Below are 144,179 nucleotides of genomic sequence, written 5' to 3'. Positions count from 1 at the left end.
AAGGCCAAGGTCATCCTTCAAGGTCAGAGGTCAAATATATGTGGCCCAAATCGCTTATTTTATAAATACTTTTGCAATATTGAAGATAGCAACTTGATATTTGGCATGCATGTGTATCTCATGGAGCTGCACATTTTGAGTGGTGAAAGGTCAAGGTCAAGGTCATCCTTCAAGGTCAGAGGTCAAATATATGTGGCCCAAATCTCTTATTTTATGAATACTTTTGCAATATTGAAGATAGCAACTTGATATTTGGCATGCATGTGTATCTCATGGAGCTGCACATTTTGAGTGGTGAAAGGTCAAGGTCATCCTTCACAAGGTCAAGGTCATCCTTCAAGGTCAAACATCATATAGGGGGACATTGTGTTTCACAAACACATCTTGTTTATTTTATTTTAATAGGTTACTCTTAAAATTCTATTTTTCATTTTATTTTTTTTTGCAACAAGGGGTTATGAAATTTAACAAGAGCACCGCCTTGCGGGTGCAGACCGCTCATCTATTTTCTTTTTAAAGGTGAAGGGACTCTCAATTTTAATCACAAAGGAGGGAGGGGTGGAGTGAAGAGGGGTGTATAGTGTGGGGGTGTGGACATTTATTACATTATCTTCCAAAAATGCAAAAAAAATGCGAAAAAAAAAAATTCGGGGAGGGGGGGGGGGGGGGTGGGGGTATGGTGGGGGGGTGGGGGAAATGGGGATTCTTTGGTGTGATGGTTGGACGGTATTTCAAACATAAAATAATAAAAATAAATATTTGTGTTTTTTAACCGTTTCAAAAAAAAATAATTTGTGGGGGGGGGGGGGGGGGGGGTGTGTGATGTGTGGGGGGGGGGGGGGAGGATAGTGTGAGGGTGTGGTGGTAATTTGTGAGATGATCTTAAAAAAAAAAAAAAAAAAAAAATTGGGGGCGGGGTGAGGTGGGGGGGGGGGGTATAGTGTGAGGGTGTGGTGGTAATTTGTGAGATGATCTTAAAAAAAAAAATTAGGGGGGGGGGGTGATTCGGCTTGGGTTGGGTTGGGGGAGGGGGGTGATTCTTGGGTGCGATGGGGGGGGGGAATTCGGGGGAGGGGGGGGGGGGAATTCGGGCGGGGGGGGGGGGGGGGGGGGGGTATCAATCAAATCTAATCATAAATAAAGAAGTTATGGCAATTTTAGCAAAATTTTATAATTTGACCTTGAGAGTCAAGGTCATTCAAAGGTCAAGGTAAAATTCAACTTGCCAGGTACAGTAACCTCATGATAGCATGAAAGTATTTGAAGTTTGAAAGCAATAGCCTTAATACTTACGAAGTAAAGTGGATCGAAACACAAACTTTAACCATATATTCAAAGTTACTAAGACAAAAAAGGGCCATAATTCCATAAAAATGACATCCAGAGTTATGCAACTTGTCCTTTTACTGTACCCTTATGATAGTTTGCGAGTGTTCCAAGTATGAAAGCAATATCTATGATAATTTAGGGGTAAAGTGGACCAAAACACAAAACTTAACCAAATTTTCAATTTTCTAAGTATAAAGGGCCCATAATTCCGTCCAAATGCCAGTCAGAGTTACATAACTTTGCCTGCACAGTCCCCTTATGATAGTTAATAAGTGTTGCAAGTATGAAAGCAATAGCTTTGATACTGTAGGAATAAAAAGGACCAAAACACAAAACTTAACAAAATTTTCAATTTTTTAAGTATAAAGGGCCCATAATTCCGTAAATGCCAGTCAGAGTTACATTACTTTGCCTGCACAGTCCCCTTGTGATACAAATGTAGTTAGTACAATGTAAGTGTTACAAGTATGAAAGCAATAGCTTTGATACTTGAGGAATAGTCTACTTAAACACAAAACTTAACCAAATTTTCAATTTTCTAAGTATAAAAAGGGCACATAATTCTATCAAAATGCCAGTCAGAGTTACATAACTTTGCCTGCACAGTCCCCTTATGATAGTTAGTAAGTGTTGCAAGTATGAAAGCAATAGCTATGATACTTAAGAAATAAAATGGACCTAAACACAAAACTTAACCAAAATTTTCAATTTTCGAAGTATAAAAAGGGCACATAATTCCGTCAAAATGCACGCCAGAGTGATCTAACATTGCCTGCCCAGTCCCCTCATGATAGTAAGTAAGTGTACCAAGTTTGAATGCAATAGCATTGATACTTTCTGAGAAGTGGACCTAAACGCAAAACTTAACCGGACGCCGACGCCAAGGTGATGACAATAGCTCATAATTTTTTTTTCAAAAAATAGATGAGCTAATTTAAAAAATTATGTTTTACACTAATATTCTACCTCTTTCTTGCTCAAAACTAATGCATGAATGATTTACAAGTAATATTGCATCGTTTTCAGCCAGGAACACTGTCTATGACCGCGAAAAAAACCATAAACTTTTTGATTTACGATATTTACTTTATAAATAGCTTGCATGTGGCATGGCATTGCATGTTACGCAAGATAAATATCTCGACTTTATTTATTGGATGATTTCGGACTGTTTCATCCAATCAGAAAATAGCTTTTAAACGTAATTTAGACCCATGTTTAGCGAGATAATTAAGTACCACTTTTTATACACTGCCAAATTGTGACATAACAAGTTGCCTCCCTTGTTGGTTCATTCTACTGTATTATCATGCCCCCCTTCAAGAAGAGAGGGTATATTGTTTTGCACATGTCGGTCCGTATGTCCGTCCACCAGATGGTTTCCGGATGATAACTCAAGAATGCTGGATGCCACGTTTATATTCCAATCTTCATAAAATTTGGCCAGAATATAAGTCTCAATGATATCTTGGATCAGTTCGAAAATGGTTACAATTGGTTGAAAAACATGGCTGCCAGGAGGTGGGGCATTTTTCCTTATATTGCTATAGTAAAACATTGTTAACACCCGAGAGGTCACATTTATTTTCCAATCTTCAAGAATTTTGGTCACAATATTTGTCCCTATAATATCTTGTTATCTCAGGTGAACGACTTTCCCCCCCTCTTGTTTGTTCATCTTACCATTTGAAGAAAAGATATCATTGCACAGATGTCTTTTACTTTTAGAATGTGTTATGCTGCATTTCTTATGTGGCTTGTTCGGGGTATATTGTTTAGCACATGTCACTCAGTCCGTCAGTTGGTCCGTCCACCAGATGGTTTCCGGATGATAACTCAAGAACGCTTAGGCCTAGGATCATGAAACTTCATAGGTACATTGATCATGACTCGCAGATGACCCATATTGATTTTGAGGTCACTAGGTCAAAGAGCAAGGTCACGGTGACCCGAAATAGTAAAATGGTTTCCTGATGATAACTCAAGAACGCTTATGCCTAGGATCATGAAACTTCATGTGTACGTTGATCATCACTCGCAGATGAACACTATTGATTTTGAGGTCACTAGGTCAAAGGTCAAGGTCACGGTGACCCAAAATAGTAAAACGGTTTCCGGATGATAACTCAAGAACGCTTATGCCTAGGATCATGAAACTTCATAGGTACATTGATCATGATTCGCAGATGAACCCTATAGATTTTCAGGTCACTAGGTCAGAGGTCAAGGTGACCCGAAATAGTAAAATGGTTTCCGGTTGATAACTCAAGAACCCTTATGCCTAGGATCATGAAACTTCATAGATACATTGATCATGACTCGCAGATGACCCCTTTTGAGGTCACTAGGTCAAAGGTCACCGTGACCCGAAACAGTAAAATGGTTTCCAGATGATAACTCAAGAACACTTATGCCTAGGATCATGAAACTTCATAGATACATTGATCATGACTCCCAGATGATCCCTATTGAATTTCAGGTCACTAGGTCAAAGGTCACTGTGACCGGAAATAGTAAATGGTTTCCGTTTATGCCTCATGGTCACAGTGACTCAACTTTGAAAAATGGTTTCCGGATGATAACTTTAGAATGCTTACGCCTATGATAATGAAACTTCTTAGGTACATTGATCATGACTCGCAGATGACCCCTATTGACTTTCAGGTCACTAGGTCAAAGGTCAAGGTCACGGTGACTTGACAGAGTAAAATGTTTTCCGGATGATAACACAAAAAAGCTTACGCCTAGGATCATGACACTTCATAGGTACATTGATCATGACTCGCAAATGACCCCTATTGATTTTCAGGTCACTAGGTCAAAGGTCAAGTTCTCAGTTCCAAAAAACGTATTCACGTTTATGGGGTGCATGCATGTTTTACAAACAGCCCTTATTTCAAAAATGTTTTCATGTAGTATACTTATATTGATATTTACAAAATTGATGCATATTCATGATAGACTTTACTGAAATCATTTTTGACGATGCTGCGAAGCAGCTCTTCTAAGGTATCATACCATGAAAAAAATCTTCACAATGGCGACCTATGTAAAAGACTGTGCCAGTCCGTTTGAGATAGCTCGATTTTTCTAATCGGCATACCTCGCTTATTATCATTGATAAAAGTATAGGAAGCTCAGCTATAAATAGGACAGCATATTCTGGGAAAAAGATTTTATAATAGTTTGAAAACGTTAATTTTTAATCAGTTATATTCAATTCATTATATGTTTGTAGATCAATGAAACAACTATGCATTTTCTGTATTGTATTTGACATTTGTCGTGATTCAGTAAATAAATTGCGAAATAAAACGTGTATAATTAACTTTCAACGCGATCATGAGTGTAAAGAAAACTAATTATTTCGAACCTGCCAATTGTAAACGTTGTAGCGACTATGGTATATAAACAGCATAATAGTCATGTGACATCTGAGAAACTCGCTCTTATGCGTGCTTTCTCATTTTGCATATTTAATAAACTTTTAAAACAGAAATTACAGAGCCACATCAGTACACATACTATGTTTGATTATTCATTCGTTTGTTGGATATTGTTTGCTGTTTTAAACACATATTAGGTCATATCGCGGAGATTGAGTTCATAGGCGAACTCACGTATTCAAGTGCTCTTACGACTATGTGCTCATACCTACTTTCCGGAATCATCATGAAATTATTGCTGTACTTAACGAACAAACATGCCTAAGCTTATTGAATTAAAGAAAAAAAATAATCAAAAGATAAAAATTATATGTTCATACACATGGGCATGTGAAATAACGTCCGTACAGCATCATTAACTTAGGAAAGGAAACAACGAAATATAAAGTCTGGTATGATAAACATGTAAAATTAAAGAGCATGGTGAAATTAAAGAGCATGTCAAGTTTTGAATTTATATGCTGAAACGTTATGTTATAACCCACAAACATTTTACTGTAACATAACGTTTTTTTAAGATAAGTTGTACAGAAAATACATGTCGAATATCTTAAAGATATTTCTTGTTATATTTGGTCGAGAATGTAACCCGCCTCCAAGTTTCGCTGAATGGATCAAGTTCCCCACGGATACTACTTCCCTGTACCCCCATTTTTTTTTCGTACCCTACATTTTTCGTACCCAATTGTTTCGTACCTAATTTTTGCTGGTACCCAATTTTTTTTTTCGTAACCAAATCTTTTTTCAACCCATTTTTTTTGGCATAATTTGTGTACCCCCAAAATGTTCGTAACCATTTTTTTCCTACCCAAAAAGTTCGTACCTTCATATACAATTGTGGTGATGTAGATAAAATTAAATAGATGCTTTTATATCAATCCTCTTCAAAAGCATCGTCACACCAGCACTGTCAGTACTTTGATTTTGTATTGTAAACATGTAGACAACTTTTCGGTTGACAACTTTTCAATTAAGTTTTTTTTATAAAAATCTGTTTCAATTTTTTTTCAATCAAAATATAGATGACTTTCATATTTATTTGCATCATTTATGTTGCCATTTGTTTAAAATTCAATTCATCGTCCAAAATACCCAACACCAGGATATTGAAGTGACATCAACATTTTATATGTGTTACTTATTACTGAGAAGCAATAAACTTCATGTTACATTTTTTTCAGTCATAGAACGAACCCTGCTGCCAATTTATCATATATCTGCAAAATAAAACAAATATAATGAATGCATAACAAATAGTGTAATCTGAAATACGCTATGAAGCAAATATCTGATGTTTCTCTAATAAAATATAAAATGAAAGTAGAGCATAATGGAAATTGGAAAGATAATTGGCTTGTACCTTTCTCGTCAATTTGCGACTTTCGTCCCATTGTGCAGAATAACATAACCAGAAGAACAATCGCACCAACAGCAGCAGTTACTGCTAGAGCTGGAATCGAATTTTCAGTCTCCATACTGAATGACGAGGATGAAAATTCGCGGAAAGTGCACTACAACAGAAAACTGTCGCGTGTAAATTCTGTTACCAAAATTATTTGTAGTTGTCAAAGTAGCGCTTACCGGCAAAATTGTAAACAGAATGACAGTAATATTTTTTGTTTTTGTATCAAATATCGGGTTATTTTGATAACTAGGATATTTATTGATTTGCCACATATATTAGATTTGTCTAGAATTCGTTTTCAGGCATCGTGTTAATGCCAATGGCCTAGCCAAATCGTAAGCAATATAATTTCGCGAATTGTTTGCAGGAAATTATCAGGTTCTTATTAGATTTTACCACAAGTAAAATATAATCTACATTAAAAACTGATGAAAATCGTATAATTTTTGGATTAAGATTATCCTAGTGTAGTTCTTCTTGAATGTTTGATGGGTACGTTGCAGGGCCTTTCAGCGTCGGCGCAACGGTAGTCCAACTTGTAGACGCTCTCAAATATTAAGCTACTTTTTATATTGGTAATATTTGGAGCATACAACGGGAGAAAGACCAAAACAATGGTGGAAAGTTTTCCTTCTTTGTCTATTTTGTTGCGCAAGTATTTTGTGCGCAACATTCAAGCCCCAAAATCAGACAGTTAATATCAACGGATGGCAATAATATTTACGTACATGTGTAGATAATTCATTTCTCGATAATGTTCCTTAAGAATTATGTTATGATACTTTGAATTTTGCACGCCTGAGCAATTTAAATCCAACCACTATTCAAATTTTCAATATCTCTCGATTTGCTCGCTGTGTAGATATTTATCGATAACACAGCCTTGATGTAAACCTTGTGGTTTAAATGTGAAGAATAAACGGCGGAAAACACAGTTTGTGTTCATCTGTTGTGAGCGCAGAGCGTTATTTAGTAAAGCGATGTTATTATACTTTTCTGGATTAATTTAGCATTGTTGTTTTTTCTTAAGTGACAATTAAAAATTTGCAAGTTCTGAAATAAATATTTGTATTAAGTACATAAACAATAGTGATACAGATCGTACAGTATACCGTCCTATGTAACGTAGAATGTAAGTACATACAACAACACAGACAGAGGTGTTAAAAAGACATGCATAAAAAGTTGCTGAAACTAAGAAGAGTGAATAGAAACTACACCATATCTGTTTTGAACATATGCTTACTAAATCGACTAAGATGAGCCACAGGAGTTTAAAATTCTATCAATATAGCTAATCTAATGGCTAAATAAAAAAATTATACCCCTATATAGTATAAAGACTACAGGAATGCAACGCAGCAGACCCCGGACCCGCCCATTTTCCAGGAAACAAGGGAAATTACTGGAAAAACAGGGTACCCTACATCGACCCATGGTATAATAATCAAAAGGCTGGTGAAAGAAACTAGGAACACTGCTTACAGTGAACTACCTTCCTCTTAATTCACAATTATTCAACACTTTCCGTTCATCGTCGGATCCATTGCGTGTTGTTGTTGTTTTTAGGCTAGAATGCACTCTACCGGTACGCAGTTGTTTACCACTATCGACAAAGCGGGGGTTTGGGGGCGGTAGCTCCCGATACTAAGGAAATATATCGGATAAAAAGGATTATTAGGTGTTGCGTTAGGTGTTAGGTATTGGGCGCTTAGCAACGATACAATTATACGCTTTTCCATTCTTTTTTACGTACCGGTAACGTGCAATGGTCCCGTTTTTTATTCCCATCGTAATATTTATACATATATCACAGTGTGTCGTCATACATGTGTTAATCAACTCCATGTCGTCTGCTAAAATGTCTTAAGATTTATGTTTTAAGTTTTTTTCCAAGTTATCTAAATTCAGAAGAATTATTGTTAAATCGTCAAACTGCTTGGAACCTGACCAAATCCCAGTAAAGGCTATAATTATTGACCTCAGTTATCAGTTTGTCTACGGCAGTTTAGATGTGTCGTTACTTTATGCATTTAAACATACATGTTGCTTAATTAATTAGTACAATGTCCTATGATGTAGACCTTTCGATTGTGTCTATCTGGTTTAAGTGCTGGTGTAACCAAGCTGAACGATCAGCGGTTCTAGGGAAATGTCGGATCGTGCTTGGAATTATATCCTCCGAAAGAGACAATATATGACAATAATAATATCACAGGAGTTAGCCTATATAGTCTAGAGAGACTATATAGGGGGGGTCTATTTTTATTATTTAGCCATTACATTAACTTGATGAATAGAATTTCAAACTCCTGCATCAATATACATGTACTGTTTAGTGGCTATAAACGCTTTGTTAGACAGGATATACTCTATATGTTGATGATGCATTATGTACACGAATACGAGTACTAGTATGTTCGCAAAGTATTTGCGTGTATAGTAATCATTAAAGCTGTGGTGATATTTACTAAGGGTGTTCGTTATTATTTACTTAAAAATAATTATATCATTTCCCAGTCACAAATCATCAAATTCGTGACATATCATAAGGTAAGTTAATACAGTCAAGTAATATGTGCCAACCCGGAGTGGTCTATGAAGACATCCATGTGACTAGCGGCGGAAGGTCGGTGGTTCTAGAAGACTACCAAGGTCGCAGCCAGTCCGAGTCCGAAAGTTGGGCGATTCATATCGTATGCCAAATGTGAAAATCAGGCACCCATATAAGAAAATGAAGCCTCTCTTGTCTAAAAAGGAAGCTATTCATATACTTGGGAGCGCTAAAAAAGGTGGCTATTCTCCCCCCCCCCCCCCCCCCCCCCCCTCCCCGGAATTAAGTCATAGAGTGTGATCCAATTATGGCATATCTTTGTGTTTCACACAGAAGTGGTCAGATTTACACCTAACTTGACATAAAACACACAGAAAACATACCATATCGCTATGCTTAGATGACTGGCCATGATAAAATACCACTCGCTAGGAAATTTTCCAATTTTCAAATTTCCCGCTTCATGATCATCTGGTTACGTGTCTTTTGTTTTTGTCAATACAACATCAACAACAACATCTTCGAATAAAATAAACATTTTAATTAACTGACAAATAAAAACAAACACATTCTATTAATTTATAGGAATATTTATTATAACATATAAAATAAAGAATATATTTCTTGTTGTTTTTGTTATCGAAGTGAAAGTACATGGCAGATTCGCAATGAATAAAAAACGGGACCATTGCATGTTACCGGTACGTAAAAAAGAATTGCCCAATACCTAACACCTAAAGCAATACCTAATAATCCTTTTTATCCTATATATTTCCTTAGTATCGGGAGCTACCGCCCCAAAACCCCCACTTTGTCGATAGTGGTAAACAACTGCGTACCGGTAGAGTGCAATCTAGCCTAAAAAACAACAACAACACGCAATGGATCCGACGATGAACGGAAAGTGTTGAATAATTGTGAATTATGAGAAAGGTAGTTCACGGTAAGCAGTGTTCCTAGTTTCTTTCACCAGCCTTTTGATTATTATACCATGAGTCGATGTAGGGTACCCTGTTTTTCCAGTAATTTCCCTTGTTTACTGGAAAATGGGCGGGTCCAGGGTCTGCTGCGTTGCATTCCTGTAGTCTTAAAACTATATAGGGGTTTAATTGTTTTAATTTAGCCATTAGATTAGCTATATTGATAGAATTTTAAACTCCGGTTGATGAGCATACTAAATCTACTTAGGTAAAAGTCGGTGTTAAAGGGGCCTTTTCACAGATTTTGGCATGTTTTGAAGTTTGTCATTAAATGCTTTATATTGATAAATGTAAACATTAGATCTTAAAAGCTCCAGTAAAAAATCAATAATAAAATTTAAAAAAGGAAAAAAAAGTAGCCCGCAGCAGGGCTTGAACCAGTGACCCCCGGATGCCTGGAGTCAAAACGCATTAGCCCGCTCGGCCATCCTGCCAAGAATACATAAGTGACGTATTTTATACCTTATATAAGCAATATTCGTAGTTTCACAAAATTAAGCGACAACAACAGAACTCTCCAAATTATTCAATCGTTTCGCGTTGCAACGCTTTATAATTTTTAGGTTTTTAAATCGTCAAAAGATGCGTATAATGGCTATATTAGACCATGGTAAATGTTCAGCAATACTGTTTCCTCACAAATATCATAACTAAAACGAAAATTTGCGAATCTAAAACAACTTTTTTCAATTTTGTCAATTTACCAAAACATGAAAAGATCCCTTTAAAAGTTATGTTAAATAAAATTTACGCGTACACCATAATGCCTTCTTCTGATTGGGTCATATTTAAATCTGTTTCAAAGCATGGCGAGAGGACAGTTATTTTATTGCGATTTAAGCAGAAGTTTAACTGAAGAATTTATGCCTTTCTAACTTCAATTCGACGATATTTGAGGTAAAAATGGACTTCTCAACTAAAACTTTAAGAGTTGGTAATGTTATTTTGCAATTTTACGCAAATTGATGAACATTTTAACTTTCTGGTTTTCACCTCGTCATTGGTCCTTTGCTGATAAGACGTTCCAAAGAATTTAGCCCATATAAAAAGTATCTCTAAATTCTTTGCAACGGTACAGGGTGGTTGGTCCCACTGTAGGACAGTTGACCTGAAACACAATTTTGATGATGTTTTCATGAACTCGGTCTTATTCAACGCAGAAATGAATTTCCTTTCTGGAAATGTACATATCTTGCAACTTTTTCACAAATACTGGGTCAAATTTTAAGAAATAACACAATGCACCACTTGTGTGACCTACTCATCATCGATAAGACTTGATCCAAGACTAAAATATTCACACACCTTCGAGTGAAGTGAAGACACACCTTCACATTGGACCAATGAAATCACTTGTGTGTTTAAAATGTCGGCCATTTGAAATGTATGTAAAAGAAGGTTTCAAATGGCGCTGGAGAGTGGCTTTGATGCATAATATAACGTCAAGAATGGTAAGAATGTTTTTTTTCATACATTTTATTGAAGTATGGTATCCAGGTCAGGCCCGTGAACTTTGCAGGGAAAATGCCCTTTTATATAAATACTCCGTGAATATTTCAGTCCTTGATCGGGTCAGATCGATGACGAGTAGGTCGGCGATCTGCTTTATGGTCTGAAAAAGTCTTTAAATAGGGCCATAGGGTAACTCTACATTTAGATTGCCTGACTGGGGTAAGGAAGTCTTGGCTAGGCAGGGCTGGCACCAGCCCCTCAAGCAACTTAAAGAAGATTAGGCTATTGGCCTTTCTTCTTTTCAGGGTGGATTGGATCTTCATGTGTTTCAGGATATTTGTCATGCAGCCTGGTGTTTTGGTGGTATAGTCTCCAGTAATATATTTAGCTGATTTTTGGGGGGATCTTTTCAAATTTGTCTACGATTTTTTTAAGGTGTGGATCCAAGACAATTGAGCTATATTCAAAAGTAGACCTTATTAAGGCAAATTAGACTGTTTTAGGGCAGGATTCAGGGCAGTGTTTCAGGCTACATTTAAGGTAGCAAAGTTTAGAATTTGCTGTTTTGGTAATTGTTTTTAGGTTTTCTTGTTAGGATATATCATTTTTTCTGCGTTGAATCGCATGCCCCATGTGTTGGCCCAGGTTTCTAGTTTATTCAGGTCTTGTTGTAGGATTTTATGGTCCTTGCGACTTCTGATAGTGCAGTATAGTAAACAATTGTCTGAAAATAGGTGGACCGAGGACTTAACTTAATCAGGTAGGTATTGATGTGGCAGAGGAATAACACCGGCAGAGGACTGTGCCCTGTGGTACACTGGAGTCGACTGTAGCCGGATTCGATTTCTCTCCTTCTACAACAACTTTCATGTTCCTGTCTGTAAGGCAGTCCTTGAGCCAGTTGTTGATGTTACCCATGACACCACATCGCTCTAGATTATGTAAGAGCTTTTTAAGTGGGACCTTATTGAAGGCCTTGCTTAAGTCCAGGATAGCTATGTCTATCTGCCTTGCAGAGTCATAGTTCGGTTAGAAGGTCCTGGACAGTGGTCAGTAATTGCTTTTCCATAAGCTTTCTATTGTATTGTCAAGGATCTGTTACTGATTATTACATGCCATGTTATGACAAATGGACAAATGTTAATTTTGTCTTTTGTTTCAGGGCACTGCAGATTCCGAAAGAAAACTGCTGCATACAACAGTTTTTGCACAGTGTTTTTCACCCTGTGGAAAGTACTTAGCAGCTGCAAACAATTTTGGAAAAATAGCAGTGTTCAGGTATTTTATTTAAAAACAGGTTGTCATTATATTTATGAAAGTCATATCTTGCAGAGAATAGAGTTTCTCATATCTCTTGATAATCAGTATTTTCCGAGTTGTTCATGTGTTTCCTTTTTGTTTTAAGCTTGACTATTGATCCAAAAGTACAATCTACTTTTCTTACCTTAATGGTCGCTTAGGCTTTTGTTTAATGTTCTGGTACTTGAAACATCTCCAGATCACTGTTTATAGTACAGTTATTCAAAAAAGCAGGTTAACATTTGTGTGCAAAAAATGATCTGTAGCTGACATAAAGACCTAACTTTTCAAGGTGAAGATTGCTTAAAGTAAATAAAATGTTTGCACTCCATAACTTCAGTTGGGATGAAGATATTGTGCTGAACTTGTTGGTAGGTTACATGCTGGTCTGGTGAGGGATTCCATTTGGGCTTAGTGGATTCAAATTCACTATTATTTAAAATAGAAAAAGGTATTCATCTTAATATCTTTAATTTGGATGAAGTGCTGTAATATTTGGTAGCTTTCATGCAGATCTGGGGTGAGATTGTCGTTGGGGCTTCTTATACTGGTAGGTTTAGGTCATTGTAACTAATAATTGAAAAATGGTTGCCACTTAAGTTTTTTACTTGCGATCGATTAATTGTGCTGCAATTTTGTGTGTACATGTAGGTAGCTTACACATAAATGCAGATGTTGCTTTCAAAGTTCTTTAAATTTAGCTAAATTGAGTTGTTAAAAGTTGAAAATCTTGTTGTTTGACATGGTAGCCCCTCTTGTTGTTGTTTTTTGTTTTTTCAGCAGCAATTTTGAGCGAGGCTGTTTTCGGAAAAAAAAACGAGCTATTGTCATAACCAGCTCGTCGTCCGCCGTAGGCTTCGTGCTAAAACCTTAACATTGGCCAAAACTTTTTAAATATTGAAGATAGCACCTTGATATTTGGCATTCATGTGTATCTCATGGAGCTGCACATTTTGAGTGGTCAATTTCAAGGTTAACATCATCCTTCAAGGTCTAGGGTTGAAAAAACAAAGTCAGGGGAAGTAAAAAGCTTTAAATGGACATAGTTATCTGACCTGCCCACGTATATATTTTTGTTAAATAAATCAAAGCGGCGCAGTAGGCGGCATTGTGTTTCTGACAAACACATTGTGGTAAAAGGTCAAGGTCTTTCTTTACGGTCTATGGTAAAAAATACAGATTTAAGGGAAGTACTAGTAATAAGCTTTAACCAGGAGAAAATTATTCAATATTGAACATAGCCACTTTATATATTTGGCATGCATGTGTATCTCATGGAGCTGCACATTTTGAGTGGTGAATCTACAGTCACAGTATAGTGGCTTTTAATTATTTGCTACTAAAAATAGAGATTTGTTACAGACAATTATTTCCAAGGGAAGTAATGTATATAATTATAAATCTAAAATTAGATATTTCCTTACCAAGAATTGAAGTTCTTTTCACAGTAAGTTACTGTACAAATTTATTATTTTGATTATTTATAACCCAATTGATTGATTTTTCAAAGTTTTTTTTTAAATGATATAATTATAATTTCTTTCATGTTCATTACATACCTGTGGACTTATGTCCATAGATGCATGATCAACTCTGGTTATGATCACTTTTAAACCACAGGCCTTGGTTATCAGTGATGTCTGACATGGTCATAATTGACTGTAAGACCCTCCCCCCCCTCCCCCCGGTTGGATTGGACAAAATTCAAGGGAAGTAATAACCTTTAAAGGGAGATGATTTCTATACCTGCCAAATGATAAATGGGTGTTTCTGACAAACACATCTCTTGTTGGGTCACTAGGTCAAAGGTCAAGGTCACTGTGACCTCTAAAAAAAAAAAGATCTGACAAGCTTTCGCAGCCGAGTGTGGCACCCGTTATGCGGTGCTCTTGTATATATTCGCTATAACTACTCCTGATATTCAATTCAAAATATGTCTTCGTGGTCATTATATCAGGTGATTGATAGGAAATGTACATTATACTATCAAAACAGAACTGATAGTCAAGTTTGCTGTCTTATGACAGTTCTTGTTAGCTCATCTTAGCACAACGTATTCATGGTTAGCTTTCAAGGTCACCTTTTATCCGTCCTGCGTCGTCTGTCTTCAACATTTTGCCTTGTTAAGACTCTAGAGGCGACACTTTTTGTCTTATCTTCATGAAACTTGGTCCAAAGGTTTGTCCCAATGATATCATGGTCGTGTTAGATACTGGGTCACATGAGGTCAGAAACTAGGTCACAAGGTCAAATTAAAGAAAACAAGAGCTTTCAGAGGACAGAGTGCTCGACTATTCGAGTGCTTGACAGTATACCGTAAGCCATCATGGAGAGTGGGGTATAATGTGGATGTGTGGTCATTTAATAAATGATCTTAACAAAAATAAGAAAGAAAAAAAAATTCTGAGATTCTGGGGTGGGGCGTGGGGGATGGTTTGGGTGGAGTCCATTGTGGTATGTCAGGTAAGTGTTGTTTTGTCAAAGTATGAATCAAATGTGATCATAAATAATGAAGTCATGGTAATTTAAGCAAAAATTATTAATTTGACCTGGAGAGTCAAGGTCATTCAAAGGTCAAGGTCAAATTCAACTTGCTAAGTACAGTAACATCATGATAGTAAGAAAGTATTTGAAGTTTGAAAACAATAGCCTTGATATTTTAGAAGTAAAGTGGATCGAAACACAAAATTTAACAAAATATTCAAAGTTACTAAGACAAAAAAGGGCCATAATTCCGTTTAAAAGCCAACCAGAGTTATGCAACTTGCCCTGTACAGTCCCTTTACGCTAGTTAGCAAGTTTTCCAAGTATAAAAAGCAATAGCTATGATACTTTAGGAGTAAAATGGACCAAAACACAAAACTTAACCAAAATGTTCAATTTATCTAAGTATAAAAGGGGCCATAATTCTGTCAAAATGCTTGATACAGTTGTCTACTCTTGTTGATAGGTTGGGGTCATGTAGGTTAAGAAGTATGCAAAATATAAAAGCAATAAAATTATGTCAAGGTTTATAGAAAATATTTGAGGTGGTACACAAACTTTAACATAGATTTAGCAATAATATGCATATTTTAAGTGGAAAAAGGGCCATACGTCTTACAAAATGCTTGATACAGTTGTCTGCTCTTGTCTATAGGTTGGGGTCATGTTGGTAAAGAAGTATGCGAAATATAAAAGCAATATGTCAAGGGACATTGAAAATATTTGAGGTGGTACGCAAACTTTAACGTTAGCTCCACTATATAATTATATATATATATATTCGAGCTAAAAACTTGTTTAATCTCTAGAAGTCACATGTATTGTCCAATCTTCATGAAACTTCGTCAGACCATTTCGTTGAAAAACATGGTCACCATGAGGTGGGGCAGTCTTATGCTCCCCCTAAATTTATTTTGGGGGGAGCATATAGTCGCCGCTTTGTCTGTCCGTCCGTGTGTCCGTCCGTGCACAATTTTTGTGCGGGCTATTTCTCAGCAACTAATGACCAGAATTCAATGAAACTTTATGGGAAGCTTCACTACCAAGAGGAGATGTGCATATTATCAGCGGGTTCTGGTCGGATGATTTTTCACAGAGTTATGGCCCTTTGAAATTTTCTATAAAAAATTCTTGTCCCCCCAACTACTGTGCCCTCAAGACGTTTCCTTTTCTTTTATCTGAATATATAGTGCAATATTGTGACAAAAAAACCTTTGGGGAGCATCACCCGTCTCCGACGGTTTCTTGTCTTTATATATATTGCTATAGTAAAACCTTGTTAACAGTCTTGAAGTCACATTTATGGTTTAGTCTTCATAGAACTTGCTCAGAACATTTGTTCTTATGAAAAATATGACCACCAAGGGGCGGGGAAGTATTCATTATATGGCTTAGTAAAATTGTTCTACCACTTTAGGAGTCACATTAAAAGTGCAATCCAATGTTCATAAAGCTTGGTCAATTTTCAGCTTATCTGAGCACAACGTGCTCATGGTGAGCTATTGTGATCGCCTTTTGTCCGTCGTGCGTTGTGCGTCGTCAACATTTACCTTGTTAACACTCTAAAGGTCACATTTATTGTCCAATCTTCATGAAACTTGGTTAAAACATGTGTCTCAATAATATCTTGGCGAGTTCGAAAATGGTTCCGGTTGGTTGATAAACATGGCTGCCAGGGGCGTGGCAGTTTTCCTTATATGGCTATAGTAAAACCTTGTTAACACTCTAGAAGTCACATTTTTAGTCCAATCTGCATGAAACTTGGTGGGAACATGTGTCCCAATAAAATCTTGGACAAGTTCAAAAATTGTTCCGGTTGGATAAAAAACATGGCCACCAGGGGGCAGGGCAGTTTTCCTAATATGGCTATTGTAAAACCTTGTTAACACTCTAGAAGTCACATTTATTGTCCAATCTTCATGAAACATAGTCAGAACATTTGTTATAATGATATCTTGAACAAGTTCGAAAATGGTTCTGGTTGGTTGAAAAACATGGCTGCCAGGGGGCGTGGCAGTTTCCTAATATGGCTATAGTAAAACCTTGTTAACACTCTAGAAGTCACATTTTAGTCCAATCTTCATGAAACTTGGTCAGAACATGTGTCCCAGTAATATCTTGGAAGAGTTCGAAAATGGTTCCAGTTGAATGCAAAACATGGCCGCCAGGGGGCGTGGCAGTTTACCTTATATGTCTTTAGTGTATAGTAAAACCTTGTTAACACTCTAGAAGTCACATTTATTGTCCAATCTTCTTGAAACTTAGTCAGAACATTTTTTCTAACGATATTTTGGATGAGTTTGAAAATGGTTCTGGTCTGTTGAAAAACATGGCTGCCAGGGGGCGGTGCAGTTTTCCTTATATGGCTATAGTAAAACTTTGTTAACACTCTAGAAATCACATTTTTGGTCCAATGCTCATGAAACTTGGTCAGAATATTTGTACTAATGATATCTGGGCTGAGTTTGAAAATGGTTACAATCCGTTAAACATTGAATTTGACAAAAAGATGTTTTACAACCCTTACTTATCATTAATACTTCTCAGGTGAGCGACCAGGGCCACCATGGCCCTCTTGTTTGTTTTAAATGATTACTTGGCTGAGTTTTAATATGGTTACTGTTGGTTGAAAAACATGGCCGCCAGGGTTGGAGCAGTATTTTATGTTAAACCATGTTAACACTCTAGTTCTTATGAGGATGTTTGTGCACAATGATGATGATGATGATGATGATGATGATGATGATGATGATACATGTACTGGCATTGTTGCAGTACAACAGTGTTGATTGATGCCTTCTTAAAAAGCAATGTGATGATTGTGTTATGGGCTTACAGTTCCAGGAAATTGGCCTCAATTAACAGGGCACTCACATTGTTTTTGGTTTCATTGTTTTTAGCTCACCTGAGCACAACATGCTCATGGTGAGTCACCAGTGCTTTCCACAGGAATTTTTTCAGGCGCCCCGGGGCTTATAGGGGTGGATCGGGAGGGGTGTCCCCGCCCGATGTTGATTAAAAAAAATAATTAATGTGTCAATTGACGTTCTGTGGTGCGTTATAACTCTAAGAAAAACAGCCTCAAAAGACATCATTTGGTGCGCTATGACTCTTTAAGAAAACTCCCCAGCTATAAAGTCATTGATAAAGACATTTGTTAATCATTGTTTCAAAATTTCCCGCTGTTTCAAAATTTCCCGCAAATATAGTAAAATCCTGACTCAAATGATTCCCCAATACATCCGTATCAACCTGACTCTATAACTGCATACTTACTACTTTTCAAGTTTCTATTCATTACCCGATAATCCCATTTTTAAAAGCACTTTCTGGTAAATATTGACGATAAAATTGCTCAATAATTTCTTTTACAACAAACGTTGCCAGTTTTATTAAGTTCAAATAAATTTCAGCATAAGTGACTATAGATTTGATGAAATATTGCCACTGAACATGTGTAAATCGCTTGACGTGGTGTGTGCTTGCTAATACAACGATCAATACACCTATGCTTTCTATGCACATGACGCGTCGTTGTACATGCTGCATAATTTTCGCGCCCTTTTTATTGAGACAAAGGGTCAACACAAAATATATTATCACTGTTTGTTTGAAGCAAGAATCGGTTAACCTAGAGTGAACATTTACATTTGGAAATAGGTTTCAGATTACACATTTAATTATGCTCATTTGAAACTTCAAGAAAACATGAACAGTTGCATATTGAATTCAATGATAATTTGTTAAAACATTTTACGAGTCGGGTAAATCTTTTGACAGTGTTATTCATGAAACGCACAACTTCCATGAGGATTATAGCTATCATCAGTTCAAAGCCAAGATTTCTGTGGCAATTACATGTACGTCACATGAGTCGTCTGCATGATTTAACTGCAGGTAGTGCCTGCCTACAAGTGCTGTCGCTTATACAAAGCGTACGCTCTCATTGGCCAATATTGATTTTTCCAATACAGCGACGCTCCGCCCTGAAGCGGGCTTTAGTTGGGTAAAGTGTTAGATGTAGTTGACAGAGGATCGTAAATCGGCTTTCAAATTTTTCGTCGAAATCGATATCGCTTTGATCTTAAGAATGGATAGTTGCAGTAACAGCCAAAATACACTGATCAGAAAATTTCAGGAGCCCTGTGGACTCTGATTTCGAAATTCAAGTGTCCCAGCAAGGGACTATTAAATGGCCTGTGGAAAGCACTGGTGAGCTTTTGGGATCGCCTTTTATCCGTCGTCCATCGTGCGTGCGTGGTCAACATTTTTCCTTGTGAACACTCTAGACGCCACATTTCTTTTCTGATCTAAATGAAACTTGTCCCAATGAAACCTCGACCGAGGGTCAAAAACTAGGTCACTAGGTAAAAAAAAAGAAAAACCTTGTGAACACTGTAGAAGTAACATTTGATGCCCAATCTCCATGTACCTATGTCAAAATGTTTGTCTTAATGATATGTTGTTTGAGTTAAAAATGGTTCCGGTCCGTTGAAAAACATGGCCGCCAGGGGGCGGGGCAGTTTTGCTTATATGGCCATAGAGAAACCTTGTGAAACCTTGCCCAATCCTCATTAAACTTGGTTAAAACTTTGGTTTTATTGATATTTCGCACAAGTTTGAAAATGGTCTAGATCGGAGGAAAAACATGGTCGCCAGGGGGCGGGGCAGTTTTCTTTATATGTATAGGGAAAACACGTGAACACTCTAGAAATCACATTTTTGGTCCAATCTTCATGCAATTTGGTTAGAACATTTGTTTCGTGGATTTGACGGTTGAGTTCGAAAATGGTTGGGATCGGTAAAAAAACATGGTTGCCAGGGGGGGGGGGGGGTCATTTACCTATTTAAATATTTACATATTTAAAAAAAGCTTGTTAACACTCTAGGAGTCACATTTGTAGTTCAATGTTAATGAAACTTGGTCAGAATGTTGGTTTTTAAGATATCTCAGCTGAGTTCGCAAATGATTCTGGTCCGTTGAAAATCATGGCCACCAGGGGGCGGGGAAGTTTTCCTTATATGGCTATAGTAAAACCTTGTTAACACTCTAGAAGTCACATTTATAGTCCAATCTTCATGAAACTTGGTCAGAAGATTTATTCAAATGATAGCTTGGCTGAATTTGCAAATGGTTCCGGTCCGTTGAAAAACATGGCCGACAGAGGGCGGGGCGGTTTTCCTAATATGGATATAGTAAGACCTTGTTAATGCTCTAGAAATCACATTTGTTGTCTAATCTTCATGGAACTTGGTCCCAAGATTTGTTCTAATGATAGCTCAACTGAGTTTGAAAATGGTTACAGTTTGTTGAAAAACATGGCCACCAGGGAAGTTGTAGTTTTCCTTATATGACTTTATTAAAACCATGGTAAACACTCTCGTTGTAATGAAGATGTTGGTGCACAATGATGATGATGATGATGATGATGATGATGATGATGATGATGATGATGATGATGATGATTATGATGAGGTTAATGATAATGATGATACTGGTCATGGATTCAGACACATTAACAACAACCAAATATTTAATTATAATTATTGCATTACTCTGACAAATAAATTATTGCCATTACCTCAGATTGTTATCTTTATCTTTCGCAGAAATTCAACATAGTGGTAAAACCAATAATTAAAACAACAAGAATTGTTTCATCTGAATGTTATTTGACCTTCCATTCACTTATCCTACTCTCTTTAAAGCTGATTTATACCTGTGCTTGCAGTCTTCCAGTACAATAGTGTTGATTGATGACTTTTTCAATAGCCATTTGTGTAACACTCTTTGGAAATTGGCCCCAATTAATGGGGCACTCCCAAGACCTTTGATTGATGTCAGATGAACACCATTCATAAGATAAGATTACAATTTGAAAGGTTTTAGGCCTACAGTATTTATTCAGTCAGTATATTGTGTGTGGTTATCAAAGATTTGTGATTTTAATAGGTTTTATTGTTGTATCAATTGGAAATATCATTGCACGGTGAGTCTGAATTGTTCCAGTTGTTTAAAAGGGTGCTGGAGGTTTCGGTAAATGACAACTTCGGTAAATTTATTTATATAGTAAATGCCGTGGAGGGTTCGGTAAATTGGTTTTTATAGAGGTGGTATACCTACAACGAGGTGTTAATGACACCTATTATTGGCTAACAATAACATTAGGGGCATTTATTTGCAAACTGTGGATTAATTTTGACTTTTGAGTTGAGTAATTAATGCTATGCCTACGGTAAAGAATTTAGGGAAATGAATGAGCTACCTCTGAAAAACGAATTTTGTTAGGAAATTGTAGGTATATTTACGATTTGAATAACGCAATACTGTTGTTTTTTTATAATTGGTGCTTTTATTTAAATAACATAATAGTAATAATAAATAATGATTTATGGCGGAATCAATGTAAGATCTTCAATTAAGTTTCATGCTATTTAAAAAAGTGTCTCGTAAAATATGATTTAATAAAAATGATTTCAGTTTAAATATAAAGCGCAATAGTATTTTAGACCACCGATAAACACTCAATTTCTCAATATATAAACATGGGGTAGTTTGCCAACATAATGAATATGAAACCAAAGCTCTTGCCACGTGGAGGCCACCTCTTGTAAGAGCCAAATGTTGAATTTTATATTACATGTTTTATTATTTCTTTCTGGTTGAGAAAAAAAAAACAATATATAAAATCTAATACGTGTACGTAATTAATAAAAAGTAATATAATGATACGCGTTATGTTTTATAATTATGTTAAGTGCGCGTGCCATTGAACGTTGAGTTAAGCGAAGAGATACACATAATTGAAAACTGATTAAAATGACATCTAACACAACGCCAACAGAATGAATACACTGTGTAATAGCAAGCTGCTGTGATGATCACTATCTTATCAACTTAATACACAGGCACCTGGCTACTGTACTGGAACAATGGGTTTTACGGCCAAAATAACTGATATCATTTTTAGCCTGAACAAATCCGTTGAATAAAAAAAATAAATAACTGATTGACTTTGTAATCCGTTTTATTTACCATATATTATAAATAAGCAACAAGTAAAACATGGATACAATATATATATATATATATATATATAGGACATATTTGAATATTTCATGTCATTTAAAAAAAAATGAGGGAGTAGTCACATATTAATAAGATACATTTATGACACAGTACAATATTAATACGACACATTATTATCATTCAGATTTTCCGCATGCTGATTTAATTTTATTTCATTTCTAATAAAAATGAGATACATTTATGACACAGTACAATTAAATGTGATATATATATATATATATATATATATATATATATATATATATATTAGAACATATTTGAATATATCATGTCATTTAAAAAAAATGAGGGAGTAGTCACATATTAATAAGATACAATTTTGACACAGTACAATATTAATACGACACATTATTATCATTCAGATTTTCCGCATGCTGATTTAATTTAATTTCATTTCTAATAAGAATGAGATACATTTATGACACAGTACAATTTAATGTGACATTTCAACCATATCAGTCATTCACATCGTTCAAAACTCGTCGGTGTCAAGCATGTGGTGGACCGCCGTGGATGGTCCCAGGGCATTGATATGGCTGATGATCCTCAGTAGATCAGTGATTGTCAGCTTCTTCTCTTCGTAGTCATCCCATGCTTGATGTAGTCTGCCGTGTATTGCAACATATTTCTTCCGTCTGATCTTCGTGAGAAGGTGCTGGCTCACCAGCCGTATATGAAGATCAACTGTCTCAGATTCCTCTCTGAGAAGGTTGGCCAACTTGTACAGACCAAGGTTTGCGGAACACGCTCGTGCGTTGATGCGTCTATGCCATCCTGTAATTATAATAAAAACATATGTTTATACTTAATAACATGATTATGTCATTTTTTATCAGTTTTTAATAACAGTATTATGAAACAAATGCTTACTACCGATATTGTATACTATGAAAGTATAATATTAATATACGAATAATATTCAATGTGAAATTGTGAATTGTTTTTTACTTATAGATTTATAATGCTAATTGTATTATAGTTACCTTCCAAGTCGTTGTTCGTGTGCACAACCATTATCGATTAATTTACGTTAATTAAAATAATCATTGGCATTACTTATAATCAGTTTTAAATAAAGACATTACAGGCGACCACAAAAGAAATGCAAATTCACAATTTTAATGTATCTCTGTTATCACAAAGAAAATACTAAGACTTACCAGTGTGTCTACGATGACTCCATCTTCCACATGCATCACATGCAATAGCGTGCGCACGAGAAGTGACCTCAATATTGCAGAAAATACATGGATGTTCAGCCATGATTGTATGATACAGTAAAAGAAATCACCTGCATATATACACACTTTAACAATTGCGCAACAACACTTACCTTAATTACTTGATAACCCGTGAAAACCTTCTCTTCATCCTCTCTTTGATTTCTTATTTGAAAATGACCATGATAATTTTATAATTACCCAATTACATAATAATGTTATTTTTACCACAAATAAACATCCTTTGATGTCACCACCAGTATTTTTTTGTAAACATGATTAAAGAAGGAAAACGTTTGTTTATTTCACAGTTTGAAAGTTACTGGTCGTGTATGTAAAAACTCGGCCACCAGTGTTAAAGCATGTTCACGATCTAAACATACATATCTAGATTATTTTAAGAATAGTACCTTTATGTGCTGACCTGATTGTAGGAAAAAGAAGCGAAAAATTTATTTATATAAGAAACAAACATAGTTGATCTAAGTATTTTAAACAACTGAAAATTTCTCATTATATAAACATGAGGTAGTTTGCCAACATAATGAATATGTTGCCCAGCTCTTGCCACGTGGAGGCCACCTCTTGTAAGAGCCACATTAGTATTTTTTTTGTCTGATACGCTTTAATTATGTTTTTATCAACTAATTGTTTAAAAACATATATAAAATACAAAACGATCATGACCTAAAGATAAACTTTTAATATTATAAAATTTACCTCCCTTGATTAGAATATTAATAGGTTGCAAGCCTGGATAATTAATATTAACACTTTGCAAACATCTCTAAATTGATAAAATCAACTCCGTACATTTAAACAGATAATTTAATTAGTGCCAAACAACTCAATTAATGTACACGCTTATCGACAAAAGGTGCGATAATCCCAATTTATACTAATTTACTGAAACCTCTACGGCATTTACTATATAAATAAATTTACCGAACTTGTCATTTACCGAAACCTCCATAACCCGTTTAAAAACACTATGTCAAAAATGTTGACAATTTGGTAGTAAAAAAAACACAATATTATATCACATCTTTTAAGAAGCACAAACAGCTGTTTGGTTAAAAAGAAAAGTTGTTTTGGCAGTTGTTTTTGCAAAAATAATGTATTTATGCTACAGATTTTTGTGCATTTAAATTGCAAATAGTTGTTTTGATATGATAATTTTTTCAATGTCTTGTGTGTGCTTACTTCTATATTTGCACACATTTGTAACTATGAGATAGGTCAAGTGATGTTTTGTACCTTAAAAGAAGACCCATGATGAATTTCTAGTACATATTCTTATACTCATTAACTTCTTTATAACCGACTTTGATATATGATAACAATTTAACATATTGTATTTAATTATGTAAAATCTATTTTATAAACACTAAATATATTAATAAAATACAGTTGTTTTTGGTATCTAAGGCTGTTCTTGCAAAAACAGGTTGTTACTAGTCATCTCCTATAACATCCAAAGATGCTGAGATGCTTATCTCCTGATCTCAAAGCTGGACAACAATTTGTGTAAAAAGTACTTCCATTTTATTTTGCTGATGCACATTATTAAATAACTGTCCTCATATTACTTTTATCCAAAGTCTAGCTTTGTTGCAACAGGTAACAAATGTCTATTTTAAAAACATAAACACACACACAAAACTACTTATACCGCATATATGTATATACATGTATCTGCCTAAGCAACAAACCCTTTCTTTTCACAAAACACATTAACAACCCTTGCTTAACATTAAAACTACTCAGGTGAGCAACCCAGGGCATCCATGGTCCTCTTGTTTCAATTTGAAGCATAATTGCAAGGTGTGTCTGAAAATTGTTCCGGTAGTTTAAAAAACTTTGTTTAAAATGTGAACAATTGGGTATTAAAAAAAACAAACAATTAATCACATGTTTTAAGAAGCACAAAATTGTTTGGTTAAATAGCTAAGTTGTTTTGGCAGTTATTTTTGCAAAAAACATGTAATTATGGTACATTTTTTTGTGTGCAATTACAAATAGTTTGACCAGTTGTTTGATGTGATATATTTTTGAATTTCTTGTGTGCGTTTACTTCTATATTTGCACATACGTGCACACATTTGTAACTATGAGAAAGTGTCAGATGTTTGGAACCTTAAAAGAAGATCAATGTTGAATTTCTAGTAGATATTCTCATACTCATTTACTTCTTTACAACCCACTCTGAGTGATATATGATAACAATTCAATATATTGTATTTAATTAAGCAAAAACTATTTCATGAATACTTCTATTGAAAAAAAGGACAGTTGTTTTCGGTACTAAAGCTTTTCTTTCAAAAACAACTAGTCATCCTGTATAACATCCAAAGTTGCTTAGATGCTCATCTCATAATCTCAAAGCTGGACAACCATGTATTGAAAAATGTACTTCCATTTTCTTTTCCTGATGATGCTCATTATTAAATTACTGTCATTATATCACTTTTATCCAAAATAAACCTTTGTTGAAATGGGAAACAAATGTCTATTTTAAAAACCATAAACACACACACAGAAACCTTCTTATTACACAAATGTTTATACCGGTATATCTGCCTAAACAACAAACCCTTTCTTTTCACAAAACAACGTTAGCAACCTTTGCTTAATGTTACTTCTACTCAGGTGAGCGACCCCAGGTCCACCTTGGCCCTCTTGTTTTTAGCTCATCTATTTTTTGAAAAAAAATTATGAGCTATTGTCATCACCTTGGCGTCGGCGTCGGCGTCGGCGTCTGCGTCGGCGTCGGCGTCTGCGTCGGCGTCCGGTTAAGTTTTGCGTTTAGGTCCACTTTTCTCAGAAAGTATCAATGCTATTGCATTCAAACTTGGTACACTTACTTACTATCATGAGGGGACTGGGCAGGCAAAGTTAGATAACTCTGGCGTGCATTTTGACTGAATTATGTGCCCTTTTTATACTTAGAAAATTGAAAATTTTGGTTAAGTTTTGCGTTTAGGTCCACTTTTTTCAGAAAGTATCAATGCTATTGCATTCAAACGTGGTACACTTACTTACTATCATGAGGGGACTGGGCACGCAAAGTTAGATAACTCTGGCGTGCATTTTGACAGAATTATGTGCCCTTTTTATACTTAGAAAATTGAAAATTTTGGTTAAGTTTTGTGTTAAGGTCCATTTTATTCCTTAAGTATCAAAGCTATTGCTTTCATACTTGCAACACTTACTAACTACCGTAAGGGGACTGTGCAGGCAAAGTTATGTAACTCTGACTGGCATTTGGACGGAATTATGGGCCCTTTATACTTAGAAAATTGAAAATTTGGTTAAGTTTTGTGTTTTGGTCCACTTTACCCCTAAAGTATCATAGATATTGCTATCATACTTGGAACACTCGCAAACTATCATAAGGGTACAGTAAAAGGACAAGTTGCATAACTCTGGATGTCATTTTTACGGAATTATGGCCCTTTTTTGACTTAGTAACTTTGAATATATGGTTAAATTTTGTGTTTAGATCCACTTTACTTCTTAAGTATCAAGGCTATTGCTTTCAAACTTCAAATACTTTCATGCTATCATGAGGTTACTGTACCTGGCAAGTTGAATTTTACCTTGACCTTTGAATGACCTTGACTCTCAAGGTCAAATTATTAAATTTCTCTAAAATTGCCATAACTTCTTTATTTATGATTAGATTTGATTGATACTTTGACAAAACTACTCTTACCTGACATACCACAATAGACTCCACCCTAACCATCGCCCGTGCCCCCCCCCCCCTATTTTTTTTTTTTTTTTTTTTTTTTTTTTTTTTTTTTTTAAGATCATCTCACAAATGACCACCACACCCTCACACTATACCCCCCCAACCCCAAACCCCACCCCCTCCCCAATTTTTTTTTTTAAACGGTTAAAAAACAAAACTATTTATTTTGATTATTTTATGTTTGAAATACCGTCCAACCATCGCACCCAAGAATCCCCCCCCACCCCCCCCTCCCCCCACCCGAATCCCCCCCCCCCACTTTTTTTTTTTTTTTTTTTTTTTTTTTTAAGATCATTTCACAAATTACCACCACACCCTCACACTATACCCCCCACCTCACCCCCCCCCCATTTTTTTTATGAAACGGTTAAAAAACACAAATATTTATTTTATTATTTTATGTTTGAAATACCGTCCAACCATCGCACCCAAGAATCCCCCCCCCCCACCCCCCCCCACCCCCCCCCCCCCCCACCCCCCCACCCCCCCGATTTTTTTTTTTCCTTTTTTCGCATTTTTGGAAGAAAATGTAATAAATGTCAACACCCCCACACAATGCACCGCTCTTCACTCCACCCCTCCCTCCTTTGTGATTGAAAATGAGAGTCCCTTCACCTTTAAAAAGAAAATAGATGAGCGGTCTGCACCCGCAAGGCGGTGCTCTTGTTTTTATATAAGTATGGTTTTACATGTTTGCCTATAAAGTACTATCATGATTAGTTGTGAAAATATTTAATTTCAGCTTATTGTCTGCCCTTGCGCCTACTGCTGATGATGAAACAAGAAAACCATTTTACAGTTTTGATGGTAAAGTGTGTTTAAAACTTGCAATGTAGATGCTTTTCTTAACATGATGTTTAGGCTATGTATTTATAAAAGATGCCTGACTAGTCTGCTTAGTCTTAACATCACATTCAGATTGTCTGAAAGTATCAATTTTCATTGCTTTTTTGTGAAGGAATGCACTTTTTATCAAGTATATAAGAATGTGCAATGCCATGTAAAAATCTTCCAACTGTCTTGTCAATATTCTTTCTTCAGTTCTTTTAAATTAAGTTAAAGTTCATTTACAAGTATGAGCGCATGCTACTAAAAAAGGTCAAAATCTCCACATGGAATACAAAAAAAATCATGTTTTAATGTAGTTGAAATTAGTGTTTATTAATATTAAACCTGACTTTACCTTTCAGGAGGCACAAGAGGTCGACCAATATACTGTCTGTTATCTACTGAGACATTCTTGATCAGGTAACCTTTATTTTATCAAGTGAGCCACTATTTTACTGTCTTATAAGTACCGATACATTATTGATCAAGTGAGCCACTTTGCTTAGCTCACCTGAGCACATTGTGCTCATGGTGAGATTGTGTGAGCCCTTTTTTTCTTATTTTGTGGTCAGTCCACGACATTTACCTTGTTAACACTATAGAGGCTACATGTATTGTCAAATCTTTTATGAAAAATGCTTAGAAATATTTTTTTGCTGATGGTATTTTGACAAAGTTTAAATCTGGTCACATCTATAGTCCAATCTTCATGAAACTTGGTCAGAATATTTGTTCTTATCATTTATCGACTTTGTTCGTAAATAGGTAGTTTTTGATAAACATGGTCACCAGGGGCAGTTTACCTGATATGGATTAAGTGAAACCTTTTTAACACTCTTGAAGTTATATTTTTAATGATGTCTTTTCTGAGAAAAACATGACAGCCATGGGGTGAGGCAGTGTTATTTTATTATTGCTAAAGCGAATCCTTGATTACACTCAAGAAGTTACATTTTATGTCAAATCTTATGAAACTTTGGCAGAACAATTGTTTTTATGGCAAAGAAAATAGTTGGACAAAAAAACATGGCCACCATAGGAAAGGGCAGTTTTCATTATATGGTTAATTAAAACCTTCTTTACACTTTAGAAGTTACATTTTTAGTCCAATCTTTAGGAAACTTGGTCAGGACATTTTTCAAATAATATCTTGGCAGAATTTGAAATTGGTTCTGGTTGTCAAAAAACCATGGCAGCCAGGGGGCAGGGCAGTTTTTAGCTCATCTATTTTTTGAAAAAAAATTATGAGCTATTGTCATCACCTTGGCGTCGGCGTTGGCGTCAGGTTAAGTTTTGCGTTTAGGTCCACTTTTCTAAGAAAGTATCAATGCTATTGCATTCAAACTTGGTACACTTACTTACTATCATGAGGGGACTGGGCAGGCAAAGTTAGAGAACTCTGGCATGCATTTTGACAGAATAATGTGCCCTTTTATACTTGGAAAATTGAAAATTTTGGTTAAGTTTTGTGTTTAGGTCCATTTTATTCCTTAAGTATCAAAGCTATTGCTTTCATACTTGCAACACTTACTAACTATCATAAGGGGACTGTGCAGGCAAAGTTATGTAACTCTGACTGGCATTTTGACAGAATTATGTGCCCTTTTTATACTAAGAAAATTGAAAATTTGGTTAAGTTTTGTGTGTTAGGTCCACTTTATTGCTACAGTATCAAAGCTATTGCTTTCATACTTGCAACACTTATTTAACTATCATAAGGGGACTGTGCAGGCAAAGTTATGTAACTCTGACTGGCATTTGGACAGAATTATGGGCCCTTTATACTTAGAAAAATTGAAAATTTGGTTAAGTTTTGTGTTTTGGTCCACTTTACCCCTAAAGTATCATAGATATTGCTTTCATACTTGGAACACTCGCAAACTATCATAAGGGTACAGTAAAAGGACAAGTTGCATAACTCTGGATGTCATTTTTACGGAATTATGGCCCTTTTTTGACTTAGTAACTTTGAATATATGGTTAAATTTTGTGTTTCGATCCACTTTACTTCTAAAGTATCAAGGCTATTGCTTTCAAATTTCAAATACTTTCATGCTATCATGAGGTTACTGTACCTGGCAAGTTGAATTTTACCTTGACCTTTGAATGACCTTGACTCTCAAAGTCAAATTATTAAATTTTGCTAAAATTGCCATAACTTCTTAATTTATGATTAGATTTGATTGATACTTTGACAAAACTACTCTTACCTGACATACCACAATAGACTCCACCCAAACCATCCCCTGTGCCCTCCCCCCTCCCCCCCTCCGAATCCCCCCCCTATAATTGTTTTTTTTTTTTTTTTTTTAAGATCATCTCACAAATGACCACCACACCCTCACACTATACCCCCCCCACCCCCCCCAATTTTTTTTTGAAACGGTTAAAAAACACAAATATTTATTTTTATTATTTATTTTTGAAATACCGTCCAACCATCGCACCCAAGAATCCCCTCCCATTCACCCCCCTCACCCCACCCACGAATTAAAAAAAAAAAATTTTTTGCATTTTTTTTCACATTTTTGGAAGATAATGTAATAAATGTCCACGCCCCCACACTATACACCCCTCTTCACTCCACCCCTCCCTCCTTTGTGATTGAAATTGAGAGTCCCTTCACCTTTGAAAAGAAAATAGATGAGCGGTCTGCACCCGCAAGGCGGTGCTCTTGTTTGTATATGGCTTTACATGAATCAAAACCTTTTTTAGGCTCTAGAAGTCCAATCTTCTTGAAATTAGGTCAAATAATTTGTTCTAATGATGTCTTGGCCGAGAGAGGAAATCATTTGGTCCATTGAAACACATGGCTGCCAGGGGGCAAGGGTCTTTTCCTTATTTGGCTCATGTACTTTTAGTACTCCAAAGCTCAAACAACACTAATGTAAAAGAAGCACAAGTCCACATGAATGTTTTGTATAAATATAAATGCTTTTAAGTATAAATGTAACGATAGCCATCGTTTGAAGATATCAAGTTATGTCTCTATGATCTTGTTTGGCACTGGTATTAAGGACTTTATTGTGTACTCAGTAACTAATATGTATTGTGTTTACCATAACGATTTTTTTGTCTGTATAATCCTGTTTTAGTGCTGGAAATGGAGACATCTCGGCATGGACTTGGGCTGAGGTTCTTGACAAGGTATTTACTGATCTTGAGTGTTTGCAGTGTATTTGTATGTCTCTAGTGTTATTTTTTCCCCTCATAGTTGCTGTTGTTTCAGGCTTTAGCTCACCTGAACATGATATGCTCATGTGGAACTTTTGTGATCTTTTCTCCGCTGTTAGTCATCTGTCTTCATGGTATGTTTACAATATCAACCTTGCAAATACTTTGGAAGCCACATTTATTGCCTTATCTTATTTAAACATAATAAGAATATATCGCCATCATGCTGCTTGATTGATTGCTTTAAAATAATCCTTTAAAGATTAATTGAGATCAGGAGCATTGGACAGATACTTTGGAAGCCACATTTATTTTCCTTATGTTATTTAAACAGGGTAAGAACGTTTCTCGCAATGGCAGTGTCCATCGTGCTGCTTGATTGCTTCTTGTTAATAATATTTTAAAGATATTAAGAGCATTGGATAGGTATTAATGTGTGATAATCTATTGTTGAATGCAAATAAGGTACGAATTGTAATGTGATGCCAGCAATCGTCATATCAATAAAACATATAGGCTGTGTTCTGGGAAAACCAGGCAAAATGCATGTGCGTAAGGTGTCATCCAAGATTAGCCTGTGCAGTTCACATTGGGGAAACATTCCATTAGAGACTGTCCAGACTATATAGGACTGGGGAAACATTCCATTAAAGACTTTCCAGACTATATAGGACTGGGGAAACATTCCATTAAAGACTGTCCAGACTATATAGGACTGGGGAAACATTCCATTAAAGACTGTCCAGACTATATAGGACTGGGGAAACATTCCATTAAAGACTGTCCAGACTATATAGGACTGGGGAAACATTCCATTAAAGACTGTCCAGACTATATAGGACTGGGGAAACATTCCATTAAAGACTGTCCAGACTATATAGGACGCCGATTTTGACTCATGCACTTTTCACAGAGCACTGCTCATACGGATGAAGGAATATAAGTTATATTCATGGTTTCATTTCTACATTATATTTTGGGGTCCACTGGAATGATGTTGATTTTCAGGGTAATTTCCATATGCATGGGATACCGTTATTAATTTGTTGTTTTGTCTTAATTTATATAAACATATTTCATGTTTAATGTCAATTATGTAGAATTAGGGTAATTTAAGTTGATGTAGTTGTATTTATCAACTATATAATACTATTAATTTGAACACTTAACAGGAACAGCATTACAAACAAATCGTGCTTTAAATGATACACAAGTTTCAAATAAGGAGGAGCCCTGAATTACATATTAAGAATTTTTGAAGCAGACATTTGAGTCCTTTAAATCGTTGCAAATCTATTATGTTGTATTACCAGAGCAGATGTATGGTTGAAGATTTTCTCAATCATATCAAACAGTAAAGTGTTATTCATTTCACATAAATGTTTACTTTCAGGCTGCTAAGGAGGCTTGGACCCTCAAGATACCAAAGTTGTAAGAGTGCTAAAGTTGGCATATTTAATTATCTGTTGTTAACCATATCTGGTTTCATTTTTTAGTAAAGGCTAATATGGAAAAAAATGAATAATGCATGGAACATGTTTATAGATACATGTATTTGAGTTTGGGTAAAAGTACAGCATATACACTAAAGTAAAAAACTAAATTCTTGTTATGGGGAGTAAATATTTTTTCATTAATATAAAACAGAGTTTGGGTTTACACCATAAATGTGTCTTATTTTGCATGGATTTTTCCAAGAACAAAATAATAAATTAATTACCAGTAATTAAAACTTACTGAAAATGATCATAAATACTGGAGACTTAAAAGCCGGTTTCACAAAACTTTCTTAAAATAGCATTACTCGATTGCATAACTTGATGTAACAATTGACCTACATTATTGCTACATGCATATTAAAGATGAGTGATATTCAGATATTTTAGCTGACATACACAACTTGAACATTTTGTGACCGATTTGGCATTTATGTTTTGTTCAGCAGTCAAGTGGCAATTTTAATTTCTTAATTAAGTCATTAGAAAATTTTGTAAAAAGGAAAACATTGTTTGAGTCTGGGAATTATATTAATTGAAAAATTAGGTGTTTAAAAAACTGAAAGACTTTAATACAGATGTAAATACCTCCTGGGTCCAAGTATTTGGACGCAATACAATTTGGTCGAAATCCACTGTTTTGTAGGCATTGAGTCTCAGGGAGGCAGTCAAATTTTGGGGAAACATGCTTATTGTATAATAAAATGACACCAGAGTTAAACTTATTTAAACATAAATAATTATAAAAGATATATAATGCTTGTTTACTGTATTCTTCAGACAGATGTACTCAGATCCAGAAACCAACAGCATTGCTTTGAGCAAGCAGGTCTGTTGCAAAATAGTGTAGTTTTTAGCTCACCTGAGCACAACGTGCTCATGGCGAGCTTTTGTAATCGCCTTTTGTCCGTCGTCCGTTTTGCGTCGTGCGGCGTCAACATTTTGAGTTGTGACCACTCCAGAGGCCACATTTATTGTCCGATCTTCATGAAACTTGGTCAGAACATTTTTCCCATTGATACCTCAACTGAGTTCAAAACTGGGTCATGCTGGGTAAAAAACTAGGTCACTAGGTCAAACAAAAGAAAAACCTTGTGAACACTGTAGAAGTCACATTAGATGCCCAATCTTCATGTCGCTTTGTCAAAATGTTTGTCTAAATGATATGTTGGTTGAGTTCAAAAATGGTTCTGGTCCCTTGAAAAACATGGCCGCCAGGGGGTGGGGCAGTATTTCTTATATGGCTCTTGAGAAACCTTGTGAACACTCTAGAAGTCAAATATTTTCCCCAATCTCCATGAAACTTGATCAAAACATTGGTTTCATTGATATCTCGGACGAGTTCGAAAATGGTCCAGATTGGTGGAAAAACATGGCCGCCAGGGGGCGGGGCAGTTTTCTCTATATGTATATAGTGAAAACATGTGAACACTCTAGAAGTCACATTTTTTGTCCGATCTTAATGAAATTTGGTCAGAACATGTGTTTTCTGGATATGACGGTTGAGTTTGAAAATGGATCGGATCGGTAAAAAAAACATGGCCGCCAGGGGGGAGTCATTTTCCTTATATTTACATAGCAAAAAAAGCTTGTGAACACTCTAGAAGTCACATTTTTTGCCTAATCATCATATTTTTTTTCTAACCATCGATTTTGTAGATATCTCAGACGAGTTAGAAAATGTTCATGATGGGTGGAAAAACATGGCCGCCAGGGGATGGGACAGTTTTCTCTATATGTATATAGTAAAAACATGTGAACAGTCTAGTTCTGATAAGCCATAATGTTAAAGAAAGATAACCTGTACATACTTTCTAAAAGTTAACTCCCTTGTATAAACCTGGTACTTCCTTCATGAAATGTGGTGTACATAAAGACAGTAGTTTGCATGCAATTTAATAAACCTATTGTTTCTATGTCATAAAATAACTGTACATGTACTAATGCACTGTAGAGCCTTATCTTTGATCTTTACTGATAAGCCAAGTTAACCTACTGTGTTTTGGTGTATTGATTGAACATCTTCTAAGATCAATTGGATTGGGAAAATCAATAATCTCAGCAGACTGCTGTGCTATGAAACTGTTTCCATGGCAACCTTGACTCCAGTAAAATGAACTGGCTTACCTGTACATATTTAGTGCAGTAGATAATGACCATCCATAAAGGAGACATAATGCTAATCATTTTCATGCATCTTTTTCACTATAGGGTGTCATTATTTTGCATTTACATGTGTATGTATATACTTTGTTTGTGTACATACTGTAATTCATTTCTTTCTGAGTAGTGTTAGATTATGTGTAATGTCTCAACTGTCAGTAACTAATTAATGACACAAGTCTGTCATCTGATAACCAATATATGCCATGTTTATACTCAAAATGAAGAGTTAGAGGAACATGAATATGCTTTTTGTTGTTTTGTTATGCTCCCCCAATTTTTTTAGGGGGAGCATATAGTCGCCGCTTCGTCTGTCCGTGCGTGTGTCTGTGTGTCCGTCCGTCCGTGCACAATTTTTGTCCGGGCTATTTCTCAGCAATTAATGACCGGAATTCAGTTAAACTATATGGGAAGCTTCAATACCAAGAGGAGATGCGCATATCATCAAACGGTTCTGGTCAGATGATTTTTCACAGAGTTATGGCCCTTTGAAATTTTCCATTAACTGTACATATAGTGCAATTCTTGTCCGGGCTATTTCTCAGCAACTAATGACCAAAATTCAATGAAACTTTATGGGAAGCTTCACTACCAAAGAGAGATATGCATATTATCAGCCAGTTCTGGTCAGATGATTTTTCACAGAGTTATGGCCCTTGGAAATTTTCCATTAACTGTACATATAGTGAAATTCTTGTCCGGGCTAATTCTCAGCAACTTATGACTGGAATTCAATGAAACTTTATAGGAAGCTTCACTACCAAGAGGAGATGTGCATATTATCAGCCGGTTCTCGTCGGATGATTTTTCACAGAGTTATGGCCCTTTGAAATTTTCCATTGTATATATAGTGCAATTCTTGTCCGAGGTATTTCTCAGCAACTTATTACGGGAATTCAATGAAACTTTATGGGAAGCTTCACTACCAACAGGAGATGTGCATATTATCAGCCGGTTATGGTCGGATGATTTTTCACAGTGTTATGGCCCTTTGAAATTTTCCATTAACTGTACATATAGTGCAATTCTTGTCCCGGCTATTTCTCCCCAACTACTGACTGGAATTTAATGAAGCTTTATGGGAAGCTTAACTACCTTGAGGAGATGCGCATGTTATTTGTGGGTTCTGGTTAGATGATTTATTTAGAGAGTTATGGCCCTTTGACATTTTTAAGTTGCTAAACCATCCATCGTATTATTTTGTCCAAAGTTATGCCCCTCAAGACGTTTCCTTTTATCTGAATATATAGTGCAATATTGTGACAAAAAAAAACTTTGGGGAGCATCACCCGTCTCCGACGGTTTCTTGTATTATTTTGACTCTTATTTTTATGCCCCCGGTAGGGTGGCATATAGCAGTTGAACTGTCTGTCAGTCAGTATGTCAGTCAGTATGTCAGTCCGAAAAAAACTTTAACATTGGCCATAACTTTTTCAATATTCAAGATACCAATTTGATATTTGGCATGCATGTGCATCTCATGAAGCTGCACATTTTGAGTGGTGGAAGTTCAAGGTCAAGGTCATCCTTCAAGGTCAAAGGTCAATTTTTTTTTTCAAAGCGGCGTTCTCATGAAGCTGCACATTTTGAGTGGTGGAAGTTCAGGGTCAAGGTCATCCTTCAAGGTCAAAGGTAAACAAAAATATATATATTTTTTTTTTCAAAGTGGCGCAATTGGGGGCATTGTGTTTCTGACGAACACATCTCTTGTTATACACAAATTTTTTGTTAATTGTCATGTTTCCTTTGTCTAAGCTGAGGAGTCACAGAGGGAGGGGCTGAAATGCCTTGTCTTAGATCCTTATCTGTCAATCAAAATCTCAACAATTTGTTGTATTTGTTCATTTTTAACGATGCTTCAATTCTTTAGACTTGGCTTGTACCTGTTCTTAATACTCTGTCATTGTTCTTCATTTTTCTAGTTCTTAGAATAAAAGTTAGTTATTTTCGTTATAGCTGCTTTGGTTTTCACTTATAGATTAATTCTTTGAGTGTATTCAGGCGTATCTGACTGGACGCCTTTAGTTAATTGAATTACAACCAGTCAGTGGTGTCATCCTGACCGGAAATAAGAGTTCTTTAATTAGACTGGATAAATATTTTCGTATTACATAAGTGCACACAAAGTTACATAACTCGTAACCATCCCGTGACCGGTTCACTTTCGTAAGCGAACGAGACCGCACTACCACAGTTGTTTATAGTGAAACATTGGGAATACTTTTAGTCACATTTTTAGTTCAATCTGAATGACACTTGCTGATCTTCACACATGGTGACAATCTTTATGAGCATAATATTTTTTGCTCATGGTGAACTTTTGTGATCACCTTTTGTCAATTGTCTGTCTTCCGCGGTGCGTCATGAATATTTGTCTTGTTAACACTGTAGAGGCCACATTTATTGTTGGATCTTCATGAAACCTTGTCAGAAGATTTGTCCCAATAACATCTTGGCCAAGTTCAAAAATGGTTCCTGTCTGTTGAAAAACATGGCCACCAGGAGGCCATTTGTTGTTCATTCTTCATGAAACTTGGTTAGAACATTTGTTTTATTGATATCTTGGGCTGCAATGAACAGGTCATTTCTTTTTATCTCAGGTGAGCGACTTTGGGCCTTTCAGGCCCGCTTGTTATTAATATCTTTTGTTAAGGTAACATTTGTTTTATTATTATCTTTTACAAAACAATCAGACCATGCTTCTTGATTTAACTATGTTTGCTTAAAAAAGTGAATTTGATGGACTGAAAAAAGAAGAAAAGAAATTCATTTTTTTTGACAAAATTATTGTGAATGTATATGTGAGAAGGCACATTTAGTTAAAAATTTCACATTAATCAATTTTTATTATGCAATGTCAGTTGATTAGAAATCACTGATAAAATGTACAGAAATTCCTTCAATTATTCACATGCAAGTAGCAGTGTGTGGCTTGTTACTTTCCAGGAGACGGGTACAGAGCTGTATGGTGGCTGTGGGGATGATAATGTACACGTATGGGATATCGAGTCCGGCAGGCTAACTGTATGCTCTTGATTTTGTTAATATTTCTGTTTCAAATATAGTAGATAATGCATTTTTAGGGTTGTTAACATTTGCATATGTTTGTTATGTGAAATAGGGACTTTGAATTGACCATCCACAACCTCCTGTCCCCAATTTAAGAATATGACTATTTAATTTATCATTCAAATAAAGAAGTTAAAAGAATATGTATTTTTATTTATTGACTTGATTTTTATTTTAATGCACTGCTAATATTTCAGTGGTTTATTTGCATTTGTTCACAAATAACAAAAACTATATTTTAAAAAGATATTTGATGTTTATCTAGATTTTGAAAATAAAGATAGAAAATGTATGATTCTCAGAGCTCCAGATGAGGTTTTGTGAAATTCTTAACATTACTTCCAGATTTTCAAAAAGAATTCCTAACTCTGAAATTTAATTCTTAACGTTACTACTAAGTTTTGGAAAATAATTCTTAACTTTTCTAAATGACCTAAAAATAAATAATAATGGTTATTTTCAAGCAAAAAATCAAAATAAACATACAAGCAACTTAATTTAAAAGAGTTCAGCAGTGTCTATTCAGTATTATACAATTTTATTTTTCAAATACCTTCATATGCCCAAACTGTGCTTAGATTGCATGCCTTCGATGAATTTTTACATATTTCACAATTAAAACGGGTCTCCCCTTCAATCTTTTCAATGATTGGCCACGGGAATTGTCCCTTCCACTCGTTCAATGTTTTTTTGTTTTTGTTTGGACCCGTCGTGTCGCGTTTTTTTAGCTGTTCCGACTGTTTAGGCAACTGAACATACAACATCGTATAAGATCTTTTCTATAATGTCTTTCTTAACATTCAACGTCGGCTCACTTTGCGTACAATATGTGAAAAGCGTGTTTTTGCACGCTTTGCAGTGTTTTAGGACGCTCTCTGGGCGCCGCCATTGTTTTTTGACAGATAGACTGTACACGCCGCTTTTATTGGAAAAAATGCGCTTTGTTAAACAAACCCAATAACCATTTTAAATAAGTACCGAAAACATCTTTAATACGCAAAAAGAACTCAATAAAAATCGATTCAAACCGATGTAAAAATAATATTTGTAACTTGATTTTGCAATTCTTAATGGTACAACAAGATTTTAAAATAAATGCGTAACGGACTTAAAAATAATTAGTAATTACAAAAATACGACCCTTATCTGGAGCTCTGGATTCTAATTAAATGTAAATTTATTTATTAAAACAAAGGTTTGATTGTTGATGATGAAATTTGTGTTATGAAGTGTATTTCAGAATTATGTATACAGTTTTTAATTCATGTCTATACTTTTTTTTTAAATCAATTTATATAAGACAATATTACATTTTTGTGCACATTTAACAGTTATAAATGCTGGTATTTGAGGAATTTAAGACAACAAGGGCTGTTTGTAAAACATGCATGCCCCCCATATGGGCTCTCCGTTGTAGTGACAGCCATTGTGTGAATATGTTTTTTGTCACTGTGACCTTGACCTTTGAACTAGTGACCTGAAAATCAATAGGGGTCATCTGCCAGTCATGATCAATGTACCTATGAAGTTTCATGATCCTAGCCATAAGCGTTCTTGAGTTATCATCCGGAAACCATTTTACTATTTCGGGTCACCGTGACCTTGACCTTTGACCTAGTGACCTGAAAATCAATAGGGGTCATCTGCGAGTCATGATCAATCTACCTTGATCAAGTTTCATGATCCTAGGAATAAGCGTTGTTTAGTTATCATCCGGCAAACATTTTACTATTTCGGGTCACCGTGAACTTGACCCTTGACCTAGTGACCTCAAAATCGATAGGGGTCATCTGCGAGTCATGATCAATGTACCTATGAAGTTTCATGATCCTAGGCATAAGCGTTCTTGAGTTATCATCCGGAAACCATTTAACTATTTCGGGTCATCATGACCTTGACCTTTGATCTAGTGACCTCAAAATCAATAAAGGTCATCTGCGAGTCATGATCAATGTACCTATGAAGTTTCCTGATTGTAGCCATTAGCGTTCTTGAGTTATCATCCGGAAACCATTTTACTATTTCAGGTCACCGTGACCTTGACCTTTGATATAGTGACCTGAAAATCAATAGGGGTCAACTGCGAGTCATGATCAATCTACCTATCAAGTTTCATGATCCTAGGCATAAGCTTTCTTGAGTAATCATATAAAAACCATTTTACTATTTCGGGTCATTGTGACCTTGACCTTTGACCTAGTGACCTGAAAATCAATGGGGGTCATCTGCAAGTCATGATCAATGTACCTATGGAGTTTCATGATCCTAGGCATAAGCGTTCTTGAGTTATCATCCGGAAACCATTTTACTATTTCGGGTCACTGTGACCTTGACCTTTGACCTATTGACCTGAAAAACAATAGGGGTCATCTGCCAGCCATTACCAATCTACCTACGAAGTTTCATGATCCTAGGCATATGCGTTCTTGAGTTATCATCCGGAAACCATTTTCTATTTCGGGTCACTGTGACCTTGACCTTTGACCTAGTGACCTGAAAATCATTAGCGGTCATCTGCGAGTCATGATTAATCTACCTATGAAGTTTCATGATCCTAGGCCTAAGCGTTCTTGAGTTATCATCCGGAAACCATTTTACTATTTCGGGTCACCGTGACCTTTGACCTAGTGACCTCAAAATCAATAGGGGTCATCTGCGAGTCATGATCAATGTACCTATGAAGTTTCATGATCCTAGCCCCAAGCGTTCTTGAGTTATCATCCGGAAACCACCTGGTGGACGGACCGACCGACAGACCGACAGACCGACCGACAGACCGACATGTGCAAAGCAATACCCCCCCTCTTCTTCGAAGGGGGGGCATAATTATTAAATATTTATTACAAATTTGTTTACGCTCATGTATACTAAAATTACACACTTGTGTACATACATATTATTGATACGATATCAAATAATATTACTGTGTAGGGGAGACAACTAACTGTAAGATCTTTACTTTTATAAAAAAAAATGAATCGTTATGAATTGATAACAAAGAGTGGAAACTTTTCTTTACACTAAATAAAGAATGTTGTCAGGTGACATATTGCGCTATACGTTAAACTTTTAATCTTTTATGTTCGACAAGTGGGGATATTGTTTATTGCACTATGCAGTCATCACATGGCATATTATGTATTTAATATTAGTATTTTTCGTACTCTTTGAAATATTTGGTATTTAAATATATCATTAAGACAAAGGTGTCTTTTCATACATTCAAATAACACATTTATATCTAATTGCATTTTGTAAATGAAAAATCTATAAATACTGACATTGATATCCTGGGAGTTTAATATATTAGGTTTAACAAAAGTGTACTATGTTTGGACTGGAATGCTGGCTTATGCAAAGCCCAATACCAGTAGTCTAAAATGTTTATATTTTACTAAGAAAATAATCTTCATGACTTTTTGTGAGAATATCAGGGTAGGGAACAAATGGGAAAATACTAAATTGTATGATATTAAACATTGGTTCACATAATGCAATATGAAAGTATTTGTGAAATGTAAGAACACAGCATCTACATGTACACTCTCTGGCTTATATCAAGAGAGGCGCACACAATCTCTTGAAACCAAGAATTGAGGGTATTTTTTTATTTTGCTAATGCAGTAAAAGAATTGTATTCATTTGATTTCTTTATTTGATGAAGATAAACATCACCTGGGTTGGACAGGTATTCAAGACAGGTATTCAAATGGATACCTGCAGTAACCTACAATACTTATTGACCATTTGAATTGTTTAGAGAACCTTGAGTGGTCACAGGGCTTACATTCATGCTGTGTGCACCAAGAACATGGGGCGCGAGTGTGTCTCAGCCTCAGAAGATGGCTCCGTGAGAATATGGGGTAGGTCACATTAATGGGTAGAACAGAATGGAGAATATAGGGCAGGTCACATTCATGGGTAGAACTGAATGGACAATATGGGGTAGGTCACATTCATAAGTAGAACAGAATGGAGAATATGGGGTAGGTCACATTCATGGGTAGAACAGAATCGGGGTTCCCAGCCAACCTGAAAATCAGGGAAAACCTTCACTTTTTTTCCAGTCAGGGAAAAGTCAGGGAATTCGGGAAAAGTTCCTGAAATCAGGGAATTTTCTTAGGTCAGACTTTCCCGACTTGTGTCGAGAAGTGCATACTATTAAAACAGCATATCGATTCCTATGCATGCCTATGTTGGATTTGTAGTACACATGTTGCTTAGTTATGGCTGCAACTGCTATTTATTGGGGGTGTCTAAAACAAGAAATAGGTCGAAATTATGATCCTGGAATTTTTATTTTCCATTAGGGAAAAATCAGGGAATTTGGTTCATACAAAAAGCTGGGAACCCTGAGAATGGAGAAAATGGGGAAGGTAACATTCATGGGTAGAACAGAATGGAAAATATGGGATAGGTCACATTCATGGGTAGAACAGAATGGAGAATATAGGGTATGTCACATTCATGGGTAGAACTGAATGGAGAATATGGGATAGGTCACATTTATGGGTAGAACTGAATGGAGAATATGGGGTATGTCACATTCATGGGTAGAACTGAATGGAGAATATGGGATAGGTCACATTAATGGGTAGAACTGAATGAAGAATATGGGATAGGTCACATTCATGGGTAGAACTGAATGGAGAATATGGGATAGGCCACATTCATGGGTAGAACAGAATGGAGAATATGGGGTATGTCACATTCATGGGTAGAACTGAATGGAGAATATAGGGCAGGTCACATTCATGGGTTGAACTGAATGGAGAATATTGGGAAGGTCACTTTCATGGGTAGAACAGAATGTAGAAAATGGGGAAGGTCACATTCATTGGTAGAACAGAATGTCTGGTGAGAATATGGGGTAGGTCACATAGATAGGTAGAACAGAATTCTGGTGTGTACAAGAATATTGGGTCATTGTAAAAATACAGAACCAGCAGAATTTCTTTTATCTCTTGGGAAGCGGCTTCTATGCCCTGATTAAGGCAGGATAGGCTTTATTCTTGGAAATCGTTCTGAACATTTCATAATGGGAGCGTGAACATTCCTTATTATCCCCTGCCATAGGCCGAGGGATATTGTTTTGGCGTTGTCCGTCCATCCGTCTTTCCGTCTGGCTCTTTTGCGTCCGTAGCCATATCTTGGAAGTGCTTTGGGGGATTTCATTGAAACTTGGTATGAGTATATATATGGATAAGAGGATGATGCACGACATTGAATAATGACAGAGTTATGGCCCTTTGTATTTTGAAAAAATGCTTTTTTTGTGTGTCCGGAGCCATATCTTGTGTCCAGAAGTATAATGGGGGGGGGGGGGGGGGGGATATCAATTCAACGAATTTGCTTGTTTAAATTTACTTTAAGGGGAAATTGACTGGGATTTTTTTCTGTGTGACTGACACTTGATAAATACCCCTACAATATCATTAACAAAATTCCTGCATTGCATTTGCATTATGTGATTTGTTAACCTATACACAAAATGATTAGAAAAGGATAAGAGTTGTTATATTAATCTGTTACTTACAAGTGTTCTGAGAAATAACAAAAGAAATCCTGTACAAGTTTTTTATTTATTTTAATATAAAATCCTGAATGTATAAATATATTCCACACTTGAGGTTTAATTTCTGGTGATTACATAATAATCCTTTTCTTGTTTTGTTTTGTACAATATAGCTGTTTAGTTCAGTTGATAAATCTATCATCTTTAGAATTATAGTGTTAAGGGGTGTTGCGGCAGTTTATTTAACCGAGGATATATTTATAGCAACACCTATGCTATAATCACAACCCAATAGTTTTGTTATCAGAATCATCACAAATTAATGACCGAGTAGGTTCATAATAGGTACTCAGTGGTTCGATCCCAGGTGCGGTTAACTTTTTTTTTTTTTTTTCTTTTATTTCATTCTTGTTTTTTTCCTTGAGCTTTTTAGTCCTGTTGTTTACATTTATCAATTCAAAGCATTTAATCAGAAACTTTAAAACATGCCGAAATCTGTCAACAAGTCCCTGTTATTGATGATTAAGGTCGAGTTTGATACTGTATGATCTTATGTTTGTGATTAAATATTGCATTAGTGTTGTTGTTTTTAGTAAGCCGTTGTGATCCCAATTAAGATTGTAAACAATATATATATTTTTCGCATATCTCTAACAGTCTATGTACCGGTACTTGGGTTTCGCCTAATTGCTGTATTGTATGAAATTTGACACAGACGGTAGGGATAGTTAAACAAAAAAATCGCTGTTAAAAGTACGGTGACCCCCTTTTTTTATTTTTGTTTTATGATAACAATACGTAGATGAACATATTTGAGCAGTTTCAGAAAAAGTTATTAGATAGAACTTTTTTAAATTCCATTTTTGTGGTTAAAATAGTAAAAAATTGATGTTTTTTTGGGTGACATAAAAATTATAAAAATTAAATTACTTCAAATTTAACTTGTTTTCTCCATTTTTTGGTTGTTTGTGGTTTAATTAAATGGTATATGATATATATTAGCTTATATCATATCTAAATGTTGCCAATTTCATAGGTTATTAATCATTTTTATGCAATTAGAGATATTTCAGTTTTAATGAAAAAGTACATGTTATATAATGGTGAATAAAATCAAAACAAGGCCGGTGACCCTATGTTTTTATTTTATTTTTCATATAGTATTTGTATGTAGTATTTGAATAAAAATTTTGAGCAAAAGTTATTAGATGGAAAAAAATCAGCAAAACCCCTTAAATAGTGTGAAAAAATAGGGAGCTAGCTCTATGGAGAAAGCTTTCAAAACTCTTACAAAGTCTATCTAAATTGAGGATTTCTTCTTGACAGACTGCAGGATAAAGGGAGAGGCTGTTCACATTCTGGAGCCATACAAACACGAGAAGACTGCCCGCGCTGACCTCGGCAAGTGGGTGGGCTGTGTCACATGCGACTCCAATGAGGACTGGCTGGTACGAGGATTTCATTTTCTAACTCCCTGTGGCTCATAATGCTGGTACTCATTTTCGATTTCTCAATGGGTCAAAGTATTCTTTAGCCAAATTAACATGATATCAAAAGAATTCTGTTTGTTTTGCATATGTTAGTGCTTTTTATGAAGAATTAGTTTTAGCCAGTTGTAAATTTATGTCATTAGAATTAGTTGGGCTAAATTTAAGCTGATTTGGAAATAGGCAGAATAGACCCAGCATCATCTTGTTTTTGTATTTTTGTAATTGTTTGTATGAGCAATTATGTTTACTGTATTAGGTTGTGTTTAAACTTTTTCTTTGCTGTCCGAAAACCATGATTTATAGATAACTTGTAAGTCTATGCTGAACAAAATCCCTAGGAATATGCTTGTGAAAAGTTCAGTATTGATTTGTTATGAAACTGCTTCCCAGGTGTGTGGTGGAGCCCCCCACCTGGCCGCATGGCATCTCCGCTCCCTGGATCCCATGACAACCTTCAACACACCTGCTGCCTCCCACAACACCGTCATGTACCACGAAGACCTGGTCAGTAGCCTATAACATTTGTATCACATGTGTATACAGTATTAGGGCTGTCACAATTGATGGACAGTTTATCACATTATTTGCCCACAAAAAAAATGTTTTGCCATACAGGGTGGAGAAAACCTGAGGTATTGTCATAGCCTCCAATGGGCGTCGTGCTAAAACCTTTACATTGGCTCTAAAATTAAAGTGCTTCCACCTACGACTTTGAAACTTCATATGTACATGCACCTTGATGAGTTCTGCACGCCACACCCATTGTTGGGTCACTAGGTCAAAGGTCAATGTGACCTCTAATATAAAACTTTAACTTTGCCTCTAACATCATAGTGCTTCCACCTACAACTTTGAAACTTCCTATGTACATGCACCTTGATGAGTTCTACACGCCACACCCATTTTTGGGTCACTAGGTCAAGGTCACTGTGACCTCTAATATAAGCTTTAACTTGCTTTAACTTTGCTTCCAACATCATAGTGCTTCCACCTACAACTTTGAAACTTCATATGTACATGCACCTTGATGACTTCTACATGCCACACCCATTTTTGGGTCACTAGGTCAGAGGTCAATGTCACTGTGACCTCTAAAAAAAAAAAAAAATCTGACAAGCTTTCGCAGCCGAGCGTGGCACCCATTATGCGGTGCTCTTGTTCAGATTTATAAGCATTGCATTTTAAGGTGACTTTCAAGTGTGATATTGGTTTATTAGTCTCCCTGGCTGCTGCGTGCAGGTTGATGAATATTTATAAGATCAAAGTTTTGTACATCAGTATATACCTTCCACATTTAGATGCTCAGTTGGACTTCATAATCTTATAATCATGTATATTTAAAATAACAGAGCCAGCTTAAGGAAACCCTAAGTATCAAATTTCAAAATAACATGGTTTCCAATTATTATAAAATGGGTACACAATTAAAATTCAGTTCAACCTTGGACATTGGTAATCAAGTCAGATTACACATAAAACACATAAAACTGTTTTTATTTACAAATATCTCTCATACAGTCAATTTATTTGAAATTTGATGAAGACTCTTTAAGTCTGATTGCCATTTAATCCTCATTCACAGGAGTTAAAAAACAACAACAATATTCTGCATTCTAAAGATCTACATGGAAAGTTTATACTATGCAAATCACATATATATTCTTACAATAGAGACAATACTGAGAAGAGACATTAGTTCAGTTGATAAATCTATCATCTTTAGAATTATAGTGTTCAATAGTGTGAAAAATAGGGAGCTCTATAAAGAAAGCTTTCAAAACTCTTCCAAAGTCCATCTTAATTGAAGATTTCTTCTTGACAGACTGCAGGATAAAGGGAGAGGCTGTTCACATTCTGGATAATTATGTGAAAATAAACACATGTAACGCTACAGTTTATGGTGAGCTAGGTAGATATCCATTATATGTAAATATATATGTAAGAACTGTTAAGTACTGGTTAAAAATGATTAACAGTAAAAATATTATTATACAAACCGTGTTTATTCAAGCATTAAATGATTGTAATAAGGGATGCAACAATTGGGTTGCAAATGTTAAACCATTGTTAAACGATTACGGATTTTCCTATGTTTTTGAAGCTCCAAATATAACTAATAGTCATGCTTTTGTATGTGAATTTAAATGCAGAATTATTGACACCTTTAAGCAAGAATGGTTTGGTGATATGAATAGAATTTCTATTCTAGATATGTATAGAATGTTAAAAACTACTCTTTAATATGAAAACTACTTAGATTTATTACACAAGAGTCTACCTTTATACTTTGTGAAATTAAGGGCTTCTGCCCATCCATTGAGAACTCAGACAGGAAGATATGCACGCAACAATATCCCTCGTAAAGAACGTTATTGCCTTTGTTGTAATCATAGAGGATGAATTCCATTTTATTTGTGTTTGTTCATGTTACCGTTTTCTACGGCAAAAATTCATTAAACGTTTTTATTATTTCATAAATCCATCGGTTGTGAAGTTCCATAGTTTATTAACATCAACTTGTAAATTTGAAATATTAAACGTGTGTAAATATGTAAAGGAAGCATTAACTGTATGAAATGCTATTTTAAATACCACTGCTTGAATTAATAGTTTGACTTCACTGAAAGAAGTGTATGTATCACTTTGCAGTCACTCATAGTATTTGTAATAGTTTGTTCTTACTGCCTTTAAAATTATTATGTTTCTCCTTGTGGAAATCGTTATTGTTCTCTGTACTTATTCTGTTAGAAATGTCATTTCATTGAATTTAGTTCTGAAATTTCATTTAACTTACTAACATGTATACATAATTATATTGATTTGGTTACCTACTATAGTATACTGATACGTGACATTACTTTATTTATAAGTATATGCATTAAAGACGATGTACTTATGTATAAGTCTTAATAACTGTCTGTTCTCTTCTGTTCATAACATATGAGTTTGGAAAGGCTGATAAAAGCGAGAGCCATAGCACATTACAACTCATGTACTGACAAAATACATCATGAAAAAACAAGATACTTGTACAATATTTATATATGAAATTAGTTTGGGCATCCGTATAATATTCAGTTTATGAGTTCTGAACATATTTCTAACACAAATTTTCAATATGAACCAACATAATTAAATATAAGCATAATTCTTATAACATAATTGTTTTTAACCAGGTTTTCCAAAGGAAAAAACTGGTTATTAGATTGGCGAATGTCGGCAGGTGGGCGGGCGGGCTTGGTGGGCTGGTGGGTGGGCGGAACAAGCTTGTCCGGGCCATAACTTTGTCGTTCATTGTGAGATATTAAAATTATTTGGCACATTTGTTCACCATCATTAGACGGTGTGTTGCGCGATGAATGACGTCGATATCTCCAAGGTCAATGTCACACTTTGAGTTCAAAGGTCAAACATGGCCATAAATGAGCTTGTCCAGGCCAGAACTATGTCATTCATTGTGAGATTTTAAAATCATTTGGCACATTTGTTCACCATCATTGGACGGTGTGTCAAGCTAAAGAATAACGTCAATATCTCCAAGGTCAAGGTCGCCATGACTAAAAATAGATTGATTTTGAAACAAGGGGATAAACTTTGAACAATCAGTAACAATGCACATTTTGAGTTGGTCTCCCTTTATCAGACTTTTTTTTCAAATTGAAATCTAGGTCACCACAAGTAAAAATAGATTGAATCTTACACAAGGGGGGTAACAATGCACATTTTGAATTGTCTCCCTTTATCAGACTTTTTTTTCAAATTGAAAACCTGGTTTTGTGACAATTTTGTCCCTTGTTTTTTAGCTCATCTATTTTTTGAAAAAAAATTATGAGCTATTGTCATCACCTTGGCGTCGGCGTCGGCGTTGGCGTTGGCGTCGGCGTCCGGTTAAGTTTTGCGTTTAGGTCCACTTTTCTCAGAAAGTATCAATGCTATTGCATTCAAACTTGGTACACTTACTTACTATCATGAGGGGACTAGGCAGGCAAAGTTAGATAACTCTGGCGTGCATTTTGACAGAATTATGTGCCCTTTTTATACTTAAAAAATGGAAAATTTTGGTTAAGTTTTGCGTTTAGTTCCACTTTTCTCAGTAAGTATCAATGCTATTGCATTCAAACTTGGTACACTTACTTACTATCATGAGGGGACTGGGCAGGCAAAGTTAGATAACTCTGGCATGCATTTTGACAGAATTATGTGCCCTTTTTATACTTAGAAAATTGACAATTTTGGTTAAGTTTTGTGTTTAGGTCCATTTTATTCCTTAAGCATCAAAGCTATTGCTTTCATACTTGCAACACTTACTAACTATCATAAGGGGACTGTGCAGGCAAAGTAATGTAACTCTGACTGGCATTTTGACAGAATTATGTGCCCTTTTTATACTTAGAAAATCGAAAATATGATTAAGTTTTGTGTTTAGGTCCACTTTATTCCTACAGTATCAAAGCTATTGCTTTCATACTTGCAAGATTTATGAACTATCATAAGGGGACGGTGCAGGCAAAGTTATGTAACTCTGACTGGCATTTGGACGGAATTATGGGCCCTTTATACTTAGAAAATTGAAAATTTTGTTAAGATTTATGTTTTGGTCACTTTACCCCTAAAGTATCATAGATACTGCTTTCATACTTGGAACACTCACAAACTATCATAAGGGTACAGTAAAAGGACAAGTTGCATAACTCTGGTTGTCATTGTTACGGAATTATGGCCCTTTTTTGACTTAGTAACTTTTAATATATGGTTAAATTTTGTGTTTCGATCCACTCGAAGTATCAAGGCTATTGCTTTCAAACTTCAAATACTTACATGCTATCATGAGGTTACTGTACCTGGCAACTTGAATTTTACTTTGACCTTTGAATGACCTTGACTCTCAAGGTCAAATTATTAAATTTTGCTAAAATTGCCATAACTTCTTTATTTATGATTAGATTTGATTGATACTTTGATGAAACTACTCTTACCTGACATACCACTATAGACTTCACCCAAACCATCCCCCGTGCCCTCCCCCCCCCCTCCCCCCCCTCCCCCCCCCCAATTTTTTTTTTTTTTTTTTTTTTTTTTTTTTTTTAAGATCATCTCACAAATGACCACCACACCCTCACACTATACCCCCACCCCACCCCCCCACCCCACCCCACCCCCCAAATTTTTTTTTTTGATTTTTTTTTTTTTTTTTTTTTTTTTAAGATCATCTCACAAATTATCACCACACCCTCACACTATACCCCCCCCCCCCCCCCCCCACCCCACCCCCCCACCCCCCCCCCCCCCCCCCCGATTTTTTTTTTTTTTTTTTTTTTTTTTTTTCGCTTTTTTTGGAAGATAATGTAATAAATGTCCACAACCCCACACTATACACCCCTCTTCACTCCACTCCTCCCTCCTTTGTGATTGAAAATGAGAGTCCCTTCACCTTTAAAAAGAAAATAGATGAGCGGTCTGCACCCGCAAGGCGGTGCTCTTGTTATAGTTTGCAATAAACATGTTATCGTTCAGTTTTATAATATACATAAAAACAAATGATTAACAAGATGCCCAAGATGGCCCTAGTTCGCTCACCTGAAAGGAGTCGGTTCATTCAATCTTTACCTAATGTCAAACATGACCTAGTTATTGACCAGACAAACATCCTGGTCAAGTTTCATCATTATTGAACCAAAACTCTAGCGTAGGGAGTGTTTTTGTTTTTGTAAGATTTGAAATGGTGACCTTTATTTTGAGTTGACCCCCCAAACATCAAACTTTGCTTACAAGGATTTTGTATATTATAATGAAAATTTAGACAATCTAAGGGCAATAATTATGGCATTAATTATGTGATTTTTCTCATCATCAAACTTGACTGAGATCTTTCAGCAACTTTGATAAAAAATGCTTGAGAAATGTGAATGCTAGAGTGTTTACAAACCAAATGTGGACGGACGGAAAGGGACAAATACCAATCCTAAAACCTCACCTGAGCAATCAGGTGAGCTTAAAAGTGTGTTTCACCGATCTGTGCCATTTTCCAACTTGTAAAAGAAATCAATAAAACCAATGTATTGACTAAGTTTCACAATGATTAGGCAAAATATGTGACTTCTATAGTGTTCGATCACAAGGTTTCTCTCTATATAGTCACATACGGAAAACTGCCCCACCCCCCCTGGCAGCCATGTTTATTGACCCATCGGGACCATTTGCAAACTCATCTGAGATATACATATAACAAATCTATTCACCAAGTTTCATGATGATTGGGCAAAAAATGTGACTTTTAGAGTGTTCACAAGCTTTTTTTTACTATATAAATATAAGAAAACTGCCCCCCCCCCCGGCAGCCATATTATTCAACTGACCGGAACCATTTTCCAACTCAACTCTCGTATCAAGGCAACAAATGTTCTGACCAAATTTCATGAAAATTGGGCAAAAAATGTGACTTCTAGACAGTTCATATGTTTTCACTAAATACATATAGAGAAAAATGCCCCGCCCACTGGCGGCCATGTTTTTTCACCGATCTGGACCATTTTCGAACTCGTCCGACATGATTAACTTTCATGATGATTGGGCAAAAATTGTGACTTCTAAAGTGTTTACAAGGTTTCTCTATAGCCATATAAGGAAAACTGCCCCGCCCACTGGCGGCCATGTTTTTCAATGGACCCGAACCACTTTTGAACTCAACCAACATATCATTAACACAGACATATAGACAAATGTACATGAAGATTGGGCATTAAATGTGACTTCTACAGTGTTTACAAGCTTTTTCTTTTTTTTTGACCTGGTGACCAAGTTTTTGACCCAACATGACCCATTTTCAAACTCGACCAAGATTTCATTGGGACGAAGCTTCTGACCAAGTTTCATGAAGATCGGACAATAAATTTGGCCTCTAGAGTGTTTACGAACAAATGTGGACGGACAGACGACGGACAAAGACCAGTCACAAAAGCTAACCTGAGCAATCAGGTAAGCTAAAAACAAGAGCTGTCATCATAGGATGGAATATGCCCCTTATAAACGCATTGATAGAAGTTATAGCATTTTTCGAAACCTAAATGCAGATTTCGAAACCTAAACACGGACCCTAACTTCAAGGTAAAGGTCACAGGGGTAAAAAATTGTGTGCGTATGGAAAGGCCTTGTCCATATACACATGCATACCAAATATGAAGGTTATATCTCAAGGGACATAGAAGTTATGAGCATTTTTCGAAACCTAAACGCAGATTTCGAAACCTAAACGCGGAACCTAAGTTCAAGGTCAAGGTCACAGGGGTAAAAAATTGTGTGCATAAGGAAAGGCCTTGTCCATATACACATGCATACCAAATATGAAGGTTATATCTCAAGGGACATAGAAGTTATGAGCATTTTTCGAAACCTAAACACAGATTTTGAAACCTAAACACGGACCCTAAGTTCAAGGTCACAGGGGAAAAAAAATTTGTGCGTATTGAAAGGCCTCGTCCATATACACATGCATACCAAATATGAAGGTTATATTTCAAGGGACATAGAAGTTATGAGCATTTTTCGAAACCTAAACGCAGATTTTGAAACCTTAACCGAACCCTATTTCAAGGTCAAGGTCACAGGGGTAGCATTTTTTGTGCGTATAGAAAGGCCTTGTCCATATACACATGCATACCAAATATGAAGGTTATATCTCAAGGGACATAGAAGTTATGAGCATTTTTCGAAACCTAAACGCAGATTTAGATGGAAAGGAATTGTCCATATACACATGCATACCAAATATGAAGGTTTTATCTCAAGGGACATAGAAATTATGAGCATTTTTCGAAACCTTAACGCAGATTTCAAACCTAAACACGAACCCTAAGGTCAAGGTCACAGGGGTTAAAAATTGTGTTCGTATGGAAAGACCTTGCCCATATTATACACATGCATACCAACTATGAAGGTTATATCTCAAGGGACATAGAAGTTATGAGCATTTTTTGAAACCTAAACGCAGATTTTGAAACCTAAACGCTGACCCTATTTCAAGGTCAAGGTCACAGGGGTAAATTTTTTTGTGCGTATGGAAAGGCCTTGTCCATATACACATGCATACCAAATATGAAGGTTATATCTCAAGGGACATAGAAGTTATGAGCATTTTTCGAAACCTAAGGGCAGATTTAGATGGAAAGGAATTGTCCATATACACATGCATACCAAATATGAAGGTTATATCTCAAGGGACATAGAAGTAATGAGCATTTTTCGAAACCTAAACGCAGATTTCGAAACCTAAACGCGAACCCTAAGTTCAAGGTCAAGGTCACAGGGGTTAAAAATTGTGTGCGTATGGAAAGGCCTTGTCCATATACACATGCATACCAAATATGAAGGTTATATCTCTAGGGACATAGAAGTTATGAGCATTTTGCGAAACCTAAACGCAGATTTTGAAACCTAAACGCGGACCCTAAGTTCAAGGTCAAGGTCACAGGGCTAAAAAAATGTGTGCGTAAGGAAAGGTCTTGTTCATATACACATGCATACCAAATAATTATGAAGGTTATATCTCAAGGGACATAGAAGTTATGAGCATTTTTCGAAACCTAAACGCAGATTTCAAAACCTAAACGCGGACCCTATTTCAAGGTCACAGGGGTAAAAAAATGTGTGCGTATGGAAAGGCCTTGTCCATATACACATGCATACCAAATATGAAGGTTATATCTCAAAGGACATAGAAGTTATGAGCATTTTTCGAAACCTCAACGCAGATTTCAAAACCTAAACGTGGACCCTAAGTTCAAGGTCAAGGCCACAGGGGTTAAAAATTGTGTGCGTATGGAAAGGCCTTGTCCATATACACTTGCATACCAAATATGAAGGTTATATCTCAAGGGACATAGAAGTTATGAGCATTTTTCGAAACCTAAACGAGATGTTGAAACTCAAACGCGGACCCTAAGTTCAAGGAAAAGGTCACAGGTGTAAAAAAAATGTGTGCGTATGGAAAGACCTTGTCCATATACACATGCATACCAAATATGAAGGTTATATCTCAAGGAACATAGAAGTAATGAGCATTTTGCGAAACCTAAACTAAGTTCAAGGTCAAGGTCACAGGGCTAAAAAAATGTGTGCGTAAGGAAAGGCCTTGTCCATATACACATGCATACCAAATATGAAGGTTATATCTCAAGGGACATTAAAGTTATGAGCATTTTTCGAAACCTAAATGCAAAGTGTGACGGAAAGACGGACAGACAAACGGACGGACGGACAGTCCGATCACTATGTGCCCCCTTTTCTTTGAAAGGGGGCATAAAAACATCCAACCTCGAATAACAATTAACACATAAATGAAACACAACTACACTTTATTATTATGAAAACCTTTATAATCAAAGGGGAGTAATTACTGTATTCTTCAATGCAATATTTAGAAGAGTTGTCTCACATATTACATGACCTTAATTCATGATTGTTTGCAAGCCTTTTTATTATATAAATATAAGGAAAACTGCCACGTCCCCCTGGCAACCATGTTTTTCAACAGACCGGAACCATTTTCAAACTTAACTCACGTATCTAGGGAACAAAAGTTCTGACAAAATTTCATGAAAATTGGGCCAAAAATGTGACTTCTAGAGTGTTGACATGTTTTCACTATATACATATAGAGAAAAATGCCCCGCCCACTGGCGGCTATGTTTTTTCACCGATCTGGACCATTTTTGAACTCGTCCGAGAAATCAATAAAACCAATGTTTTGACCAACTTTCATGATGATTGGGCAAAAATTGTGACTTCCAGAGTGTTTACAAGGTTTCTCTATAGCCAAATAAGGAAAACTGCCCCGCCCACTGGCGGCCATGTTTTTCAACGAACCAGAACCACTTTTGAACTCAACCAACATATCATTAAGACAAACATTTTGACAAAGTTACATGAAGATTGGGCATGAAATGTGTCTTCTACAGTGTTTACAAGTTTTTTCTTTTTTTTGACCTAGTGACCTAATTTTGGACCCGGCACGACCCAGTTTAGAACTCGACTGAGATTTCATTGGGACGAAGCTTCTGACCAAGTTTCATGAAGATCGGACAATAAATGTGGCCTCTAGAGTTTTTACGAACAAATGTTAACGGACGACGGACAAAGACCGGTCACAAAAGCTCACCTGAGCAATCAGGTGAGCTAAAAAGATTATAACAATATACCGGTAGATATACTTTTTCACATTTTGTGAAATTTATAGTTCTTAACTGCCAAATATTTATCAGCTTTTTAGCCCAACAAAGTATTTTGGTTGGCAGGTCTCAAACAAAAAGCAGCAAACAGGGTCAATTTTGACCCTGTTTGCAACTTTTTGAAAACTTTAAATGTGTCCTCTCATTCTGCGTTATCAATTTATTGCAAAATTTGAGCATTTGTTTGTTAATGATAAATATTGATTTATCAAAGAAATATATGACTTGAGCATATAATTTTTAAAACTTTACAAAATACACAATCAATTAAAAACATTCAATAAATAGACATTTTATATAATTATCCCTACTACCAGGGCAAACATAGAATATGATTCCATGTAGACTGCTCCGCTTCAGATTTGAACCTTATATAATTAGCAGCTTGATTAAGGGAAGCTATCTATGAAATATGGTGTTGCTGGGAAGACATGTTGTGAATAAAATGCAAGTAAGCATGTGTTTTTGTGAATTTGGAATTAAAATATATTTTAACTAGAGCTTTGTCACAGACGTGAAGTATACCCCCACATGCCGCATTGACACAGACTATTTTGCTGTCTTCACAAAACAAGAGAATCTAATTTATGGCGATTTTTAAGAATTATTATGCCATTATCATTTATAGCCATTTTGACCTTTGAACTCTTGAATTCTTTCACATGACACGCCGTTCAATGACTGTAAACAAAATTAATGTACAGAGTTATTTTAAAATCCCACAATGAATGACAAAATTATGGCCCAGACAAGATCATTCATTGCCATTTTTGACTTTTGAACTAAAAGTGTGACCTTGACCTTGGAGATATTGACATAATTCTTTCGCGCGACACACCGTCTAATGATGGTGAACAAAAGAGCCAAATGATTTTAAAATCTCACAATAAACGACATAGTTATGGCCCGGACAAGCTCATTTATGGCCATTTTTTACCTTTGAACTCAAATTGTGACCGTGACCTTGGAGATATCGACGTCATTCTTTCGTGTGACACACCGTCCAGTGATGGTGAACAAATGTGCCAAATGATTTTTAAATCTCACTATGAACGACATAGTTATGGCCCGGACAAGCTCATTTAAGGCCATTTTTGACCTTTGAACTCAAAGTATGACCTTGACCTTTGAGATGTTGACGTAATTCTTTCGCGCGACACACTGTCCAATTATGGTGATCATATGTTCCAAATGATTTTTAAATCTCACAATGAACGACATAGTTATGACCCGGACAAGCTCATTAATGGCCATTTTTTACCTTTGAACTCAAAGTGTGACCTTGACCTTGGAGATATCGACAAAATTCTTTCGCCCGACACACAGTCCAATGATGGTGAACAAATGTGCCAAATGATTTCAAATTCTCACAATGAACAACATAGTTATGGCACGGACAAGCTCATTTATGGCCATTTTCGACCTTTGAACTTTAAGTGTGACCTTGACCTTGGAGATATCGACGTAATTCTTTCGCGCAACACACTGTTCAATGATGGTGAACAAATGTGCCAAATGATTTTAATATCTTTCAATGAATGACATAGTTATGGCCCGGACAAGCACATTTATGATCGTTGAACTCAAAGTGTGACCTTGACCTTGGAGATATAGACGTAATTCTTTCGCGCGACACACCGTCCAATGATGGTGAACAAATTCTCTGAATGATTTTAAAATCTCACAATAAATGAAAAAGTTATGGCCCGGACAAGCATTTGACCTTTGAACTCCAAGTGTGACCTTGACCTTTGAGATATCGACGTACTTTTTTTCACACGACACACCATCCCATGATGGTAAACAAATGTACCAAGTAATTTTAAAATCTAACGATAAATGACATAGTTATGATCCCGACAAACTTTCAGTTTAAAACACACTAAGTTACCCTGTGACCTAGTTTTTGACCTGGCATGACCCATATTCAAACTTGACCTAGACATCATCTAGATACAACTTCTGACCAAGTTTGGTGAAGATCGGATGAAATTTCGGGACAAACAGACAAAGTGACTCCTATATAGCCCCCATTACCAATGGTAATAGGGTATAATAAAGGTCCAAAGAAATCATCAGCACACTATGACTATGGAAAAGTCAGGTATCCCAAATAATTTTTAACCAGGTTTTCGGAAGGAAAAAACTTGTAATTAGATTGGCAAATGTCGGTGGGCGGGCGGAACAAGCTTGTCCGGGCCATTACTTTGTCGTTCATTGTGAGATTTTAAAATCATTTGGTACATTTGTTCACCATCATTGGATGGTGTGTCGCGCGAAAGAATTACATCAATATCTCCAAGGTCAAGGTCAAACTTTGAGTTCAAAGGTAAAAAATGGCCATAAATGAGCTTGTCTGGGCCATAACTATGTTGTTCATTGTGAGATTTTAAAATCATTTGGCACATTTGTTCACCATCATTGAACGGTGTGTCACACAAAAGAATTACATCAATATCTCCAAGGTCTAGGTCGCCACAACTAAAAATAGATTGATTTTGAAACAAGGGGGGTAATTATGAACAATCAGTAACAATGCACATACATTTTGAGTTGTCTCCCTTTATCAGACTTTTTTTTTGTATGCCCCCAAAGGAGGGCATATAGTGATCGGACTGTCCATCTGTCTGTCCGTCACACTTTGCGTTTAGGTTTAGAAAAATGCTCATAACTTCTATGTCGCTTCAGATAGCAATTTCATATTTAGCATGCATGTGTATATGGACAAGGCCTTTTCATGCGCACACAAATTTTGACCCCTGTGACCTTGAACTTAGGGTCCGCGTTTAGGATTCGAAATCTGCATTTAGGTTTCGAAAAAAGCTCATAACTTCTATCAAGCGTTTATAGAGGGCATAAGTCATCCTATGGTGACAGCTCTTGTTTTCAAATTGAAATCACAGTTGCCACTAGTAAAAATAGATTGAATTTGAAACAAGGGGGTAACAATGCACATTTTGAATTGTCTCCCTTTATCAGACTTTTTTTAAATATTGAAGACCTGGTTTTGTGACAATTTTGTCCCTTGTTTAAAGATGATTTTGTACACAAGTTAGTTAGTACCTAGTACGTTTTTACTGACTGTCCTTAATAGACACCTAGACCTATGAACATCACTTTTCAACACCAGTGTTTATTGCCTTGCAGTTGCTATCAGGGGGAAGCACTCCGAATGTGAACCACTGGTATGTGAATGGTGACTTGAAGGCCCAAGTGCCCTGCTCAGCCTCCAGTGTGTTCAGTATTGCCATAAACAGTAACTGCGACCCTTGCAAGGTGAGTATTGTCTTTAAGAACACATGCTTGTCTGCAGGAATAAATATGTGCTCTTAGTACTGGTAAATGTTCTGACCCTGAAAAAGTGTATGTTAAATAACTGCAGTGATATGCCTGTTATCCTTCATGAAATGGAGAAAAAATCAATAAAACAATTTTGTTTTGAAAATTTTTACTTTATGTGGGCCTCAAAGAAGTTCACCAAAAATGGTAACTTTATTCGGAACTGTGTTTAAAAATTCTAAAATAACTCACATCTATGTGTAGTGTCAATATGTATCTTTTAAACATTAGAATTTTAACAGGTAATTTAAGATTTGATAGTAACTATTTAAGTTATCATTTTTTTACATAACTTTTTACCATAAAATTCATATATTTTAACCCTAAACAAGCCCAAACCTCCTATATTTTGATGCAAAAATTCCTATATTTTATCCTATATATTCACCTTAAGTCAGTTGACATTGCCATCTATCCATGTTTCAAGTTTCATGAAAAAATATGAAGAACTTTTAAAGTTATCGAAGGATCCAGAGCAGTGTGACGGACTGACAGACTGATTGACACACGGAGCCCAAACCATAAGTCTCCTCTGGTTTCACCGGTAGGGGACAATAAGCATTCAGCTGCAATGAAATCGAGCCTAAATAAACCAAACTAACTTTATCTCTAATATCTTTTTACATCCCTATAGGAAGAGGGTCTATTAAAGTCAGTTTCAGTTGGTCCATTCGACAGTTTGCATTAAATGTTGAGAATTCGTCCACATTTCTCCTTTGTTTTAATTAAAACTTCAAATATGTCATATGATATGTAGATTTGCAAGACGCTTTTCATCCCCACAATCCTAAGTAAGTTGCGATTAACTCAGTAGACGAAGAGGATCGATTGTCAAGCTTTAGTGTTCTTTGATAATTTCCTTGTGAGAAAAAAATTTATTCCGAATTTCTTAGGTGCTGTGCGTAGCTGGATCCAGTGGAATGATCGACATCTGCACAAACTTTAGCTACAAGGCTTTCTCTCTTGTCTTTGATGTTTGAACATCTCGATCATTAATTTTTAATGGCATTGAATTGTGTTCATGGTGTTTTTTATGACTGTCGTTTACTGTAATGGTGTTTAGGAATGATGTCTGAATAAAATTGTGTTCATGAATGATGTCTGATTTTTTTCCCCTTTAAAAGTATTTTTATGTCCCCCACCACTATAAAAAGTATTTTTATGTCCCCCACCACAATAGTGGGGGACATATTGTTTTTGCCCTGTCTGTTGGTTTGTGTGTGTGTTTGCGTCAAACTTCAACATTTGCCATAACGTTTGCAATATTGAAGATAGCAACTTGATATGTGGCATGCATGTGTATCTCATGGAGCTGCACATTTTGAGTGGTGAAAGGTCAAGGTCATCCTTCAAGGTCATATATATAGCTTCAAAGCGGCGCAGAAGGGGACATAGTGTTTTTTACAAACACATATCTTGTGTAATTAAAATAATTAGAGCTACAGGCAATCTCTTTTGTAAGATTTCATGTCTTTGAAATAAATTTATTATACTTGCAACCTGTAGTAGTTGTATATTTTATTCCATAAATAGATTACCTGTATTTACTGATGTAAAAAAAAAATAAGAAACGTTTCTGGTGTGAAAATGGTGAAAGTTCATAATATTTAGGGCTCTATTGAACCATTTGATGTGTACGTTAATGTTTATCACACCATTTTCAGCTGCATTATACAATTGCACACGACGATATTCCGTTAAAATTGGAATGAAATGTGATAGGTCTGTGTTCAAAACAAGGTTTGACATTCACATTTTACTTAATTGTTCAAACAATTGTGAGTGCTTTGTAGGACTTGTAACCATTTTGTCCATAGCACTTCATTTAATAATTCAAATAAGACCAAATTCTGTAGAAATTATCATGTAGTTTTTTGTGTGTGTGTTTATGTTTTATAAAATAGACAGTTGTTACCCGTTATGAAAAAGCTACATTTTGGAAGTACATTTTTCCACAAGTTGTTGTCCAGCTTTGAGATCATGAGACAAGAATCTCAGCATATTTGGATGTTATAGGGGATGACTGATTACAACCTGTTTTGCAAGAACACTTTTTGATACCGAAAACAACTGTATTTTTTCAATAGATCGAGTGTTGATTAAATAGTTTTTGCATAATTAAATACAGTATGTTGAATTGTTATCATTTATCAAAGTCAGATATAAAGAAGTAAATGAGTATGAGAATATGTACTAGAAATTCAACATTGATGTTCTTTTAAGGTACAAAGCATCACTTGATCTTTCTCATAGTTACAAATTTGTGCAAATATAGAAGAAAACACACACAAGACATTGGACAATTTATCAGATCAAAACAACTGTCAAACTATTTGTAATTTAAATGCAAAAAAAATGTGTAGCATAAATACGCTATTTTTGCAAAAACAACTACAAAACAACTTCTTTTTAATCAAACAGTTTTGTATGCTTCTTAAAAGATGTGATAAATTGTTGACATTTTCAAACTGAGCCTAGCTATCATAACACATTTTCTTTCCAACTTTCATGAAGACTGGAAATAAATGTGACTCCTATATACAGTGTTAACAAGGTTTTATTATAGCCATATTAGAAAAACTGCCCCGCCCCTTGGAGGCCAAATTTTTCAACGGACCTGAACCATTTTCAAACTCAACTAAGTTGAGACTAATGTTATGGCAAAGTTTTCAACAAACTGGAACCATTTTATAACTCAGCCGAGATATCATTAGAACAAATGTTCTGACACAGTTTCATGAAGATTGGACTAAAAATAAGACTTCTTGAGTGTTTAAAAGGTTTTACTATAGCCAAATAAGAAAAACTGCCCCGCCCCTGGCAGCCATGTTTTTCAACTGACCAGAACCATTTTCAAACTCATCTTAGATATTTTTGGGATAAATGTTCTGACAAAGATTTATGACAATTGGACAATAAATTTGACTTCTAGAGTGTTAACAAGCTTTTTCTTTAATTTGGCATAGTGACCAATTTTTTGTTCTCAAGTGACCCAGTTTCGAAATTCGACCAAGATATCATTGAGGCAAATCTTCTGACCAAATTCCATGAAGATCAGACAATAAATGTGGCCTCTAGAGTGTAAACAAGGCAAATAGTTGACGATGAACGACGGACAAAAGGTGATCCCAAAAGCTAAACATGAGCACATTGTGCTCAGGTGAGCTAAAAACAAAAATAAGAAGTGTCACTAAGAAGTGTCACTATCTGGTGAGAAATCAAAAAAAATAAATTCACTGCATGTCAGTTGTCACCACTCTAGACAATGCTACTTCAGAAAGCAATCTGGAAGTCCTCTACCAGGAAACCCCTTCATATTTACCTTCATCTCTCAGCAATGTCTTATTATCGAATTCAATTTCCCTTTTTATACACAGAAACAATCCAGTTTAGATTTTTGCTTCTTTTTGTCAAACCATTCACTGGAAATTTGACATCAGTAAACACATATGAACCTCAAACTGCTATTTAAATTCATAAAAAAATAAAAAATATCATCACCTAGTTTGGTATCTTTGAGTAAATGCATAATTTTGTGTTTGCATGGAACAATTTACAATTATTTATTGACAACAAATATTACCAGACATGTGCTAATGGTATTTTAACTCCGTCACTGACCAAGACCTTTTACTGCCACCACACATTTAGCTCAACTCTGTGAAACACTGGTAGGCGATAATAATACATTGCAAATGATTGAATAATCTTCACTAAATTTTCAGCCAAAATACTACTCAAAATTTGCTAAGGATCACTTTTTATTTTGTTTCGCATAATCTTCAATTTTGGATTGCGTTCATTTTATTATGTTATTTTGGAGGTTTTGATATTAGAATGTGTGTTTTTGATTTTATTTTTATGTATTGATTAATCATTGATGCGTTATGCTGGCTGAATCTAGCTAGGGGTGAATTTTGAAGGTTTAAGTGCATGTGTGTCAGAATTAAAATTATTGTAAAAGTCTTCAAACAGTGAAAGGATCTTTTCAATATCGTGTATGGTTCCCATTGGCATTGATTACTGATTGGCATCGCCTTCTCATGCTGCTGATAAGCCCACGGATGTTGTCTTGTGGGATTCCAACCCATTTCTCTAGTAAGGCTTGTCGTAGGTCCTGGATTGTGATAGGCTTGACAGGGCGTGCAGATATTGCAACCCAGACATGCTCTATGGGATTAAGGTCTGGAGACATCGCAGGCCACTCCATCCTGACAATTGTTTCAGCTTGGAGGTACTCATCGGTCACCATGGCTCTGTGAGGTCTGGCATTATCGTCCATTAAAATGAAATCTGGGCCTATTGCACCAGCATATGGACAGACGTTTACATTCAAGACCTCTCTGACGTATCTCTGAGCTGTCATAGTGCCGTTATCAATGATATGCAGATCAGTCTTCCCCTGCATGCTGATCCCAGCCCAAACCAATACTGAGCCCCAACCATAACGATCATGGTTTGCGATGCATACTGGTGCGAATCGCTCATTGGTTATCCTCCACACCCGGACACGTCTATCTGTAAAGTCTACACAGAATCTAGACTCGTCTGTGAAGAGTACTGGTGTCCAGTCATTTAAAGACCAGGTGATGTGATCTTGTGCCCATTGGAGACGTGCCTGGATGTGGTTGCGCATCAATGGAATACGAATGGCAGGTCATCTAGCCCTCATGCCGACACTATGCAGTCTGTTTCGAATGGTTTGAGTTGAAACCCATACCCCTGATGCATTCTGCAAGTCATTTTGAAGGGCCGTGGCGTTCATAAAGCGATGACGTCGGGCTTGTACCACGATAAAACGGTCTTGTGTCTGCGTAGTAGCCCTCTGACGACCTCCCCTGTATCTGGGGATAACATCACCATGCATTTGGTAGCGGCTCCACATCCTGGCTTCAACGCTCTGTGAAACGCCAAGCTGACGTGCCACGTATTAATTTCTTCTAAGGTAAGACGTCTTCTTACGCGATAGTTAGCCATTTCAAACAACTTTCAATATGAACAATTGAGCTACAAGTGTAGATTTGTTTATCAAGTGCAAGGCCAAATGTCATGGCTTTTTCATGAGCAAATAAGCAAGCCTGTGTAAACAAAATCGATAAGACAGGTTATTGGTTATGTAGAATACGCACTCATATATTGGAAAACACGAGCTGTTTTGTTTTCAATAATAAAAACTACAAATTACACATACTCTAAAAAGTGATCCTTAGCAAATTTTGAGTAGTATAGTACCCAATAAGTAATTAAGGAAATTATCACTGTGGAAACTACAAACATTTGTTAACTGTTATGATCATATCATGTTGCACTTGGTTAATGTGACAACTAAATGGTAACGTGCACAAAGTTGATACCCCACCAATTATGTGGTAAAAATAATTTAGCTTAAAAAATAACATTCTGAATGATAAACAAATATATAAGGACACACAATAAACATATAACAAAGCACTTAGAATTGTACAAGTAGGATATAACATTACAATGTTAGATTATTTGCATTTAAAACAGAATATCAATATAGAACAAACGATGCTTTAAACAAACAGTAACCTAGTTTTGAATGATAAAATACTATTTGTACATATAATGACTATATATCAGTACACAAACATACACATATGTACACATTGACTTGCTAAGTTAAGGTTAAAATAATACAAGTAATTGATGCAAAAACTTGTATGTTTTAATTGAATACACTAAATTGCTTTTGTCATTTTAATACCATCTGTTTGCTTTAAATATTTTTTCACCTTCATTTTATTATTCAGGTAATTGAAATGAAACATTGTAGATGTTGATCAGAAAACAAGATATTCTCGCTGCCAGCAGCGCTACATATAAGCAACCATCATCTTACATGATGATTATATAAGAAAAATATATAATACATCATTACGTGGAATGCAGAAAAAAGTAGTAGTTTTAATAATAGATATGTATATACATAAAATGTATTTGCATATACACATGTAATATTCAAATGTATAATTTAAAGTAAAGACTTGGTCTGTACACAAACAGCCTATACACAAAATATCAAAGCAATAGTATCATCCAAACTTATTGAGAAGGAAACTGCCTTTTTCATATTTTAAGTAACAGTGACCTTGACCTTAATCCAACTGGTCCCTAATGCAATCCCAAGCTGGGCGTGCTTGAAAACTACCTTTATACACAATCTCAGAACAATACCCAAATTATTTTACTCTTGCTTAAAAACAGTAACCTTGAACCAAGCAGTCCAAAATAAATTTCCAATATAGGTACACACTTACTGTAAGCTAGATTAACACAATATTTCATCAAAATACCTGAATCCAAAGTCAAGTTAATAAGCAACAACATTTGTATGCCCCCGGATCGAATGATCTGGGGTATATTGTTTTTGGCCTGTCTGTCTGTTTGTCGTTGTATGTGCCTGTCATTTTATGTGTCTGTCATTGTATGTGTCACAACACTTTAACCTTGATCATAACTTTTGCAATATTGATGATAGCAACTTGATATTTGGCATGCATGTGTATCTCATGGAGGTGCACATTTGAGTGGTGAAAAGTCAAGGTCATCCTTCAAGGTCAAAGTTTAAAAAAAATCAAAAAATTCAAAGTGGCGCATTAGGGGGCATTGTGTTTCTAACAAACACACCTCTTGTTTCTATTTTAAGTTACAGTGACCTTGATAACAAGAAACCGTCAGAGACGGGTGATGCTCCCCAAAGTTTTTTTTGGTCACAATATTGCACTATATATTCAGATAAAAGGAAATGTCTTGAGGGCACAGTAGTTGGGGGGGGGGGGGGGACAAGAATTTTTTTATATAAAATTTCAAAGGGCCATAACTCTGTGAAAAATCATCCGACCAGAACCCGCTGATATTATGCACATCTCCTCTTGGTAGTGAAGCTTCCCATAAAGTTTCATTGAATTCCGGTCATTAGTTGCTGAGAAATAGCCTGGATAAGAATTGCACTATATATACAGTTAATGGAAAATTTCAAAGGGCCATAACTCTGTGAAAAATCATCCGACCAGAACAGAAAAGGTGTACAAACATTCGACACTGTTCTTGTTTAATATACAATCAAATCAATATAAGAATTTAAATTTAGATTGAATGCAACATGTGCAATTTTTTTTTTTAATGGGACAACAGTGATAGTAAATTTCTGTGAATAATTAACCAGCACTGGTCTATTTGAATATGATTTGTTTACATAAATACATAATTGACTTTAGGCCATTAAACGCAACAGAAGATTGATATTTACAGAAGCCACATAAAAATGCACCCATTGAAAGAAATTAATGTCAGTGGCATAAATAACATATTGTGATTGCTTGTGAAAAAAGCTACTTATTTGTAATGTACAACATATGTGCCTAGAGAGTGTTGTTCTTGGCAATCAAAGGATAAGTGGTGGTAAGTATGAACCAAATAAAGCTTGAATTGGCAGTCTAATAAGACTAATAGTAAACTTACAGAAGAAGGTATTGTTTTTCCCAATGGTAGCATGTTAAAATTGTAGGACAACATTTCCGAAGAGGGATGTATGGCATGTATGCTAATAAATTTCAAGAATTGTCACAAACAAAAATGTAGAACCCGGTTTGCATCCCCCACTGACGAAAAAAGGGAATAAATCATAACTGATCAAGATTAAGTGCCAACTGAACAGCCTATAATGGAATCTATGTGTTCTCCTCTGGAGCAGAACTTTCAGTTGACAAATATGGTGTGTCCTGACTTACTGTCATGTTGGTGGGTAATGGCAATGTTCCTGGCAGTTTCCCCTGACCTCCTGTAGTAACCATGGATTTTTTCTTCTATGTCATATTTCTTGACAGAAAAAAACGGCTTGTAAGTTTGGTAAGGGCCATAACTCTGTGAAAAATCATCTGACCAGAACCCGCTGATAATATGCACATCTCCTCTTGGTAGTGAAGCTTCCCATAAAGTTTCATTGAATTCGGTCATTAGTTGCTGAGAAATAGCTCGGACAAAAATTGTGCACGGACGGACACACGGACGGACGGACAGACAGACGAAGCGGCTACTATATGCTCCCCCCAAATTTTTTGGGGGGAGCATAATAAACTGACTGGCCCTAAATGAACTATAGTTCTGCATGTAAGCGACAAATCAATTTTCAGTGCAATACCTCCATCCAAACTTGCTATGAACTGCAAACAATTTTTCAATTTTAAAATGCAGTGATGCCGACCTTGATCTGACTGGCCACAAATGCAATTCCAATATTTGCTTTCATATCGGCTAACAAAAAAACAGAACATCAATGCTGTACCTAAATCTAAACAGAAGATTTACCAGTACATAGAACATACTATTTTTTAACTTCTTAGTATCAGTGACCTTCACCTTTACCGGACACATACTGAATATAACGGGAAGACAGATCTGCATAAAAGATTGCTATATACAAAGTTTTATCATGATTTGTCAATGTCAATAACAATTATTCACCACAAACCCCCTGTTTGATGCTGCCTGCTCAGATGCACACATACCTGGAACTAATAATCAATATTTTCAACTTTATTGAAAACCAGGTTAAACAACTTATCAATACATGTATTAACAAAATAAACTCATTATCAATTAAAATTTATCAAGCATATAAATAAAGGAAACAAAAGCTCTTATCTTTTGTATTGTCTGCAAACAGTGAAGACCATTGTGGCACAAATGTTTTACTTCGCTGTACAAGAGACTTGGAAACACAATAGACTACACTTAAATTGTGGTCCAACGAAAAAGCTGTATCTTCCTTTACAACCTTCCATTTGTGACATTTGTAAACTCTATGGGTATTTATTAACAGTTATTTTGAAGAACACATTCATGTACTTCAATATATGTATGTGAAATGATAACAAACAATATTATATACCAGAAGAAACAATAAATCTGTGACACATGTGCAGAACATATTTTTTCTACATGTTTCAGTTACTCATTTAGGCTCTAGAAATAACTTAATACACAATTGATCTTCATTGTGCCTTCAACTTATCATTGAGCACATATCTTGCTACAAATTGGAAACACCTGAGCAGGGAGGTATTAACAAAACTTCTAGACTGTTTAATAACTCAGAACACTATTGTTTTCTTTGGTGAAACAATGTTTACATTCAATCGGGAGTAATTTACAATACACACACTGTAATACTGTTTATTTTGTTAATCAGAACAAAACAAGGCCCTATATGCAATTTACATCAACATCTTATTTTCAAACAACTGTTTGTTACAGCCATGTAAAAATCATTTGAGCCGTACTCTGGGATAACTGGGCAAAATGAATACGAGTTAAGTGTCGACACAGATTAGCCTATGCAGTATGCACAGACTTATAATGGAAGACACTTTCCAACTAGACTAGTTAATAGTTCAGAAGGGACTTCCTTTCTATGAAAACATAAAAATGGAAAGTGTCTCCCATGATAAGCCCGAGGGGACAGCATAGGTTTATCTGAGATGACACTTAAGGCACATTCATTAAAGCTGTGTTTCTCAAAGCCAAGCTTATTTCAATTCACTTCTTATGGTGCAAATGACATGAGCAACTCCTATGGAGCACTAGAGCAACTTCTTGACTGATAAACATTTGCTTTAGATGGCCTTAATATACTGCCTGTATTAACTTCAAGTGGTGACACATTACAAGAACACTTTGTTACGAGGGGTAAAGCATCTTATGGACAAACGTCTGTTTGTTTGTGCCGTGTGAGAGTGTGTGTATCAGCGGATCCAGTAGCTTCCATTTCTTGGAGTGCGGGTCCTCTTCTATTGCCAGCAGCCCGCAGTACGGTACCCGGCTACAGAGGTCCCGGAACTCGCCTTCCGCTCGTGGTGGGTGGCCCAAAATCTGTCGTGTGCACACCTCGAGGCTGCCCGCATGACCAACTATCAGAATACTCCCTCCTGAATGGTATAAACAGAAAGGTTTTTTGTTTTGATAGTAAACGAATATTGCATTCCTCAAAGTGAGATGCAGACGATTTTACACCTCACACAATAGTCTTTTTTATGTACATTAATTATAGAAGCCTTAAATATGCATAGTTGTACAGATTTTGATTATTTTTACTGAGGACAAGTCACCTAATGAGCTTCATGCTCTCATGAAAAGTAAACGACTAATTCCTGTTAGTGTTTTTTCACAGATCTAAAAAATATGAGTGCACAATTGTTCCAGGTCAAAATCTGGAAACTCAATGAAAATTGTTGGGACATTTGGCTTTTTTATGAACAACCTAAAAATGATCTTCAATTTTACACCACATGAATTTCAACCACAACTGACACTTTAATAAAATCTGTATAAGAACCTAATACTAGAAAAATAAACATCCACCTTTTTTGGCAGCATTAATATAAATTAAAATGCATGTTAGTGAATGATTATATTTTAAGAATTAATTTTATTAAGTTATCAGGACCTGGTTTTTCAAATTGAACTTAAGTAAATTGTGTTAAAAGATGTACAAACATTCGGCACTGTTCTTGTTTAATTATACAATCAAATCAATATAAGAATTTAAATTTAGATTGAATGCAACATGTGCAATTTTTTTTTTTTTAATGGGACAACAGTGATAGTAAATTTCTGTGAATAATTAACCAGCTCTGGTCTATTTGAATATGATTTGTTTACATACATACATAATTGACTTTACGCCATTAAACGCAATAAAAGATTGATATTTACAGAAGCCACATAAAAATGCACCCATTGAAAGAAATTAATGTCAGTGGCATAAATAACATATTGTGATTGATTGTGAAAAAAGCTACTTATTTGTAATGTACAACATATGTGCCTAGAGAGTGTTGTTCTTGGCAATCAAAGGATAAGTGGTGGTAAGTATGAACCAAATAAAGCTTGAATTGGCAGTCTAATAAGACTAATAGTAAACTTACAGAAGAAGGTATTGTTTTTCCCAATGGTAGCATGTTAAAATTGTAGGACAACATTTCCGAAGAGGGATGTATGGCATGTATGCTAATAAATTTCAAGAATTGTCACAAACAAAAATGTAGAACCCTGTTTGCATCCCCCACTGACGAAAAAAAGGGAATAAATCATAACTGATCAAGATTAAGTGCCAACTGAACAGCCTATAATGGAATCTATGTGTTCTCCTCTGGAGCAGAACTTTCAGTTGACAAATATGGTGTGTCCTGACTTACTGTCATGTTGGTGGGTAATGGCAATGTTCCTGGCAGTTTCCCCTGACCTCCTGTAGTAACCATGGATTTTTTCTTCTATGTCATATTTCTTGACAGAAAAAAACGGCTTGTAAGTTTGGTCAATAATGTAACCTTCCGCTGAAAATATGCAAGACTTTCTGAGATGAATAACAAGGCAAAAAAATGAGTTATATTTAACCTAATAAGCATTTAAAACTATAATCTTGATTATTTGTCAACTTTATTCCATTACTTATCTGTTACTTGATTTAATGATCTTGCACATGTTGAAAGTTAATTTTGGGGCCTTCTTTCTTTATTCAATTTTACTAAATGTAGCTTGTTAATTTGATTATACATAACTTTCAAATGCCTTTACAAGCCATTCTACTGACACAAATAATCTTGACATAACATCTGGTAAACAAGAGGGCCATGATGGCCCTGTATCGCTCCACTGTTTTTTTATGTGAAAAAAGATTGCAATGCGCATGGGTTGAAATGTACTCAAGCATGTGACTTTCTCTTTCTATCCCTCGTCCCACTGGGCACTTAAAATTGGAAGGGTGAGCATTTTTATTTATGGAAAACGTTACTACGGTGTTATCTAAACAGACTAAAAAGCCCTGGAATTGTCACACAGGTCCTTTGCGTAGGTAAATTTATCTCTCCAAAAGATATTGTCGTTTTTGCTATTTCACATATTTTTAGATGCTGAAGATCAAATCTACGCATGTTCTACAAGATTAATGAAAGTTCCTTCATTCAATCATGAATCTTTTTCCAAAATTCCAAAAAGTGTTTGTAGGTTTCAAAGTTTCTGTTACTTATATAGTTCATGACATATGCAAAATACCTAATGACTTAGATCACCTGAAGTTTACTTCATTCTTGAGGCATTAGTGAGTGTAGCAGGATTGTTAACGTGGTGAAGAAATTGTTTATTGTACAAAGAAGATATTTGCCTGAGGAAACATAAAGTTACGAGTTTTTCAGGTTCATGGGGTGCCGAAAGGCAGTAGGAATGATAACTTTGTAGAGGTTGTTTGTTAAACAAAGTAAATGTTTATGAGACAAAAAATTGAATTATAATTCATGAAGATGTTGCGATCATGGCAACACTACTTGCATATGGTGTGAGGTTTAAAGAGATATCATGACAAACAATTAGCTTGACCTAACTTTCCTTTACTTTTTCCATCTGACGTTGGTTACCTGTCATGTTTGTTTTTGAAAAATACTAGGATTGCCATATATTGAAATAAGGTATCTGATAGGTTGCTAGTAATAGACTTAGCGGCAGTCTTGTTATAAACAAGGGGATTGTTCACGGCATCGGTAGAATATACTTTTAATAGATACATCTTTTTTAAGTTGGATTCTCCTTACTTTTTTGCTACTGAATATTAAAATCACTTATTTCAATGTTGTTAAGTTTATCTTGAACAAATATTGTTTGCAATCTGTTTATAAATCATAAAATGATGTCATTAAAAAACAAAAAAACATGTTGTTTGAATTTTAAACATTTTATCTTTTCAAATCTTAAGAACCCCCCTTCAGATATGTAGTTGGTGTTGGGTGGGGACACATGGCACACAAAAGTCCATTGATGAATTTTTTTAATCCATTTATTCATGACGTAGACCAATATAGTCAAATGACAGAAGGACCTGTACAAAGACAAGAACAACAATTTTACAAACAAAGCAAAACATGTACTATATTAAAATATGAAAGAAATTAATATCAAAGTAATTAACACACATTTAATAACACAATACAATAACATTATATCAATATAAACACTATTTTAACTCATCAGGTTGGAATAAAAGTTGACCACAATTAATGGAGTTACGTCCACTAGACGGTCGTGGCAAATGCAAGCAGGGTCAGTTAATTCATATTGAAATCAAACAGTTTCATTGAATGGCCAATGAGAATCTTGCATCGTAGAGATTTATGATTCTGATTGGACAACTATTGCATCAGACTGCATGGGTAAATGCACACTGGACAGAGGACAGAATTCCCACGAAAAGTAAATGTGTATCATATGAAAAGGGAGATAACAAATTGACCTGTACTAGATAAAAAAAAATCAGATTACTGTTTATCCCATTTAAAGCAAAAAGTTCTGCGTAAGCAAGTCTTAAACCCTATCTTCAATTTTAATATTGCCGTTTCAGTTTGACTAGTTCAACATATACAATTTATTTTTTTAAAGACAATAGTGGCTGTTTTATTCTGTATAAGGAAATGCAGCATATACCATACAATGGTCTGACCAAACACTATCTATAATATCAGAACAACCAAGTTTCATGTTTGTATAAACGTGATCTTTCAATGATCCAGATGAATGTGTAGGTTTTTGCACAAGCTGTTTGCAGCCAAATGTGTTAAGCATATAGTTTGACATATCTTCATTTGTGTACAAGTTTATATTTAGATCACCTTGTATTATGAGACATTCTTCCTGCTTGTGTGCAAGATTCATATATAGAAATGTTTTGAGATGTTTTGCTGAAGAAGTTGGTGAGTTATATAGGGCAACAACATTGCACTTTGTTTGTTAAACAGAACAGTTGTGACGACTATTTCTATGTCTTTTGTGGTAACAGGATAAGAGTTTGTGACTAAAATGTCATCTTTCACATACACAAGAACACCTCTGTGAGGACGAGTATTACCAACTTGTAAACCATCTGCTTTGAACATCTGATAGCCTGTTTGCTGATAATTGTTTTCTGAATCAGTATGTGTAAGCCATGTTTCTACTAAGCATAGTATAGATGATGCTTGAACATTTCGAGGGGTTAAAGCCAGAACGTGATAAGTGCACTTTTTATCAAAAATCACTTTTTTGCACTTTCATAGAGTTATTCCAACGCTCTACAATATGCACTATTCCCTGGAATCACATCTTGAATACAACATAGGTCATCCGAAAGAACCAAGGTGCACTAAGTGCTTATCGACAAATCTGGTGTATGCCAGAATGCTTCAAGTGCACTTAAGTCATTTTGGCACAATAAGTTTTCATACATATTGAGAGGAAAAACATGTGCCAAAAGGATTTAAGTGCACTTAAATCATTTAAGCATAAGCCATGTGTGCATATATTTTAAGGTAAAAACAAAATATGAAGCCCTTTCCTTGTTAAGGAATTATTGCATCTTGTTTATTTAAACAGGAATACACAAACTATTGTGCTAATTTGTAATTAGATAGGGAGAATATGCCTTCATTGGTGCTTATCTAAAAGACATTATTCTCCCACTAAGATGGTAAAATAAGATTTGATCTAGAGGCTGTTTTACTGATTCCATGTTCTCGTGTGAGCCAAGTTTATTATAAAAGAAAAAGAAAAAGTTTCAATATTTTCTTTTACTGTTTACAAAACACAAGTTTGACATGTTTATTGTGGAACGAAACTGAAGGAAAATGCGGCTGTGAAGTGGGAACCTGTCTTTTGACTTACATGAAATCCCTTCCCATCACAGTAAAGAATGTCTGTTTTTATTCTGACTGTTGTAGTGGTCAAAATCGAAATTAGGTTATTACTGTTGCATTGAAAAATGTAAAAACATAGACACCATTGAACAAAAGTATTTAGAAAGTGGACATACCCAGATGGAGTGTGATAGTGAACCTGCTTCCATTGAATGAGCAAAGAAATTTACATTGGTATATTTACTAATGGGGAACCAATTGTGAGGGTTACACCAAAGAGAACTCCATATGTTGTAGTGCCTATGAAAAACTATGACGCTTTTTATATCAAGCATGTAGCTTAAACTGTAATGCCGCCAAATGTTGTAAATGTAAGTGGACAAAAGATTATATGGACAAAAAAAAATTGATAAAACTACAATTGTGATACAGGTGTGTGTTTTTTAAGTGCAGTTTTGATGATACCAGTTTTCAGTGTGGTAAACTCATATCCTCTATAAAATCAAATCAAATCCTCTATCAAAGGACTTTCTATAAAATGTGACATACAACCCTTGTAGATTCCAAACTTACAATAACAGCAACAAAGAAGAAAGACCTGCCATCACTTCGCTCTGAAGGGATAATTCCTTCAGAATATCACCAGTATTTCAAGAATATTCAAGACCCAGATACAATAGAAGATAGATAAGATGCAGATGTGGAATAGTATATCTGAATCTTAACTTTCTTCATAAAACTATTTTTAGGAATAATTTGAACAAATTTGGTAGAGGACTATAAGATTTTAATACATACCAAATTTGGTAGAAATAGGCCCAATGGTTATGGACAAAAAGATTTTTAAAGTTTGCACAAAAAAGGCCCAATATAAGCATATGTGCAATTTTGTGACCCCTGGGGAACGGTCAAATTTGATCCAGGGGGGTTAATTTGAATAAACTTGGTAGAGGACTATTAGATGCCACTACATACCAAATTTGGTAACCCTATGCCATACGGTTATGGACAAGAGAATTTTTAAAGTTTGCACAAAATAGGCCTTATTTAAGCGTATGTTCATTTTTGTGATCCCCGGGGCAGGGTCAAATTTGACCCCAGGGGCATAATTTTAACAAACCAAGTAGAGAACTATTAGATGTCACTACATACCGAATTTGGTAGCCCTAGGCCCTACGGTTTTGGACAAAAAGATTTTAAAGTTTGCACAAAATAGGCTTTATATAAGCATATGTTCATTTTTGTGACCCCCGGGGCAGGGTCAAATTTGACCCCAGGGGCATAATTTGAACAAACAAAGTAGAGAACTATTAAATGTCACTACATACCAAATGTGGTAGCACTAAGCCCAATGGTTATGGACAGAAGGATTTTTAAATTTTGCACAAAATAGGCTTTATATAAGCATATGTTCAGTTTATTGACCCCCGCGGCGGGGTCAAATTTGACCCCAGGGGCATAATTTGAACAAATTTGAAAGAGGTTCACCCAAGGAACATTTGTGAGAAGTTTTATCAGAATTGGACTTGTAGTTTAGGAGAAGAAGATGTTTAAAGAAAAAGTTAACGCACGCACGGACGCACGACGGACACAGGACAATGACATAAGCCCTGCTGGCCTCTGGCCAGTGGAGCTAAAAACAACAAGATTTTATTCTAAAATCACCAATAAAAAGGCGAACAAATCTGTAAGCAAGACTGTGTACCTTCTAGTTCCTTAGGTGAGAAGAACTTTGGCAGCCCCAGCTGGTACCAGCCCAGCCATTCAAACAGCCCTGGCTCCACACATATGGGCGTAGACAGCTGGCCCATGGCTGGCAAGGACAAACAAGGGATGATAAACAGAATGTATAGAAATGCATTAGAAGATGATATACAATCAGAAGCTTTGCAAAAACAAGAGCTGTCACCATAGGATGACATATGCCCCCTATAAACGCTTTGATGAGCAGTTTTCGAAACCTAAACGCAGATTTCGAAACCTAAACACGGACCCTAAGTTCAAGGTCAAGGTCACAAGGGTAAAAAGTGTTATGCGCATGCAAAGGCCTTGTCCACATACACATGCATACCAAATATGAAGGTTATATCTCAAGGGACATAGAAGTTATGAGCATTTTTCGAAACATAAACGCAGATTTTGAAACCTAAACGCGGACCCTAAGTTCAAGGTCAAGGCCACAGGGGTAAAAAATTGTGTGCGTATGGAAAGGCCTTGTCCATATACACATGCATACCAAATATGAAGGTTATATCTCAAGGGACATAGAAGTTATGAGCATTTTTTGAAACCTAAACGCAAATAATGACAGAAAGACGGACAGACTGACAGACGGACGGACAGTCCGATCACTATATGCCCTCCTTCGGGGGCATAAAAATATATATTCACATGTATAAAAATTAGCTTAATACTTTAATAGCAAAGCTTGATTGAAATAATCATGCACAGAAACAAAATACTTTAAGTACAGTCAGAATAAAAAAAGATGCACCAGTGTTTAATAACAACCATGCCATTGTCCAGGACCTTCAAATTATCGGTATATGTCATGTAAAAGTGTATACCTTTGAGAACACTAGTGGCTGTTTGAACACATCTCAGGGAAGGGGAGGCATAAGCATGGGTGAATACAACACCAGCTGCCTTCAAGGCCTCTCCTATAAAGCATTGAATAATAGTAAAATATTGCATTGCTGGTCTGATAGTCAGAATCTTAACACATTTCTCGAAATCCTCATTTGTTATCATTAGATTTAGATCAACAAAATGTATGTTGTATGAAGATTTAAAGTTGGAAACTAAACTTATTATAGATATATCTCATATAAGTAAAGTCAAAGCAGAATGTTTCAACATTATATTTTAACCCGGCCATTATTTCGGATTGCTGCCAATATTCCTAACAGCTCAAGATAAGTACTTAGTATATGAATGCTTGTAGTCACTGACCCCTTTGATCTACAACAAAAGTGATCACTCTTTGACCCTGAAGTGAAAAATGTAAAAGATAAATCACAATTTAAAGTAACATGTTGGTCATATTAAGGTCAACAGTCAAATAGACTTGTTTTTAACTGCCACACTTTGATTGTGGTACATGTAATTGATTGAAAAGTAGGCATATGTTTTTTCCCTTTTTGTTTAGAGGGGGAATTTGTGTTTTTTTTATTATACAAAATTGCACAAAAAAGGCAAAATAACTGAAATGAATGAAAGGCTTATTGAACCCTCCCCATAAATTTGACCTATCCTATAAACAACTTTACTTGTTTACACAACTTAGGAGTCGGGACAATATCATAGTGTCTTTATTTTTTATTGTATGATAACTCGAGGGTTAAAGAAGCCTTTTCACAGACTTTGGCATGTATTGAAGTTTTTAATTAAATGCTTCATATTGATAAATGTAAACATTTGAGCTAAAAAGCTCCAGTAAAAAACAAGAATAAAATTAAAGAAAGAAAAAAAGTAACCATCATCTGATTCAAATCACTGACCCTTGAAGTAAAAGTCTAATGCTTAGACCACTCGGCCATCTGTGCTCATACAGTGAGTAATGCATTTTATACTTTATATAAGCAAACCTTGTAATTTTCAGGTTTTTAAATCTTCAGAAGATACATTTAATGGATATATTTTACAGCACGGTAAGTATTACTGTTGCCTCACAAATATCATAACTACAACAAAAATTTGCGAATCTGAAACATCTGTTTAATTTTGTCAGTTTACCAAAAACGTGAAAAGGAAAATTGACAAAATTATTATTATTTTTTATTTCAGATTCGCAAATGTTCGTTGTACTTAATGATATTTATGAGGATACAGTAATACTGAACATTTACCGTGCTCTAAAATATCCATTATATGCACCTTTTTACAATTTAAAAACCTGAAAATTATAAAGCGTTGCAATGCGAAACAATTGAATAATTTTGAGAGTTCTGTTGTTGTCGTATTTTGTGATACTATGACGATTGCTTATATAAAGTACAAAATACAACACTCCTGGTGTGATCACAGATGGCCAAGTGGTCTAAGCAACAGACTTTTACTCCAGGGGTCAGTGGTACGAGCCCAGTTGAGGGTTACTTTTTTTTTCTTTCTTGTTTATTACTTGAGCTTTTAAATCCCAATGTTTACATATAAAGCATTTAATGACAAACTTCAATACATGTCAAAATCTGTGAAAAGACCCCTTTAAATATAAAATACCTAGATGCATGTTTGCAACATGATGAGCCTATTGTTTACAACGCTTGTTATAATTTAACAAGACTATTGCCAAGCAATATATGTCCCCTACCGGCTCCACCATTGTCAGAAATTCCACCATTGTCAGATTTTTTTTTGATTTTTTTTTTAAAATATTTGTTGCCATAGCAACCAGAATTTTTGACATACCGGTAGGAACAAAATGAAATGATGTGCATGATGTCGATATTGCCATCTATCCATGTTTCAAGTTTCATGAAACAAGAGGGCCTGAAAGGCCCAAAGTCGCTCACCTGAGATAATAAGATATTATTGGAAAAAATCTTCTGACCAAGTTTCATGAAGATCGGAAAATAAATGTGGCCTCTAGAGTGTTAACAAGGTTTTACTATAGCCATATAAAGAAAAATACCACGTCCACTGGCAGCCATGTTTTTCAACAAACCGGCATCATTTTTGAACTCATCCAAGATATTATCAGGATGAATCCTCTGACCAAGTTTCATGAAGATCGGACAGTAAATGTGGCCTCTAGAGTGTTAACAAGATTTTACTATAGCCATATAAGGAAAATTGCCCCGCCCCTTGGAAGCCATGTTTTTCAAGCAAACATAATTATTTTCACGCTAATCCAAGATATCATTGAGACCAATCTTCTGACCAAATTTCATGAAGACTGGACAATAAATGTGGCCTCTAGAGTGTTAACAAGGTTTTACTATAGCCATATAAGGAAAAATGCCCCGCCCCCTGGTGGCCATGTTTTTAAAGCAACCAAAACCATTTTCGAACTCATCCAAGATATCATTGGGACAAATCTTCTGACGTGACCTCTAGAGTGTAAACAAGGTTTTACTATAGCCATATAAGGAAAAATGCCCCCCCCCCCAGTGGTGGCAATGTTTTTCAACCAATCGGCATCATTTTTGAACTCGTCCAGGATATTATTGAGATGAATCTTCTGACCGAGTTTCATGAACATCGGACTATAAATGTGGCCTCTAGAGTGTTAACAAGATGTTACTATAGCCATACAAGGAAAAATGCCCCACTCCTTGGCAGCCATGTTTTTCAAGCAAACGTAACCATCTTCGAACTCATCCAAAATATCAATAAGACAAATCTTCTGATCAAATTTCATGAAGATTGGACAATAAATGTGGCCTCTAGAGTGTTAACAAGGTTTTACTATAGCCATATAAGGAAAAATGCCCCGCCCCCTGGCAGCGATGTTTTTTAACCAACCGGCATAATTTTCGAACTCGTCCAAGATATTATTGGGATAAATCTTCTTACCAAGTTTTATGAAGATCAGACAATAAATGTGGCTTTTAGAGTGTTAACAAGATTTAACTATAGCCATATATAACCATATAAGGAAAAATGCCCCGCCTCTTGGCAGCCATGTTTTTCAAGCAAACGTAAACATTTTCAAACTCATCCAAGATATCATTGAGACCAATCTTCTGACCAAATTTCATGAACATTGGACAATAAATGTGGCCTCTAGAGAGTTAACAAGTCAAATGTTGACGCCGCACGACGCACAACGGACAAAAGGCGATCACAATAGCTCACCAAGAGGATGTTGTGCTCAGGTGAGCTAAAAATATGAAGAACTTTTAAAGTTATCGCAGGATCCAGATAACCACCATTTTCAGCAGTATTTCTAGTCTATTTGTTGCCATAGCAACCATAATTTTTGACGTAGGAACAAAATGAAACAAGAGCACCGCCTTGCGGGTGCAGACCGCTCATCTATTTTCTTTTTAAAGGTGAAGGGACTCTCATTTTCAATCACAAAGAAGGGAGGGGTGGAGTGAAGAGGGGTGTATAGTGTGGGGGTGTGGACATTTATTACATTATCTTCCAAAAATGCACAAAAAAAAAATAATTCGGAGGTGGGGGTGTGGGGGGGGGGTGGGGGGGGGTGGGGGAGATTATTGGGTGCGATGGTTGAACGGTATTTCAAACATAAAATAATAAAAATAAATATTTGTGTTTTTTAACCGTTTCAAAAAAAAAATAAAAATGGGGGGGGGGGGAGGGGTATAGTGTGAGGGTGTGGTGGTAATTTGTGAGATGATCTTACAAAAAAAAAAAAAAATTAGGGGGGGGGGATTCGGGTGGGGGGAGGGGGAGTGGGGGGTGATTCTTGGGTGCGATGGTTGGACGGTATTTCAAACATAAAATAATAAAAATAAATATTTGTGTTTTAACCGTTTCAAAAAAAATAATTGGGGGGTGGGGTAGGGGGGGGGGGGGGTATAGTGTGAGGGTGTGGTGGTCATTTGTGAGATGATGTGCCAAATGATTTTAAAATCTCACAATGAATGACATAGTTATGGCCAGGACAAGCTCATTTATGGCCATTTTTGACCTTTGAACTCAAAGTGTGACCTTGACCTTGGAGATATCGACGTAATTATTTCGCGCGACACACCGTCCAATGATGGTGAACAAATGTGCCAAATGATTTTAAAATCTGACGATGAACGACATAGTTATGGCCCGGACAAGCTTGTTCCGCCTGCCCGCCCGCATTCGCCAATCTAATAACCAGTTTTTTCCTTTGGAAACCTGGTTAATAAAGAAGTTATGGCAATTTGAGCAAAATTTAATAATTTGACCTTGAGAGTCAAGGTCAAGGTAAAATTCAACTTGCCAGGTACAGTAACCTCATGATAGCATGAAAGTATTTGAAGTTTGAAAGCAATAGCCGTGATACTTAAGAAGTAAAGTGGATCGAAACACAAAATTTAACCATATATTCAAAGTTACTAAGTCAAAAAAGGGCCAAAATGACAACCAGAGTTATGCAACTTGTCCTTTTACTGTACCCTTATGATAGTTTGCGAGTGTTCCAAGTATGAAAGCAATATCTATGATACTTTAGGGGTAAAGTGGACCAAAACACAAAACTTAACCAAATTTTCAATTTTCTAAGTATAAAGGGCCCATAATTCAGTCCAAATGCCAGTCAGAGTTACATAACTTTGCCTGCACAGTCCCCTTATGATAGTTAATAAGTGTTGCAAGTATGAAAGCAATAGCTTTGATACTGTAGGAATAAAGTGGACCTAAACACAAAACTTAACCAAATTATCAATTTTCTAAGTATAAAAAGGGCTCATAATTCTGTCAAAATGCCAGTCAGAGTTATCTAACTTTGCCTGCCTAGTCCCCTCATGATAGAAAGTAAGTGTACCAAGTTTGAATGCAATAGCATTGATACTTTCTGAGAAAAGTGGACCTAAACGCAAAACTTAACCGGACGCCAACGCCGACGCCAAGGTGATGACAATAGCTCATAATTTTTTTTCAAAAAATAGATGAGCTAATGACGTGCATAATGTCCATATTGCCATCTATCCATGTTTCAAGTTTAATGAAAAAATATGAAGAACTTTTAAAGTTATCGCAGGATCCAGAAAAGTGTGACGGACAGACTGACAGACAGAGTGCAAACCATAAGTCCCCTCTGGTGATACCGGTAGGGGACAATAAGCTGCACAACTGGACATTTGACCTTTAAGTTTTAAAGTGGACCTCAGCTTTGAATATACAGTGAAACAATAACTTTTGAGGTAAATATGATTTTTTTAACACAACACCCAGTGTTGTAAGTTATTTAAAAACTGTGAAATAATGATAAACTTACAGTGTAGACATTCTCGTTGTCAGCAAAATTTATAGTTGAAGTTTCAAGCTGAAACCTTATTTTATTTCCAGGATATCCTACAGACAAAATTTAGACATAACAAGGGCTGTTTGTAAAACATGCATGCCCCCCATATGGGCTGTCCGTTGTAGTGGCAGCCATTGTGTGAATATGTTTTTTGTCACTGTGACCATGACCTTTAACCTAGTGACCTGAAAATCAATAGGGGTCATCTGTGAGTCACGATCAATGTACCTATGAAGTGTCATGATCCTAGGCAAAAGCATTCTTGAGTTATCATCCGAAAATCATTTTACTATTTCGGGTCACCGTGACCTTGACCTTTGACCTTGTGACCTCAAAATCAATAGGGGTCATCTGCGAGTCATGATCAATCTACCTGTGAAGTTTCATGATCCTAGGCATATGCGTTCTTGAGTTATCATCCGAAAACCATTTTACTATTTCGGGTCACCGTGACCTCGACCTTTGACCTAGTGACCTAAAATCAATAGGGGTCATCTGCGAGTCATGATCAATCTACCCATGAAGTTTCATGATCCTAGGCGTCTGCATTCTTGAGTTATCATCCGGAAACCATTTTACTATTTTGGGTCACCGTGACCTTGACCTTTGACCTAGTGACCTCAAAATCAATAGGGGTCATCTGCGAGTCATGATCAATCTACCCATGAAGTTTCATGATCCTAGGCGTATGCGTTCTTGAGTTATCATTCAAAAACCATTTTACTATTTTGGGTCACCGTGACCTTGACCTTTGACCTAGTGACCTCAAAATCAATAGGGGTCATCTGCAAGTCATGATCAATGTACCTATGAAGTTTCATAATCCTAGGCCCAAGCATTCTTGAGTTATCGTCTGACAACCACCTGGTGGACGGACCGACAGACCGACCGACATGAGCAAAGCAATATACCCCCTCTTCATCGAAGGGGGGCATAAAAATAAGGGCAATTACTCTATAAACAAGAGCGAGTGTTATGGTTATAAGGCTTGCACACGTCCTAATTGAGATCTACCTACTTATGAAAAGGCTAGTTTACAACTGATTTAATTTCCCACATATGTTGCGGACAAAATTTACATATAAACACAAGGGAATTAGGGTGACCACATTAACTCACCATGAGCATTTAATGTCTAAGTCAGCTAAAAAAAAAAGAGCACCGCCTTGCAGGTGCAGACCTCTCATCTATTTTCTCTTTAAAGGTGAAGGGACTCTCAATTTCAATCACAAAGGAGGGACGGGTGGAGTGAAGAGGGGTGTATAGTGTGGGGGTGTGGACATTTATTACATTATCTTCCAAAAATGCGGAAAAAAAATGCAAAAAAAAAATTTCAGGAGGGGGGGGGGGTATAGTGTGAGGGGTGGTCATTTGTGAGATGATCTAAAAAAAAAAAAAAAATTAAAAAATTAGGGAGGGGGGGGATTCGGGGGGGGGGGGGGGGGGGGGGGGCGGGGGGAGGGCACGGGGGATGGTTTGGGTGGAGTCTATTGTGGTATGTCAGGTAAGAGTAGTTTTGTCAAAGTATCAATAAAATCTAATCATAAATAAAGAAGTTATGGCATTTTTAGCAAAATTTAATAATTTGACCTTGAGAGTCAAGGTTATTCAAAGGTCAAGGTAAAATTCAACTTGCCAGGTTCAGTAACCTCATGATAGCATGAAAGTATTTGAAGTTTGAAAGCAATAGCCTTGATACTTTAGAAGTAAAGTGGATCGAAACACAAAATTTAACCATATACACTGTAACTCCAATATAGTGCGGTCCGTTATAACGCTGTGTCCAATATAACGCGGGGGGTGCTTGGATCCCGTTTTTTCTCCAACCTTCCATTTCTGATTCAAATCCATGTTATGCAACTTCATGTATTTTCATAAATTCAAAGAAGCCAGCGATCACAGCGTGATTGCTTTTTCCGTCCGTTTAACTGATTTTATTGGATTAGAGGTTAAACGACACTCGACAGCTAATTGGTGTTAATCTGTTGTGTAATGCCAATAAAGGTGTGAAAACTCGCGAGTCGGTGTTTATTAAATGTATTCCCTATCAGAGCGGTTCGGTGCGCTAATTTCAATAAGGCAAGTGCAAGCGGAATAATTATCAAATTGAAGTTATTTAAAACGATTACCTGTTTATGTTTTGTATTTTTCGTGTATTGTATTTCATTGTATAAACTATGGCTGTGTAAGTGTGTTATCGTTTATTATATGCTACACATGCTTGATAAATAAAAATATCTTTGTGTGTGTTTAATGTTTCAGTACGTATACGAAAAATAAATTTTAAAATCCTGACGATTTATTTACATGCTAACGCAGTGTAATAGTTAACAGAGATGCACTTAAATTTTTGCCCGTTATCAGAAAGTCCACGGAAAGCACGTTTTTTACATGCTGCGTATGGCGCAATAAAACATTTCTTTGTACATGTATCGTATTGCATTCAATCTAAATTTAAATTCGCTCGTCCAATGAGAGCTGTGTCCCATAATGCACTGTACTAATTTTTCTGAAAAATGGCGTAGGCATATGAATTTGTTTACGAAGTTCGTAAACATATTTCGTGTCATAAATGTTAAACATTATTTTTTCGTAAGTGATGTAATTATATTGGATTATCGGATAAATGTGCATATTAGAAAAGCGGTATGTATACATGTACTGTTATCGTTCGATTCGGTTTATATATGCATGTATTTGCGGATGACAACACAGCATGACAATACACAGGACCTATATTATAGGCTATACTATACCTGTTTTTATAGCCCCTTAAATAAATAAGCTTAAAACTTATAACGCTGTCCGTTTATAACGCTGTTGCGTGGCTTGGACCCCGTCATCCGCGTTATATTGGAGTTACAGTGTATTCAAAGTCAAAAAAGGGCCATAATGTCGCAAAAATGACAACCAGAGTTATGCAACTTGTCCTTTTACTGTACCCTTGATAGTTTGCGAGTGTTCCAAGTATGAAAGATATATCTATGATACTTTAGGGGTAAAGTGGACCAAAACACAAAACTTAACCAAATTTTCAATTTTCTAAATATAAAGGGCCCATAATTCCGTCCAAATGCCAGTCAGAGTTACATAACCTTGCCTGCACAGTCCCCTTATGATAGTTAATAAGTGTTGCAAGTATGAAAGCAATAGCTTTGATACTGTAGGAATAAAGTGGACCTAAACACAAAACTTAACCAAATTTTCAATTTTCTAAGTATAAAAAGGGCACATAATTCTGTCAAAATGCCAGTCAGAGTTACATAACTTTGCCTGCACAGTCCCCTTATGATAGTTAGTAAGTGTTGCAAGTATGAAAGCAATAGCTTTGATACTTAAGGAATAAAATGGACCTAAACACAAAACTTAACCAAAATTTTCAATTTTCTAAGTATAAAAAGGGAACATAATTCTGTCAAAATGCACGCCAGAGTTATCTCACTTTGCCTGCCCAGTCCCCTCATGATAGTAAGTAAGTGTACCAAGTTTGAATGCAATAGCATTGATACTTTCTGAGAAAAGTGGACCTAAACGCAAAACTTAACCGGACGCCAACGCCGACGCCAAGGTGATGACAATAGCTCATAATTTTTTTTCAAAAAATAGATGAGCTAATAAGATGATAAAGAGCTAGACTTATTTGTTTATTAATTTTTCATTTCCTTTAGACAAGTCAAGAGTACCTGTCAGCTGTGCTTGGTATTGTCCCATCACGGTGAGAGGAGCATCTTTGGCGTATTCATAGTGGTGACCACACCTCTTAGGCACAGATGCTGGCATGTTTAAGTCGCAAGGACGATAATTACCTGTAGAAAATAATATCTCATTTTAAAAACAGAGATTGGCATGTTTCAGTGAAAAGAATGTTAGTTTAATTTAATTGGTGTAACAATACAAATAACATATATTTTGATCTTTTAGCCTTAAACAGTATATTTATTTTTAAACTGAAAATAATGAAAAGAAAAATATGTGATCTCTTTTTAAATCTATACAAAGCAAATACAAATAATTGACTTGTTTATTAATGCATCATAGAATCAAATACCTTGCTCATCAAAGCAGAGTTCCACCCAGCTCCTTCCGAACACAAAGTCCATACGCTCCCCATGCCTCATCACTACCAGCTTCCTCGGGGCTGCCGTAGGGGCCATCTCAACCTTAACCTTCTCACCTTTCTTCTTGCAAAGATCCACCTGAGGATTTAACTCACTACTTTAATGGCTGATATGCAATATCCAGGATCAATGATTTAACTCACTACTTTAATGGCTGATATGCAATATCCAGGATCAATGATTTAACTCACTACTTTAATGGCTGATATGCAATATCCAGGATCAATGATTTAACTCACTACTTTAATGGCTGATATGCATTATCCAGCATCAATGATTTAACTCACTACTTTAATGGCTGATATGCAATATCCAGCATCAATGATTTAACTCACTACTTTAATGGCTGATATGCAATTTCCAGCATCAATGATTTAACTCACTACTTTAATGGCTGATATGCAATATGCAGGATCAATATGGATAAGTTATCATACTGATGTGTGTTTTTGTCCACCAAACACCAGCGTAAAGGTATAAAATTGTATACATGAGGCTTATGATAGCGCTAAAGAATTCCTTCGAGTTCAAGGCACTCTCATTGTCAAATACTTCCAGATTCAAACAAGGCCTAATATTTTAAAGATTAATATTTTGTCAAAGTTTCATAAATATTGGGTCACATCATTTTGCTGATTCCAAAGTAGTGACAATTTTGAGATTTGTAGATTTTACTGCCCTAATTTATGGACACACATGATCCAGCGATGAACTTGATATCGTAAAGATGAATACATGTATTATTACCAGGTTAATCGAGATTTAGCAAAATATAGCTTTTACTTTGGTAACAAACGTAAAGTTGAGAACTAACAGGGTACAAGGCAAAAAACAAACAAAAGCGCACCTTGAGCATTTTGTGTTCAGGTAAGCTCAAAGCAAGTTTGTAGAACAAGTTCTATATTTCTCTATGGCTAAAGTTAATAACATCTTATCGTAAGGGCAAAAGCTTGTGTTTAAAGAGGGACTCAGTGTAGGTCTAGGGTATACAGTCCGTTGCCCTGACCAGCAACTATCTAGATAACTTTGGTAGCGAGCCAAAGACTATGTAGCCCAGAACCTAACGCTAACAAGAGTTCCACGTTCGGAGATATATGCCCCCCCCCCCCCCAAACTGAGCTTTGATTTAGTGACCCCAATTTCAATAGGGGTCATCTACTGTCCAAAGGCCAACCCACATGTGAAGTATCAAGCCAATGGTCAATTTGTTGACAAGATATTGATTGGAAATGACTATAACACTTATTTAGACAGTGACCTTGACCTCTGACCTAGTGACCCCTATTTTAATACTGACCAAGGCCAATGCCCATGGGAAGTATCAAGCCAAACGGTCTGATGAGTTATTGATTGAAAACAATTTGTGTCCTTATAAATATAAAATTAACAACTGCAAGAAAACTGTTTCAAGCTATTTGAAAAAGTTAAATTGTGGACAACCAAATTTTAAAATAGACTTGCCTGTAAGGCTGTCACGTTTAAACAGTCGCGTTTCGTGTTTTGCTCAAAAACGTTTACAAAAACAGTAAACGTTTAAACGCCAGTCAATATCATCTATTTTAGTTCATTACGTAATGACGTTGCAAAGCTGCTGAAAAAGACTTGTATTTGTACCATGTATGCCAGGTGTCCCTTATTCACAATACCGTAAACATGACAATACACCATGTACGGACTAGACGTCTTGAATATTTAACGCGCGTCGGCACGAAATACTCGAGAAATTGTTCCCGCCATTTGATGCATGAGCATGCTCCAAATCGTCTTAAACATTCAATGCGCATCGGCACTCCAGAGAGCGCATTTCTGATGCAGCAAATTTGATGAACATATACTCGTTTTGATGTAAATCTTGCTAAATAAAACGATTGCAAATTTCAAAACCGGTTTACTCTTATTGAATAAATTAGGTTCAATATTAATTCGTTTTTGTTACACAATATTACGGCATTTAACTAGATAAAGTGTTTCCCAAAGGTTTGACAATGGCGAGAACAGCTGGTTTTAATATGGCGTCATAACTTTTGTACAATATAAATAATAACTACTTTCAGTTTGGAAATGCGATGGCACTGGTGCTTTTAAAATATGGATACCGTTTAAACGGTAACGTTTCGTTTATTAAATTTCGTTTAAACGTTTAGTAAAATCTGTAAACGTGACAGCCTTACTTGCCTGTATATTAAACCTTCTCTCATAGGGCAAATGGACAACTACTTATTTCTATCTCTAGTTTATCAATAGTGTGTTTGTAATGTTGGAAGAGATAAAGTTTTTGTTAAAATCATAACATATTATAAATGTGTTAAAAAGATACTGCTGTGAATATATTTCACAGTTACACAGAACATGGTTGACACAACATTAAATACAGCATGTATGTACTAGTTCTTTGAAACTTCAAACACATAAAGCATTTAACACATACGTGACATTGACCTTCAAGCAAGCCACATAACGTTAGTTTAGATATCTTTGGTGATGCATGTATACTCAAACCCAGTATTCTTGCAGCTTGGCTATTCTTTTGTTTATGCTGTCTGGTTTTTGTTTACAAACACAAATTTGTGATCTACTAGTTCAATCTGCAAGAAAACATCTCTCACTGCCAATATAAATTAATTCTAGTTACCCCGTGACCAAGTTTTTGACCCGGCATAATCCATATTCGAACTTGACCTAGATATTGTCTAGATACAACTTCTGCCAAAATTTGGTGAAGATCGGATGAAATATTGTTCTTTTCAGACACTAACTATGTCCTAGATTACAGTAACTGTAAATTAACAACCTTAACATTTGCTGTCAATATTTTAATCAAAACAAATCATCAGCAGCAATAACAAACACTAAACTTTTTAATTCATCCCTTGACGATTGGTTCCAATATGTAATCAAAACATTGTTTCTAAATGGGTTCAAGGACCACAATTTTATTAAAATAAGTGTCAAGCTTCGGCCATTTTGTTTTGGTATCCTTGATTTGCGGCTATGTTGTAATACATCAATACCTGGTAAGGTAGAGCAATAATGTCAAATTAACTTAGTTAACATTGGTTTATGTTGCAAATGTGAAAAAAAACAAGAAATGTGTCCACAGGACACGGATGCCCCCAACTGTAACTTTGTCACTACATAAAAATATAACTGTGTAAACGCTTGGTAGAAGTTATAAGCTTTTTTCAAATCCTAAACGCAGATTTCGAACCCAAACGCGGACCCTAAGTTCAAGGTTAAGGTCACAGGGGTCAAAATTTGTGTGCGTATGGAAAGGCCTTGTCCATATACACATGCATGCCAAATATGAAATTGCTATCTGAAGCGACATAGAAGTTATGAGCATTTTTCGAAATCTAAACGCAAAGTGTGACAGACAGACGGACGGACAGACAAACGGACAGTCCGATCACTATATGCCCTCCTTCGGGGGCATAAAAATGTCTTAGAATGTCAAAATAAATCAGTAAGCCACATAAACTAGAGCGTGGACAACATGCTTAATCCTTGAAATGCACTAAGTGACCCCGTGACCTAGTTTTTGACCCGGCATGACCCATATTTGAACTTGACCTAGATATTGTCTTAATACAACTTCTAACCAAGTTTAGTAAAGATCAGATGAAAACTACTTCAATTAGAGAGCGGACACCATGCTAAATCCTTGAAATGCACTTAGTGACCCAGTGACCTAGTTTTTGACCCGGCATGACCCATATTCGAACTTGACCTAGATATTGTCTTGATACAACTTCTGACCAAGTTTAGTAAAGATCAGATGAAAACTACTTCAATTAGAGAGCGGACACCATGCTAAATTCTTGAAATGCACTAAGTGACCCCGTGACATAGTTTTTGACCCGGCATGACCCATATTGGAACTTGACCTAAATATTGGCTGGATACAACTTCTGACCAAGTTTGGTAAAGATCGGATGAAAACTATTTGAATTAGAGAGCGGACACGAAGTGTGACCGACCGACCGACCGACTGACCGACAGACAGTGCGAAAACTATATACCCCCTTTTCTTCGAAATGGGGGCATAAAAACAAGTCCAATAATACCACAACCAATGACTACCACAACCAATGAGTATCACAGTTTGGCATTTACCTAAGGTTACTGCAGGCGGAGAATGGCCAGCTACCTAAATAAGACTGGTCAGCTTGTGTTTGCAAGTTGTACCTTTTTCATCCACGTTAAGGACTGTGGTTTATCAAGAAGGTTGTGCTTCTATAGACATTACTCAAGGTTATCAAAAAAATGCATAACCACAAATTATTTTGTCATTTTAGCTCTTGTCAACTCCAAATACCTACATCTTACAAGAAATAAAAATCAGCTTACTTTTCAAGCACCAAGAAAAAAAACTTATTTTGGCCTCATGATTCATGAGGGAAGCTTGTATGTATGTATGTATTTATTTTGACCTTGCGGTCAAGGATAACCCATTAAGTGCAAGCACTTATTTCCAATGGGGTCCTTTGGTTTTTGCTGAAGAGACAGCAAGCAGAAGAGACAGCATTGAGATACAAGGAATCCGGGTGCGATACCCTAGCTCTTTGCGAATAGATCCCATGGTTCTTTTACGTGCTCAGTGTATAGCACCGATACACGCGAGAATTACCTGGGTTTCATACCAGAACATCTCTAGTTTGGTGGGAAACACTTGGAGCATTTCTGAAATGTCCAGTGCCCCTGCCAGGAATTGAACCGGGGACCTCTGGAATGGTAGACCAGTGTGTTACCACTATACCACCGCACCACCCCCATTATACTCCCATATATTGGAGTCCTGCTACAACAGACGACGATAACATAAATTAATGAAATTTTCACAAAAAAATGCATTACATTCAATTATCAGATATCATTGGTGTTAAGTTATAAAAGATCTTTGAATTTGTAAAGTTTAATTGATTTTAGAGAAAAACAAAAAGAAGTGTTAGTAGATTACTGTGATATTTATTTATTTGTGTGTCTTAAATTAAAATGACATTAACTTAATTGATTATAGGTTTTGAAGGTATTTCAGATCTTTTTTTATTCATGTTTGATCTAATGTAAGAACTTTTTATCCTTTTTAATGCAGAAATACCCAATGTGCTTATAGTTGAGAATGACGGACAGTTGTGGTGTTTTTGTTGTGACTTAAGTACAAATTTCTTGTTTTTCGTTGTAAAATAGTAATGCTCGATTGCAGTAATGTCAAATGTGATACTTTATTAAATCCCTCATCTGATATATTAACATCATAATTAGATGTGAATGATTATTCGTTAAGAAACGTGATAATAGAGTGTTGCCAGCTACATGCACTAAATTTTCTCAAATTGTTCGTGAATGATGAATCATGTTAATTTTTAGTATTTTCTAAATTGAATGCATGTGTCACTGCTACTTATTAATATAAATGCTCATATATAATCTAAATATATCATACAATCAATAGTTACTTGAGTCACTTCATAATAGAATTGTTAAATCTTGGAATAAGTTCACACAGTGAAGCGTCTGTGGTAACACCAGCCATTTTGGATAAACAGGAAGAAGAACTTTAGACCTTGTTTATGGTGCATTCGAGTTATGGACGTTTCGTGCCACTACCAGTTCGTGCCAATGATATTTGTGTTGAAAAGGGGTAGACGTTTCGTGCCACTGATAATATAAAGGCTGATAGGTGTGAATAATGCTGTATAGGTGTGAATGATATTGGGGTGTATATTAATGTAGTAAATTACAACCGTGTTAACAATTATAATTATATATAATAATAATAAAATGATTTATTGTTAGTATAAAAATATGTGTGCATAGATCATTATGTTCAATAAATATCAAACATAAGTGCTGTTATTTTTTATGCATCATGTGTATGTGTATGTACTATATACATAAATAATAATATAGCATGAATGAACAATAATACAATTTATTCAATAAAAAACTAATAAAATGAAGTTGGTCTTTTACTTTTAGAACAAGAGCTTGTCACAGTAAAGCCAAATCCCCGCCGAAATGTGTTTGCTTGTATGACATTTGTTTAAGAGAGTAGAATAATATTTGTAAAACATGAAACCTGTGTAATCTATTTAATATTTTTTAAGGATCAATTAGTTATAAAGTGTTGGAGTTATGATGTAGAGAATAAAATATATGGAAATGAAAGAAAGGGAGGTAATTAAAAAAGAAGACTATAAACATTAACTGTTTTTGATCACTGTATTTTTTCTTAAACTCATCTATTCATTTTTCAGTGAATACTTAAGTGTTCAAATTAAAATATTATTGTAAAATTAGATAAAGGGAGATATTAAAAATTGAAAAGCTAAAATATTAACTATGAAATTAAATTAAATATAATTTAAAATTATAAATACCGGTAAATAAAATATATATACATTTTTTTTTTAAATATAAATAAAGGGAGATAAGTAAACAAGAGGGCCTGAAAGGCCCAAAGTCGCTCACCTAAGATAACAAGATATTATTGGGACAAATCTTCTGACCAAGTTTCACAAAGATCGGAAAATAAATGTGTGTTAACAAGGTTTTACTATAGCCATATAAGGAAAAATGCCCCGCCCCCTGGCAGCCAGGTTTTTCAACCAACCGGCATCATTTTTGAACTCTTCCAAGATATTATTGGGATGGATCTTCTGACCAAGTTTCATGAAGATCGGACAGTAAATGTGGCCTCTAGAGTGTTAACAAGATTTACTATAGCCATATATAGCCATATAAGGAAAAATGCCCCACCCCTTGGCAGCCATGTTTTTCAAGCAAAGGTTACCATTTTTAAACTTATCCAAGATATCAGTGGGACAAATCTTCTGAGCTAAGTTTCATTAAGATCGGAAAATAAATGTGGCCTCTAGAGTGTTAACAAGGTTTTACTATAGCCATATAAGGAAAAATGCCCCGCCCCCTGGCGGCCATGTTTTTCAACCAACCGGCATCATTTTCAAACTCGTCCAAGATATTATTGGGATGAATCTTCTGACCAAGTTTCATTATGATAGGACTATAAATGTGACCTCTAGAGTGTTAACAAGATTTTACTATAGCCATATATAGCCATATAAGGAAAAATGCCCCGCCCCTTGGCAGCCATGTTTTTCAAGCAAAGGTAACCATTTTTGAACTCATCCAAGATATCAGTGGCCATATATAAGGAAAAATGCCCAGCCCTTTGACAGCCATGTTTTTTAAGCAAACGTAACCATTTTCGAACTCCTCCAAGATATCATTGGGACAAATCTTCTGACCAAGTTTCATGAAGATTGGAAAAAAATGTGGCCTCTTGATTGTTAACAAGGTTATTCTTTAGCCATATAAGGAAAAATGCCCCGCCCCTTGGAAGCCATGTTTTTCAAGCAAACATAATTGTTTTCGAACTCATCCAAGATATCATTGAGACCAATCTTCTGACCAAATTTCATGAAGATTGGACAATAAATGTGGCCTCTAGAGTGTTCACAAGGTTTTACAAAAGCCATATAAGGAAAAATGCCCCTCCCCTGGTGGCCATGTTTTTAAAGCAACCAAAAACATTTTTGAACTCATCCAATATATTATTGGGACAAATCTTCTGACCAAGTTTAATGATGATCGGAAAATAAATGTGACCTCTAGAGTGTTAACAAAGTTTTACTACAGCCATATAAGGAAAAATGCCACGCCCCCGTGGTGGCCATGTTTTTCAACCAACGGGCATCATTTTTGAACTCGTCCAAGATATAATTGGGATGAATCTTCTGACCAAGTTTCATGAAGATCGCACTATAAATGTGGCCCCTAGAGTGTTAACAAGATTTTACTATAGCCATATATAGCTATAAAAGTAAAAATGCCCCGCCCCTTAGCAGCCATGTTTTTCAAGCAAACGTTGCCATTTTCGAACTCATCCAAGATATCAATAAGACAAATCTTCAGACAAAATTTCATGAAGATTGGACCCAAAATGTGACTTCTAGTGTTCAAATGTTTTCACTATATACATATAGAGAAAACTGCAAGCCCCATGGCGGCCATGTTTTTTCACCGATCTTGACCATTTTCGAACTCATCCAAGATATCAATGAAACCAATGTTTTGACCAAGTTTCATGATGATTGGGAAAAAAATGTGACTTCTAGAGTGTTCACAAGGTTTCTCTATAGCCATATAAGGAATACTGCCGCGCCCCCTGGCGGCCACGTTTTTCAACGGACCGGAACCATTTTTGAACTCAACCAACATATCATTTATGCAAACATTTTGACAAAGTTACATGAAGATTGAGCATCAAATGTGACTTCTACCGTGTTCACAAGGTTCTTCTTTTTTTTGACCTAGTTTTTGACCCAGCATAACCCAGTTTCGAACTCAGTCGAGGTATCAATGGGACAAATGTTCTGACCAAGTTTCATGAAGATCGGACAATAAATGTGGCCTCTGGAGTGTTAACAAGGCAAATGTTGACGGCGCACGACGCACACTGCACGACGGACGACAGACAAAAGGCGATCACAAAAGCTCACCATGAGCACATTCTGCTCAGGTGAGCTAAAAATGTAAATGGCATTTTTTAAAATATAAAATGCTTGTTCTTCAATAAATTTTTTATGTTACAGATAAGCAACTATGTTTGTAAAAACTCATATAAGTAACATACATCACACAGTTATTTTTATTCCACACCACAAGCAACATGACATCAAGTCAGAAAACATAATTGCTTATTGAATTCAATCAAAACAAGAGCACCGCCTTGCGGGCGCAGACAGCTGATCTATTTTTCTTTTTAAAGGTGACGGGACCTATCTCAATTTCAATCACAAAGGAAGGAGGGGTGGAGTGGAGGGGGGTGTATAGTGTGGGGTGTGGTCATTAATAACATTTTTTTCCAAAAAAATATTTGTGTTTTTTAACCATGTTAAAAACACAAACAAAAATTTTTTTTGGGGGGGGGGTCGGGTTGGGGGGGGGGGTATAGTGTTAGGGTGTGGTGGTCATTTATTAGATGATCTTTAAGAAAAAAAAAAAACTTTTTTTGGGGGGGGGGGGGGGATTCGGGGGGGGGGGGGGGGGGGGGGGGGGCCTTGGGGGATGGTTTGGGTGGAGTCTATTGTGGTATGTCAGGTAAGAGTTGTTTTTTATCCCATTTTCAACGCGACATTGACGGTATATCACCTTATGGAATATACTAGCCTGTAATCAACACTGTGGGATATACCTGTCACGTGCACGGACTACTTTTTACTTTACCACTGAATGATTTTTCATAATTAATAAAGTCGAGAAAACTTTAGCTTCAAAATTATACGACCTTCAACCTTTAAATCTAGTCATATGACATAATTTTTCGCCATCCGTATAATGAATCAGCTGATTGATGGCGTCATAAAATGACACTTATTGCGTCATTTTCCAAAAAAAAATTGATGATTTATTATAAAAGCGACTTATTTCACATGTACATGAACTGTATATCGACATACGGTATTTGAATTGTCAATTAATCACATTTTCCTTATTTCGTGTAATGTGCATTGTTTATAATCCATGCATATACTTTTGCCATTTAAGAATGTACAACAAGCCATACAAATATCGCACAATTCATAAATAATCTGCAATATTTGCTATCCGATTAAATTCACGTTAAGCATAGAGCTGTGTAAAGTATAAGATGGTAAAAATAGCACCACACTGGAATTCGGAACGTCCCATTTTGTACACAGGTATTATCCACTGATTTATCTGTTGTGTAATGGAATGTTTTCCATTCTTTGTGGATTTATATATTAAATTATTTTCTTGTACACAATAAGGGCATTTATCATTGACAAATAATATTGTGCAAGTTTAAACATAATTATGTTTGTATGCAGAAATCTGCAAATGCATCCAAGTTTACCAACGGCTATTATTTGATAAACTGCTCCGGTTCATTTTAACAGCAGTAATGTTCATAGAGTACATGACGTAGCGTGTGACAAATAAGAAAGTTTAACGAGTTCATAAATTCATTTGAAAATAGTGATAGGATGGCATAAGGGTCTTTATTTAACTATGCTAAAATAATTATTAAAGACCCTAGATGCAAAATCGCCAATTATTGAGTTAAATGGATTATTAGATGGATTTTAAAGGATAATTAAAGGTAAGATACAAGTTCGAACGTGTTTTGGTTTTTGTTTGTACTTTTGTCGTTCCCTGGTCTCGGGGAAATGATTTTAACATGGGGGCCCATTGATGCATTGGATCACCCACGGCATACCCATAACATTATATAAAAATAAAATACGTTTTGCGTGTCCTTAAATTCGTGGTCCGAAGTCGGAAAACGTATTGCCCTGCATATTAAGTCAAATTAAGTGTCAGTCGCTGCAATTGTCTGTTTACTCGTCGATAGTGTACATGTAGAATCTATGTTGACATCGACATCATTTTGTCAGGAGCAATCGCCGCCATATTGGATTTTGATCATTTTCTTTCGAAAATAAAATGAATTATATTCAAGTAAAATCTTCTTTTCGCGGTCGTAATGTGTTACAATTCGCATGCTGCGTAAAATTGAATCGAGGCATATGGTGATATTTTTACTAGTTTTACAGTTTGTGTGTGAATTCTGTTGAGACTATTTTGCGTACCAGAACAAATACATTTATATCACTACGCATGGTTACATTCGTTAGATTTTAAGCGATTTTTAAGAATTAATTAAAATAATTGTTAGGCTAAGGTTATTAGATCTAGTTATGTTAAATGTCAAGTTGAACAAAAATCAAATGGGATAAATAGAATACTAGGATTACCGTTGAATACAGAGACGTTTATGTTGCTCGGCTCGAACACCGAAAGCGCTCGCTAAGGCTCGCGCTCCCGGCGTTCTAAGCCTCGCAACATAAACTTCTCTGTATTCAACGCTAACCTAGTTTTCTCTATGTCAAAGTATCAATCAAATCTAATCATAAATAAAGAAGTTATGGCAATTTTAGCAAAATTTAATAATTTGACCTGGAGAGTCAAGGTCATTCAAAGGTCAAGGTAAAATTGAACTTGCCAGGTACAGTACCCTCATGATAGCATGAAAGTATTTGAAGTTTGAAAGCAATAGCCTTGATACTTTAGAAGTAAAGTGGATCTAAACTCAAAATTTAACCATATATTCACAGTTACTAAGTCAAATAAGGGCCATAATTCCGTAAAAATGACAACCAGAGTTATGCAACCTGTCCTTTACTGTCCCCTTATGATAGTTTGCAAGTGTTCCAAGTATGAAAGCAATATCCATGATACTTTAGGGGTACAGTGGACCAAACACAAAACTTAACCAAATTCCGTCAAAATGCCAGTCAGAGTTACATAACTTTGCCTGCACAGTCCCCTTATGATAGTTAGTTAGTGTTGCAAGTATGAAAGCAATATTTTTGATACGTAAGGAATAAAATGGACCTAAACACAAAACTTAACCAAAATTTTCAATTTTCTAAGTATAAAAAGGGCACATAATTCTGTCAAAATGCCAGTCAGAGTTACATAACTTTTCCTGCACAGTCCCCTTATGATAGTGAGTAAGTGTTGCAAGTATGAAAGCAATAGCTTTGATACTTAAGGAATAAAATGGACCTAAACACAAAACTCAACCAAAATTTTTTAATTTTCTAAGTATAAAAAGGGCACATTATTCTTTCAAAATGCACGCCAGAGTTATCTAACTTTGCCTGCCCAGTCCCCCCATGATAGTAAGTAAGTGTACCACGTTTGAATGCAATAGCATTGATACTTTATGAGAAAATTGGACCTAAACCCAAAACTTAACCGGACGCCGACGCAGACGCTGACGCCAAGGTGATGACAATAGCTCATAATTTTTTTTTCAAAAAATAGATGAGCTAATTAAATTACTTTAAACACATTAAATATTGAACAAGACTATTGTTAAGCAATATAAGTCCCCTACCAGCTCCACCATTGTCAGAAATTCCAGATTTTTTTTATATATATATTTGTTGCCATAGCAACCAATTTTTTTTATTTAGGAACAAAATGAAATGACGTGCATGATGTCCATATTGCCATCTATCCATGTTTCAAGTTTCATGAAAAAATATTAAGAAATTTAAAAGTAACTTCAGGATCCAGAAAACCACCATTTTTAGCAGTATTTCTAGTCTATTTGTTGCCATAGCAACCAGAATTTTTGACGTCAGAACGAAATGAAATGACGTGCATAATGTCCATATTGCCATCTATCCATGTTCCAAGTTTCATGAAAAAATATTAAGAACTTTAAAAGTTATCGCAGGATGGAGAAAAGTGTGATGGACGGACGGAGACAAAACCATAAGTCCCCTCCTGTGAAACCGGTAGGGGACTAATTATCAGATAATCAATTCAATGTGATCTGTACTGGTACAGCACAAACAAATAATACTTTTTCTCTGACTGGGAGACAAAGCTAAAATAATACAATATAAAGATAAGTGAATATCCGACACACAAAAATAAGGTAAAAGTACTACTGCACTGTCATATTTTAGCTATTTTTGGACCACTGTCTTGTACTGATCGATGTTTTGATAACACCTTTATCAATTACCAAGATGTTTTGATGATTTCCATACAGCAGTATAACGCTGACATTGGGTAGTGAATTGTCAGTCAGCTTGCATCCTTTTGAGATGGATTTTCACAAAAACTAAAGGGAGTACATGGACACAACAATTTACTAGTCGGTATTGATCCCTTAATCTAAGTCATGTGACAACGACTTGTAGCAAGCATTCATGTACCAGAACAGTTTATTGTACATTTGTAACTCTAAGAGAATATTTATTCGCATATTCACTACTGTGTGCCCTGCATTTTGACAGTTTCTTCATTTTTATATATTGCTTTTATTTGCATCTGCATACTATGTCAGCCAAAAGAGGGTGTATACAGTAACTGAATTTGTAAGTTCTTTGTCTGAACTATGGCGTAAAACTTTTAGGTGTAAAGATTCTTTTGTTGAAGTGGGAATATTAACTAAACATTAATTGCTTCATAGATAAACAATGTTGCTGTTGAGCATTATGACACTTCATATTACTAATTCTCACTCTTTTCTTAGACAGAGAAAAGTTTAGTAAAAACATATGCAATTCAATTCTAAATCAGATCTTGTATTTCCTTCATGTGAACATTAATATTGGAACCAGATTTCCGGATTTTTGTACTATTAATAACAAGAGGGCCATGATGGCCCTGTATCGCTCCACTGTTTTTTTATGCGAAAAAAGCGGGCAATGCGCATGGGTTGAAATGTACTCAAGCATGTGACTTTCTCTTTCTATCTCTCGTCCCACTGGGCGCTTAAAGTTGGGAGGGTGAGCATTTACATATATGGAAAACGTTACTACGGTGTTAACTAAACAGACTAAAAAGCCCAGGAATTGTCGCACAGGTCCTTTGCTTATAACGTAGGTACATTTATCTCTCCAAAGGATATTGTTGTTCTTGCTATTTCACATATTTTGAGATGCTGAAGATCAAATCTACGCATGTTCTACAAGATTAATGAAAGTTCCTTCATTCAATCATGAATATTTTTCCAAAATTCCAAAAAGTGTTTGTAGGTTTCAAAGCTTCTGTTACTTATATAGTTCATGACATATGCAAATTACCTAATGACGTAGATCACCTGAACTTTACTTCATTCTTGAGGGATTAGTGAGTGTAGCAGGATTGTTAACGTGGTGAAGAAATTGTTTATTGTACATAAAAGATATTTGCCAGAGGAAACATAAAGTTACAAGTTTTTCAGGTTCATGAGGTGCCGAAAGGCAGTAGGAATGATAACTTTGTAGAAGTTGTTTGTTAAACAAAGTAAATATTTATGAGACAAAAAATTGAATTATAATTCATCAAGATATTGCGATCATGGCAACACTACTTGCATATGGCGTGAGGTTTAAAGAGATATCATGACAAACAATTAGCTTGACCTAACTTTCCTTTACTTTTTCCTTCTTTTGGTTATGGTTATTTTAATGCTTCATTCTAACATGCGTGTAGGTTTGTTGTTGTTGTTGTGACCTTAGAACTAATAATGTAAACAACGTCTTAGACTGGTCCGCGCATATGCAGAAATGTTTTTGATCGTGCTTTTGAACTGATGGGTTATCATATTAACGGCAAAAAAAGCTTATACATTTAATTTCTTTGTAGATATGGGATGATTAAGTACCAAATGCCATTCTCGACCTTCCAATAGACCATAACTCCTTCTGAAGAGTTTGTTTTCGTTTTGAAAACAGGACTTCCGGTTTCAAAAAGGAGAAATTGCTCATGATGAGCAATTTCTCCTTTTATCACAATGATTTCTACCCCACCCAGCCAATTTATAATTAGTCCTTTACAATATTATTTCTCGTCTGCAATCTCTTTCAATTTGGGGCAGTCCAAAATGTGTTGTTTGGTCAAGGGTTAACATTAATGGATAGTTAACATGTTGGTCTACCTTTCACGCTCGACATGTATGCATTTATCTCTTATAATTAAAAAGTTATTCCAAGTGTATTTTGATAAACTTTTAGTTTGAGAAGAAAATAGTTTATTCATCCCATAATGAATAAATAGCAAAAACGCATAAACATGCAAAGTTCAACGACTTCCTGTAGCCATGTTTTTTGACGAATCAAATTTTCTTGAACAACTTTTTAATGGGAACCTTCAAGAGATAAATTTGGCCCCAGGGGCATAATTTGAATAAACTTGGTAGAGAACTATAAGATGTTACTACATACCAAATTTGGTAGCCCAAGGCCCAATGGTTATGGACAGGAAGATTTTTAAAGTTTGCACAAAAGAGGCTTTATATAAGCATATGTTCAGTTTTGTGACCCTCGGGGCAGGGTCAAATTTTAGCCCAGGGGAATAATTTGAACAAATTTGGTAGAGGACTATTAGATGTCACTACATACCAAATTTAGTAGCCCTAGGCTCTATAATTATGAACAAGAAGATTTTTAAAGTTTGCACAAAATAGGCCTTATTTAAGCATATGTTCATTTTTGTGACCCCCGGGGCAGGGTCAAATTTGACCCCAGGGGCATAATTTGAAAAAACTTGGTAGAGAGTTTTAAGATTTTAATACATACCAAATTTGGTAGAAATAGGCCCAATGGTTATGGACAAACAGATTTTAAAGTTTGCACAAAATAGGCCCAATATAAGCATATGTTCAATTTTGTTACCCCTGGGGAACGGTCAAATTTAATCCCAGGGGCATAATTTGAACAAAGTTGGTAAAGGACTATTAGATGTCACTACATACCAAATTTGGTAGCCCTATGCCATACAATTATGGACAAAAAGATTTTTAAAGTTTGCACAAAATAGGCTTTATATAAGCATATGTTCATTTTTGTGACCCCCGGGGCAGGGTCAAATTTGACCCCAGGGGCATAATTTGAACAAACAAAGTAGAGAACTATTAAATGTCACTACATACCAAATATGGTAGCACAAGGCCCAATGGTTATGGACAAGATAATTTTTAAAGTTTGCACAAAAAAGGCTTTATATAAGCATATATTCAATTTATTGAACTGATTATGAGTTCTTAGTTTTATTTATCACATTGATTCAGCGTTTACTTTACCTATCCATGGTATGAAATTCTTTTAAAATCATTTCTTAGTACCATTTAATAAACACACAATACCCAAGCATGTACAAGTATTATTAGCTCCACTGGACAGGGGCATAATTTGAACAAATTTGAAAGAGGTTCACCCAAGGAACATTTGTGTGAAGTTTTATCAGAATTGAACTTGTAGTTTAGGAGAAGATGTTTAAAGAAAAAGTTAACGCACGCACGGACGGACGGACGCACGCAGGATGGACACAGGACCATGACATAAGCCCCGCTGGCCCTCTGGCCAATGGAGCTAATAATACTTGTACATGCTTGGGTATTGTGTGTTTATTAAATGGTACTAAGAAATAATTTTAAAAGAATTTCATACCATGGATAGGTAAAGTAAACGCTGAATCAATGTGATAAATAAAACTAAGAACTCATAATCAGTTATTTTTAATTTAAATATTGTTTTCAAATCTGCAGTTACACTACGTCAAGCGCTATTCCTGCCTAAAACACAGTCCCACAGTGGACAATGACCATAGTCTGAAGGTGGATCTATTGTGATAGATCGCGGTGACAGTGGGTGAGCACCGCGGACATTATCAGGAAATAGATCTCACGGTGGGCCATCGCGATCGCGATGGACCACCGAGGTCACGGTGGTTCGCGGTGATTACAGGTAAATGTATAGTTTTTGAATGAAGTTTTACGTGTTGTTTATTTAAAGAATTGTTTTTGTGAACATTTTGAAAATGCTTTCACGTTTGTGTACATAAAGCTTGCCAAAAATAACATATAAACATGTTACATGTACATGTAATTTGATATTAGACTATTTTAGGGATTTTCTGTTTCCATTGTTACATGTATTGATTTGAATATACATTCGAGACTTTGGCAGTATTCAATTGAGTGATATTTTAATGAAAACTTATCAGTTGTTATGTTGGCATGTGACTATGTATTTACCTATTACATTCAGTAACAGGATCATTTTGTTGCATACTTTAAAGAAAAACGTTTTCTCAAGAATATTGTAATAAATATTGCTTTATTTAATAACACAATATTAAGATGCTTCTGTTCACGTTTAAAAAAAAAATATGTTTCAAAATCAGTTTATCATGTTGGCAAGTGACCAATTGTAAACATATTCTTTGTCATTACGATACATATTAAAAAATATTAGAGATGATAAATCATGTACATTTTTTGTTCTATTTATTGTATAACACTATTATGTTTTATTAGATACTGCAAAAAAAATAATATATTGCTCTATAACGCCTGTGCTCGAGTTCTTATCAACATATTTGATTGAACCTGTCACAGCGATTTGCCAAGGCGACATTACGGTGTGTCGAGGTGACGAAAGTAATTGCCACGCTGGGCTGTATCATGTTGATGTGTGGCGGTATGCAGAAATTGCGCTAGATGTAGTGTATAATGCAAATCGTTGTATTGTGAAGCAAATACATATTAATTTTGTCCATTTGAACAAGAGCTTGTCACAGTAGTGCCAAATCCCCGCCGAAATGTGTTTGCTTGCATGACAGCATTTGTTTAAGAGAGTAGAATAGTATTTGTAAAACATGGCACCTGTGTCATCCATTCATAATTCAAGGATCAGTTATATAGTGTTGGAGTAATGCTGTAGAGAATAAAATATATGGAAATGAAAGAAAGGGAGGTAATTAAAAAGAAGACTATAAACAGTAACTGTTCTTGATCACTGTATTTTTCCTTAAACTCATCTATTCATTTTACAGTGAATACTACAGTGTTCAAATTAAAATATTATTTTAAAATAAGAGAAAGGGAGATATTAAAATTGGAAAGCTATACTTTTTACTATGAAATTAAATCAAATATAATTTAACTTATAAATAAATAAAATATAAATATAAAAAAATACAAAAAATAAAGGGAGATGATTAAAAAAACTGCGGCCAAAAAAGTTATGGTTCATATTCACTGCACTTCTCCTAGTTGCCATCTGTTTATATTTCTAGTTTCAAGTAAATCCCTTCAGTAGATTTACAGTTATGCTCCGGACAAAAATTTACTTAGAAATTAGCTAAAGGGAGATAACTGAAAAACTAAGGTAGATAGAGTTATGGTTCTTAGTCACTGCCCTTCTCCTACTTGCAATCTGTTTATATTTCAAGTTTCGAGTAAATCCCTTCAGTAGATTTAGAGTTATGCTCTGGACAAAAAATTACTTTGAAATTAAATAAAGGGTGATAATTTAAAAACTAAGGTAGATAGAGTTATGGTTCTTAGTCACTGCAATACTCCTACTTGCCATCTGTTTGTATTTTGAGTTGTAAGTAAATCACTTCAGTTGATTTAGAGTTGTGCTCCGGACAAAAATTTACTTTGAAATTAAATAAAGGAAGATAATTCAAAAACTAGGTAGATGGAGTTATGGTTCTTAGTCACTGCACTTCTCTGACTAGCCATCTGTTTATATTTCAAGTTTCAAGTAAATCCCTACAGTAGATTTAGAGATATGCTCCGGACAAAAATTTACTTTGAAATTATATAAAGGGAGATAATTCAAAAACAAAGGTAGATAGAGTTATGGTTCTTGGTCAATGCACTTTTCCTAGTTGCCATCTGTTAATATTCTAAGTTTTAAGTAAATCCATTGAATAAATTTGCAGTTATGCTCTGGTCACAGTTTTGGACGAAAAGACAGAGAGAAGGACGCACAGACAGATGGGCGGACGGGACCAATTACTATATTCCCTCCGAAATTTTTTTTGGCAGGGATAATAACCATATGCATCAAGTTTTTAACTATTCACCTCACAGACAACTGCTTTTGTTTGAACTTTAAAACACCTTTAATTAAGCAGAGCACTGAGAAAACCAGGCTTAATACATCTGGTAGTGTCTTCCCAAAGTAGCATATATAGTCCACAGAGAATAAGCAGCGACCACATTTCCCACCCACCCCTGTCCGCTTTTATGGAATTGTTTGTTTAAAGAAAGTAACTTTTTAAAGAAAATCTATTCTAGGAAAAATGTTGTCCAAAATTAGTCTGGGGGGACTGCAAAGGCTAATCTGGGACAACATTAAGATCACATTCATTAAGCCCAATTTACTAACAGCGCCCCTCCATTACATGTTTGCAACCTTGCAACATAATAGAGCTGGTGCCAATTGTTTCTAATTAAACAAGAGTTGCTCAGTCTGAGACATATGCCCCCCCCCCCCCCCCCAAAAAAATAAACAAAACAAAACAACAACAGGCCTTTGACAAGCGACCAGAGTCCATTCGTTGACGAGTTATTGATTGGAAATGATTTTCACACTTATTGTGACATTGACCTTTGACCTAGTGACCCCAATTTCAAAACAAGCCTTTTTCTGTCTATTTTGGAAAAAAGTACCTAGCAAAATTGGGACTTTTCGAGTCGCGAAATCTTTCAAATTTTGAAGAATTTTCATTAACAAAAAAAGCATTATTGGGGAAATTATTTTTCTTAATTTTTCTTATTAAATCTAATGTTTTCATGCATAGGTATTGCCCTAAAATGCTAAGAAAAGTATTAAAATGTTTTTTTCATGCAGCAGTCATTGTCCACTGCTAGCGTATGTGTATGATAAAAATACAGACTTTGTTAATGTTATGCTTGAACTTCAAATAAAATACATAGCTTGATATGTCATTTAGGATTTTTTATGAATATTCACAGTCGAAGGACCTGCGTTCAACATATTATTATTCATAATTCAAGTTGCCAAATGTCTTAAGGCAACCATTTTTTGAAACACAGTTACCTTGAAAGTAAAACCAGTCCACATCTCTCTACCTCAGACCATCATTCAATATCGATTCTCAACCAATTTACAATAATTAATACGTACAAATGATTATCACTTATTGTATACCGGGTACATTACCTGATAATTCTTAATAATCCAGCACTTCAATATTTGAAAGCAAATTCTGACCGAAAATGTGTCTTAAGAATTGCATAAACACAACTGGCTGCCATTTGTCTGAAGTGTCAAGGTCACGAAAATTGCATTATGGAACACTCGATACAATGACGTTTTACTGGGTATTCCCATTGGCACGCTAAAACATGGCACACGGTTATTTCAAACACAGAACCTACCGGGAAACACATTTTTCGGCTTCGGTCATTTCTGTCGGAAATTGGGATTTTTTTAGAATTGGGAAAAAATATGCATATTTGGCATTGGGAATGGGTCCGACTCTCTGACACGTTAGATAGGCTTAAAAGGCCTGCAAAAGAGGTGTTCTACTGTCCAAGGCCAATACACATGCGAAGTATAAAGCCAATATGTGAATCAGTAACTAGTTATTGGATGGAAATGATTACACACTATGAGTAAACGTGACCTTGACCTAGTGACTCCACTTTAAATAGAGGCCATCTACTGTCCATCCCCAATGCAAATAGGAAGTATCAAGCCAATTGGTCCCTCCATTCACAAGTTATTGATCAAAAACAGTTTTCACTCTTAGTATAACAGTGATCTTGACCTTTGACCTCGTGTCCCCAATTTCAATAGGTGTCATCTACTGCCAAGGGCAAATTGTACACTGGAAGTATCAAGCAAATCGGTCAATCCATTCAAACGTTATTGATCGGAAACAATTTGTTCTCCTAGTATGACAGTGACCTTAACCTTTGACCTAGTGACGCCAATTTTGATAGGGGTCAATGCACATGGGTAGTATCAAGCATATTGGTCAATCCGTTCACAGGTTATCAATCGGAAACGAACTGGTCTACTGACAGACAGATGGACCAACGACCAACATCCAGCAAAACAATATACAACCTCTTCTTTGAAGGGGGGAATAAAAAAGATGACTAAATTCTAAACCTTTGCATAAACGTCAACTGGCTTCCACAGTGCTTCATAGGTCTCCCCTGCACCACTAGCTGTTGGCTGAGGATGACTGGTTTCTCCATTGCGCTGTTCTGTCTCCTGCTGCGCCATCAACTCTGTCCTGCACATGGAATATGTACAGGTACAATTTTACAAATGAGAAAAACAATCCAGAGCGAAAAAGCTGGATGCTCTTTATTACTTTCCCTCCATACTGTGATAAGGCACTGGCCTGACTCAACCCAGTTCATGACAAGGCGGACTATTCCTGTTCAAGGTTTTGCATGGACCAACAAAACCCCAATTGAACATTTTCCAAACCGCAAAAAAAATCACATTTCAATACCCGAAATATTTAATAAGTTTAAACTCATTTCTGAAAAAAGGCATCAAGTTATTTTGTATTTTTTGACAATTAAAATATTTTATTTTTGTTATGAGTTTTGTCTTTATTTCCTTTATGAAACAGAAAAACAAGTCATTCTGTTTCGATGAAGTGCTTATTCAATGCTACTGGACAACAACAAAGTAACTTTTGTTTAGTTTTTTCCATGTTTACAAAAATTTGATCATGGATTTGTCAGGTGGAGAAAATTAATGGTCTGTGTTTTGTCCAGAGTGTAAAAAACAATGACCAGGGAAGAACACAGTTAGGGATTTGTTACCAAAACCAGTGATAAACAAGAGATGTGTTTGTCAGAAACACAATGCACCCTTCTGTGCCGCTTTGAAGCCATATATTAGACCTTTGACCTTGAAGGATGACCTTTACCTTGACCTTTCACCACTCAAAATATGCAGCTCCATGAGATGCACCTGCAGGCCAAATATTAAGTTGTATATTCATCAATATTGCAAAAGTTATGACCAATGTTAAAGTTTTCGGACAGAAGAACAGACGCCATATATTTGACCTTTGACCTTGAAGGATGACCTTGACCTTTCACCACTCAAAATGTGCAGCTCCATGTGATACACATGCATGCCAAACATCAACATTAATTTCCTTGATTTACCAAATACAGTAAATACAAAGTTGAAATTTCATAAACACCTCAAAATGGAGTAAACAAGAGATGTGTTTTTCAGAAACACAATGCCCCCAATTGCGCCGCTTCCAAATAAAATGTCAATATATCATTTGGCAGGTTTATAAATTATCTCCCTTTTAAAGCTTATTACTTCCCTTGGATTGTATTTTTTGACTTTTGACCTTGAAAGATGACCTTGACCTTTCACCACTCAAAATGTGCAGCTCCATGAGATACACATGCATGCCAAATATCAAGTTGCTATCTTCAATATTGCAAAAATTATGGCCAATGTTAAAGTTTTCGGACGGACTGACGGACGGACAGACAGTTCAAATGCTATATTCCACCCTACTGGGAGCATAAAAACACTGCTAACCCCTATAAGCTTCATCAAAACTCAGAAATCCAATTTTAAATAGATCAAGCAAATGTACAGCTCTTTATAAAACTCTCTTGTTATATAATGGGAGGATAAGAGCCAACACATGATGAAATCATAGCAACAGACAAGAGTTGTAAAATATGACATCAAACCATGACAACATGTCATACCCATGCAGGGCCCAGGTCCAAGTCTCTGCAGTCCTGTCAGTGTACGGGCCAGGGAACATGCCCTGCTTGCCTGTGAGCCACGAGGTGCCATAAAACCACTTGTCTGTGCTGCGCGTGTTCTCACTGGCATCCATGAACACGCAGTCTCCTTCAATAAGGTCCATTTCATCATCCAGTTGGGCTTGGTATAATTTTCTCACTCGCCGCACCTACATCAATGCCACAGAGGTACATTTATACAATACAATAATAGGTAACTATTGATAATTGTAATAACAACAAGAGATGTGTTTCTCAGAAACACAATGCACCCTTCTGCGCCACTTTGAAGACATATATTTGACCTTTGACCTTGCAGGATGACCTTGACCTTTCACCACTCAAAATGTGCAACTCCATGAGATACACATGCATGCCAAATATCAAGTTGCTATCTTCAATATTGCAAAAGTTATGACCAATGTTAAAGTTTTCGGACGGACAGACTGACGGATTTGACCTTTGATCTTAAAGGATGACCTTCACCTTGACCTTTCACCACTCAAAATGTGCAGCTCCATAAGATACACATGCATGCCAAATATCAAGTTGCTATCTTTAATATTGCAAAAGTTATGACCCATGTTAAAGTTTTCGGACGGACGGACAGACTGACGGAAAGTTCAAAAACTATATTGGTGGCTTCGAGGGCATAACAACTTTGGGTTTCCTCTCTATATGCATATCAACAAAAATACCCCGGTACATAATCTGTATTGCATCAGATTGAGACATTTTTTAAAATGCTAACTTATTCGATAATATTTATTTAATAGTTACAGGTATATAGGTATATTTTGCAGAATCAATTGATCACAATTGTTATATACACATATTACCAGTTTGGCACAACATTCATGTGAATTTCAGAAAATTCACCATTACATTGAATTTGACCCCTCCCCCCCATATTTCCTGGCCAGTCTCTTAAATGCTTGTTTTCAGATCCCACTGAAATCTTAGATGTGTCAGTTTGTCTTCTCTGGAGCCATAAGGCACTTCTTGAGCCATATTCTAGGAAAACTAGGCATTATGCATGTGCATTACAGTTCCTTCTAGGAAAACTGGGCTTTATGAATGAGCAGTTCATTCTAGGAATGGGCTTTATGCATGAGCAGTCGATTACATGAAAACTGGGCATTATGCATGTGCAGTCCATTCTAGGAAAACAGGGCATTTTGCATGTACAGTTCATTCTAGGAAAACTGGGCTTAATGAATGTGCAGTCAGATCTAGGAAAACTGGGCATTATGCATGTGCAGTTAATTCTAGGAAAACTGGGCTTTATGAATGTGCAGTCCGTTCTAGGAAAACTGGGCTTTATGCATGTGCAGTCCATTCTACGAAAACTGGGCTTTATGCATGTGCAATCTGTTCTAGGAAAACTAGGCTTTATGCATGTGCAGTCCGTTCTAAGAAAACTGGGCTTAATGTCATAGGCAGTCCGTTATAGGAAAACTGGGCTTTCTGCATGTGCAATCTGTTCTAGGAAAACTGGGCTTTATGCATGTGCAGTCCGTTCTAGGAAAACTGAGCTTTATGCATGTGCAGTCCGTTCTAGGAAAACTGTGCTTGATGCTTGTGCAGTCTGTTCTACAAAAACTGTGCTTTATGCATGTGCAGTCAGTTCTAAGAAAACTGGGCTTTAATGCATGTGCAGTCCATTCTAGGAAAACTGGGCTTTAATGCATGTGAATTCTGTTCAATGAAAACTTGGCTTATACATGTGCAGTCTGTTCTAGGAAAACTGGGCTTATACATGTGCAGACCATTCTAGGAAAACTTTGCTTTATGCATGTGCAGTCCGTTCTAGAAAAACTGTGCTTCTTTTTTGTGCAGTCTGTTCTACGAAAACTGGGCTTTATGCATGTGCAATCAGTTCTAGGAAAATAGGGCTTTATACATGTGCAGTCGGTTCTAGGAAAATAGGGCTTTATACATGTGCAGTCGGTTCTAGGAAAATAGGGCTTTATACATGTGCAGTCGGTTCAAGGAAAACTGGGTTTTATGTATGTGAAGTCCCTTCAAGGAAAACTGGGCTTTATGCATGTGCAGTCTATTCTAGGAAAACTGGGCTTTAATGCATGTGCAGTCTAATCTATGAAAACTGGGCTTAAACATGTGCAGTCTGTTCTAGGAAAACTGGGCTTATGCATGTGCAGTCCTTTCTAAGAAAACTGGGCTATATGCATGTACAGTCTGCACATGCTAATCAGAGTGGACATTTTCTGCTTTTATGTGAATGTTTGTTAATAAGAAGTCTCTTCTATAACAAAATCAAGATCAGTCAGAAAGTGTTGTCCCTGATTAGCCTGTGTGGACTGCACAGGCTTATCAAGGACTGAACTTTACACACAGACATTAAATCCAGTTTTCTCAGAATAAATCTCATTTGGTAGGTAACATTATAATATTATGTACCTCTACGAAAACTGTTCAAATTATTTGTCTGGGATCACAGTCCTGGTGACAACACCTCAAATCTAGAGCTTTGTCACAACCCCACATGCCACATTGACACAGAATATTTTGCATGTTGTCGTCACACAAAAAACACGGACACCATGCTCAATGTTTAAAACGCACTAAGTGACCCCATGACCTATTTTTTGATCCGGCATGGCCTATGTACGAACTTGGTCTACACATCATCTAGATACAACTTCTGACCAGGTGTGGTGAAGATCAGATGAAAACTACTTGAATTAATGAGCAGACACCATGCTTAATGTGTAAAACGTAATCAGTGACTCCGTGACCTAGCTTTTTATCTGGCATGGCCCATGATCGAACTTGGCCTTTAGATCATCTAGATAAAACTTCTGACCAAGTTTAGTGAAGATAGGATGAAAACAACTTAAATTAGAGAGCGGACACCAAACTGAATGTTAAACAAGAGGGCCAAGATGGCCCTAGTTCGCTCACCTGAGAGAAGTTGATTCATTCAATCTTTACCAAATGTCAAACTTAACCTAGATATTGTCCAGACAAACATCCTGGTCAAGTTTCATCATTATTGAACCAAAACACTGGCGTATGGAGTGTTTTTGTTTTTGTAAGATTTGACCTGATTACCTATATTTTGAGTTGACCCCCCTTACCAAACATCAAAATTTGCTTACAAAAATAAATATTATGACCAAGATTCATAAATTCTGGAACAAAATTGTGACCTCTAGAGTGTTTACAATGATTTTGTATACAGTAGATTTCGCTTAATTGAATAGCCCATTTGTCATGTCCGAATATTCAATTATCCGGAGTATTCAATTATATGGAATCAGTATTTATAAATGTTATCACTAACCGGGTGTAATACTCCTGGAAATTGTGCTTTTCATGCATAATCAAAACATCATTTCCACACGTAAGTTAATATTGGAATTAAATATTGAATCCATTATAAATATAATATAAATGTTTTGTTGAATTCCCAAATGAGAATACAAATTTTGTAATCCAAAACACACTTTCTAGCTTTTAATAAAACGTCCACATGTATTTCCTTTGCCCCAAACAAAAAGTTAGCAAAAACTATGCGGCAATGTACAATGTCACGCCATACGGTGCGTGTAATAATTTTTCCCATATTCATTTTATTGCTTACCCAACGCTTACGCTAGCAACATTTATTGCTCATGTATTGTTCTGGTAAAAAGCGCGCGAAAATAAGCGTGGGTGTATATACACTGTTGAAGGAAAACTTTGTAGAGAGGAGAATGCTGTATCTTTGACGTTACGCTCTTTCAGGTAGTTTAGTATTGAAACAGATAATGTACTGTGTACTGACTTACCGGAAAATCTGGTCAATACTGGATTTTATTTTGGTTATTGTTAAAACATGATCAGCAGTGTTAAGACTGTGATGTTTTGACAAATGTGCGCGTTTTCGATTGTTTGACATCATGTTTAGATATGATTTACTGTGACGCAGTTGTGTAGGTTTTTATACACAACTGAGAATATAGTGTAACATTCCATCACCTATTTGCAAACTGTCGAGCAAGACACGTCAACAGTTTGTTTTTAATCAGCAACACACTCTTAAATTGTTTTTAAGCGACAACAAACTGTAACTTGAAGTGTGTTACTCGACAGTTTGCATTCGAAAGTTCGCACCTGACTGCACACCGGAGACTCCAGTGTTTGCATTGTACTTGCTCACATACTATACATGTTAGTCACGTGACGCTTGACAGACACTGCATACATGCATGGTGTGAAATGAAAACAAAGGCAGTCAATTGAGCGTGTCTGTCAAAATCGTCGATAAGATGCGTATCCTTGGAGATTTGACATTCTTTGCTGGATTATAGTGTGGATTATAGTTTGCAATAGAAAATTGGTTATTCAATTAACCGGAATAAGCCATGTTTCCTATCAGAATATGTGGAGTTTTTACAACGGGAAGAGATGCAAATGGTTTGGCGTTTTCAATTTCTATTCAATTAACCGAATTATTTGATTATCCGATATTCAATTAAGTGGAATCTACTGTAATATAATGAAAATTTGAACAATCTAAGGGCAATAATTATGGCATTAATTATGTGATTTGGCTTATTATCAAACTTGACGGAGATCTTTCAGCAACTTTGATAAAGAATGCTTGAGAAATGTGAATTCTAGAGTGTTTACAAACCAAATGTGGACGGAGACATCAGGTGAGCAAAAAAGTGTGTTTCATCAATCAGAGCCATTTTCCAACTTGTCCGAGAAATCAATAAAACCAATGTATTGACTAAGTTTCACGATGATTAGGCAAAAATTGTGACTTCTAAAGTGTTCGATCACAAGGTTTCTCTCTAGTCACATAAGGAAAACTGCCCCACCCCCCTGGCGGCCATGTTTTTTTACCGATCAGGACCATTTGCGAACTCATCTGAGATATACATAAAACCAATCTTTTCACAAAGTTTCATGATGATTGGGCAAATAATGTGAGTTCTAGAGTGTTCACAAGCTTTTTTTACTATATAAATATAAAAAAACTGCCCCCCCCCCCCACCCCCCCCCCCCGGCAGACATGTTATTCAACTGGCAAGAACCATTTTCGATCTCAACTCTCGTATCAAGGAAACAAATGTTCTGACCAAATTTCATGAAAATTGGGCCAAAAATGTGACTTCTAGAGTTTTCACATGTTTTTACTTTATACATATAGAGCAAAATGCCCCGCCCACTGGCGGCCATGTTTTTCACCGATCTGGACCATTTTCAAACTCGTCCGAGATAAGGAAAAATGCCCCGCCCACTGAGGGCCATGTTTTTCAACGGACCGAAACCACTTTTGAACTCAACCAACATATCTTTAAGGCAAACATTTTGACAAATTTTCATGAAAATTGGGCCAAAAATGTGACTTCAAGAGTGTTCACATGTTTTTAGTATATACATATACTGAAAACATGCCCCACCCACTGGCGGCCATGTTTTTTCACCGATCTGGACCATTTTCTTACTTGTCCAAGATATCAACAAGGGACAAAATTGTCACAAAACCAGGTTTTCATTGTGAAAAAAAATCTGATAAAGGGAGAAAACTCAAACTGAACTTTTGAAATGAACAAACAAAATTAACCCCCTTTGTAAGTTTGTTTTTAAAAAAAATCTATTTTTAGTCGTGGCGACCTTGACATTGGAGATATTGACGTGATTCTTTCGAGCGACACACCGTCCCATGATGGTGAACAAATGTGCCACATGATTTTAAAATCTCACAATGAATGACATAGTTATGGCCAGGACAAGCTCATTTATGGCCATTTTTGACCTTTGAACTCAAAGTGTGACCTTGACCTTGGAGATATCGACGTAATTATTTCGTGCGACACACCGTCCAATGATGGTGAACAAATGTGCCAAATGATTTTAAAATCTGACAATGAACGACATAGTTATGGCCCGGACAAGCTTGTTCCGTCCGCCCGCCAGCCAGCCCGCCAGCTCGCCAGCCAGCCCGCCCGCATTCGCCAATCTAATAACCAGTATTTTCCTTCGGAAAACCTGGTTAATAAAACCAATGTTTTGGCCAACTTTCATGATGATTGGGCAAAAATTGTGACTTCTCGAGTGTTTACAAGGTTTCTCTATAGCCAAATCAGGAAAACTGCTCCGCCCACTGGCGGCCATGTTTTTCAACGGACCGGAACCACTTTTGAACTCAACCAACATATCATTAATGCAAGCATTTTGACAAAGTTACATGAAGATTGGGCATGAAATGTGACTTCTACAGTGTTTACAAGGTTTCTCTTTTTTTTGACCTCGTAACCTAGTTTTTGACCCAGCATGACCCAGATTCAAACTCGATCAAGATATGGGAAAAATCTTTCATGAACAAAAGTTTCATGTAGATCGGACAATAAATGTGGCCTCTAGAGTGTTTACGAACAAATGTGGACGGACGGACAAAGACCGGTCACAAAAGCTGACCTGAGCAAACAGGTGAGCTAAAAACCCACTAAGTGACCCCATTACCTAGTTTTTGGCGTAGAGATCATCTAGATACGACTTTTGACCAAGTTTGTAAAGATATTGGATTAAAACTTCTTGAATAAGAGAGCGGACACATGCTCAATGTTTAAAACACACTAAAAGACCCCATGACCTAGTTTTTGACTTGGCATGGCCCATCTTCAAACTTGACCTAAACATCATCTAGATACAACTTCTGACCAAGTTTGGTGAAGATCGGATGAAAACTACTTGAATAAGAGAGTGGACAACATGCTCAATGTTTAAAACGCACTTAGTGACCCCCTGACCTAGTTTTTAACCCGGCATGACCCATATTCAAACTCGACCTAGACATCATCTAGATAAAACATCTGACCAAGTTTGGTGAAGATCGGATGAAAACGATCTGATCGACAGACCGTCCAACCGACAGACAAGTTCACTCCTATATACCCCCCTAAACTTCGTTTGTGGGGGTATAATTACAAATCAACTGGAAACCTTTCTGTCTGCACATTTGAGACATTCATTATTATTCTCACCTCACTCTTGCCAACCTGGGGTTCACGTGAGTACAGCCTAACTTCCCACTGACATTCACTCTCGAGGTCGATCTCTCTTGCTAGACGCATCAACTCCTCGTGGTTTTCTCCTAGGTACTGGTATGCTAAGGTTATATGCAGCTGCTTTTTTACAGGTTCAACCGTTATTCCTGCAAGTGAACAACGGAAAAGCTGATGAAAATACCACCAATGAAACAGCTACAATAATATTAATTTAGTTCAATTCCCAAAATACTACAGCAGTGAATAGAAGTCCACTGAACTGACTCTATCATCATTTTAATATCAGTATAAATGATATTTCCATTTCCAACATGTGACAACTTTCATGTATATAACTTAATAAATAAGTATAAGTCTATAACAGACAAGAGGGCCTAAAAGGCCCAAAGTCACTCACCTTAGATACAAAGGAACTGACATGTTATGTGCAGCCAAAAATATCATTAGAACAAATGGTCTGACCAATTTCATGAAGAGTGAACTATAAATGTGACATTTAGAGTGCTAATAAGGTTTTACTATAGCCATATAAGGATAAATTTCCTGCCCCTTGCGACCATGTTTCTCAACAGACTAGAACCATTTTCCAAGATATCATTAAAACAAATGTTCTGACCAAGTTTCATAAAGATTGGACAATAAATGTGACTGTTAGAGTGTAACCAAGTTTTTACTAAAGCCATATAAGGAAAAATGCCCCGCCCCCTGGTGACCATATTTTTTAACCAATCTGAACCATTTTTAAACTCATCAAAGATATCATTTGATAAAATCCTCTGACCATGTTTCATGAAGATCGGACAATAAATGTGGCCTATAGTGTTAACGAGCTTTTTCTATAGACATATTTAGCCATATTTAGGAAAAATGCTCTGCCCCCTGCAGGTTTTTTTTATGATTTTGGGGAAAGGGCCTGGCCTTTTTTTAGGGGAAAAAAATCGCGTGAAACGCCGGATTTGGGGAAAAAAGGAAAGTCTTAAATAATTTTACATATTTTACTGTTTTTAAAACAAATTGAAGGCATCAGATAATTAAATTATGCAATATCTTTCTATTTTCTACACTGGATCAGGTTATCTTATATATTTAAAGGTTTAAAAAAAAAAAAAAGGGCTGTTTGTAAAACATGCATGCCCCCCATATGGGCTGTCATTTGTAGTGGCAGCCATTGTGTGAATACGTTTTTTGGCACTGTGACCTTGACCTTTGACCTAGTGACCTAAAAATCAATAGGGGTCATCTGCGAGTCATGATCAATGTACCTATGAAGTTTCATGATCCTAGGCGTAAGCTTTCTTGAGTTATCATCCGGAAACCATTTTACTGTGTCAAGTCACTGTGATCTTGACCTTTGACCTAGCGACCTGAAAGTCAATAGGGGTCATCTGCGAGTCATGATCAATGTACCTATGAAGTATCATGATCCTAGGCGTAAGCGTTCTTGAGTTATCATCCCGAAACCATTTTTCTAAGTTGATTCACCATGACCTTGACCTTTGACCTAGTGACCTGAAAATCAATAGGGGTCATCTGCGAGTCATGATCAATGTACCTATGAAGTTTCATGATCCTAGGCATAAGGGTTCTTGAGTTATCATCCAGAAACCATTTTACTATTTCGGGTCACCATGACCTTGACCTAGTGACCTGAAAAATCAATAGGGGTCATCTGCGAGTCATGATCAATGTACCTATGAAGTTTCATTATCCTAGGCCTAAGCGTTCTTGAGTTATCATCCAGAAACCATTTTACTATTTCCGGTCACCATGACCTTGTCCTGTGACCTAGTGACCTCAAAATCAATAGGGGTCATCTGCGAGTCATGATCAATGTACATATGAAGTTTCATGATCCTAGGCCTAAGCGTTCTTGAGTTATCATCCGGAAACCATCTGGTGGCAGACGGACATACGGAACGACCGACATGTGCAAAACAATATACCCCATCTTCTTCGAAGGGGGGCATAACAAATGTGGGGAAAATAAAATATAGGGGAAAATTCACCTGCGCAGAAAAAAAATCCGAGGGGAAAGGGCTGTTTTTGGGCGGGTCACAAAGAAGGAAAAAAAAACCTGCCTTGGAGCCATAATTTTCAAGCATATGGAACCATTTTCGAACTCGTCCAAGACATGATTGGGACAAATCTTCTGACCAAGTTTCATGATGATCGGACAATAAATGTTTAGAGTGTTAATAAGGTTTTACTACAGCTAAATAAGAAAAATTGCCCCATGCTCTGGCGGCCATGTTTTTCAATAGACCAGAACAATTTTTTAACTCATCAAAGATATAATAAAAACAAATATTCTGACCAAGTTTCATGAAGATTGAACTATAAATGTGACTTTTAGAGAGTTAACAAGTTTTAACCGAAGCCATAATAGGCAAAATGCCCAAACCCCTGGTGGCTATAATTTTCAACTTACCGGAACCATTTCGAGCTCGTCCAAGATATCATTGTGACAAATCTTCTGACCAAGATTCATAAATATCAGACAATAAATGTGGCCGGAACCATTTTCCAACTCGTCCACAAATCTGTTGACTGAATTTTATTTATATCTGACAATAAATTTGGCCTCTAGAGTGTTAACCACGCAAATGTTGACTCTGCATGCGGCACAATGCACGAGAGACAAAAGGCAATCACAAAAGCTCACCATGAGCACATTGTGCTCAAGTGAGCTAAAATGCACTCGTTTTCCTGTCAACACAATGCCTAGCATACTGATATAGGTTTTTATTTAAACTAAAATATCTTACCATGTTTTTTACATTCATTTCCAAACACACTGACAAGCTCTGCAAAGTATTTGTAAAATTTATCCTGCATGAAAAGTCCAATAAAGTTGTTCTGACTAAAGAAGTCCATCTTCAACTGGCCAGGGCAGGATTCCAGGTAAATACTAAGCACTTGTAAAGCTTGAGCCACCAGTTGTGATTTGCTATCCTCTGCCTGCACACAAAAATACAATTACAATGTGCACACATAAGCAGTTCAATAACAATGGAGGCTTCCTTACTGAATCCACCACAATTAAACTAGTCTCATCTGTATTCATCTATAGTTGTGTAAAACATAGAAATATTATCGTTACTTAATTCACCTCATGTAGTTTTTTAAATTGAGCCATACGTTTATAAATTAGCATCAATGCAACTTTGATGGCATCCCAAAAATAAAATCAATGGTTTTTTTTAATCAGTATACAAAAGAACAAGTCGGCTCACTGTGAAGAAAGGACACAGAGTGACATGGGGGAAGTAGTTGTGGGCCCCATTCCAGCCACACATCTTCAGGGAGGTATCGTAGAAGCAGGAAAGCTGCTCTTGAAGAGGTCCCACTGGGCACAAGTAGAGTACATACTGTCGAGGGGTGCACTTGTCCAACTCTGGGTCATTGACATGGGATAGAAGCCTTAAAAAACCCGTAGAATATTCTGCACATTTGACAATGTAGTTGTATGTGTAATACTATGGTTCTTACTTTAAAAATATACTCAATGTAAGTACCAGTGATTTTTGTTGTTATATTTCACAGCCAGTGCCTTTTAAATTGGCGCCACCCAAAAACTTATTGGGAAAAGTTAAACAGTCAGTATAAATATGATAATAAATAACAGTATTCCAATTGTTTATAAGTACATGTTTAACTGCATGTTTAATGATATTTTATGGTGCTGCTGAATTTTATCACTGTTTAACAAACTCAATAAACAAATTATTGAATTTATTTGAAAAAATGTGCTTTTTTGCAATTTTTTTTCTCAGCTTTTGGGGAAAAATGTTGTTTTTTTGCAATGAGGAAACAGCCTAAAAGAGGTGGATATTTTTGGCAAAAAAATCACATAGTACATATACACATGTATCAATATTCAATAATAATAATATAGAATGCATTTTTGCTGAAAACATATACAGCTTATTTCTTCTGCTTTTATATATTTAAAGCAATAAATGATATTGATTACCAGTCAGAGGCTATCTGAACACCCCTGTCTCCAGTTGCAGCAAGTGCCTTCTCTCTAGAAACAATATTTTATAACGACATTTATCAATTAAGAAAGTTACATACAGACCATGAAAGAAGATTGGATGTAGATACTAACAGCTATCATGCTTATTTTTATTGAAAGCACACTGTTATAAAAAAGGCATCTAGTAACAAGAGATGTGTTTGTCAGAAACACAATGCCCCATATTGCGCCGCTTTGAAATAAAGTTTCAATATATCATTTGGCAGGTTTAGAAATTATCTCCCTTTTAAAGATCACCGGCAGCGGTTTTAAAATCCTAAAATATACCCATTTTATGTGAGATTATAATGTTTTAATACATATCCATGCCATCATTCGATTAAAACCAACGTATTCAGCAAGTATACAGCTGATAACTATGGCGAATTTTCGCACTTCGGGATCGAGTCGACATTTTGTTTCAAACCGGAAGTGACGTAGTCAAACACCACTTGCTTGAGTTTATAGCAAAAGAATGGATATCAGCTGTTGTCATAGTAAAGATCGACATATAAATCGAAGGTTTTCTTAGTACACACACATGGCGTATCTTGATTGTATTAAGTATTGAATTATGATTTAATCAGACATTTTTAAATGACACATAATGAACAGATACAATTATTACCAGAAATTGATCGATGTTCGATTGCAAGTCCAAACTTACCATTCAAATTTAACACTTCAACAATGTAGTCAAAACAAATAATGTTGATTTGAAATGAATGAATCTTACGTAAATGTCGCGTCATTTAATCTAGAATTGTCTAGAATATTTGTTTAATTTCATTTGCTATTATCCGGACAGGGCCATTTTGTTGAAACGTGATGTTGACCCTGCACACGATTTTGTATTTATGCTTAATTGATCTTGTTGTTGTTGCCATTTACTTCAAAGTGAAAATTACCTCATTTCTGTTATTTGATATTTACATATATGTATATAATTTGTCTTAACAATAAGCCGTGATTTCTATAAATATGACGAAATTATATTGTTCTAAACTCTCCACGAGCGAGGTGAATTTATATCATAAAGAACAAATACCATGTCAAAATTTATTTATTTTGCATTTTATTTCAAATCTAGTTGTCAATACTATCCTGTTGGTGCAGTATGTTGTATATTCTGTTAAAATGATTACTGCAGACAGATAATCTGCTTGTTTTATTAGTTTGTGAGGATGAAATTGATAACAGTAGATCACTGATAACATGACTTCAGAAACATGCAGGACTGACTATTTTAAGACACCAGCTTGATTTATGGCTGCTGTAAGGTTGTAATACACCAAATTCTGCCAACTTGGTGCAACTTTCATGCCTTGTTGGCATGGTGATTTGCACCAGTACAGGCACTTTAGTGACCTACTTATTTTGTCAAGAAACCACCAAATTGAATGAACTTAATAAATGAAATTGGCTTATTTAATTTTGCACTCATTATAATGCTGTCATAAGATGACGGTTAACATTCATGTATTGTCTATATAATTTTTATAAAAATTGCAAATTTTTATAAAATTGCAATACAAATTTGTATGATAAATATAACTTTGTAGACCTATAGGTCTCTGGTAGTCATAATAGCAATAAAACATGCTTTTCTTTTGATCCACGCTGTAAACAAAACCTTTTACACCATTTTCTGTGTTGTGACAAACATTAAAGTACAACTTAACTGATTAATTATTATACCAATTAACTTTAATTGATTAATGCTTTGCCATTTTAATTATAATTTGTTTTATACAAAACATTTCACACCTCTTACACACAGATATATAACCCGTGAAAAACACCGACCACAGGTGTAAAAGAGACCTTAATTTTGACAACCGTATATTCAGATAATTAAACAGGAATACGGATGAAACCCCTCCCGGACAAAAACCCTCCGGTCATTTTCATACAGGGCGGACAAAAACCCTCCAATGAAAAAACGGGGGCGGACAAAAACCCTCCCATGAAAAAACGATGGCGGTAACTATTGAAGTCAAGTAACTATTACAAACAACAATATCAGTGAAACTGATGGATGCTCCCTGATGATGCGCTTTGTCAATGTTTGTGTTAATAACCACCTTAAAAAAATATATTATTAGCCTCGGTGACCATGACCTTGACCTCAAACCTCATCAAAAGGTAGAGGTCCATGCAAGGTCCGTACATGCCAAATATGAAAGAGATCTGTAAAGTATTGAAGGTGCTATGAGAAACTGTAACAAAAGTGTGATGGAAAAATCTTTTATAGCCTCGGTGACCTTGACCCCAGTGACCTCAAACCTCATCAAAAGGTTGAGGTCCATGCAAGGTATGTACATGCAAAATATGAAAGAGATCGGTAAAGTATTGAAGGTGCTATGAGAAACTGTTAAAAAAGTGTGATGGAAAAATCTATTATTAGCCTCGGTGACCTTGACCGCAGTGACCTCAAACCTCATCAAAAGGTAGAGGTCCATGCAAGGTACGTACATGCCAAATATGAAAGAGATCGGTAAAGTATTAAAGGTGCTATGAGAAACTGTCAAAAAAGTGTGACAGAAAAATCTATTACATGTATTAGCCTAGGTGACCTTGACCTTGACCCCAGTGACCTCAAACCTCATCAAAAGGTAGAGGTCCATGCAAGGTACGTACAGGCCAAATATGAAAGAGATCGGTAAAGTATTGAAGGTGCTATAAAAAACTTTCAAAAAGGTGTGATGGAAAAATCTATTATTAGCCTCGGTGACCTTGACCTTGACCCCAGTGACCTCAAACCTCATCAAAAGGTAGAGGTCTATGCAAGGTACGTACATGCCAAATATGAAAGAGATCGGTAAAGTATTGAAGGTGCTATGAGAAACTGTCAAAAAAGTGTGAAGGACAAATCTATTATTAGCCTCGGTGACCTTGACCTTGACCCCAGTGACCTCAAACCTCATCAAAAGGTAGAGGTCTATGCAAGGTACGTACATGCCAAATATGAAAGAGATCGGTAAAGTATTGAAGGTGCTATGAGAAACTGTCAAAAAAGTGTGAAGGACAAATCTATTATTAGCCTCGGTGACCTTGACCTTGACCCCAGTGACCTCAAACCTCTTCAAAAGGTAGAGGTCCATGCAAGGTACCTACATGCAAAATGTGAAAGAGATCGGTAGAGTATTGAAGGTGCTATGAGAAACTGTCAAAAAAGTGTGACGGAAAAATCTATTATTAGCCTCGGTGACCTTGATCTTGAACCCAGTGACCTCAAACCTCATCAAAAGGTAGAAGTCCATGCAAGGTACCTACATGCCAAATATGAAAGAGATCGGTGAAGAAATGAAGGTGCTATGAGAAACTGTCAAAAAAGTGTGAAGGAAGGAAGGAAGGAACTACAAACTGGCAACTATATGCTCAACCGAAAATATTTCCGGGAGCATAAAAATAAATATCTTGGATAGCCGACAACAAAAAATGTTGGAAATGACATTAGGAAATGTTCGATTTTGGATAAAAAATGTATAAATAATCATTGGTACTTGAATTCTTGGCTCAGATTTCAAGGGAGGGCTTTTGGGCTTTTGTCCGTCCCCGTTTTTTCATGGGAGGGTTTTTGTCCTGCCCCATTTTTTCATGGGAGGGTTTTTGTCCGACCCCTATAAAACTGACGGGAGAGTTTTTGTCCGCGACGGCTTTTGTCCGGCATTCAATTAAACAAGACATCATATCTATGATTCATACTTATAAACTACTGATCATATTATATCCTACATCTATTTCTGAATATTTATATATTATTTTTATTTTTTTTATGGGTAGGAGGGCAAGTTAACTTCAATAGTTGCGAGTTGACCAAAAAACACGTGCGAGTTGACTTAGGTATGAGTTGACTGGCCCACCTGTGTGTTTTGTTTTTCCTTAAAAGCAATTGGCACCTAGAATCAGTTTATCAGTATAATTGATAACTATATAATATTGAACAATGGTGACTTCATTTATGAAAACATAATGGAATATTGTACAATCAAGATACATTTACACTACATGAGGAATAATTGGTAAATGACACATGTCGGAAGTTTTATTTAAGACATTTTGTTACAAAATTAGGCGTCTTATTTAAAATGTTTTATGCAAAGCTTTGAATATTTGCTGGGCGTAAAGTCCAACACCGTCCCGTCGATTATCCGTCGTAAATTCACGGCTAGAATCCATTTGCGCCCGATACTGTTGCCCTTTGGGAAGTAGAAAACCTTTCTTCCATGTTTCAAACGAGCATTGCATCCAAATGCTGCATACTGCACCATTGTATTATTTGCAGAGTTTTTTTACCACGTTTTGGGAAGATAGCCCATGGCTTTGGAATTGGGAATTTTATCGGCATTTTCATGAAATTGGGAAAATAAATTCATTAGCCTTTTTACCACATGAAAAGTCCACTGATAAGGGAAATACTAAATTTGGTATAACTCTTTATAATCATTCAAATTAAAAGAACAAAATCATATAATACTTTGTTAGATGTAATTGAATTGAAATTGAGATAAAATACGCATTAGACTTCTTCCTAAAAAAATAAAAAAAAAATTTTTTTTTTTTTTTTTTGGAAATTGGGAATTTTTTGCCACATTTTGGGAAAAAAGTATACTTTTTGGGATTGGGAACATAGCCGAATTTCGGCTATAAAATCGGGCCAAAAAAAACCCTGATTTGTAGATCCGCAATGTCACATAACAATACGAATCGTAATCAACTCAACGTAGATAGGAAATTCAACAAGAGATGTGTTTGTCAGAAACACAATGCCCCCTATTGCGCCGCTTTGAAGCCATAAATTTGACCTTTGACCTTGAAAGATGACCTTGACCTTTCACCACTCAAAATGTGTAGCTCCATGAGATGCACATGCATGCCAATTATAAAGTTGCTATCTTCAATATTGCGAAAGTTATGACCAAGGTTAAAGTTTGGTCGCCGCTTAGAAGCCATATATTTGACCTTTGACCTTGAAGGATGACCTTGACCTTTCACCACTCAAAATGTGCAGCTCCACGAGATACACATGCATGCCAGAGCTCCATATAAGGTTTTGTGAAATTCTTAAATTACTACCAGATTTTCAAAAAGAATTCTTAACTCTGAAATTTTATTTTTAAAGTTACTACTAAGTTTTGGAAAATAATTCTTATTTTTTCTAAATGACCTAAAAATAAAAAATAATGGTTATTTTCATGCAAAAAAATCAAAATCAACATACATGTACTAGCAACTTTATTTATACGAGTTCAACAGTGTCTTTTCAGTATTATACGGGCAAAAGCCCGCGAAGCGGGCGTTGACCGTTCATACATATGGGAATCTCGACATAAAATTACGTAAGTATACCACATATGGATACGTCTCAAAAAAATTTGCCACGCGACATATATTTTCGCGATGCTATTTATGACCTTGAACAAATCAAAAACACTTTGACATATGCTAAATCACATGTAAATACATACCTCAGGAAAAGTTATATCAATGACATCATAATTGTGTAGCGAATCGCACTAAATATTCTCGATTTATTTGTTTTTCTTCGCAACCGTTCCAGAATTAAGTCATTACTCAATTATCTCCCCTGAATGCTCTTCTTCAGTGGGTATAAGCCGAAGACTGGTTCACTACATATAGTGACAGTCTTTACCAAACACAATTTAGGTGAACATAACCCGTCTTTAATATATTGCCGAAGCTCAGATTTCTGTCGAATTTATTTGCTTTGATCTTTTCGATATCTTATTGTTATTATTATCCTGACAAATCACAAACGCTTGTTAAAAAAATATTTGTTTTGAACATTATAGTTGGCATCTCTATTCTTCCAATATTCTCGCGGTATTTCAATAACGACACTAACAATAAATAACACTAACTAACGACAATAACGATAAATATTCTGTTTATTTGTCAGAATAAAATTATGTGACGCATTTTCCATTCGCTCTCAGAAAGCATTCTATACGAACGTTGACGAGTGAAGTCACGCGCACCTGCTAAATGACCCGAGTTTCTACTGGAGGGCAAAAAGCTCTATCTCAATATCTATCTCATAGTACTGCCTTGACAAAATCAACGTTTTGTTGATAATCATGCATAATATCAAATATAATTTTAATTATGATGTCTGAAAAGACATAAGCATGCAAGGAACTTTATTTTTGAATAATATTGTTATTATTTGTTTTTACTTCAAACGAACTCGGGAGTGGAAAACCATTTAAGAGCACATACGGTATATGGATACCACAAAATTTCTCTACTTGCACTTCTTTGCGACCATTTGAAGTTAAAACAAGTCTCAGAAATTGTAATTCTTTCAGAATAAAATAGATTTAATGAACGAAAACAATTGAGGATGAAGACAAACAACAAATAGATATATTTTATCTTAGCAACATACCTGTATGCATGTAGTAACCTCTATATGTCTAAAAAAACTAACCTTGTTACACATTAAATAAATTTTATCGATTAATGTTATTGATTTATTTAATTGTTACACCAGTTTTGACACTGTGTGTTGCAGCATAGGTGTTAAATTGCACCTTTGTTCATCACAAATCGATTATCTCGTTATGATCGGAGACCGTCCAGACAAAGACAACAGGGTGTCATAAACCAAGGCACATTGGGTCCATGCCATAAACCACATGTTGCAGACGATTGTCTGTTCATTAAACACAATTCACGATACCTCCATGACATCTCTTGGCATTTTGAGAAATCAGTAAAGCCAAATTTTAAAGCAAAAAAGAAAAGTGGCTTCAATAAAATATTTCAACATTACAAAATGACGAAATCTGTCAGAAATGGATTAACAGGAACTAGTGCATTATATTAGCCAGTTAATTGAATCATTATAATACAGTGTTCAATAAATATAATTTTAACATATTGTGCAGTATTACTGCTACGTAATTAAGGGATCCGGCAAATGTAAACTTCGCTAGTACGTGTAAAGATTTTACGTTACTTCAGTGTACACAATACCATCATGAAAAGAAGCTATCACAATCTGGTAAAAAATACTTGCGTTAAAGAAATGAAATTTATAATGTGTTTATAATAGAATGCTAGACTTTAAATTATCACTAATTATCACTAGCACGGACTCTAGATGACAATATACGCTCCGTGTCACTAGTAAAGAGATTTCAATATACATGCGAAGACAATTCAATTTGCATAATATGCAGGTTTTTTTCCGCGTTTGTATGATAAAATTTATTAACATTGGCATTCAATGTTAACGAAACGAAAATTTATTGATTGGAAAAGTATATAACCATAACATTTATTTTTTTTATGTATTCCGTTTTTGGCTTTGTTTGATAATTGATTAAATGCACCTCTTACAAGCTGATGAAAAAAAAACCTATCCATACCACTAATAATTATTATCAAATTAATAAGTGTTTTATTATTTTTGCAATATCATTTATTAAAGTCTTACTATCAGAAACAATAAGGCAATTTCATTGTTTTGTTTTGTGGGATTGTCAGTATTAGTATTCCCACCACGTTTACTCTGATGCTTATAACTACATTGTTTTTATGAAGAGGGATCGATATATATATATATATATATGTGAATATACATTTATTGGTACTAAATATAATATATTAGCACTATTTTTTTTAAAGATATTCATTTTTATTTCGCATTTGTTATCAAAATATTGACGAAGCAAAAGCCCTTTATACATGCTTTACGTTACTGTAACCAGTGTTTTTGCCCTCCAGTCAATGCGCATGCGCGGAAATATCGAAATGTAAACAATAACAATCAACGTTCGTATACATAGATGGTGACGTCACTTCGTTATTGTCAGTAAGACCGGTGTGTACACAATGTCTCAGAAAGAAGTTTTACGTGTGATCATGAGCAATATTCTGGTAAGTTGTCGTTGTTATCCACCAGGAACACATTTATTCACAAAATTTAAAGATATTCCGATCTAACTTTTTAGTCTTTTAGCTTTTACTTTTAACGTATTTACACCTCGTCTGCTCGCACTTTACCGATATCCCGAAAGGTTACATATCACTATAATTAGTTTAGGCCTAAAACCACAAAATCCGATACCGTTGGATTTTCGTACCACAATCTTACGTAAAAAATCTTCCAGATTCGAAATCAACAAAAAACAAGACATTTATAAATTGTCTGCATTAATGCCATTATTGACCAAATTTTAAGATATTTGTTGGTTTTCCGTTTTTAGAAGCTGTTCTGCGAAGGCAAGAGCTAAGCATCATACAAGCCATTCTATCCAGCAAAACTGACAGTTTTGCTTTACAGAAATCAACAAAGGAGGGATTCATGAACTATCAAATTTCCAAGCTATACACACAGTTATTATCTGTGGTAATCTTTATTGGTTCTGTTTGTTTACTTGGATGGAACATGTGTGAACTTTTATAGAACTTTGAAAAGTCTATATATGTCTATCTATAAACAAAAATCAGCTATTGTATAATAAGATCAGATGTGCAAACAATGTCAAAGGGTTGTTAAATTAACAATTTGAAGGCAATTATGCTGAAAAAATATGAAAGTTCCCATGCAAATTTTGTCTGTATATCGACAAGTGTCTGCCGATAATTGTCAAACTAGTAATACAAAACTTACCACAAGTATGTAAAAGCACTCAGTACCTGTGATCATTTTTAGTAAGATAGTGTAATTCAAAACAGTAGCAAATAGCTTGTTTAGTAAATGCATAATGCAATTAATATGATTTCCGTTCTATTGTGTAATTAATAAATTGGTTGTTACTTGTTAATCCATGATAAATGTTTTATGGCTAGTACAAAACCAGCAATGTAAATTTTGTAAACGGTAATACAATAACACCACTTTGTAATTTCATATACGTAAATATTCTTGAAATGTAGGTTGGTGACAGTGTTTTAGTTTTACTTATTTTGTAACTATTATTTTATGTGCAAATAAATGATGTGAAGTGTTTTGTATCTCCACACAATACCACATACCTTTTTATATATGTTCTGTGTTATTTGAATGTTTAAATAAACAAATATGGATGATATAACATGATGCATTCTAATATTTGCATTCAAATTGTAACTATAGAGTTAAGTGTATGCAGTTTAGACTGTGATTTTAGAATTGCTACAAAATGGCTAGTTTTTTAGTGGCGACAAAATTTAAACTATTCAACAATAGTTTGCGAAAAAAAAATAGAAACCTGCAAGATACCTGTATTTATTAAATATTTTAATTGCGAATCAAGTATGTTGTTATGCTGTTACACATAATTATACATTGATAATAAATAAGAAGACAATTAGTGGTGTTAATGTTTCCCAACAGTAGAAATCATTCTTCTGATGAAGTCAGTGATATACAGACGAAAGCCCCAGGTATGGCTTTCAATACGTAGTGTGTGTTATTTGACAGTCTAAAACTTATTGGATTTAAAAAAAATCCTGTCAAATTTGTCAATCAAAATTGATTTGACACATCACATGATTTTGATTATGTTAAATCAGTGTACTGTATGCTAAATGCAACTGCTTTAGCAAGCTGTCAAGTTGAATTGAGACATTTGATGAAGCAAACTGTTTCCTGGGTAGGACCAGTATTTAGTGTCTATATGACGTACCATGACGTCGAAAGTCTACAAGACCTACTAAGTAGAACGAGAAAAGTACTTCGACGTACAATTTTCACCAACCCTTGAGTGTTAGCCAATCAGAAGACACCTTACGTCTGTTGCTTTTAGAGATTTTTTATATTGAACATTATTATTATTATTATTTATACTGAATTATGCGACTATCGACTGCTTTCTCATAGATATTGTGCGTATTTATTAAACATTATTATTATTATTATTTATACCAAATTATGCGACTATCGACCGCTAACTCATAGATATTGTGCGTATTTATTGACCTGGCATGGCGGAATTAACCTCTGACTTATGCAAGTTATGGTTATCACAAAATACGACAAACGGGGGTTTATAATACATTATTTATCCCATTAATGCAGGGATGGAAACTAACGTTTTACAATTGGTTGCCTGTGTGGGCAACCATCTTTACTATTTTGGTTGCCCAGCTAAAGACTAACGAGCCCAGTACAATGTACATGTAGTGTCATGTGTATCTAATACTTTCTTTAAATAAAAGATAACTGAACAAAATTGCTTACATTACACACTTTCTGTGTATAATGTCTTAATAGTCAGTTGAATAATTTCCTTGGTCTTTATGAATAAATATTATTAAAATTATTAATCAACAGCCGCCAATTTTATCAAATGTCTAGAACCTAATTGTACTTGAATGTTTTAAGCTTAAAAAATCTAGTTGCCCGACTGGACTACCAACTTTTGAATTTAAGTTGCCCAGGCTAAAATCAACTTGCCCCGGGCTCACGGGCAACCACTAATTTCCCTCTCTGTAATGCTTGGTAACTGGTTACCGTTGGGAATTTCCTACACAGTAATGCGCTGGACGGTCGTGATATTCCGCCCCGCATGATCATTTCATACACACAATTATGAATATGCTGAATAATTTTAATTTTAAAAAGGTAACAATTGAATCTTCTTCAAATTTGTATATAATCTATTTCAATGCATTAAATACTTGAAACTTCTATGTGTTTTTTTTTTGCCATTCTGATATTTTTATTCATTTTGTCCTCAACTAAAAAAGAGATTTTAAACATTTATTATGAATAAATCTGAAGGAAAAGCGGCTCAAGAGACTAGTGTTTTGATTGGCAGTTCAGAAAATGTGTACGTAGAAGTACAAACATGTATGTAAAGTACAAATTGTACTTTAACGTACAAATATATTCTTCGAAGTGTATTTTATATTCATGTCGACGTACAATTATTGTTCTTCGACGTACATTTCTCTTTTTAACGTGTAGGTCTTCTTGACTTTCAACCCAAATGGTACGCCATAGTATGTCTTTAGGGTTATCTAAAGAATGCTTCCACTTTAAGGATCAATACAGAGACCTCCCAGTGACTAAGCCAGTTAGCAGACACCCCATCCACTATACCACAGACACCGAACCAGCTATAAATTCCTGTGGCTAGAAAACAAAAAAAATAAGATGCTAGATCTTTAAGCTTGGAACATGTAACTCGTTTTAAGATTGATTTTTTTGGATGCATTACTTAATTATTGCAACAATTATCATATTTTGAACACAATCATATATCCATATATTTATAATATTAAAAATACATGGTTATCAAAAAAACTTAAAAAGCTTTTGCCCGTAAATAAGGTAGCACCTATAATCATATTACAATTTTATTTTTCAAATACCTTCATATGCCCAAACTGTGCTTAGATTGCATGCCTTAGATGAATTTTTTACCTATTTTACGGGTCTCCCCTTCAGTCTTTTCAACGATTAGCCACGGGACTTGTCCCTTCCACTCGTTCAATGTTTATTTTTGTGTTTAAGTTTGGACCCGTCGTGTCGCGTTTTTTTGTTTAGCTTTTCCGACTGTGTCGGCAACTGAACATACAACATCGTATAAGATCTTTTCTATAATGTCTTTCTTAACATTTAACTTCGGCTCACTTTGCGTACAATATGTTAAAAGCGTGTTTTTGAACGCTTTGCAGTTTTTTAGGACGCTCTCCGGGCGCCGCCATTGTTTTTTGACAGAAAGAATGCATACGCCGATTTTATTGGAAAAAATGCGCTTTGTTAAACAAACCCGATAACCATTCTTATTCTATATAAGCACCGCTAAGATCTTTAATACGCGAAAAGAACTCAATAAAAATCGATTCGAACCGATGTAAAAATAATGTTCGTAACTTGATTTTGTATTTCTTAATGGTACGACAAGATTTTAAAATAAATACGTAACGGACTTGAAAATAGTTCGTAATTACGAAAATACGACCCTTATCTGGAGCTCTGCATGCCAAATATCAAGTTGCTATCTTCAATATTGCAAAACTGCAATTGCACCTAGGTTAAAGTTTTGGGACAGAATGACAGACAGACAGACAGGCCAAAAACAATATACCCCCGATCATTCGATCCGGGGGCATAAAAAATGCGAGTAAATGATGAACACAGTCATATATACAGTGACGTTTTCGTGAAATTTGCGTTACTGTAAATAACAATGGAAGTCGTTCTGGGTCATGCGCAGTGGTGTTCGACTAGGTCATCAGGTGAAAATAGCGGCGTAAATTGCCGAAAGCATTACGGAAATTACTGATCGTCAAAATCATCTTTTTTCAGCTCCAAACATTTTTTTTATTTATTTTGTTTTAATTTCAATGTTATTATATGATATTCCTTTATAAAAATTGATTTTTACATCAGAATTCTGCCAGTGATCTTTAAAGCTGATTACTTCCCTTGGATTGTATTTGTTGACTTTTGACCTTGAAGGATGACCTTGACCTTGAACTTTCACCACTCAAAATGTGCAGCTTCATAAGATACACATGCATGCCAAATATCAAGTTGCTATATTCAATATTGCAAAAGTTATGGCCAATGTTAAAGTTTTAGGACGGACACACAGACAAACAAACGGACTGACAGTTCAACTGCTATATGCCACCCTACCGGGGGCATAAAAACTGAGTGTTTTGCAATGTTACTGTCAACATGAGTCTATAATCATCGCACTGTATTTTAGAGTTGGTCTTACAAGAGATAGGATTAGGATTGCTGTGCTTTCCACAGGCTGTTTAATGGTCCCTCGACAGGGCGCTTCAATTTCGAAATCAGACTCTGCTGGGTGCTTGAAACACCAATAAGTGTATTTTTTTCAGTAACTGCAACTTGCCATTCTTAAGAAGCAATATCAACTTCACCAAATATTTTGAGAGCCTATTTACAATCCTCAGTCAATTACAGGCAACTCTTTACCCAACTAAAACATGCCTTAAGGTGCAGCGTTGTTGTATTGGAATATTGATATTAGCCAATGATAGCACTCATTGGGGTTCCATATCTGAAGTAAAATTATGCAGACTAAAGAGTGACAGAATTGCCATAAGTGTGTGGTTTTGTGAAAGTTTGTTTGCTTTGTGACCTACCGTGTACACCTATACATGTACTATGAAATCTTGGCAACCGGGTGTTTAAACCAGTTATAAAATAGAATAATAATTTTATACATATTATTTAATGTATTAAGAGAATAAAACTGAAAACTTTCACATATGAAACAAACAAACAAAAAACACAAATAATTAACTGTTGTCAACTTACACCTGTATACCTATTTTAAATAGTATTTATCTGATGGTCCAAAGCAAAATTTTTTGGTTTGGCCATCTAGTATACTCCTAAGAAAAATTATGTTTCACGTGTGGTGAAACAAGACTTCAGAAATTTCACAAACAAGAGGGCCTGAAAGGCCCAAAGTCGCTCACCTGAGATAAAAAGAAATGAACTGTTTTTTTCAGCCCAAGATATCAATGGAACAAATGTTCTAACCAAGTTTCATGAAGAATGAACAACAAGTGGCCCCCTGGCAGCCATGTTTTTCAACAGACCTGAACCATTTTTTAACTCGTCCAAGATATCCAAGATATCATTGGGACAAATCTTCTGACAAAGATTCATGAAGATCCAACAATAAATGTGGCTGCTACAGTGTTAACAAGACAAATATTCATGACGCACAACGGCAGACAGACAATTGACAAAAGGTGATCACAAAAGCTCACCATGAGCAAAAAATATTATGCTCATAAAGATTGTCACCATGTTTATTAAAACTATTTGAGTAAACTAAATCAAGATATGATAACAAGCTTATTTACTATATAAATTAAAATATAAGGAACAAGAAATGTGTTTGTCAGAAACACTATGTCCCCTATTGCGCCGCTTTGAAGCTATATATTTGACCTTTGACCTTGAAGGATGACCTTGACCTTTCACCACTCAAAATGTGCAGCTCCATGAGATACACATGCATGCCAAATATCAAGTTGCTATCTTCAACTTTGCAAAAGTTATGGCAAATGTTAAAGTTTGACGCAAACTTACAAACAAACAAACCAACAGACAGGGCAAAAACAATATGTCCCACACTATACGGCGGCCATGTTTTTTTTACCATTTTCAAACTCAACTGTCGTATCCAGGAAACAAATGTTCTGACCAAATTTCATGAAGATTGGGCAAAAAATGTGCCTTCTAGACTGTTCACATGTTTTCACTATAAACATATAGAGAAAACTGCACCACCCCTGGCGGCCATGTTTTTCCACCCATCATGTCCATTTTCGAACTCGTCCGAGATATCTATATGATGTTAAGAATTTTTGTTATGATGATAAGGCAAACAAGGGCTGTTTGTAAAACATGCATGCCCCCCATATGGGCTCTCCTTTGTAGTGAGAGCCATTGTGTGAATATGTTTTTTGTCACTGTGACCTTGACCTTTGACCTAGTGACCTGAAAATCAATAGGGGTCATCTGCCAGTCATGATCATTGTACCTATGAAGTTTCATGATCCTAGCCATAAGCATTCTTGAGTTATCATCCGGACACCATTTTACTATTTCGGGTCACCGTGACCTTGACCTTTGACCTAGTGACCTGAAAATCAATAGGGGTCATCTGCGAGTCATGATCAATCTACCTATCAAGTTTCATGATCCTAGGAATAAGCGTTCTTCAGTTATCATCCGGAAACCATTTTACTATTTCGGGTAATCGTGACCTTGACCTTTGACCTACTGACCTGAAAATCAGTAGGGGTCATCTGCGAGTCATGATCAATCTACCTATCAAGTTTCATGATCCTAGGCCTAAGCGTTCTTGAGTTATCATCAGGAAACCATTTTACTATTTCGGGTCACTGTGACCTTGACCTTTGACCTAGTGACCTTAAAATCAATAGGGGTCATCTGCGAGTCATGATCAATGTACCTATGAAGTTTCATGATCCTTGGCCTAAGCGTTTTTGAGTTATCATCCGGAAACCATTTTACTATTTCGGGTCACTGTGACCTTGACCTTTGACCTAGTGACCTGAAAATCATTATGGGTCATCTGCGAGTCATGATCAATCTACCTATCAAGTTTCATGATTATAGGCCTAAGCGTTCTTGAGTTATCATCCAGAAACCATTTTACTGTTTCAAGTCACTGCGACCTTGACCTTTGACCTAGTGACCTCAAAATCAATAGGGGTCATCTGCGAGTCATGATCAATGTACCTATGAAGTTTCATGATCCTAGGCCCAAGCGTTCTTGAGTTATCGTCTGACAACCACCTGGTGGACGGACAGACCGACAGACCGACATGAGCAAAGCAATATACCCCCTCTTCTTCGAAAGGGGGCATAAAAATGTGACTTCTAGAGTGTTCACAAGCTTTTTTTACAATATGAATACAAGGAAAATGACCCACCCCCCCCTTGTGATCATGCTTTTTTATTGATCCAAACCATTTTCGAACTCAACCGTCATATCCAGAAAACACATGTTCTGACCAAATTTTATGAAGATTGGACCAAAAATGTGACTTCTAGAGTGTTCACATGTTTTAATAATATACATATAGAGAAAACTGCCCCGCCCCTTGGCGGCACTTCTACTGTGTTCACAAGGTTTTTCTTTTTTTGACCTAGTTTTTGACCCAGCATGACCCAGTTTTGAACTCGGTAAAGGTATCATTGGGACAAATGTTCTGACCAAGTTTCATGAAGATTGAACAAGAAATGTGGCTTCCAGAGTGTTCACAAGGCAAAATGTTGACGACGCACGACGCACGGACGACGGACAAAAGGCGATCCCAAAAGCTCACCATGATAACGCTGTGATCAGGTGAGCTAAAAACAAAAATAGATAAATCAAAGCAGCGCAGTATGGGGCATTGTGATTCTGACAAACACGTTTTTGAGCTTTGCGGAAATAAAAAAATGGGGTAGGGGTATGACCGATTCTGGATTCCGCGGGCGTATTGCATAAACAGCCCAAAATATCCAGGGCTCTCGAAACCTCTGCATATTACACTGTAGATTCTTCCTAAGCATTTTTATGCCCCCAGATCGAATGATATATTGTTTTTGGCCGGTCTGTCTGTCATTGTATGTGTCTGTCTGTCATGGTATGTGTGTGTATGTCCCAAAACTTTAACCTTGGTCATAACTTTTGCCATATTGCTGATAGCAACTTGATATTTGGCATGCATGTGTATCTCATGGAGCTGCAGGGGTTTTGCTGTCTACCGCCACTGTCGCATATGGCGCTAAAAATATTGTAGTGGCGCTAATTTTTTTTAAGTGGCGATTAAAAAAAAAAATCGGTAAAAATCCTATCCGAAAATGTACTGCTAGTCGTCTGTCAGTTGTAAATATTGATTTACTACTACGCAAATTGAAATCATTGAAGCGTGTAAGTGTTACAGACGGTGTTTTTATTGCTATTGTCAAGTTTATGGGGGTTATTATCGGATTAATGGCTCCTTTTTAACATTGAACGAACAATTATGTAATCCTGGGTTAAACTGTCATGTAAATCAATAATTATAACGATTATTAGGGACACTATTTCTTTAATCAATACCATGAAAAAAACACATGTTAACTTGTTTCAACAGGCATTTGTGAGCATTTATGTTTAACAGTTTCATCATGTTCTGGGAACGATATATTTTAATTAAGATATCAACTATTTCTGAAATCAAAAGCAGGTCTTTCACTTGTTGCACTAAATTTCGGATGTTAAAATTCAGACAAAGATAAAGTAAAGATAGTGATGCAGGGGTTTTTCAGCACTGTCTGCGCCTCCGGAAAACAGAGGCATTCCCAAAGCAAACGGACCTTATCTCAAACCGAAATTATTAAAAAAATCCAAATCCCCCCAAAAAAAAATTATTTATTTTTTTAGAAAGAAGTGTCTTATCACTAATGGTTATTAGATTATTAATGTTCCAACTCGTCCAGCTGATGTGTATCATATCAACAAGCACTGCTGTGGTTGAGCAAGGATTCAGCACCATGAACCTGCTGCACTCCGCATTACACAGCACGTTCACACAAACCAAACTTATACTCATCTGATGCTTACCTGCATTGAAAGTCTAGACCTGAATGACAAAACATTGCAGGAGCTGTGTGATGCTTTCAAAAACAGAAAGCAGAGAAAAATTATGCTGTAACTTGTGTGACTAACCAGTGTTTGTTTTGGTCAAAAATATCTGCTATAAGTTTTTGACTGTACAGTTATTATCTCAGAGTGTAACTGTAACCGAAAAACAAAATTGCAGTACTTTAATAAACGTTGAACATGCCCAATATTGCATGTTTTTATATAAAAAAGACAAATTAACAAATGAAAACAAATTTATTTGTTAAACCACTGACTTATTTAAGCACTATAAATCCACAATGTTTTCTCAAAATGAGCTGTTTCATCGAAGCAAAAATTCCCAAAATGGACTATTTTGTCGATAAAAAATTCCCAATTTGGTCAGATTCCTTTTCCCAAAATTGGCAGAAAACCCCCTGTGATATTTATGTGTTGATTTGTTGTTGATAGTTTGTAAAAATATGTTTTGTGTTATTTCAGACAACAAGAATGGATGGTGGCCATTATCTTGGGCCTTTCTGTCAAGAAATAGATGTGAACAATATTCATTTAATTGAACCTGGAAATCAACCACCACAGCTAACAGAAAACCTTTTAACAATAGGTGTTTTTTAGAATTTGTGAAATTTGATAAAATAAACAGAAGTTGATGTACCTGTATATCATGTCCAAATGACCAAATGTAACTGTTTAACAATTTGAATTGAGATGCTTTATTTTCTGATGTTTGATTTATTTTTCCTTTCAGATGATGTACATTTGTGTGATTCTAGGTTTTAATAAATAATTCTGAAACATTTATGCAGCATACTGTTACATTATAATTGTTCACATTATTATATTATGTTGGTTATCTGGTTTATCAAGTGGAAAAAATGTTATTTATATAAAACTAAAGCTTATTAAACAAGAAACCGCCGGAGACGGGTGATGCTCCCCAAAGGTTTTTTTTGTCACAATATTGCACTATATATTCAGATAAAAGGAAACGTCTTGAGGGCACAGTAGTTGGGGGGACAATAATTTTTTTATAGAAAATTTCAAAGGGCCATTACTCTGTGAAAAATCATCTGACCAGAACCCGCTGATAATATGCACATCTCCTCTTGGTAGTGAAGCTTCCCATAAAGTTTCATTGAATTCCGGTCATTAGTTGCTGAGAAATAGTCCTGACAAAAATTGTGCACAGTAGTTGGGGGGACAAGATTTTTTTTATAGAAAATTTCAAAGGGCCATAACTCTGTGAAAAATCATCCGACCAGAACCCGCTGATAATATGCACATCTCCTGTTGGTAGTGAAGCTTCCCATAAAGTTTCATTGAAATCCGGTCATTAGTTGCTGAGAAATAGCCCAGACAAAAATTGTGCACAGTAGTTGGGGGGACAAGAATTTTTGTATAGAAAATTTCAAAGGGCCATAACTCTGTGAAAAATCATCCGACCAGAACCCACTGATAATATGCACATCTCCTCTTGGTAGTGAAGCTTCCCATAAAGTTTCATTGAATTCCGGTCATTAGTTGCTGAGAAATAGCCCGGACAAAAATTGTGCACGGACGGACAGACGAAGCGGCGACTATATCCTCCCCCCAAAATAAATTTTGGGGGAGCATAATAAAACATTCTTCTAAAAGTAATAAAAATATAGTCAATGCCATCATTCATTAATGTAGTAAGGTTCCTTAAATGATTGTCCTTATTAAGGTAATAAAGTCGGAATAAAGTGGCGACAACTTTTTGGGGGCCAGTGAAACCCCTGGAGCTGCACATTTTGAGTGGTGAAAAGTCAAGGTCATCCTTCAAGGTCAAAGATATGGCTTCAAAGCGGCGCAGTAGGGGGCATTGTGTTTCACAAACACAGCTCTTGTTTTTATCGTAATAACGCTATTCATCTCACATGCATGACTCACAGAAATACACATTTATATTGATTAAAGCAGGAACATCATTAATCAAGTCAAGTGTGCCCCATTATAGGTGTGATCACACCTTAGTAATCAAATCAATTATCAGGTTTGTTTTTCCTTCTTTGTGACCTGCCGAAAAACGACCCTTTCCCCTCAGATTTTTTTCCCCTAAGCAGATGAATTTTCCCCCAGATTTCATTTTTTTCCCCAAAAAATTAAATAAATAAAAAAACATTTTTTTTACCTTAAAATAAATAAGTTAACCTGATCCATTGTAGAAAATAGAAAATATTGCATAATTAAATTATCTGTTGCCTTGAATTTGTTTTAAAAACAGTAAAATATGTTAAATTGATTATTTAAGACTTTCCTTATTTTCCCCAAAATCCGGCGTTTCGCGTGATTTGTTTTCCCAAAATCCGGCGTTTCACGTGATTTTTTTCCCCTAAAAAAGGCCAGGCCCTTTCCCCAAAATCAGATAAAAAACCCTGATTATGTTTATATCTTGGGAGGTGTAATGACTACTGTTTGAAGATGTAATGACCATAGTTGCAATAATCCAACTCCCAGCTATTGACCCTCCGGGTTGCTGGGAGTTGCAACTTGTTAGGGCATTTTCCATGTCATGTCCCCCGCCCAAAATCTGGGCCGTACTTTAATCGGTAATATTAGCAACTGAACTATTTTCTGGCATAAATAAACACAAACAGATCATATATATATCACTAATACGCAAATTAAAACAACTTACGTGATGGGGTGGTCTCGCATAATATTAATAATGATATCAATCCAAAGTTTCAAACACGTCAACGCTTCATGAAAATGTCTAGACGGAGTTAAGAAATAATTTTTTGTACATCAGACGTCCTAGGGACTTCCATCATTTGTAAAATGGACGTTCGACTGCCGTTGGTGTAATTTACGCCCGGGCGTCCGCTTAGGGAAGCCCTGGATCCTAAATTATCCTCTATTCCTAAAATTTCGTGCAGCCTTATAAGATCGTGAACTTTTTTATGACGTAAACTTCTAAGCAACATTCGAACGCACCTGCCTGAAAACTGTTCACTTTTGTAATGTGAGAATTTCCACAGCCGATAAGACAAAAATCATGAGAAAAAAAAAAAAATTATGATATAAATTGTCCGTTTTTCTGACCTCTTTGACATAGAAATAGCCTAAACAATGTTAAAAATCTGCACATATCCTTCACCAGACTGACGCGGCTATGTTTGTCAATGTTTTGATTGTAAAATGTTGTAAGGGTAGCTTCCCTTAGAGGCCCCTCTCGAATTTGTATTATGCTCTCTCCCTCTCTGTTATGAGTACTTTGCACTACAATACGATTAAAGCAGGGGTGGCGAAATCTCAAAAAACTAAACTTGTCCACGGACAACCATTTAGGAAATTTAACTTTTCCGTTGCTGAACTACACTTGTCCGTTAATGTTTATATAAATTATAAACGCATTTATTGATTAATGTAAAACAATGTGGAATATACCAAAATGAGTATGATTTGCTAGTTTTGTTTTTGGTTGTATTTCAATAGTACATTCATTAAAGCAGTATATTATAAACAATATAAAGACTTTCTAAAACTTTTAATCTTGCAAAGCTAGTGTTATTAAAACATGTGTTGAACATAAGTACATCGTAATCTTAACAAATTAAACTAGTCCAATATGTCGACCTCATCAGACTGAGGCTTTGCGCCGCTACTGGTAGCAATTTATTTATCATCAACTGGTAACCATTGAAAATCTGTGAGCCAAGTTTCTTGAAAAGTTCTGGTGCGTTTACTTAGATCATATTTTTTATCATAATCTTTCTTAGTTTTTTTGGGAGGTGGACTGCTCAAAGCTTCGGGTTTCTGCTCCGTTGTTGAAGATTTAAAAAAACTAAATGTTCCATTTTTACCATTAAAGTCGTCTTAAATAACAAGGTAGACCGTGTTTTGATTATCTTACTTTGATACTTTTTATTTCCGTCTGATTGTAAAAATAAAGAAACCAGTCTGTACACTGTCTAACAGTCAGGCCGAATGTTTGAAATGCGACATGCTCCTGGTCTCTTATAGAATAAGGGAGATCACTACGCAGGAGTGCCCGTATTTTAGCTTGATTGCTCCGCAAATAGCACTGACAATGTAATCGCATGTCAACATCCGGTTTTGTAAAACATAATTACGGCTTTAATACAATGTATAATTTTGTATACCTTGACCCGACTGTTAACAAACTTGTTGTCCACAGACAACTTAATTGAAAAAAATCAGTTGCCCAGACAAGCAAATGTACGACTCGGGCAACTCGGACATTTGATTTCGCCACCCCTGATTAAAGTGTGTATACAGAAAATTTTACCCCCAAATGATGACATGAGACCATAAGTTAAGATTGTGACCTGGGCCTATTGCAATAAATGTTCTCACTGAGTCCATTTGGGATTTTGTCACTAAACAACTGTCATTAGAAGGGATGACAGCTTTTTATGCCCCCATTGTGAATAGAATTTTATTTAGCTATTTTCCGTTAGTAAATACACTTTCTCTAGACCTCTGAATAGAGTTATCACAGTTCATTTTTCGTTTTTATAAAGACCAGTTTTGTTTAAACCATTCTGTTCAATACAGTTTATTCATGAAATTCATCAAAAACAACACATATTTAATACAAATAAACACATATTCACAAAAACATATATCAGTTATTATAAACACATCCCAGGGCCTGGCTATGATGTCATCAAAATCGGTGCACAATCTTATAGGGTAATTCTGTGTGACGCAGACTACAATGTACATGAATGTTTAAAGGTACGTTACTCCATTATTATTATCTGACAACCAACATATTTTACTTGTTATTTGTTAAACAAAAGATAAATCATAAAGTATATATCGAGTTTAGTTATTGTCTAATGATTTTCATGAAAGATATGCCTTTGAAGTTTAAGGTGCACGAACTTATAGGTTTAGAGGCTAATGGAAGATTCATAATAATATGAAATTGAAAATTGTTAGCATGCAAATGTGAATCTATAAACTTACGCTCGAGATTTAGAGAATCCCATTTGCTGCAGAATATCTTTGGGAGATCTAAGATCTTCTCGTCGCAAAACACTGGATTTCCTTCTTCTTGGCGGTGGCGCTTTATCCATGTTATTCAGTTTTCGTCGAAACAAGGAAGTAGCCTCAAGCCTTAAGTCAAGCCAAGGTAGCAGTGCTCGCGGTAGTAAGCCGGTTTTTGCCAGTATTTCATAAAACACAAACTATCTAATTGTTTTCACATACCCATCCGCTTAATAGATCATTTTTACTTAAATATGTGTTAAAAATATCTTCCAACTACGAAAAACTCATTTAAAAAACTTAAATTAGTCCCATACAGTTTGCAGCCATTATCTTTAAAGGGAAGTAAGCTTAGTTCGCGGGTTACACTATAGTGACTAAAAAAACAGGTTACATTACGCAATTCATTTATTCAACTCAACAATTCAATGCAAAATGTGTTCATGTTAAAAAATAAACAGAAACTATTAAGTATTGGCACAAATGCTTATGTTGCTCATCAAGCAAATGGGTGCTACTCATCTGTCCTATTTTTTACCATTCAGCCTGCGGTTGTGGACAATAGATGCACCTGAACTCAGAGTCTCTCCTTTAGACTGACACAGACATACATAACCTCAAATGGACCCAGTGTCCACATTGGTCACGCTGACCCCATTTTAATACAATGACGAGGGATGTACAACCTCTCAACGCTGCTGGGAATCTCTTGTGACACACACAACACAAATCTTCCTCTGTATCAGTGCTGTTTTGGCTGTCATCTAATGAGGCTTCTTCATGCTGGTCAATTATGTGTTTTGTTTGGACTCCAGAAGTTCATGGTTCGGGTTTAGATTTTGGTGGTCTGCTGTCTTTCATTGTGTGTTCTCTCATTTCTGATGCTTTCTCCTTTGATCAGCCTACTTTTCAGGTAATCAATCTTTGTATTGATATTGTTGTTATTGTTGACAGTTGACTGTTCTATGATTACTGTTATGGTTGGTTCAGTGTCACTTTGGTTGGTACTGACATCATACATTGGGTAGATTGTTGAGGGGGCAGTTTGTATGTTGGTGATCACTAAATCATTAAATGGATAGATGCCTGCCTTTTTGAATGCAGAGGATATGTTTTCTGGTGTGAAGGCTCTGGTGTATGGTTTTGCTGTTAATCTGGCAATCTCATATCTAGTGATAGATATCCCAGGGTTGCTGTGGATGTAGGACTGGCAATCTCTGTTGTAGAGTTTCTTCTGTGGACCAAATACCCCAACATCAAGGGGCTGAGTTAGATGGCTAGTGTGGGGTTGCAATACAAATAGAACCACATTGTGGTCTTTTTCCCAGTCAGCAAGGGTCAAGGACAAGTGGGCCTTGTGACCATCATAAAGCACCAGAACTGGTTTATGCGAGGCTCCGTCTAATCTGGCATGCTTTGAAAATGACCCATGAGATAGGTCTCAAACATGCCCCTGTTGACAAAGCCACTGTCTGATATCCCTCCAGATGAACCTGGGAGTGCGCCCTCTAAAAGCTGATCCACCCACCGCTTCCATGGGAACACATAGAATGGTGGGATATGATTTCCAATTGCATTTGTCCTACCAACAATTGTCACAGTCCTGGTCCTTGGCGATGTGATGGCCTGTGGCTTGCACTCACTTCCGCATATAACCATTGGGGGAGTGTGTTCCGTTCGTAGAGAAGCCTGTTTCATCTATGTTGTAGATTCTCTCAGGGGCTTTCAAAAGGTCATTTTGTTGGAGAACAGAATGCAGTTCTGCAAAGTACTTGACCATTGTCTGTTCAGATGAAGATTTGGCCCTTGAAGAGGTTAGTTTCTGTGGGGTTACAGCTTTCAGCTCCTTGTGTCTTTTCAAGAAGGAGTAAAACCATGGTTTGCTCAGTTGATCTTTAGCAATGGTCTTACCCAGCGACTTGGCATATCCCGCTGCTACACCGAGGACTTCAGTTACTGGGTATCCATAACCAATATTACCCAAATGGATAATATGGTCAGCCAGTCGCTTTTCTTCTTCAAGGTTTAAGAGTCTGGCTGGCCCCATGGTGCAGTCCAGCGCTACATTCCCCCTGGTCCTATCCCTCAGTGTTGACTCAGGAACCCCATACATACGTGCTGCCCTATACACGGAGTTCCCGGACAAGGTTGCCTGGAAAGCCCTCTGTAAATTATCCCTGGCATAGGGCTTCTTTTCTCTTGCATGTGTTGGTCTTTGAAAATAAACAAAACAACACAACTTTGATGTGGGGAAAATAAACGGAAAATAAATTTACTACATTCTAACCGATTTAAAAAGTGGACAGGAATTCAGTATATTGTAACCGAATAATATAAACGACATTTTAACCTCCTGTGTTTAGCAGACGTCTAAAAAAACAAAGCGGTTTGTGAATGGACAATTCAAATTTTGTTTTATTTTCGGATAGAACACGCGTCATATATTAATTTCTGACAAATTCAAATAAAAAAAATTACCATAATACTGTGGTTAATTTCTTCTGAAATCAGCTTTGACAACGAGTTGACAGAAACCGGAACCTTGTTGACGAGGTAAACAAAGCAGGTGGCGCTGTTTATCAAATACCGCGAGAATTGCTCACCCGCGAGCACTACTTACCGGAGTAAGGGTAGGATATATTTTTCCATGCTACCATCAACATCTTCCATTGCATCAACTCCTTCGATTTCTAGAATGTTGTCTTTCCAACTGCCTTCTTTTTTTCTTTCAGCAATTCGGTCTCTTTGCCTTCTCGTTTCCATCTGATTTCTTCATATTTGTGTTTCTGAAGGTCTTCTTTTTCTTGACGAGCCTTTTGACGTATTTCAACAACTCTCTCTGTTTTGTACGAAACATGGGCGCCATATGTCACAGGGTTTTGTGTGAATTCATGGTTTGTTTGAAGGGACTGTAATAACAACGCAGAACAATATATCAAAGATATACTATGTTTATGTTCTGACGGTCAATTGGCAAATGCCTACATTAATCACCATTATTACACAACAATAACAGTAATAACATTTATAAATACATGGCTATATTGTAATACAATAAATACAATAAATAACTTACGTTGCATTTAATTAGAAAAGAAATTATAACAATACAAAGGTTACAGTTTATAAATTAATTTATCACTAACCTGTAATAACAACGCAGAACAATACATTAAAGATATACTATGTTTATGTTCTGGCGGTCAAGTGGCAAATGCGCGGTTACTTGGGCATGTCACTTGACCAACGCCGCGAACCAGTCATGCGTTTAATAGGTTTAGGTGATTACAACTGGTTAGGTTGTTAGCTGAACTGTAGTAACTGTTTGGAAAGAAGTCAGGTTAATAGTAAAATAGATAGACAATGATTGCGTATGATGAGATTTTGTAAAGAAATAAGGATTTGTTAATTTACTCTTTGACATCTGCAGGAACTGAATTTAGATTGTCAGTCGTTAAGCAATTTACAGAGACTGTTTATTTAATTTAGGTGAATGTGGTAAGGCTAAAAGATTTGTATAATAAAAATATATCTTATTCATGGCCATAAATAATACTTTGATTTTCCATTCATTGAGTGCAGTAATGTCTGCATTTTCCTTCCTGTACCATTTTTTTTTCAATATTCATGTAAAGATATTTCGATTTTCTTAATGCAGATATCAAAATCGAAGTCTATGTAAATCTTGTGACCCCTACAGCATCCCTAGTTTTGACCACAGGAGAAAACTTGAACAAACTTGCAAGAGGATCACTAAATGATGTTACATACCAAATAATAAACCTCTGAGCATTTTGGTTGCAGAGAAGACGATTAGAAAAACGTTATTCACAATTTAAAAGCTCTGTAAATAATGTGACCCATGGGGCACAGCTAGTTTTGTACCCAGGTTCATGACTTGATCAGTCTTTATAAAAGACCACATGAT

The 144,179-nt window shown here is 35.9% G+C and overlaps 3 protein-coding genes and 1 long non-coding RNA gene across 5 annotated transcripts in view; 1 reads left to right on the top strand and 3 right to left on the bottom strand.

Moving 5' to 3' along the window:
• LOC127865193 (transducin beta-like protein 2) overlaps positions 1–6,278 on the bottom strand; it is a 78,693-nt gene extending 72,415 nt beyond the window's left edge. The window contains exon 1 of the mRNA XM_052405173.1: positions 6,136–6,278. Coding sequence (XP_052261133.1) covers positions 6,136–6,250 — 115 coding nt within the window. The 5' untranslated portion in view covers positions 6,251–6,278. The remainder of the gene's footprint in view (positions 1–6,135) is intronic.
• Positions 6,251–59,405, top strand: LOC127865210 (THO complex subunit 6 homolog). 2 transcript variants are annotated; one of them, XM_052405205.1, is made up of 13 exons: positions 6,263–6,381; positions 12,329–12,444; positions 27,756–27,820; positions 28,204–28,261; positions 30,937–30,988; positions 32,409–32,446; positions 33,292–33,340; positions 37,621–37,698; positions 41,504–41,606; positions 44,585–44,706; positions 45,139–45,252; positions 58,119–58,247; positions 59,204–59,405. In XM_052405205.1, the coding sequence occupies exons 1-13, from the start codon at positions 6,376–6,378 to the stop codon at positions 59,288–59,290; spliced, it is 1,017 nt and encodes a 338-aa protein (XP_052261165.1). In that variant the 5' UTR covers positions 6,263–6,375; the 3' UTR covers positions 59,291–59,405. The 2 variants fall into 2 exon arrangements, with proteins under 2 accessions (XP_052261166.1, XP_052261165.1); XM_052405206.1 differs by lacking the exons at positions 44,585–44,706; positions 45,139–45,252; positions 58,119–58,247; positions 59,204–59,405 and adding an exon at positions 46,571–47,004 and having other exon boundaries at positions 6,251–6,381.
• Positions 59,406–66,854: 7,449 nt separating this feature from the next.
• Positions 66,855–140,618, bottom strand: LOC127865182 (protein UBASH3A homolog). Its single transcript, XM_052405154.1, has 13 exons — positions 140,231–140,618; positions 118,131–118,184; positions 117,391–117,577; positions 116,923–117,115; positions 114,134–114,303; positions 107,094–107,302; positions 105,502–105,628; positions 84,943–85,090; positions 84,578–84,700; positions 75,556–75,648; positions 74,694–74,801; positions 69,530–69,667; positions 66,855–68,260 (listed from the first exon to the last, which is right to left on the bottom strand). The coding sequence occupies exons 1-13, from the start codon at positions 140,338–140,340 to the stop codon at positions 68,013–68,015; spliced, it is 1,908 nt and encodes a 635-aa protein (XP_052261114.1). The 5' UTR covers positions 140,341–140,618; the 3' UTR covers positions 66,855–68,012.
• On the bottom strand, positions 80,102–84,501 carry LOC127865277 (uncharacterized). The gene is made up of 2 exons (XR_008042566.1): positions 84,075–84,501; positions 80,102–80,286 (listed from the first exon to the last, which is right to left on the bottom strand). It is a non-coding gene; the product is annotated as an uncharacterized LOC127865277 (long non-coding RNA).
• Positions 140,619–144,179: the final 3,561 nt, after the last annotated feature.

This window comes from Dreissena polymorpha, chromosome 1 (genome assembly GCF_020536995.1).
Source record: "Dreissena polymorpha isolate Duluth1 chromosome 1, UMN_Dpol_1.0, whole genome shotgun sequence".
NCBI lineage: Eukaryota > Metazoa > Mollusca > Bivalvia > Myida > Dreissenidae > Dreissena > Dreissena polymorpha.
Note: the sequence above shows the minus strand (reverse complement) of the source record. Positions and strands in the feature narration are given on the sequence as shown.

Bases quoted from the DNA above. Each gene is read 5' to 3' on its own strand.
- LOC127865210 (XM_052405205.1), top strand. The intron at 33,341-37,620 runs GTCTGTTGCAAA...GTTACTTTCCAG, and splicing joins GCATTGCTTTGAGCAAGCAG to GAGACGGGTACAGAGCTGTA. The intron at 45,253-58,118 runs GTCAGTAGCCTA...ATTGCCTTGCAG, and splicing joins TCATGTACCACGAAGACCTG to TTGCTATCAGGGGGAAGCAC.
- LOC127865182 (XM_052405154.1), bottom strand. From the start codon at position 140,340: ATGGATAAAGCGCCACCGCCAAGAAGAAGGAAATCCAGTGTTTTGCGA. The intron at 105,629-107,093 runs GTATGACATGTT...TTCCATGTGCAG, and splicing joins TGGACCTGGGCCCTGCATGG to GACAGAGTTGATGGCGCAGC. The intron at 74,802-75,555 runs GTATACACTTTT...TGTCCTTGCCAG, and splicing joins AGCCACTAGTGTTCTCAAAG to CCATGGGCCAGCTGTCTACG.